The 142,906-nt window shown below is 32.5% G+C and overlaps 16 protein-coding genes, 1 long non-coding RNA gene and 1 pseudogene across 27 annotated transcripts in view; 9 read left to right on the top strand and 9 right to left on the bottom strand.

Moving 5' to 3' along the window:
- The window catches only part of LOC100499890 (uncharacterized), a 4,343-nt gene extending 3,719 nt beyond the window's left edge, over positions 1–624 (bottom strand). Inside the window, 2 exon segments of the mRNA NM_001250563.2 lie at positions 168–327; positions 487–624. Coding sequence (NP_001237492.1) covers positions 168–315 — 148 coding nt within the window. The 5' untranslated portion in view covers positions 316–327; positions 487–624.
- A 1,144-nt stretch (positions 625–1,768) lies between these two features.
- Positions 1,769–5,803, bottom strand: LOC100785466 (polygalacturonase At1g48100-like; annotated as a pseudogene).
- Positions 5,804–8,777: 2,974 nt separating this feature from the next.
- On the top strand, positions 8,778–13,150 carry LOC100784935 (mitogen-activated protein kinase kinase 3). Its single transcript, XM_003524499.5, has 9 exons — positions 8,778–9,136; positions 9,274–9,528; positions 10,110–10,328; positions 10,418–10,555; positions 10,695–10,862; positions 11,324–11,437; positions 11,657–11,764; positions 12,153–12,244; positions 12,611–13,150. Exons 1-9 carry the CDS (start codon positions 9,035–9,037, stop codon positions 12,969–12,971), a joined length of 1,557 nt encoding a protein of 518 aa, XP_003524547.1. The 5' UTR covers positions 8,778–9,034; the 3' UTR covers positions 12,972–13,150.
- A 990-nt stretch (positions 13,151–14,140) lies between these two features.
- LOC547543 (polygalacturonase PG2) lies at positions 14,141–18,353 on the bottom strand. The gene is given in 6 exon segments (NM_001251175.2): positions 14,141–14,807; positions 15,169–15,359; positions 16,361–16,568; positions 16,661–16,876; positions 17,312–17,443; positions 18,093–18,353. Coding segments are annotated over 6 exon segments (1,320 nt in total). The 5' UTR covers positions 18,270–18,353; the 3' UTR covers positions 14,141–14,411.
- Positions 18,354–28,553: 10,200 nt separating this feature from the next.
- LOC100785996 (DNA (cytosine-5)-methyltransferase DRM2) lies at positions 28,554–34,845 on the top strand. The gene is made up of 11 exons (XM_003524501.5): positions 28,554–28,840; positions 28,940–28,973; positions 29,131–29,175; positions 29,253–29,387; positions 29,756–29,855; positions 29,937–29,983; positions 30,939–31,055; positions 31,428–31,527; positions 32,817–32,908; positions 33,081–33,824; positions 34,255–34,845. The coding sequence occupies exons 3-11, from the start codon at positions 29,173–29,175 to the stop codon at positions 34,687–34,689; spliced, it is 1,773 nt and encodes a 590-aa protein (XP_003524549.1). The 5' UTR covers positions 28,554–28,840; positions 28,940–28,973; positions 29,131–29,172; the 3' UTR covers positions 34,690–34,845.
- Positions 34,846–38,010: 3,165 nt separating this feature from the next.
- LOC100786511 (DEAD-box ATP-dependent RNA helicase 46) lies at positions 38,011–43,400 on the top strand. Of its 2 annotated transcripts, none has more exons than XM_003524502.4 (9): positions 38,011–38,297; positions 38,942–39,286; positions 39,743–39,898; positions 40,128–40,196; positions 40,711–40,980; positions 41,175–41,525; positions 41,614–41,891; positions 42,023–42,433; positions 42,605–43,400. In XM_003524502.4, the coding sequence occupies exons 2-9, from the start codon at positions 38,966–38,968 to the stop codon at positions 43,071–43,073; spliced, it is 2,325 nt and encodes a 774-aa protein (XP_003524550.1). In that variant the 5' UTR covers positions 38,011–38,297; positions 38,942–38,965; the 3' UTR covers positions 43,074–43,400. The 2 variants fall into 2 exon arrangements, with proteins under 2 accessions (XP_003524550.1, XP_006579766.1); XM_006579703.4 differs by having other exon boundaries at positions 39,740–39,898.
- Positions 43,401–49,156: 5,756 nt separating this feature from the next.
- On the top strand, positions 49,157–52,388 carry LOC102668949 (transcription factor MYB115). Its single transcript, XM_006579704.4, has 3 exons — positions 49,157–49,883; positions 50,281–50,407; positions 51,833–52,388. The coding sequence occupies exons 1-3, from the start codon at positions 49,333–49,335 to the stop codon at positions 52,097–52,099; spliced, it is 945 nt and encodes a 314-aa protein (XP_006579767.1). The 5' UTR covers positions 49,157–49,332; the 3' UTR covers positions 52,100–52,388.
- Positions 52,389–56,154: 3,766 nt separating this feature from the next.
- LOC100819151 (isocitrate dehydrogenase [NADP]) lies at positions 56,155–67,221 on the bottom strand. Its single transcript, XM_003525621.5, has 15 exons — positions 66,911–67,221; positions 66,770–66,813; positions 66,183–66,292; positions 64,968–65,005; positions 60,539–60,616; positions 60,346–60,399; positions 60,162–60,263; positions 59,964–60,052; positions 59,743–59,846; positions 59,197–59,265; positions 59,001–59,116; positions 58,253–58,287; positions 58,010–58,152; positions 56,875–56,997; positions 56,155–56,519 (listed from the first exon to the last, which is right to left on the bottom strand). Exons 1-15 carry the CDS (start codon positions 67,122–67,124, stop codon positions 56,426–56,428), a joined length of 1,413 nt encoding a protein of 470 aa, XP_003525669.1. The 5' UTR covers positions 67,125–67,221; the 3' UTR covers positions 56,155–56,425.
- Positions 67,222–69,669: 2,448 nt separating this feature from the next.
- On the top strand, positions 69,670–78,336 carry LOC102669209 (polyribonucleotide nucleotidyltransferase 2, mitochondrial). The gene is made up of 5 exons (XM_014775380.3): positions 69,670–70,248; positions 75,453–75,665; positions 76,070–76,213; positions 76,332–77,030; positions 77,451–78,336. The coding sequence occupies exons 2-5, from the start codon at positions 75,567–75,569 to the stop codon at positions 77,553–77,555; spliced, it is 1,047 nt and encodes a 348-aa protein (XP_014630866.1). The 5' UTR covers positions 69,670–70,248; positions 75,453–75,566; the 3' UTR covers positions 77,556–78,336.
- LOC121174937 (polyribonucleotide nucleotidyltransferase 2, mitochondrial-like) lies at positions 69,710–69,949 on the top strand. The gene has a single exon (XM_041015834.1). The coding sequence runs from the start codon at positions 69,710–69,712 to the stop codon at positions 69,947–69,949; it is 240 nt and encodes a 79-aa protein (XP_040871768.1).
- Positions 78,337–82,185: 3,849 nt separating the features above from the next.
- CRK9 (cysteine-rich receptor-like protein kinase) lies at positions 82,186–87,035 on the top strand. Its single transcript, XM_006579706.4, has 6 exons — positions 82,186–83,354; positions 83,931–84,038; positions 84,143–84,490; positions 84,843–85,077; positions 85,490–85,634; positions 85,979–87,035. Exons 1-6 carry the CDS (start codon positions 82,565–82,567, stop codon positions 86,354–86,356), a joined length of 2,004 nt encoding a protein of 667 aa, XP_006579769.1. The 5' UTR covers positions 82,186–82,564; the 3' UTR covers positions 86,357–87,035.
- Positions 87,036–89,335: 2,300 nt separating this feature from the next.
- Positions 89,336–92,560, bottom strand: LOC100787055 (uncharacterized). 2 transcript variants are annotated; one of them, NM_001255397.2, is given in 6 exon segments: positions 89,336–89,821; positions 90,313–90,360; positions 90,643–90,869; positions 90,989–91,063; positions 92,142–92,270; positions 92,379–92,549. In NM_001255397.2, coding segments are annotated over 6 exon segments (780 nt in total). In that variant the 5' UTR covers positions 92,488–92,549; the 3' UTR covers positions 89,336–89,629.
- A 1,247-nt stretch (positions 92,561–93,807) lies between these two features.
- On the bottom strand, positions 93,808–98,005 carry LOC100500125 (sirohydrochlorin ferrochelatase, chloroplastic). 8 transcript variants are annotated; one of them, XM_006579709.3, is made up of 8 exons: positions 97,891–97,991; positions 97,035–97,057; positions 96,216–96,394; positions 95,879–96,118; positions 95,646–95,707; positions 95,062–95,172; positions 94,861–94,953; positions 93,808–94,130 (listed from the first exon to the last, which is right to left on the bottom strand). In XM_006579709.3, the coding sequence occupies exons 3-8, from the start codon at positions 96,226–96,228 to the stop codon at positions 94,029–94,031; spliced, it is 621 nt and encodes a 206-aa protein (XP_006579772.1). In that variant the 5' UTR covers positions 96,229–96,394; positions 97,035–97,057; positions 97,891–97,991; the 3' UTR covers positions 93,808–94,028. The 8 variants fall into 8 exon arrangements, with proteins under 8 accessions (XP_006579772.1, XP_006579770.1, XP_040871765.1 ...); XM_006579707.3 differs by having other exon boundaries at positions 95,879–96,102; XM_041015831.1 differs by having other exon boundaries at positions 95,879–96,102; positions 96,216–96,429; positions 97,891–97,987.
- A 10,918-nt stretch (positions 98,006–108,923) lies between these two features.
- On the bottom strand, positions 108,924–110,009 carry LOC100820224 (cyclin-dependent protein kinase inhibitor SMR6). The gene has a single exon (XM_006579711.4). It carries the CDS (start codon positions 109,673–109,675, stop codon positions 109,343–109,345), a length of 333 nt encoding a protein of 110 aa, XP_006579774.1. The 5' UTR covers positions 109,676–110,009; the 3' UTR covers positions 108,924–109,342.
- A 6,874-nt stretch (positions 110,010–116,883) lies between these two features.
- Positions 116,884–122,413, bottom strand: LOC100775314 (polynucleotide 5'-hydroxyl-kinase NOL9). Of its 2 annotated transcripts, none has more exons than XM_006579712.4 (9): positions 122,248–122,413; positions 121,174–121,445; positions 121,050–121,083; positions 120,238–120,407; positions 119,902–120,085; positions 119,627–119,807; positions 119,163–119,262; positions 118,213–118,340; positions 116,884–117,262 (listed from the first exon to the last, which is right to left on the bottom strand). In XM_006579712.4, exons 2-9 carry the CDS (start codon positions 121,433–121,435, stop codon positions 117,203–117,205), a joined length of 1,119 nt encoding a protein of 372 aa, XP_006579775.1. In that variant the 5' UTR covers positions 121,436–121,445; positions 122,248–122,413; the 3' UTR covers positions 116,884–117,202. The 2 variants fall into 2 exon arrangements, with proteins under 2 accessions (XP_006579775.1, XP_003525672.1); XM_003525624.5 differs by having other exon boundaries at positions 122,178–122,333.
- A 1,365-nt stretch (positions 122,414–123,778) lies between these two features.
- LOC100775857 (denticleless protein homolog) lies at positions 123,779–127,899 on the top strand. Its single transcript, XM_003525625.5, has 17 exons — positions 123,779–123,917; positions 123,996–124,108; positions 124,243–124,351; positions 124,453–124,517; positions 124,603–124,641; positions 124,870–124,966; positions 125,076–125,172; positions 125,300–125,363; positions 125,438–125,514; positions 125,610–125,688; positions 125,997–126,073; positions 126,164–126,248; positions 126,341–126,409; positions 126,498–126,568; positions 126,639–126,687; positions 126,880–127,351; positions 127,436–127,899. The coding sequence occupies exons 1-16, from the start codon at positions 123,851–123,853 to the stop codon at positions 127,255–127,257; spliced, it is 1,536 nt and encodes a 511-aa protein (XP_003525673.2). The 5' UTR covers positions 123,779–123,850; the 3' UTR covers positions 127,258–127,351; positions 127,436–127,899.
- A 4,018-nt stretch (positions 127,900–131,917) lies between these two features.
- On the top strand, positions 131,918–135,607 carry LOC100788124 (F-box/kelch-repeat protein At1g55270). Its single transcript, XM_003524505.5, has 2 exons — positions 131,918–132,535; positions 133,664–135,607. Exons 1-2 carry the CDS (start codon positions 132,509–132,511, stop codon positions 134,921–134,923), a joined length of 1,287 nt encoding a protein of 428 aa, XP_003524553.1. The 5' UTR covers positions 131,918–132,508; the 3' UTR covers positions 134,924–135,607.
- Positions 135,608–136,550: 943 nt separating this feature from the next.
- Positions 136,551–138,425, bottom strand: LOC121174936 (uncharacterized). The gene is made up of 3 exons (XR_005891676.1): positions 138,084–138,425; positions 137,574–137,630; positions 136,551–137,216 (listed from the first exon to the last, which is right to left on the bottom strand). It is a non-coding gene; the product is annotated as an uncharacterized lncRNA (long non-coding RNA).
- Between the last annotated feature and the right edge of the window lie 4,481 nt (positions 138,426–142,906).

Below are 142,906 nucleotides of genomic sequence, written 5' to 3'. Positions count from 1 at the left end.
AATTATAATTATAATAATTACAACTATTATTACATTACCACATAATTATAATTATAATTCAAAGTAAAAGAAAATTAAAAAAAAAACGCAATGATAACTACGTTAGAACATATATTAAAAAGGAAAATTGAGGAGTAACAGTAACAGAGTAAGGAAAGTGAAAATACCGATGGTGGGGATGGTGGTGACGATTTCTCCAAGCTTGAGCTTGTACAAGATGGTTGTCTTACCAGCAGCATCGAGACCTACCATCAGAATCCTCATTTCCTTCTTCGCAAACAACCTGCTGAACAGCTTCGTGAACGACAACCCCATCTTCTCTCACTCCTAAATCGCAGATCCATCACAATTTCATTCCAATCACATAACAAAGTTAAGTCATTATAATAAATTAAGAAAATAAAAATTGGAACAGAGAGATTGATGAAAATGAGAGATCGAATTCGAAAGGGATTATTGAATCGGAGAGGGGTGGAATTTGCTTACCTCTTCTCGTTTGTTGGTTTTGTGGTTTATTCGAAGAGAAGAGCGAATCACGTTTTTTTTTTTGTTCTCGGAGAAAGAGTGAAAGAGAGAGAGAGATCGCAGTTTCACTTCCACCGTTATTTAACAACAAATGTCTTCGATACGGCGACGCATTGTGTGTCCTCCAATTCTCCTTCTGTAATCAATTTTTCTTAACTCCATTTAAATTATTCATGAAATTCATTAAAACTAAGTTGATCAAATCTTTTGTGATTTATTTCAGAATCAATTGTCAAGACTTGTGTCATGTATAAAATAAAGCATCATCAATTGCAATAAAGTACAATTACTTGCTTCATTTTAAAAGAATAAACATAATTTACAAATCATATATCATATCATATCCAGCAAATTATTAAAAATAATACATTACTAGATCATTTTGCTTTAATTTGATTCAGTTTTTGCACGTCAAACCAAGAATTGGATCGAAATAATATAATTTAAAACATAAAAAAAAAACAATGATCATTGATTTTTCTATGATTTTTTATTTTTTTAACCGATCTTCAATCTTATACTTTATTTGATTTGATTCTCAACATCCTAACCCTTTGAGTAAAAAAAAGATTAAATATATTTTTGATTTACATAAAATAAGATATTTGAAAAAATGCAATTAATGGACACAAGATGTGTCCATCTATATGATATTAAATTTGATTACATGTTTATCAAAAAAATTGAGCGTCTCTAAATTTTTTTTCTAGATCTTTAATATAGATATTATTTATCTATCATGAAATAAATATTAGGACAAAAAATAATAATTTTAAATTTTAGAAAGAAAAAAATTAAATAAATATTTTTATGGAGATCAAAACTAAAATTTGCTCACTTTATAAAGAATTAAAACCATAATTTCAATTTTTGAATGAATAAAAATCATAATTCTTTTTACTTAAATTAAGTTCACTTATTTATAAGACTAAAACCACACACATATATATAGTCTTAAATTAATTCCTTGGAATTTTTTTGAGCTTTTGTACATTTTATTTTTTTTCATGCTAGATGAAATAATGAGTTATTCTAAGGAGTTGAATGATAAACATATAGTATAAAAGTTAACAACTTATTGCGTATAATAATTTATAATTAACATTGTAAGCATTTTAATAATATTAATGTATAACTTATTTTTTTTCATACTACATTATAAAGATGTTTTATTATATTATTGTGCATAATAGTAACTTTTTATTTATTTTACTTTTGCAAGTCACTTATAAATATGGCCAACACATTCTTTCCAAACAAAATTTTCAATCTAAATATACTTGTAAATCTTCTTCCCAAATTAAATATAAATAAAAAAAGATAAATACCATATAAGGAAAAAAAAATAATAAACTTGAATATAAATAAAAAAGATAAATACCATATAAGTGAAAAGACCGATAAACATGAGAAAATATATAAATTTTGTCAAGTTTATTTATGTAGTAGTTCATGATCCATTAACATAAATGTTTCTTATATTTATTTTCCTCAGTTTTGCAACAATATCCTTGACTTTGTGTTGTTAAATTCAGCAAGAATCTATCTTAGAATTGATTCCTGTGCTTGGTGGGTTTCCTCTCTGAAGACATTCAACAGGAGGGACTGTTATGGTCTTCAACTCCCCATATGCTTCCCAACAAAAAGTAACATTGGAATTTTGAGTTTGAGTTGATTCTAGTTGTATGGTGTCAAGGGTTATGCCAGTACAAGGTAAGTTGTCACTACAGGCAAAATAAATAGGCACCTTAGTGTATGTTCCCTTTATGTTTACATAATGTATGCTTGATACTGCCATAGCTGATGATTCATTCCCACGCTTGCCACCCTCGCAATAGTATTGGTCAATCAAAATCGGAGTCTTAACCCCTGAAACTTGAACATGGGAGAACATGATGTTTTGGACAGAGCCAGAGCCACCCTTTGCAATACAAATAAAAACAACTTTCAATTAACCTATGGAAAAGAATTGGTGATTGCTAATTGACATCAAATTGAAAGAAAGTATAAATATGATGCATGATGATATAAAGCATGATACGAAGAGAGAAAAATAAAAGGGATTATCTTGGACGTCTCTTTAGATTCTTGACCTAATTTGACAAATTAAGCCAATGCATTGGCCTAATAACTAGGTTTCAAAAGTCATATAATTGGAACCTTTCAATGGTGAAGGAACCTCAATTCATATGCGAAACACAGGATCATGACTAAAAATTCATTAAAGGTAGGGATGTTATCCAATGAGTCATTTTTCATGCCACCTAACATAAGAAACAGTGAAATAATCGAATTAAAAAATGGTATAAACATACATAATAAGGTTTGAATTAGTCTCTCACAAATTTGTATCCTCTATCTGTATCTTGCATATACTGAGTTCAGCATTGAAGTCTCAACTCGTGAGAATATGTGAAGACTCCCTAAAATATTTCACCTTTAAGGACTAGTGTTGTTTTTCAAGTATAGTTACGTACTCACGTGTCACCACTACTATATGACTATTGTTAGTGTTCCTAAAAAAAGAACTATAGTGAAACTTACTAAGATGGAAAAAAATAATGTAACTTACAAAGGTGGAAAAAGAGTGATGGCACGTGAGTACGTGACTATACCTGCCATGTTTAAATTCTCACACCAGTGAGGGTATTTTGGATAGTAACATCTTGGACAGTGACATTTCTAACACAGGCTTTGGTGTTCTCTTTGCCAAGACTTCCAATGCTGATTCCATGGCCAGGCCCACAATTGACATTGTGTACATATATGTCCGAGAGTATCATTGCGAAAAGTATCCCCATTGTATTATCACTATTTCTCTTTTTTTATTTTGTTGGTTTCATATCATGGTAGTATTTGAAAATTATATTGGATTATGTGACTAATTAATAAACAAGTTGAGAAGGTGGACCCATCACCCACCCAATCGGTGCTTAATTTTTTGGCATTCACGAGAAGATGATATAGGTCATTTTGTTTAAATTTATTTGTTGAAATAAGTATTTATTTTAATAAAAATAATTTTTTATTTTTATTTTTTAGTGTATTTGTTTAAATTATTTTTATTTAAAAATAATAATATTTTACTTATTTTAAAGTTATTTTTTTTAACTTTAAACAAACTCATATAATATTTATACTGTTAGTAGTTTTTTTTCTTCTTCTCATAAGATGGTAGTTAGAAGTTATATTGGATGGTGACCAATAAAAGTTGAGACTTTGGACCCATACAAAGGATTATTAATATTTGCTTTCACGAGATTGGATAGTGTATATCTCATTCAAGATGATGAAATGATACATTTAAGATTTTGATTTCTTTCAGGATTATGCTTACCAGAAGCAAGTGTGCTGCTATAGATGACCACACCTTGGGAGTTTTGTAAGTGAATTCCATCAGTTTTGGGGCTATCACCAGGTGATGAAACATTTATATCATAGACCTGAACGTGTGTGCAAGAGTCAAATTTTAGATGGGTCTGTTGACTGTTCTGAATTGTTATACCTGTGACTCATCACTTCCATAGAACCTAAGTGCCAGTATATAATCGTAATAAAGAAGGGTTAAAGTGTGATTTTGCTCTCTTAAAATATCACAAATTTTGAATCACTTTTATTTCTTATATTTATTAAAAGAAATGTATTTTAATTAGTATCTAATTAAAAACTAAAAGGGTTTTTTTTTTTAAATGTAAGGACTAAAATGATGAATAAATTTTTTGTAGAATTAAAACAAAAGTCATATTTAACTCAAAGAAATAATAACAGAACACATGAGAATTTTAAATTCAGTGTTAAGAGAAGTTCAATGAACCAAGGAGTACTGTTACTGTTGGTCTTGTGCTTGGAAGTCTTCCACTGCTTTCCACCATCACTTTTGTCGGATTGTAAGTGGGAGAGTCATTCCACCAAACAGAGCCTTGACCATCAATGACACCTTTACCTTTGATTGTTATCTTGTTAAGCTTTGAGAATTCAAGTCATTGCAAGGTACCAGAGCCCCAAGCTTCAGAGCTTGTAGGTGCAACGATTTTACCATCCAGTTGCATGACTTTTATAAACATAAGCATCCTTTCAACATTTCTGAAAAAAAGATTTTCTTGAGTTTTAGGAAAACAAAATTGTTTTGAAAAATTTTGTTCTCACTTGTAATTGTAAAAATGTCTTCATCGTTTTGTCTTTTTATGATTAAAGTAGATGGTCCATGTAATCACAAATTGTTATTTATGATAATTAAGTTTGTTGATTTTTATAATAATTATTTTAAAAATTATATTAAATTATCAATCATGATTTATAATTAATTGAGAGACAGTATAATTTTTTTAAAAAAATAGTAATGCACATAAATTAAACTCAGATGAATATTAGTAAAAATATAAAATAAAAAATAATATTTTCTCAAAAGAAATCCAGAAGGGCCCTTGGCCTATGTTCTTGTGCTTGTAGGATCACATATAGGAGAGAGATAGGACTAATTCCTTCACCTGAAAAACAATGTTTGGCTCACAATTAGGGCCTGAGAAAGAGATTGGTTTCACCAAAAATACAGAATCAGATGGAACAACCATTGTTGAACCCTCCACCTTACAAGCAGCTGCCCATGCATCTTCAAAGGCCTGTTTTTTTAATGTGGAACCAAGTTAATGAGAAGCTACCTTGGTGCAAAAAATACACACTCACAAACTAGGTGTTTATCACTTGAACAAAACTTAGATGCACTCTTTTAGGCGTTTTTGCTGTTATTCTTTAATTAGAATTAGAGTTTTACTTTGATAATTGGCATAACACTACTTTGCATTAAAGGTCAATATAGATTACTGAGATAAAATTCTAATTTCGATTAAAAAAATGCACCGAAAATACATATAAAACTATATTTAAGTTTTGTCGCTATCTTTTCCTTTTTAATATTTTCTTAGGTTAAGCAGCCATTCACATCTAAGTAACAAAATTATTCCAAACATAGAATTCTTATCATATTGTAATTTTTTGAGGTTCACTCTGTATGAAAAGTGAAATGGCTGACAGCAAAAGTGAAATTGAATCCATGAGCTAGCTAACAAGGAATGAATATGAAATCATGTACCTTTGTATCATCTGCATGTCCATCACCTTTAGCACCATAGTCTAACACATTAAAAGTTGTAGCATAGGCAGCTTTGAGTTTCCTCCAGTGGCTGACTCGTGCAGCTGTGCAGCTTGAAGACCACACAGAAAATGCAATGCCAATGACCAATGCAATGCTGTTTAGTTTCATATTCATATAATTCTTCATTTTCAAAGAGACACAGAGATACAAATTAAGTAATAAGAAGGTGAAGCTCTATTTATAGAAAAAGCTTTTGTAACACTTGTTAATTGTCATGCAGACGAGCCACACAGTATAGTTCACAGGCAATGGACAATGCATTTGATGTTAGAATTTAATTAGAACAACTTTTTGTCTTTGTCATCAAATTATTAGTAATTGCCATATAATTAAAAATTATTTATTTTCATAATACTTATTTTAAAAGTAAATGTATTAAATTAAACTCTTGATGTTGATTGATTATATATATATATATATATATATATATATATATATATATATATATATGTATATATTTTAGAACGTGATTTTGAATTTTTTTAATTAAATTGAAATATAAAACTTATCTCGGTTAGATTCACTTATTTATAAAATTCAACTAATGATCATGAAAAATATGTCTAAAAGGGACTAGAAAAGAATTTAATATTAGATTTTTCAAAATTGTATCTCAAAAAATCGAAAATTATCATTGTTTGATAACAACTATTTTGACTCACTTTAAAAATATAAATTATTAAATTAAACTTTTTAAAAACAAAAATGATCCAGCTAAATATAATCTAAAACATAAAGAATTAAAAGTGTTAAAAATTGGACCAACCCAAGTGGTCAAATTGGTCCGATTGTGATTCAATGGTTCACCGGACCCAGGTTGAGTTACACATAGGATAAAACATAAAATATGTAATTGGGCCGGTGTAACTTGGAGGGATCCTTTCGGCTTTATGGTTGGAGCATGTTTGTTCTCTTTTGATAACATATTTAATATTTATATTAAATTTAATTATTTATCCTCTTTTTTAACAAAATTAAAAATTTGACACAAGCAAAATTTGAACTTTGATCATTTAAGTCTCAAGAAAAAACTTAACCACGAGCTATTATAACATATTTTCAAGCAAAAAATAATGTGTATATATATATATAATATTTTTATTTATATATCATATATGGTAATTTGAATTGATTAATAGTACACACTAAATATAAATTCTACTTTTTTCATTTTTTTATGAATAATATTATTTATTCGCCAAATTTGATTGATTGATACGGGGACAATACTTCTTATCATATTCATTATATAACTTTCTGCATCATTGATTTAGATAAAAAAAAAAAAAAAAAAAGGCAGAGGCTAACTCACACTCAGCCTTGTAGTGTTGGTGACTTTATTTGCCAAAATTTCTCTGAACCCATATGCCCATGATCATCCCAAAGCATTTGGTTATAGTTATTCACAATTCGTATACTTTATTCCTGAATTCATTTCCTTTGAAATATGAGTATATGGTGAATCCTCCTACTCTACCAAAGTCGTAATATATTGTTTTAATTGTGCAGAAATTTCTTCACCAAAACTTAAAATGAGATGAATTCTGTGACCAGGTTGCGATCCTGGTTTGCTTTAGTTTTTCCCGATAAAGAAAAGACACTCTACAAGGAATTTCATACCCCAAATAGAAAAATCAACTCAAAATAAATGAATAATAATTTTTCACTCTGGATTCTAAGCCAAATTTTCGAAGTGACAACAAAGTCTTGACCGAAAATAAAGAGACTAAAAGTTATTCTACCTTGAAACTATTATATACTTAAACAAATAATAATGGAGACCATTTTAAAACAAGTAAAAAATTATATAACAATATTTTTATAATAATACTATAAGAATTTAATTAAAATATACTAATAATGTAAATATTTTTTTCCTTGACATCTGATCATAGATTGTCATTTAATTGAAAATTATTTAATTTTATAAGAATTTCAAAAGTTATTGATAGACTAATTTCTAATTGATTAACAATAGATAAAACATTTTACATGGATAATAAGTATATATTATCATTCAATCTCAATTTAGTTTGATATATATTAATTTTTATAATAATTATTTTAAAAGTAAAACTATGAATTTTGATTGTTAATCATTTAAAACTTATTATGCAGTAAATGTATAAAGATTAGACTGTACGATCAATACTAAATAGTTAGAATAGTGTATTACAGAAGAATAAACCACTTGCGAGGGAAAAAAAAATACACTCTGTATATGCAGCCTTTGATTTTCGTGTGTGACATACAGGACCTGTAAATCACTAGGCCATTGAGACCTCAAACCTACAATTGTTTTTTTTGGACCTCAATAATTTTATACGTTTTTTAATAAAATAATTTTTATTAATTTAAATTATTAAATGATAAATTCTGTTATAGTATAATATATTATATACTTTTATTTTTATTAATAAGACCACAAATATTATTGCTTCAAAAAGACCACAGGTATTAAATATAGATGTAAGTATTATTATAAATAATTTAAGTGTAATTTTATTATTTATTTAAGAAAGTTAAGAAAATTATTTTACATCTCCTTCCTAAATTATTGAAAATATGAAAAAAAAATTTGGTGCAAATGTTGATGTGAACATCTTATATATTTAACTAAAATTTTGTTTGTATCAATCATTTTGTATTTAAAAGAATATCTTTAATTGAAAGTTAATTTGAACACATTTTTAAATATTAAATCATGATTAATTTTTATTTAAATTTTAAAAGTTAAAAAAAAATAGTATATTGCTCTTGATTTATTTTTAAAAATAAAGATATTGCAAAAGTGCATACTAAATAATTATACTCTAATTGAAGTATTATATTATGTAAAAAAAATATTTTTTCTAAATCATGCATTGTTTCTAAAATATCATTAATAGTATTTTTTGTAATTATAATTATTGTCGAAAAAAATTAAAACTAAAAATATTTAAATCTTATATAATATTACCGTTGATTGAATTTGTCGTTTATATATTAAAAAAGATTAAATTTTAATGAATATAGAAAAATAAATAAAATAATGATAATAAATTAAAACTTAAATATAAATTTTGCTTTAGACCTAATTACTGCTAAACACGGTCCGGGTGACACAGAAACCCACGCACGAGTTTGAGTACCGTGACGTTGGCAACACCGCTTACTTTTACCTTGAATCTCACAAACACATTCTGTTCCTTTGTTCCTTTCCACCCCAATAACCCACGCAAAAACCTTAAATTGCCCATTAAAACTGAAACCCCTTTTGTTTTTTGCCTTAGATTACAACTGCAAAAGGGTCACAGCTTCTCGGGTTTGTTTCCTTTTGAGACCACATTCAATTTTTTGATGTGAATCCTCACAACAATGTCTGGGTTGGAGGAATTGAGAAAAAAGCTTGCACCTTTATTTGATGCCGAGAAGGGGTTCTCATCAAGTTCAACGTTGGACCCTTGTGATTCTTACACAGTAACCTTCTCTCACTCATTACTCTTTATCCAAACATGGTCTTAATAATATTAAAAAGGGTTTGGATGGTTTTGTCTAATATTTTTTTTTTTTGTTATTTTGTTTTTTGGTTTTGGTTGATTGATTCAATTGAGAAGTTCTCGGATGGTGGGACTGTGAACTTGTTGAGTAGATCATATGGGGTGTACAATATCAACGAGCTTGGGTTGCAGAAGTGCACATCTAGGTCCGTGGATGAAACTGATCACAGTGAGAAAACGTATAGGTGTGGTTCCCATGAGATGAGAATCTTTGGAGCAATAGGGAGTGGTGCCAGTAGTGTTGTGCAGAGAGCTATACATATACCAACACATAGGATTCTGGCATTAAAGAAGATCAACATCTTCGAGAAGGTATTTTTTCGTGCCCCTTTTGTTGCATTTCACTATAAATTCACTTGTTTGAAAATTTTAATATCAATCTCATGTGGGGTAGGACTACGCCTTTCCATGTTACTTGTAATTCTTTGTAAGAATTTAATTAGAATGCATGCACTGTGTGAAGGTTTTTTAGACTGATAGTGTAAAAGTTTTTTACATTGTAATGTAATTATACATTGCCTTGTATGATAAGATTGATGACTTTTTGTAATAGAGTTTAATTTCTATGCACTATGTGTGTAAAAATATTACATTGTCAACCAATAAGAAATTATTGTTAATATAGCTTTAAAGTAATTATTGTAAAAGTCAATAAACTTACCATAAATGATGCTTTGTAATCGGATGGCAATGTAAAAACTATTATTTACTTTTTGTAGTAATTACTTTAAAAGTCATATCTAGGGTTATTTTTAATCACAATATAAAAAAAATTATGCGGACGGTGTATGAAAATTAAACTCTATTTATAGTCTCTTTATTCAAAATTTTAAAAGGTCAAATTGTAAAAATCACCCTTTTGCCTAATGGTTGTATTTCTTTGTGCCAATTAGGAGAAAAGGCAGCAGCTCCTTACTGAGATAAGGACATTATGTGAAGCACCGTGTTATGAGGGTCTTGTAGAATTTCATGGGGCATTTTACACTCCAGACTCTGGACAGATAAGCATAGCTTTGGAGTACATGGATGGAGGATCGCTTGCAGATATCTTACGAATGCATAGAAGGATACCTGAACCTATTCTATCTTCCATGTTTCAGAAGCTCCTGCATGTAATGAAAATAATATCTGTATTTTTGTTTTCAGTTTTTAATTTCAAAATGCACTAAGATATGCTACTTGGCCTTTTATCTTTTGGAAGGGTCTAAGCTATCTCCATGGAGTTAGACATCTAGTTCACAGAGACATAAAGCCTGCCAATCTACTAGTAAATCTCAAGGGGGAGCCAAAGATTACTGATTTTGGTATTAGTGCCGGCTTAGAGAATTCAGTGGCAATGGTTAGTATATTCCATCAGTCTTAGTTTATTGTCACTTGTTGCTTCCATGAAATTGTTTGCAAATGTCAGCTTTATTGTTTAGTCATTATTACAACCATTCTATGAAATCCATGTTCATAAAAAAATTGCTACTTTGTAGTGTGCTACATTTGTTGGAACTGTTACATATATGTCACCTGAGAGGATTCGAAATGAAAGCTATTCTTATCCAGCTGATATTTGGAGCCTTGGTCTTGCACTTTTTGAGTGTGGGACAGGAGAATTCCCGTATACTGCAAATGAAGGTCCTGTCAATCTTATGTTGCAGGTGTGTGTGCCAATGCTTATTTATGCTATTTTTTTTTCCTTTTGTATGATTGAATGTGCATGTTTTCTGAGAAGAACGTCCTTGTTGACCATTTATTTACATGTCTTTTTCTTATCACTTGTAGAAAAACTTTTCATCTAAAATAATAGCAGTAATCACACAAAAGGAAACAAATTATATCTAATTTAGCATTGCAATATGCCATAAATTTCAGATAAATGAGATGATTCATATTATGTTCAATATGGCATACAATGTTACTCAAAATAAATCTTCCCAAGTTTGTACATCTGAATTTTGAGTTCTTTGCCAGTACATGGTAAATAATGGGCATTTATTATGCTCAATGATATAGAAATATGTCCAAACCCTGCTACACATGAATGACTATTTCATTCTAGTAATCTGATTTCACATGTACTTTTTCTGTCTGCAAATAATTATACTTTGTTTTGTGACAGATCCTGGATGATCCATCACCATCACCATTGAAAAACAAGTTTTCACCTGAATTCTGCTCTTTTGTTGATGCTTGCTTACAAAAGGATCCAGATACTAGGCCAACAGCAGAGCAGGTGAGGAAAATGAGATAAACCTTAATGTGATATGAGCATGGTGTCTGGCATCTATGCTATGCAATTTTGTGGCTGTTGAAACCACTAGATACAGCTTACAAAGTCAATCTTGTCAGACACCACTAGATACAGCTTACAAAGTCAATCTTGTCTTTATACACTTCATTGGACATATACATGATGGCTTGAAGTTGGTAATTCAGTGTTTCCCTATTGCAGCTGCTTTCGCACCCCTTTATCACAAAGCATGATGATGCCAAGGTTGATTTGGCAGGATTTGTTCGAAGCGTTTTTGATCCTACACAAAGATTGAAGGATTTAGCAGATGTAAGTAGCTTCCAATTATTATATTATTTGAGGTTGCATACATATTTTATTCTGTTGTGCAAGTAAAAAAACATAACACAATGAGTGGCTATTAGTTACAGTTTGAAATTTTGCTTTCCCTAGGTTGCTTCACTGATATTAGATAAAGTTTATAATGCTCATTTTAGGCCTTAAGTCTGCATCATTTATTTTAGGCCTTCTTGCAAACTATGTCTAAATGAAATTACAAGCTCTTTTTTTCTTTAAAGCATTCATTTGAAGAAAATTAGAATTTCATTAGTTTGTTTTGCATGGATACACTATTTTTGTTATGTGGTTCATTCATTGTCTACGGCATGAAATTACATAATATTGGAAATTATCTTTACCTTGCATTTTTTCTCTCCAGATGTTGACAATACATTATTACTTGCTATTTGATGGACCTGATGATTTGTGGCAACATACAAAGAATTTATATAGCGAAAGCTCAATTTTCAGGTGTGTACTGTTTTGTATATTTGTTTCTGCATCAAGAAAAATTGTCATTTGTTACAGTTTATCTCTTTTTAGTTTTTACTATGATTTAGAAAAATACAAGAGAAACAATCACTTGAAAGTAAATTGCTTCTGTAAGAGCAACAATTTTTGTTCTTAATTTAGCTCTGGTATGACGTATGAAATGGAGTATATCGAGTAAAATTGATTTCTGGACTTTCCATTTTATCAAGGGCCTGGTCAAACTGAGTAGATTATGGTTAATCAATTTACAATATATCAAGAATGGATTATGAAATTGTATGAAATTCCTTCCAAAGTCTTCTCTAGACCTCACTAACAATAAAGTTATCCTTCTACATTTTGTAGTTTCTCTGGGAAACAACATTGTGGTCCAAGTAATATCTTTACATCTCTATCAAGTATTAGAACTACATTAGTTGGTGACTGGCCTCCTGAAAAGTTGGTGCATGTTGTTGAGAGGCTCCAATGCCGCGCTCACGGTGAAGATGGAGTTGCAATTAGGGTATCGGGATCCTTCATAATTGGAAATCAGTTCCTCATATGTGGAGATGGCATTCAAGTAGAGGGCTTGCCAAACTTCAAGGATCTTGGAATTGACATTCCTAGCAAAAGAATGGGTATATTTCATGAACAATTCATTGTGGAACCAAAAAGCCTTATTGGATGCTACACCATTGTCAAACAAGAGCTATACATTAACCAATAACCAGTAATGTTATATTACATTATGGTGTCACTTGGTCACACAATTCGACACACATAACACCAAGAATCTTGATTTTCACAGAATCCTGTTCTCCCACGTGTAAAAACACTTACAAATTTGCCATGTATCCATTTTTTGAAAAATTGTTTATAGTGATATGAATTCATTTAAATTTAGCATTTGATTTTGTTACAACTACTTTAGTACTTCCTCTTGCTTCTGTTGAGCAAACAGCAGATATCTTTACCAAAGCTTGTTGCCTAGGCTCTTTCAGTCCTTTCTATCCAAGCTGGGCATGGTTGACATTTATCAACCCTAAACTCACGGTGGTGGGGCTGTTACCTGATACGTTGCCACGTGTATCAGTTAGTTAAAACAGTTAATTAGATGCGCATGTATCTGTTAATAGTTAGCTCTTTGTATATAAACCAAGTTTGTACCATTACTGACTCATTCATTCAGATTTTAATGAATCAGTTTTCTCACTTCATATTTTACTCTCAACCTTCTTTGTTTTCTTCTATTACTGCGAAAGATCACCTGAGTGCATTTGGTAGCTACTTATTCATTTTCTACACAACTTCAGCCTCAACAAACACAAGCTCATTTCAGCCAAGAGACCCCGGAATTTGACCTGGACCTCAGCTTAATTCAATTGGAACATAACAAAAACCAAATTGCACTATATTTGTTGAGAGTAAGAAACATGTCAAACAAAGAATAAATCAAATCAGAACTGCTTGTCTTCTACTTAGCTCATCATGGCTCGTATATATCAAGCAAGGATTCTAGATTCAGTTAGTTGTCTCGTCAGGATTACTTCGCAAGTCACTCTTATAGGCCCACCACAACCTAGACCCGTATTAAAACACCAAAAAAGTAAAAGTCTTTTTGTTTACCCAAAGTTAGAGATAATGGGCGTCTCCTATCCTATCGAGTTAAAGATTAATTTTGTTTGCGATGTATAATTGTTGTTGATCTAAAAAAAATTTTACACAGAGAGAATCAAATATGAATTCTCCTACTAAATAAATCGCTCTCCTGCATGTCAACACAATAAAATTTTACACCATTACGTCAATCCTATGAGTTAAAAATTCACATGTGAATGCAATAAAATCTTACACCACTGCATTAACTTTGAGTTTAAAAAAAAAGTAAAAGGTTGTGGCACTCATAAATTGGGAAAAAAATGATATATCATAAGGCTAATTCATTCTTTCCACTAGATACATTTTTAAATCTAAGCATATGGTGGCTAGTAAATCTTCTCCCCCAACATCTTTTCGGCACACATATTACAATCCACTGAATCGAGAATTATATTACATGAATGTGAACTAATTTTAAGATATCATGATAACTAACTAGTAACAACTTTCCATGGTATGTATATATAATAATGTTAATCTATATATCCCTGACATTGTGTTGATAAATTTAGCAAGAATCAATTTTAGAATTGATTCCACCTGCTTTTGATGGGTTTCCTCTCTGAAGACATTCAACGGGAGGGACTGTTTTGGTCTTCAACTCCCCATATGCTTCCCAACAAAATGGAACATTGGAATTTTTAGTTTCTTGGGCTGATTCTAGCCGTATGGTATCAAGGGTTATGCCAGTGCAAGGTAAGTTGTCACTACATGCAAAATAAATAGGCTGCTTAGTGTATGTTCCCTTTATATTCACATAATGTATGGCTGACACTGCCACAGCTGATGATTCATTCCTACACTTGCCACCATCACAATAGTATTGGTCGATCAAAATTGGAATTTGAACCCCAGAAACTTGAACATTGGAGAACATGATGTTTTGGACCGAGCCAGACCCACCCTGTGGAACACAAAAAAACAAACTTTCAATTAACCTATGGAAAATAATTGGTGGACACTATATTGCTAATAGACATTTCAAGAAAATATAGATATGATAAGTGGTATAATTGACAAGAGAGAAATAAAATAAAATAAAAAAATAAAAAGGTGTTGCTTTGATTACAGATTCCAGACCTAACAAAGTAAGCCAATGTGTTGGATCAATGACTAAAACTCAATAACTGGGCCTCAAAATAGGTGTTCGAAAGATAAAGATGTCAATATATCATTGGTCTTAACAATAGTGTAAAAGTTGGAAAAATAATGTAACCTAACCTACTAAGGTGTAAAACAAAAAGGGTGGTGGCACTTGACTATACCTGCCATGTTTTAATTCTGACACCAGTGAGAGTATTTTGGATAGTAACATCTCGGACGGTGACATTTCTAACACAGGCTTTGGTGTTCTCTCTTCCAAGACTTCCAATGCTGATTCCATGGCCAGGCCCACAATTGACATTGTGTACATATATGTCCGAGCAACCAGTTTGTATAGAGATACAGTCATCACCTGCACGATTTAGTACAACAAATTTAACTCATATGAACAAATTATTGACCACGTTTGAGTGTTCATACTTCCCTGCTTAATTTGTTGATTTCTTTCAAAAATTAAACAATTTCATATCTATTAAGGAGGAAATTAAATTATTGACTTCTGTATTAATTTCTTAAAAAGTTATGTGGAGTGATTTCTATTTAGTTGATCATACAAAAAAAATTATACTAAAAGTGTATCAAAATTATACTCAATTAAGTATGAGTCAATTATTTTGAGATGATTTATTTATGGTTCTATTATTCATTTAAAGAATGATATTTTTTTATACATATGAAAATAAAAACAAAACAAACAAAAGAAACTAATATCTCAGGTAATGAACACATGATACATCAGCAAAAACCAGCTGCACCATAAAAGGAGGGAAGATATCTATGCTATAATAACACACTTCTTGTTATCTCCTTATTTGTTCCTCAATTAAAAAATGTCACCAAAACGTATCAATTTTTGATCCGTGAAGGGAGAGAAGATAGGAAATGAAAAAAGTGATTTAATTTCTTCTAAATCATTTTTTATGTATAAAATTCACATGAAAAATCATTGGATGACATGGATTTCACTCTCTATGTTGTGTATCCCCATTGTATTATTAGTGTTTCTATTTATTTTATTTTGTTAATATTGGTCTCATATCATGGTATTTAGAAATTATATTAATTGGATTGTGATTCGTGACTAGTATACAAGTTGAGAAGGTGGACCTCACAAGGGACTGCAACTCGGAGCTTAATTTCTCTTTATTTTATTTTGTTGGTCTCATAGCATGGTAGTTAGAACTTAGAAGTTATATATATTGGACTGCGGACCCATACAAGATTAATATAATTTCATTCACGAGCTGAGATAGTGTTTGTGTAAATTATGTTTGAAATCTCATTCAAAATGATGAAATGATACGTTTACGATTTTGATTTTTTGTATATATTATATATAATTATTATGCTTACCACAAGCAAGTGTGCTGCTATAGATAACCACGTTTTGAGAATTTTGTAAGTGAATTCCATCAGTGTTGGGGCTATCACCAGGTGATGAAACGCTAATGCCAGAGACTTGAACATTTGTGCAAGAGTCAAACTTGAGATGGGTTTGTTGACTATTCTGAATTGTTATGCCTGTGACTGTTACACCATCACTTCCATAGAACCTGAGTGCCTAATTATAATAAAGAAGTAATTAATAGCATAGCACATGAGAATTTCAGTTTCAATATGTTAAGAAGTTCAACGATACAAAAGGACTCTTACTGTTGGTTTTGTGCTAGGAAGTCTTCCATTGCTTTCCAGCATCACTTCTGTGGGATTGTAAGTGGGAGAGTCATTATTCCACCAAACAGAGCCTTGACCATCAATGACACCTTTGCCTCTGATTGTAATCTTGTTAAGCTTTGAGAATTCAAGCCATTGCAAGGTACCAGATCCCCAAGCTGCAGAGCCTGTAGGTGCAATGATTTTGCCATCCAACTACATGTATTTTTATGAACATAATATGTGAGTTTCATTTTAAAATCAACTGACATTACATAAAGTTATCCAACATGTATATAATTTGGCACTAGGAATTTAGGTAGGTAACGTGAGATTTTTCAATATTCCTTACAAGAAAATGAACTATAGACTTTAATATTATATTAAAATTTATCTTTAAACCAATGGACATTATATTAAAGGCAAGGGACATGACTTTTAACTAATAAACATCCTTTCAACATTTAAAGGATTCTTCAATTTGAGTAAAAAATAATTAATTTTTTTATCTGCATAAAAATGTCTTCGCCATAAAAATATGAAATAAAAACAAAATATTAAGTCAAAAAGGGCCATTGACCTATGTTCTAGTGCTTGTAGGGTGACATATAGGAGAGGAAAATGTGGGAAGAGATGAACTAATTCCTTCACCTGAAAAACAATGTTTGGCTCACAATTAGGGCCTGAGAAAGAGATTGGTTTCACCAAAAATACAGAACCAGATGGAACAACCATTGTTGAGCCCTCCACCTTACAAGCAGCTACCCATGCATTTTGAAAGGCCTGTTTTTTAATATGGAAACAAGTTAATACTTATATAGAAATAAATATAATTAATGAGAAGCTACCATAAGTGCAACAAACTGGAGGTTTTATTTTTTTTTTCTTCTTTTAAACTTGTTAGCCTAATTAACTTTTGGTTTCGTAGTATAGTTGTTTTACAAATTTGGTCTGTATTTTTTTTCCACAAATTTAATCCTCCACTATTTTAGTTGTGTAGTTTTGATTCATTTATTAACTTAATATCCAATACTTAACATAAATGTTAAGGTGATATTTTACCGCACACTGTCATATTAACCCATTCATTCATGCATGTGGACATGGACATGATACAAAGTCACGTCAACATTTCTATTAAATGTTAGATTTTTAATAAACAAATGGATCAAAATTGTATAATTAAAATAATGAAATATCAAATTCATGAAAATAAAAATGGGAGAAACAAATTCATAAAATGATATAATAAGGAGAACAAAAGTGTAACTACGGCTGCTTCTTTTCTTTTCTTTTTTCTTAGGTTAACAAGCTAGGCTGAGGAAAAAGCCATTGACTTTTGTCATCATCTATGAAAAGTGAAATGGCTGACAGCAAAAGTGAAATTGAATCCATGAGCTAGCTAACAAGGAATGAATATGAAATCATGTACCTTTGTATCATCTGCATGTCCATCACCTTTAGCACCATAGTCTAACACATTAAAAGTTGTAGCATAGGCAGCTTTGAGTTTCCTCCAGTGGCTGACTCGTGCAGCTGTGCAGCTTGAAGACCACACAGAAAATGCAATGCCAATGATCAATGCAATGCTGTTTAGTTTCATATTCATATAATTCTTTATTTTCAAAGAGACACAGAGATACAAATTAAGTAATAAGAAGGTGAAGAATGAAATGATTTGAAGGTAAGAGATTTTCTGCTGCTACAAAGCGGGAAATTGAAGCTCTATTTATAGAGAAAAAAATTGTGACACTTGCTATAAACACGAGCCAAACAGTAGCAAATCGTGACCAGTTCACAGGTAATGGACAATGCTAGAATTTAATTGCAATGGTTTTGTTATTTAATTGAAAATTGTTCGTTTTTATAACAAAAGTTTAATTAGAGTACCATGATGGTATAAATATCTTTCATAGTACGTATCATTTAAGCACATAATATCAAGTATATTTTAAAAGTCAAGGATTTTATTGTACATGTATTGATTATACAATATTCCCTTTTTTTCTAGATTTAGATTGACCTATCATTCACATTCTTTGAGTTTCGATACGGATGAATTTTAACTGTAATGTTAGAGTTGAATCTTATTGGTAGCACGTTGTGGTAGGCCGGCCCATACCATGGACTCAAATTAATGGCTAGGGTTTTTTCTCCTCTCTTATTCTTGCAATTAAAAGATAATACCTTAAAAAGAAAAGAAAAATACAAGACACCAGAACATCTGATTTCAATCCTCATGACATATGATATGACGCAACTTAAGAAATTTAGTAATGATTTTTTATAAGTGTTGCACTCACGGACTCATCTAACATTTTTCTCTTCTTTTTGTGATAACAATAATCATTTTTATTTCTTTTCATGTCATCTTTCTAATTTGTTCCTTTCCAAGTATTTATATCCTTTTGGTAAGAAACAATATTATTTCTAAAGAAATTGGTTTTACACCCAAAAAGTAAAAGACACACTACTACTAATAATAATAATTAGTTGTTATTACTTGCTTGACCTGCCAAAAGTCTACTTCAAGCATGCACCAATGACTAGTTGGTTGTGGCGCTTGCTTTCTTTAATTTATTCCAGTTAGTTTAGTTGACAATTATATAAAACGTTGTCATCGCATAGTGATTATTAATTTATTGCTTGTTTAAATGTTCTATGTTGTGATTATCCTTTTTTGTTTCGTTTAATGGGAAGGAACCTTGCCATGAGGATATGGTCTAGGTCAATGATTTCCTCTTCCAAGATTAGGCAATTAAGGGTTAGCTCAATAAATATTTTAATCATTAAACAACATTTCATGCGACAATAATGCTTTACGTGGCAAAGGATCCAAAATCACATTTTAAAATAAAATAGAATAGGATATAGGATCAATTTGTTTAAATTTATTTGTTGAAATAAATATTTATTTTAATAAAATAAATAGTTTTTTTTATTTTTTTTTGTTATCTAAATTATTTCTACTTAAAAAAATAATTTCTTACTTATTTTAAAAAACAAATTATATCTGCTTCTTAAAAAAATATTTATATGAAAAACACTTATTTTAAAATTATTTTTTTAAGTTTAAACAAATTTACTCATAATTTTTTTAAAGTGATATTTTTAATTTCACTAAAATTGTACAAACAAATAGAATACACACATACTGATTTTGTATTCCATTCTATCTTTATGTGACATCCTATTAAATATAATACAATATATATTTGGTAAACATATGACTTTTCATATAAATTTATATATATTAAAAATATTTTTTTGAAATGAAAACTAATTATAGAAATAATTAAAACATATATATATATATAGATATTTGAATTTAATTATTTAGTGTTTTTATTTAAAATAAATAACATAATATTAATGAATTTATAAACATATTTAATAATTTATCTCTTAATTTCTATACCCAATCATTTGACTACATATTATATTTGTAAACATGGTATTTAACGTAATTAATAATTTTTCTTTATGTTGTACATAATAAAGATAATATTTAGTATTATTAGAAAGCCAATTTAATTTATACTGTATTAAATTATATATATAATATTATATATATATATATATAATTTAAATAAATTTCATTATCATAAAAAGTAGTACCTATATATTAAAAATTATATTATTTTATTAGTTTTTAAAATATGTATATAATATATTTTAAAATAGAAAATTTCAAGTATATTTTTTTTAGTTTAGGATGATTGATGTAAAATATTGATCAATTTTGTTGAATCTTGTTAAAGAACAGACTTGCCACTTTTAATAAAGTTTTTCTTTTTAATTATTTTTGTATTTATAAAATTTAAATTTGAAGTCTTAAGACATTTAAGTCCAATTTCATTTGCACCAACATAATATTTTTTTAGCTAACAAAAAAAATCAAATAACAGGAATTTATCAAAACAAGAACATGTCTCAATCAATATTTATATTTACAAATAATCTATCAAGAAAGTCTTCACATTAATAATAAAATTCTAACACACATCATAATAGGATATGAATTTTACCAATTAGATCATTTTTGTTGGTTAGTTAGACCAACACAATGTTGTTACATATAAACTAATTTATCAATATTTAATCTTTCTTCTATTTACTTAAAAATTAAAGAAAAATTTAAGAAAATTTAACACATAAATTACGCATTTAATTCGTACTTAGAAAGCCATCAAACCCGGCAACCAAAACGGCAAAGGGAACTATTGGGAAGCTAAATAAATCAACCTATGAAAGTGACAGCGCATGTGAATTAATGTTCAACAGTAATTCAAGTTATGATGCTACATATGCCGCGAATTTGAATGTGACAAAATCATTTTAAATGTTATACTTATTCAAATAGATATTTAATTAAACTTATACTATTTAATACTGTAATTAAAAAATATTTAAATGTTAATAGTTGCAGTTAATTTTTTTTATCAAACCAAAATTATTTTCTTTAGCCGTGTGATCACAATAGAAATTGCTGTGATTTGTGTATCAAAAAAAATTCTGTGAATTGTAATTAAAATTTGTGATTATTAAAAGAGAATCGTTAAATCAGTGGTGCTTACGTTAATTAGGTTGAAAAAAAATGCATTTTCGTCCTCTTTTTTTTTTTTGACAGAGCATTTTCGTCCTCTATTCTTTTTGCTTCTGTTTTATATTCAATTTTTATTATTCAACTAACAAAAAAATTTAAAATTAATTCTGTTTATTACACTAACAAAATATTGTTATCTAATCTTAACTGGTTCTAATAATATTTGTTTTACCTAAACTAATAATACTAATTGAGTTAACTTGTAAGAAAACGAAAAAAAAAAAAAAAGTTGTACATGTTAACTTGTAATCGATCGTTTTTGCCCTTGACCTATTTTATTAAAGTTATATCTTTCTTAAGAATATGTTACATTTTAGTCTAACATTATATTTTGATGTACAGTTAAACCAACACGGCAAAACCGCATATATGATTATTCTTTAAGCCAACATTAATTAATACCTAAAGTTGAAGTTTGTGTGACACCATGTATAGATACTAAATGACTTCATAACTACTTTTGATTGGCATATTTGAATATATGATCACTTTGGAATCCTCTTTTTTTTTTTTTGGACAGAATTTGGAATCCTCGTTAGTCATAAAATCTTTATATTCTTAATGTTCTATACCAATTAAACGGAGACAGAAAGTAGTCAATATGCTTTAGGATCGATTTATAAATTCAGCCATCTGATGAACTCGTGAAAAGAATGTGATTAATGATTAATAAAACAGCTTTTAGATATTGATAATGTCTTCAGTAAAAAAAAGATATTGATAATGTCCAAACTGTATATAATTGGAGAAGTTTCTCATTATGAGAGCTGGTTGCAATTACCTACGTACCTTGCTAAAATTGTCTAAAATTCATATTTTGAATTTAACATATCTCTATATTTATTTCACACATAGACTGATGATTCAACATATCTCGTGCAATATTCTTCTTGGCCATTTTTTTTACTGCAACGTTGTATCTTATTTCTCTATCTACAATTCGTGGTTTTCTCCAAGCTTAAAATATCTATCACTTTAGTTTATAGGTTACAATATTTTAGTAAAGTTCAGAGTATTTTTTTTAAAAAAAAAAAACACCTAGTATGATATCTAATACTTCTGGAACTACTTCAAAATTTGTTTATACTCTAAGTTCAAAAAGACATTTTCAAAGACTTTAAACCTTACTTTTTTTTATTGAGTTTTTTTTTTCTACATGGTCTATTTCTAAACAATGATAAGATGTGAATTTTAATATTAAATAGCTTCCATTGAGTATCCATTACAAAAAAACTTTTTTTAATTCTTAAAATATAATATTTTTTAATTTAAATAAAAAAATCATTTCGACGTTTAATTTTTTTTTTAAATACGATACTTATTTTTTTTTGGAACTGATGAAAAGAGTATTTTAAATAAGAATTAAAGGCCATGTCAAGTAATGTTGCAGAAGATTGTAGTGAAGCGTTCGGAAAAAGGAAATCCAGTGGAGACGCAATGTTTGAAAATTAAAGTACTATATATATATTTGCAACCCATTTCATTTCAAAGACACAGAGATCACGCCGTCATCCATGTAACCATGTTATTAGCTCTTCTTCAACGACCAATACTGAACATCAATCTATATACTTAGGGTTTTATCTATCATCTTCTAGTAGTTAGAGGTACATTAATTAAATTGAGATTGAAGTGGGTCATACTCTTTACCAAAACCAAAGCATTTATTTTTAATTTCCTCAAATGTCAAATATAATTTGATAGAATTATAACTCACAGGTTGAAGCAGACAGTAAGGCTATGTTATATTTACATGAAAAGAATTTATATTTAATTTTCTTTGTTTGATGTGTAAAATTTCTTTAGATTTATGACAATCACGCAACACAGGTGATGAGATTAATATCTCATCTAATAAGGTAGAAAACAAATGTAATTTCTCTTAAAATTAAAGAAAATTTAACACATACATAGCTAGGCAAGAAATTACGCATTTAATTCGTACTTAGAAAGTCTCTAACTATGATCTAGGACACACAAAAATTAATATAATAATTTAAGTATGATATAGGACACAAAAAATCAATATAATAATGATTAACCGTAATTATATCCTTTAAGTATTTTTTTTTTTACAGGTTCTTTAAACATGTGATTAAAAATAGTATAACAGCATGTGTTAAGAAATATTAAATCTTTAAATAAATAAATTTCAATATCTCCAGGTACCTAAAATTCTCTATAAAAACAATATAGCCTGATAGAGAATTATTGCTTCCAAAACTTAGCAATGTTCAAACATGTGGGTTCGAAATTCGTCACTTAGTTATTATGAGGCTCCTAATTGTTACTTGGCTTCGAAGTTATATTATATAGGTGCAGATTACTTATTTAATGAGCAATATCCAAGTTTTAGATACATGTATAAAATTGACATGTTTCAGATTGTTTCTTAACTGATCTCTCCTTGTAAACTAAGAAGTTTCAAATGGTTGATGATTATAATTAATATCCAAGACTTAAAGTATGGATATGTCTGATCATGATTGCGATCATATGCAAGAAGAGACCCCGCATGTATTAATCAGTAGTATTCTAGTCTTGTACTATAACAGGAATCAGGAACACATTAATAATAGGCCACACATTTGCATTTGTTGTTTAATGGACAATTTAACTTCTAATCAATCTCTATAGACTTCAGATATGAATAAAATCAGGAAGTTTGTTTGCTTCAAGTCAAGTTGCTCAAGATTTGAAATAAAATAAATAAATAAAGCAAAAACAACCAATGTCAAAATCAAAACTCTTAATCTTAATTTTTACACCACAATTTTCAGGGTCGGCTGAAGGGATATTTGAGACTTTAAGGCCATGGAAAATATATATTTAGTGGTATTATTTATATTTATTTCTCTTACGTTCTGATGTAAAATTAGTTATTGAATTCATATAATTAAATCTAGAATTTTTTTTTTCATTTGATTAAAGGAAAAACCTAAATCAAGTTATCGTGTCCTTATAATCAAGATTTTCATTCAAATAATGGTACATAGGCATTCTTTTCATTAAATATCTGCAATGAAATTTAAAATAAATATTCACGTGTAATCATTTGATTAGAAAATTCGATGACAAAAATATAAGGAACTTAATATAATATTTTTTTCCTTGATAAAATAGTTAAATCGTTTAACCTTTTTTGAGATGCAATTGAATGCAAACAGCATTTCATTAATTTTAAATATAAAAAATATTACCACCAAAGGTGCAAGCATTAATTATGTTCTATAAGTTGTTTATAATTAGTGATATTATTTTTTATTAAAAACATAAATTCAGTAAATTTAGCAAGTAACTATTAATTATTAATTGCAATTAAATTTTATCTAAAATATTTAATAAAAAATTATCAAAATTAATATATAAACTTCTTATTGAATAGTAACTTTACTTATGCGAGCCAAACCAAAAACTCATTTACTTATGTGAGCCTGTCACTATTAATTTTTATGTCATTTACGTAATTAATACTACGCATTAGTGATAGAAGTTTGAATAATATACACAATATTATAAGTTCTAACCATGTAACTACTATCGTGAAAAAGAAAAATGAAAATTGTACATTACGTCTATAATTTTTTTTCCTTCTAATCCACCAAAAAAAAGTTTATATAGTATCCAAAAAAAAATTATATACCTTTTTTGGCCAAAGGTTTATATATTTTTAAAAGATGTGAAATCAAAGTTTTTTTTTTTCAAGAAACTTATAACTGTACAACACAGGATATGCAGTTCCCCTTATCATTACTTTCTCGCCCCTTCAACTGCATGTTGAAGTTGAAGTATCCCATGCACATGACTTATATAATTATTTTTCTTTTATTAATTTCCTGTTAACTGCACCTGCACCAATTACCAAAACTTACCCCATCTTTTTTTTTATCATTTTAAGTACAGAATGTCACACATTAATCTAGACTTCCACGGCACATGTTTCTCTAGCTTAATCTATTTATCAAAAATAAAATAAAATAAATAAGAGAGAGTTTCTAATGTCTACAAGAGCCTAGAGAGAAGCATCGAGAGGCTACATTATTAAAAAATAATAAAAATACTCCAAAGTTCAAATGCTCCTTTAACTTATACGACATGTGAAATACATACGTAAGGCAAACTATGAACTCAAAGCATGCATTTGTTTTCACGTGACACTTGTTTAAAAAGTATCCGTGCATTCCGTTTATTTGCTTGCTATATAGTGATCAGTGACATGTGAGATGCATTAATATTTTAACGGATTCAATAAAATAAACAAATTGTATTGCTAATTAAAATGAATAAAATAGAGGGTCAAATATATTATGAATAGAATCTATAATGAGTATCGATTTCAGATCAACAAATTGTACAATTCCATTGTACAATTGTACAACAAAATCGCAGTTTATCACGAAAATAGGCTTGAGGTTGCGCTGAAGACGCAAGCTTCACATTGTTTTGAGTGTTTTTCAAGGCTCCTAAATGCATCAACTTTCTCAACAATATATGTTGTCCTATGTAGCATGTCTGCAAGAAAAAAAATCACTTTCATTTTTTTTTATCAGCAATAATATATTTATTATATAACACAAGGTGTGCAATATGAACATATACATCTCCAATGGCTCTCCCTGAATTGGACAACCCGATAGTGCATATCAAAACAAGGAAGAAATACAACTTAGTAACATATATAAAAGTTGAATCTTAATTTATACAAACTAATAACTACATTAAAAAAAGAGAGATACAACACCTCCCACATAATCCCAAACCAAAATTTGTATTAAATCAGCAAATAAACTTGAAATTTTCCATTGAAGCTCTTAGATCAACTTGCCACATTTGATATGTGGTTGGGAAATCTTTTTGGAGTGCTTTTAGCCATGTCCACACGAAAAACATGGTTTTGTGCCACACTTTCTTACAATCAAGTTGTTTTCCTTCGAATACAATGTCATTCCCCTGAAACCATAAGTTCCAGATAATAGAACACTAACCCACCACCCACCAATCATTAGCTTTCCTCCCAATCAACCCATGTGCATGTTGCCAAAAGTGATCTATTGTAGATCCAGGAAGAGAAAAATTTAATCTCATAATGTTGTACTAGCACTTCCAAATATTATGAGTAATTGGACAAGTAAAAACAAATGAGATACATCTTCAATCACCTTTTTATAGAAAGCACAAAACAATTCTTATTCATGAATTTGGATTTGTCTTCTATGTAAATTCACCTTTGTTGGATCCTATCCAAGAATTTTCTCCACAACATAAAAGATACCTTTAGAGGAATTTTAATTTCCCACAAAGTTTTGAAAATGTCAACCTCAGAGGAATCAAACCTTGAACCCAATAAAACTTTATATGTCGATTTAATTGAGTATGAATTAGATCCATCCTCTAACAAAATCCAATATTCTTCCCCTCCAATACCAACTCTAACTCCATCCAACACCAACAAAAAATCCACCACCACCCTATTTTCCCACTCAAACTACTCTCTTCTCCAAGCAAAATCCTACTCCCAATTACCACCCCTCCAACATCCCATACTTCCAATTACCTCTCCTTTTTGTTTTGAATTTTAAAATATCCTTGAAAATAGATTTTGAAGAGAGTATTGTCTTGCCCACCTATCCTCCTAAACATTATTATTTTTACCATCACCAACCCCCCACTCAATAAGCTCATCAAACCACGTGTTTTGTGTTCCCTCACACACTAATTTCAAATCTCTTACCAAATGGACTCAAATGATCAAGTCCCACAATCACAAAATTCCCTTCACCCAAAATATTTTGACTCAAGAACCTTATTCCAAAGGTCACCATTATTGTTAAATAAATACTATTTATATTTTGCCAAAAGAGTAAAATTGAAAAACAATATATCTTTAACCCTTAACCCCTCCCCCATAAGCCTTTGGAGAACATATTTTTTCCAACTCACCCAAGATACATTCTCCCTCCCATCCTCACACTTCACAAAAATCTTTTTTGTAATGTGTTGAACTATTGACAAGTATATCAATTTGCACAAGTAGTAATTAAAACGGTAAGTCCAAGTATCGTGTCCACAGATAATTTGTTTTACTTAGATGTCGTATATTCAGTGTGTAAACATTTTCAACTTTGGTAATAAAAATAGAGAGACCCATTCATTGTTTGATTTTCTTTGATTAATTCTTCTAAACTTAAACAAATGACAAATTAAACACAAAGATGTAGAACGAAATAAATATCAAAATAAAAGCGTCGGGGAGTATTCTATTGAACTTCCTCTTGTCGTACTAATAAATTTTTCTCTATTTAACATTACTCTAGCATTCTTGCACCATCGATTTACTCAGACCATGATTCATTACATGAAAGAGCCTAACTCTCTTAGTTTGTGTTCTTGATTCCTCAACAAACTCATTCTAATGGAGTTGTACTACGCACAAGATGCAAAATATATTAGATTACTGCACTCTATTCTTAGATATACAGACCTCTAGCTGCTCTACCAAGTTCTAAGGATTCTAAGCATTTTCCAACACCCAAAACCTAACCAAGCATACAAATGGATGATTAAACCACAAGTATGTACAATAAACACAGATAGAAGCAAAGAACACTAAAAATAATATTAAATAAATAGTTAGAAGTTTTACATTAAGAATGTTCAGTAGAGAAACTCCCCAACAATGAAGTTTCTAGCCCTCCAGTAACAAGGAGAGCTCAATACAAGGAGAAAACAATGTTTGAATGAAAGAAAATGGTGAAAGTATGAAAAAAATGTCTTCTCTTTAGCTCTGGTGTCGTCTTCCTTCTATCTCAAGTCGTCACTCCCTCCAACTTCCTCTCTTCTCAGTGTTCTTAAAGACTTTTGGGCTTCTCAGCATACGAAGGCGCGTTCAGTTGTCTATTTTTTTAAAATAAAATAAAAATAATAACAATTTTTAACCGTCATTATATTAAATTAATTATTTTAAAATTTAAAATATAAGCAAAGTTAAATTTTATTAACAAAAAAGTAATAAAATGAAACATTTGAGAGTAAAAACTATTTTTTTAAAACTTAATATACGAAAAGTAAATAATAAAAATTTAAAAGAACAATTTAAACAAATTTTTAATGATAAAGAATTATTTATTTATTTTATATTTAAAAACCATTTAAACATAATTTTGTAAAATAAAATTAATGTTATATTAACCCTAATTCACTTTGTAGAGTATGATTTCTACATTTCTTTCCATTTCTTTTCCTTACTCCTCCCGAAAACAAAACCAGCTCTAGAGCTGGTGTTGCAATCAAACGGTTCAGATCAAAACACGTGGACTGATTTGTGAGAAACTTTGTCCCTGATTAACGTGTCCCCAGCGGGAGTGGAACACAGAAATTTTCACAGAAAAAACTGCGCGAGTATGGAAAGTTTTTCCATGCTTGTGTTGTTGCATTGTCCCTGAATTTGTACTTGATTCTGGGACGTCACTCAGTCTGAGTCTGTTTCTGCAAATTTCAAAACCCTCTCTCTCGTTACTCGCCATCACTAGCGAGTGCTCCTTCTTCCTCTTCGCGAAATTCGTATGCGAAGAAGGGTTGTGTTCTCTCTCTTTGCCGTTTTTGTTTGTTTAATTTTGTGTAGTTTTACGAGGTTGAATTTGAGCTGACGTGCATTTTTTTTGAGTTTTGTGCAGAGGTAGGGATTCGCGCTCCTGCTTTCTCAGACTGGTAGGGATTCTAATCGTGGTTTGTGAATCTCTGTGTTGTTTGAATTTGTAATCGGTGTTGAATTCGTTTGTTTAGGGTTTGGCATGATTTTAGGCTTGTGTGTTTGATTAGCTTAGTTTTGTGTGATGCTAATACTCTTACTTCTGTGCTTGGGCAGCCTAATTATCTTTTATTCTGCGAAGTAACTGAGAGATTGAAGATGGTATGAGCATATTTTGGTTCTTTACGAGTCCTCATTCTTAGTTTCTTTGGGAGAATATCTTAGTTTCTTTTTGGCAGGGAGGAGATGATTCTGGTTTGGAGAGTGACAATTTTGATTGGAACACTGAAGATGAGCTTGAAATTCAGAACTATAACTCGTCGTCTTCATGTTTAACCCTTCCTAATGGAGATGCTGTTACTGGCTCTGGAGAGGTAAGCTTTTAGAGACTTTTTCTTTTTCTTTATGTTTTGAGTGGTTGAATATTAAGAATTTTGAGGATATATTACCAGAAAGTTTAAGATAATGCAAATACGTTGTCTTTGGCAACTATAAATTTTCTTTTGGGATTTTGGCCTTCTCTAATTCCGATTGTTGCTGGCGTACTTGATAACCAACTAACCATAATGAACCAAAATGATAAACTAACCTTGCAGGTCAATGCAGAAAGAAAAAAAACTTCCGGATTGAAACCATACAAAACTATTTTTCATGTATAATGTCTATTTTACTGTTTAGATTTTGTGGAATTCATACATGTATTAATTTTTAGCTACTAATGTCCTATTCTCTCCCCCTTCAGGCAAGCTCGTCTGCAGTTTTGGCTAATTCCAAGGTGCTTGATCACTTCGTCAGCATGGGATTTTCTAGAGAAATGGTTTCTAAAGTAATTCAGGAATATGGTAAAGCATTTCTTTATTCTATTTAAATATAGATTTGATTCATAAAGTTCACAAATAAATATTGCTCTGATGAATATCCAGGTGAGGAAAATGAAGATAAACTACTTGAAGAACTTCTCACATACAAGGTGAGTTAATGTTTTCATAAGTCTTGAGCATTGTTGTGACCTTTGTCTCTTTGAGCTATTATTGAATTATAATGAATTTCTCTTCCGTAGTTGTCTTGCCTCATGTTTTCGAAATTAATAAAGAGTTTCATTTCCATATTGTGAAGTTGTTAGCATCTTACAATCTACACAATGAATTGTGAATCTTGTTGGTTTTCATTGGTAGTTAATTTTTTTGGGCCATCCTGTCTAATCTGGAGAGGGTGAGCCTTGTAGCAAGGGTAAGGTTGCTATCTTGTGACTTGGAAGCCACAAGTTCAAATTTTGAAAACAGTCTCTCCACGTGCAAGGGTAAGGTTGCATACATCTACACATAGCAGTCAATAATGCACTATAGCGGATTGGTGGAACTGAGTGGCCATGGACTGCTATGGGATTCAAATAGCATAATGGTTTTTATCAGTGGCCAAAATAGTGGCTTTTCATGTGCTATGGCACTATAGCGGCGCTACCATGATATATCCTTCAAAAACCCATTTTTACCCCTGGAACTCTGTTGTTTGGGGTATTTTTAGGTAAAATATTCCACAAAAAGTTACCTCTGTTTTGACCTTTGATCCTTCACACTTTATACGACTGTTTTTTCACGTGTTCTTTTCTTCTTTTAGACTGCCCATATCACATTTTTCTAATTTTTATCTAATTTGCTATACACTTTTCTATTTTTGTCATCATCTTTTTTTTATATATATATATTTCCCGACAATGTTCTTAATTCTCTTAGATTGTGTGTGTAATTTGTGACTTGTTATTCATCTTGAATTCCTTTAATTTTGGTACCTTTCATTTTGATTCTTTTGTTCTACTGACATATTTTTAGATTTCTTTCTGATATCTTTAATATACCATTTGCATATTATAAGTTTTTGACTATTATGTTACAATTGTCTTGATATTTTTGTTTTCATATTTGCAGGCTCTAGAAAGTTCTTCCCGTCCACAGCAGCGAATTGAGCCAGATCCTTGTTCTTCAGAGAATGCAGGGAGTTCTTGGGATGATTTCTCAGATACTGATATTTTTTCTGATGATGAAGTAATCTCTTCTTTTTGTGCTTTGATGTTTTTTTTAGACTGTATGATCTGATTCATCTTATATCTTGTTATTATCTGCCTTTAGTGTCATCTAGTGGGATGGTTTCTGCTTGTGCTATAGGACATGCAATGTGGCATGTAATCATTTTCAAACATGAAACAGATTAGGATGGTTTGTGTTTCTTTGTTGGGCATCTTAGGGACTTGTACAATTTCATTTTCCTACTTCAAAGAAAAATGAAATGTCATCATGCTTCCACTTGCTTTTACAAACATTTATGAGAGGTCTGGAATTGCTTGCTAGGAAACAATAAAGGGGCATGTTATATATTATAAGAAACAGCCTGCTTATTTTATTTGATATTTTTTGTAGGAAATTGCAAAAACTATGTCTGAGAATGATGATACCTTACGGTCTTTGGTGAAAATGGGGTACAAGCAGGTGGAGGCTTTAATTGCCATAGAAAGATTAGGTGCGTTTTGTATGATCCATTCATATGTATGGCTTGAGTTGTTAGCTTGTTATTTTTGCAAAAATGATAGAAATTTATTTTATTATTGTTGCTTGTTGTATGATACTGATTCATTATCTTCAATTGGTTTTGAGCACCTTGATTTGTGTCCCTTGGGCAATTGAGCCATTAAATAAAAAAAAATATTGCTGCTCGATTATTTTTGTTTCCTAGGTTTAAGGATTGATATTCTATTTACTGTAAGTTGTTGGATATTTTATATGAGCTCTTAGCACAAGTTGTTGTCACATTTCTAAAATGCATCTCTGAAAGCTTTTTCTGGGTGAACACTTCATATTCCTAATGTTTGATTTAGACATACTAAACTCTTTTACATTGGAATTTGAATACTTGTAGTTTCAAATGTGATTATGAGTGCTTGAAGAATGAAGAACAAACATTGTCATCTAAACACCTTGCATTATATAATATGCTTTAGTTAAGTGTCCAGCTTTATGAAGATTTAATCATATAGCCTTTTTGAAAGGTCCAACACTATTAGTTTCATAGAGATCGGGATCAACTAGTCCAGCAGGACCATGGTTTTGAAGTTATTCTTGGAATCTTTTTAATGAATCAATGCTATCCATCATTTTCATCACTCTCATTTCACATGGTTATCCAGGATAGTGTTTCCTCATTCTCTGCCACAGTACTAACTTTTTGAATGTCTCAGTGGATTCCTACCTGCTGAATGCATATCAATCTGCATTTTATACTATTGTATACTCAAGATAATGGACAGAACATATGTGCCTAGTAGTTTTTTCCCTTGCCTGAAGTGAAGATTACATGCTTCAATAATTTCCAGAGAAGAGACAAATTCATTTCAGTTTGGAATCACCGTTATTGTGGATAATAGATGATGAAAATCTTCTAATACGCAATCACCTTATGAATATACTGTAATTACTTCTAGCGAAGAATGATTTAATTGCTAACACTATAATCAGGGTTGCATGCCAGATATAATGGCTATAAATCATCATATGAGAATCAGATCATGTATTATATAATTATCTCTAAAGAATGATATACTGTTTAACGCATTTGTGAAGCTTGTATAATAAATTAATAGGTCCTAAATTTTGGTGTTTTTCCAAATATCAATTTAAACAAATTAACATGGTCAACTGCAATAATAACCTCACACAGTCTCTTGTTTGTTTGTGTTCGCAAGTTTACATAGTGTCTGTTTATGAGCTTTTTACTCTATTTTCTTGGCTCATTGTTCTAATGAAACACTGCAGGCCCAAACGCCTCACTTGAAGAATTGGTAGATTTTATAGGTGTTGCTCAAATGGCAAAGGCTGAAGATGCTCTTCTGCCTCCTCAAGAAAAGGTAGCAATGTAGCCATAATGGTAATCTTTGGATGAATAAAATAGAAATTTAATGCATTTAATTTTCTGTAAATTTTTCCTTCAAATTATCTAGCATCATCCATTTGTTGCTCCCCCTTCCCCCTTTCATTTATCTGTCACATGTTTAAGTTATTTTAATGTTCTTTTTACAGTTACAATACAATGACTATGCTAAGTCCAATAAACGAAGATTATATGATTATGAAGTGCTGGGAAGGAAAAAGCCTAGGGGATGTGAGAAGAAAATCCTCAATGAAGATGACGAGGATGCTGAAGCTCTTCATCTTCCAAATCCGATGATTGGGTTTGGTGTACCTACAGAGTCAAGCTTCATAACACACAGAAGGCTTCCAGAAGATGCCATTGGGCCTCCTTACTTCTATTACGAGAATGTAGCCTTAGCACCAAAAGGTGTTTGGCAAACAATTTCAAGATTCTTGTATGATGTTGAACCTGAGTTTGTAGATTCGAAGTTTTTCTGTGCTGCAGCCAGGAAAAGGGGATATATTCACAATCTCCCCATCCAAAATAGGTTCCCACTTCTACCACTTCCACCGCGCACAATACATGAGGCTTTTCCCCTAACAAAGAAATGGTGGCCCTCATGGGATATTAGGACCAAGCTTAATTGTTTGCAAACATGTATTGGCAGTGCAAAACTAACAGAAAGAATTAGGAAAGCTGTAGAAATCTATGATGAAGATCCACCTGAAAGTGTACAGAAGTATGTTCTTCATCAGTGTAGGAAATGGAATTTGGTTTGGGTGGGAAGAAATAAGGTTGCTCCATTAGAGCCTGATGAAGTAGAAACGCTGTTGGGCTTCCCAAGGAACCACACCAGAGGAGGTGGGATAAGTAGGACTGACAGATACAAGTCACTTGGTAATTCATTCCAGGTATGATAATTCCCTCTCTTCCTATATAAATAATGTAGCCTCCATAGAGATCCTTCCGGATGTGTTTACTGTCATAAAGAAATGTGATACCGCTTGGAACTATTCAGTAATATTTTAATTTTTATGCATATTCAGATGAATCAAGTAGAGGAAGACCAAGAATAATAGAAAGAACCTGTTAAAAATGATTTATATGTAAATAACCTCTTACCTCCATAAAGAATATTGATTTTTGGCAGAACCCTATGGCAACATTCAATCTATGTTGTGAGACCTTAGCAAAGGCTTTGGTTTGTTGTATTAAGAATAATGCTGTCAAAGTGAAATCATATGCAGTTTCAGCATGTTTTCTCTTCTATGAAACTAGTGGTTAATGCATTAATGTTATCACGTAAATTTCTCTTTCCTTATTTGGTTCAGTTTATTTCAGGTTGACACTGTGGCATACCACTTGTCAGTTCTGAAGGAGATGTATCCTAATGGTATCAATCTTCTTTCTCTCTTTTCTGGAATTGGTGGGGCGGAGGTAGCTCTTCATCGGCTTGGCATCCCTCTCAAGAATGTTGTGTCTGTTGAAAAATCGGAAGTTAATAGGAATATTGTTAGAAGTTGGTGGGAGCAAACAAACCAGAAAGGTAATCTATATGATATGGATGATGTAAGGGAGCTAGACGGTGATCGCTTGGAACAGCTGATGAGCACATTTGGTGGTTTTGATCTAATTGTTGGTGGCAGTCCATGTAATAACCTGGCTGGTAGCAACAGGGTCAGCCGGGATGGACTGGAGGGAAAAGAATCTTCTCTCTTCTTTGATTATTTTAGGATTCTAGACTTGGTAAAAAATATGTCGGCCAAATATCGATGATTTTTGTCCCAAGAAGCCTCTTTCTCCGGTTTTGTATTTAATCCAAACAATTAGGATCTTCGTATATAAACCTGAAACATTAGAGACAGATACTTCTCATTCCATTTTTGTTGCCAAAGAAAGGCAACGTTTTCAAATAAAAAAATTATCTTAAAATTTCTGATTCCAGGTTACTATTTTATTAATACGTATGTGGGTTCAGTAAACATGGTGGATGAATCTACTAATTGATCCTTGCGATGCTGTTTTTTTCTTCTTCCAAATTTCTCTTTATGATATAATCATGACTGCGAATAGCAGCAATTGTGTTTGACCAGTTATTTAATTGGTCTCGTGGTGGTATTTGACCTCAAAAAGCTCAATTTTTGTCTTTTTAAAGAGATGAGATGATCATAGATGCTGTTGCTGGTAGTCGTGTTGAATTGGCAGGATGAACAGTTGTTGCCAAGAGCAAGATTAATCTTGTGTTGCCTTTTGCATTTTAGTGTTGTTTTCTTTGGTTTTTACCCACTCGGGCATCTTTAGTTACTAAAGTACAAGTTTATATGGAATCAATATAGCTTTGAGAAAAAGAACAATCTTCAAGGGCAAAATTTATGAGAAGAAAATTTATTGAAACAGCCTTCGGACATAAAGTTTCAGTAGAGCTTAGTGCCTCTTCGTGTATTCCCTCGTTTGTAGATTAAGGAAGCATTTGGCGTATTTGCAATTTGTATATAGAAAAAAAAATGATTGTATTGGAGGGTTTAAATCATGGATTTCCATTTCTAATTATCAATGCTGTAATGTAATACTATATCGCATATTCCTAGTGCATGTTTGGTTGTATGTCTAACTTGTTGCACAAATTCCAAGATAAATCCAACGGTCCACTGAACATAAGGGTCTGAATGTTTTTGTCAACGTCTGTTTGCAAATGCAAACAATTACACAAACATAACCTCAAGAAGGTAAATTACTGGGACATTAGATGTTCAATGTATGAAAAAGTTGTTACTAGGCGTAATGAATTTTGCTTCTATCAAATTTCATTAGTTATAAATGGTGTTAAAATGTCAAACTTAGAACATATTTAATAATTAATCCATCTTAACTAGTGTATGTTAGATATAGTGGAGATTTTAATATTGAGATTTTAATATTGAGATATTAATGATTATAGACGGAATTAGGTTGCTGATTATATCACATTTTTTAGTGTTGTTTATTTTGGATGTTGAAATTTCAAAATATACCCTATGTCTACTTTAAGTTGTTGATAAATTTGCTTTTGATGTATAAGTGACCTCCTATGTATGTATATGGCAGAATCAGGATGAAGATTATTAGATACTTTAATGGTTCACCAGGGACAAACCTAGAAACTTATTAGGGTTTTTTTTTCATCCTATATAATTATTTAGGCTTATAATTTTGGTTCCCTCATTTTTCTAAATCCAATATTTTGGTTTTCTTAATTTTTAATCATTAACATTTGGTCCTTGTAGTTTTACAAATTGGTGATTTTAGTCCCCTTATAGATTGTTAACTAATAATTGTGATTAATAGAATTATTAAGTTTGATTATAAATTAATTAAAAATAATTAATTATAAAAAACTATAATAAAAAGTTATTAAACCCTAATCTTCCACCACATTGTGCCCCACATATGAGCTATTCTTGAAATAGGAGTTAATGATAACGAGATACCACACACTAACTAAACAAAAAAAATGAATGGACACCAAAATAGGTAATGACCAATAGTTTCTAAGGCATATGCTAGTATGAGAAGGTTGGTAAAGTTACAATACCTCTACTTAGAAAGATATTACAAACAAGTATAGTAAGATGGTAGACTAACCATATGAGTAATTGCATGTTTGTCGAAAGTTTTAGCTTCCAAATTCAAGTCCAAGACCATAAAGTTTCCAGTGCCCTTTTATCCTTTTGAAGCCAATCATATGCACTTTTAGTTTTGTATGTACTTGTCGCTAACCGCCAAGCATGGTCACTAATTCTTCTATCTAGCCTTTGAGAAACCAAACTGCTCCCAACACTTTGTCTTTGCCACGTGAACTTATTGCCTAAATACTCAACATTAATAAGTACTCAACAATTCAAGTAGTATTTAAAAGAATTTGCTTACACACCCATTTGTTGCCTAGATGGAAGAATGATTTTATTAAAGCCCTAGCCTTCACATGTGTCCATGGAAGAGTTATTTATTGTTTTTAGATCTTCCAAATACTTCTAAAGCATGCCCCCTGCTATGAAGGATGGGTCTGGCATAAATCGCTGAGCAAACCTATGATAAGTTACCCAATGAGATGTGAAGCATCACACATTGGGTTGTCGTTTCTATAGTATTCACCAAAACCCAAATTCATATAGAGTGTACCTACACTTCCTTCAAAGTATGTCGAAGCCTTCCTTGATCCAAAATCTCCTTAACGATCCACGACATGATTGAAAAGTTTTTGAAACCAATCATCATTAAACATGTGAAAAGAAGATGAGCAGCAAACCCCTAACTAATTTTGACAGAAGGAAGATTTTTCCACCATAGCAATCTCGCCTTCTTCAAAATGAGCCTTTTCTTTTCCCTTTGTTAAGTCTTGTGGCTTTGATGGCTCTATAAACAACATATTGTTTAGGGCAATAATTTCTACAGGCATAAACTATTGTCATTCTGTATCCAATTGTTATCAATGTCACATTCAAAGTGGCATTCATAGTGGCCACGTTCATGTGAAAATTGGTGGTTATTGTAGCAATATTTAGACCTGCATGTTGGGCAACATGCTGCATAAGCCTACATGAAAGTATTTGGATGGGAGCCCTAATTAATTTTTAATTCTAGGCAAGACCTTTTTGACTTTTCCCACCCTTGGCAAGTTCCATAGCATGTGGAGCCACCCAATTATAAGTAATAAATAACTTCCAATATGATTAATAACTGTCACGCATGGTAAAAAACTAGATTTTTACCAATAAGCTTCACTATTATAGTATCCTTCCATTTTCTCCAAACTCTTGGTAAAAAACTAGATTTTTACCAATAACCATTTGTATTTTGGTGTTATTAAAAGAGTATAATGGTCCATCAGATTCGAATTTTGAACTCTTTTCCACCAATATGATTATTTTATCAAGACTATCGTATCTTTAAAAAATCCTTATTTTTTTTTTTGTTCAAAACTTACTAGACATGCAATGAAAAGTTGGATCGGGCCGATGCAGCCACGGTTGAATACACGATCCAACACAGAACAACTTGCCACTTGCTCCCCCTCACGACGCTTAACCATGGTCAACAATTCATGTTCAAGTCCCTAACCATGGTCACACGCCCAACCTAACCCAACCCTTTCATTTCCCTTCAAAATTAATACACACCTTCTGAATCCTATAAATAACCCACTTTCATTCATTGTAGTTTCCCTCTTCTTCCTCCTCTTTCGTTCCTCCTTTTTTTCACTTTTCGCCCCTTTTACGAAGCGCGCCGTTAGTCTCTGCGACCCGAAATCCGAACCCGAATTGGTTTCAATCTCCGAGAGAGAGAGAGAGAGAGAGAAACCCCGACCTAGCTCGCAGAATCTACTGCCACTTCTCGCTCTTCAATCGGTATAATAAGATTCGATTCGTTTCGTTGTTTTTTTTCTTCTCCCAATTTTTTAGGTGAATGTCGTGCTTTACATACAGCATTCCGTAATCGACCAGATCTGAGTGTCAAATCTTAGGGTGTGCCCACGCACGAGTACTGTTTGTGCGTTTTGATTGAATCTAAGGCTTCGGTTTTTCGGAATTGGATTTTTGCTGCTGCATGCGTGCGATTGTTTTCGCTGGATTTGCGTTATTCTGAAATCGATTATGCCGTGTACTTTATGCGTTATACTGATATTTTTTCAGCTTCGGAGTTTTTCCTTCGGATTTGTTTTGGTTCCTGGTGAAAATCCGTAGCTGTGAATGCTGTAGGTGTAGATTAGGGTTTGTTAACGTGCTGGGTGTAAACATTTTAGATTCGCTTGGATTATGAAATTTAGGTTAACGGTGAATGTTTGATTTGGTTGATAATGTATGTTATTTTTATTTTAATTTAATTGTGATATTGTTGCCAACTTGTCAAATCGAATGTGTTAATTTGAATGTGTTTTAGTTTTACCTAGTCATTTTTATGTTTTAACTGAGAATTATTCATAGCTAGTTTTACTTTTTATTTTCGAGTAGGTTATTACTGACTTGTTTAATTTATTATTATTGGATATTAGAATTGTATTGCTGGTTTCCTTGCTATGGCTGCCACAGCAACTGCATCTTCGATGGGTCCGCGCTATGCACCAGCAGACCCGACACTCCCTAAACCATGGCGAGGTCTTGTGGATGGCAAGACTGGGTATCTTTACTTTTGGAATCCTGAGACTAATGTCACCCAGTATGAGAGGCCCTCCTCAAGCTCAACTGCCCAGCCAAAGTCTTCTTCAGTGCCCAATTCTTCTGTCCAGGTTCAACAATCGTCTCAAGGGTCGCAATGTGGTCATAGTCCTGATTTCAGTGATAGGTATGATAGAAATGGCAGTGGTGGGTCTAACGAAGCTGGATCACGGAATAATCAGGTACTTATGCTTGACTTTATTTGTTGTATTTTAATGTGTTCATGTGGTAGCTGACATGACCTATGGCACAGAATTTTTTGATATGTAGTTAGTTGTATGTAATATTATACCAATTGGTTGTGGTTTAGTGACGATGATTTTTAAGCAACTTTTGATATTTATTTGAAACCACTGGTTATGATATACGTATTAGGATCTCTACAGTTAGGGGATGGGATGAAGCTAGTCTGTATTGAACTAAAACATTAAGAAGCATGTATTGAATTTAATTGTATTTTTTCTTAAATGGATGCTTCAGATGTTTGGGCATTACAGTTGTGTAGGAAATGAAAGCATCATATTGGTAGAGCTGTAGAGGGAAAAGAAATGCAGTATTTGTAAATCAATTGTATATTTCTGTCCATCATAGTTTGTTTGGGGGACTTATCTTTCATGTCTTTCATCTTGTATTAGAAGAGTTCCAAAGGGGGAAGTTATGCTTCTCATGATGTTTCAAATGGAACACATGTTGCTGGCAATGTTGATTCTTCTGTCAGAGGTCATGGGGCTTCGGATGCTGGAGCTGGACTATCTCCTGAGTCTTATCGACATCGGCATGAAATATCTGTGACTGTGAGTATATATATTATAATTACATAGCAAATAATTATGTCACATTATATGTCATTATGATCTCTGTACATTTGCATCTTTCATTATTGTTACTATATACTTTGGTAAAAAAAGTTAATTTATTAAATGGTTTTAGAATATATTTGGAAAATTCCATATAATTTGATTGCCTTGCTTTTAGGTTTTGCTCCAATTAAAATTTAATTGAGGTTTTTCATATTTTTGTTAGGGAGACAATGTACCTCCACCCCTTGCATCATTTGGGTCAACTGGCTTTCCATCTGAGCTTCTGAGAGAGGTATCGGCTTCTATTCTCTTTTCTTGTTTTCTTGTCTGTCTTCAGTAGTGGCAGTTAGGAGGATACCCAAGTTTCCACAGGTATCTGACCCAATTTTTCCTTGTGCAAGTCTCTGATTCCTGAAGCTCCAATTTATAAGTTTCAGGCTCATAATTTTTCTGCCATCTTTACTTTTTTGTCGTAGGTGCGATATTTGCTCCTGGGGAGGAGCTAATGTCGTACGCTGTGGTGCCCTCTTTTGTGGGGCTAGCATTTAGTTTGGACTTTGGAGCGTCCTTTATGGTGGACCAAGTTTTTGGAAGGGCTTTCCGAACCATCCAAGTTCGTGGCTGGGACTGCTGTTGGTCATGATTCAGTCTGCCACTTGGTCTGTACGGAAGAAGAGGCCTCTCCTCATGTGCTACCTTGCATCAGCAAGCATTGGTGGCTTGCATATGAGGGACAATGCTTCTTCCGGCATTAACTCCTCTATAAGTCCCAAAGAAAACCAATCTCCTGGATTTTCCTTTTTTAGGTACAAAATGCTGGGTTCTCAGCCCCAACTCCAATTCAGGCACAGTCATGGCCCATTGCTCTTCAAGGTAGAGATATAGTTGCCATTGCTAAAACAGGCTCAGGGAAAACCTTGGGGTATTTAGTTCCGGCATTTATTCACCTCAAGCGCTCTGGCAATAACTCCAAAATGGGCCCCACTGCATTGGTACTTTCACCAACAAGGGAGTTGGCAACACAGATACAAGATGAAGCTGTGAAATTTGGGAAATCATCTAGAATTTCATGTGCTGTAAGTAATTGTTCTCATTTTCATCAAATTATTTTTTTGTTGGGTTTTCATGCTTCAGCTTGGGTTCCTTTGAAATTTTTTGATGAACTCACAAATTTGAGATTGTTAAATGAATATTGCTTGTAGTATCATTCTTCATTGGATTGCCTGGCTGGGTTTGCTACTATTTATTTATTCATTCATTATTTTTATAGTGTTTGTATGGAGGAGCACCAAAGGGTCCTCAACTGAGAGACATTGATCGTGGAGCAGATATTGTGGTAGCCACTCCTGGTCGCTTGAATGATATTCTTGAGATGAGAAGAATTAGTCTTAATCAGGTTTCTTACCTGGTGCTAGATGAGGCAGACAGGATGCTGGATATGGGTTTTGAACCTCAAATTAGGAAAATTGTGAATGAGGTGCCTAATCGCAGGCAAACTCTAATGTTTACTGCAACATGGCCAAAGGAGGTTAGGAAAATTGCAGCTGATCTGCTAGTCAAGCCTGTACAGGTGAACATTGGGAATGTAGATGAGCTTGTTGCTAATAAGTCCATTACTCAGGTTTGATGTCTGCTACTGCTATACTTGGGTGCAATGTTTTATTTTCCCCGCTTTCATTCTTATGCCATTTTTCTTGTTACTATATCAGCATGTTGAAGTATTGCCACCAATGGAGAAACAAAGACGGCTGGAACATATTTTGCGGTCACAGGATTCAGGATCAAAGATAATTATTTTTTGTTCTACCAAGAAAATGTGTGATCAACTTGCTCGTAATCTGACACGTCAGTTTGGAGCTGCTGCTATTCATGGGGATAAATCCCAGGCTGAGAGGGATCATGTGTTGAATCAGTTTCGAACTGGGAGGTCTCCTGTGCTTGTGGCCACAGATGTTGCTGCCCGGGGACTGGATATCAAGGACATTAGGTTGTTAATTGTTTGTTTTATTGTATTTTTTTTATTCTGAGGCCCATGTGTTGGGTACTTTACCCACTGTAGTAGAACTTGTCTTGGAAAAGTGACTATTGTATTTGACAATGACCATAAATATTTTGCAGGGTGGTTGTCAATTATGACTTCCCTACAGGAGTGGAAGATTATGTTCATAGGATTGGAAGGACTGGAAGAGCTGGAGCCACTGGGCTAGCTTACACTTTCTTTGGTGACCATGATGCTAAATATGCTTCAGATCTCATCAAAGTTTTGGAAGGTGCAAACCAGAAGGTGCCTCCAGAACTTCGTGATATGTCATCACGGAGTGGTGGTGGGATGGGCAGATCCAGACGATGGGGTTCTGGTGGACGAGGTGGTGATTCTGGATATGGTGGAAGGAATAATGACTCTGGATATGGTGGAAGGGGTAATGATGCGGGATACGGTGGACGAGGTAGTGATTCAAATTATGGAGGGAGGGGTACTTCTGCTTCTGGCAGAGGTGGAGGCCGTGGGTTTGACTATGAGTCCCAGAGGTTAGTTTTGTTTATTATTAGTGATATTTTCTGTTATATTTTGGAAAATACATCCCCCCTTTTTTATTATTTTACCAGAGGATTTGGGTTTTGTTGAAGGATTCTTAATTCTTAATGCTGATCTACATGTTTTTTATGTAATGCTTACAAGTGTTTTATTTTGTGGTATAGGAATGATAGGGATCGGAGCCCAGACAAGGGATCAAGTTGGAGGGATCGCTTCAAAAGCGTCAACCGGGATCGCAGTCGTAGTCCTAACAGGGCCGCATTACCTCAACATTCCCAAGGTGGCAGCTTTCACAAGGCAATGATGGAACGTGGTGGATGGGATAGTGATCGCAACAAGAGCTTTAACCGGGACCGAAGCCGCAGTCCTAGCCCTCATAGACAGGTGAAGGGCCCAGCAGTTCGCGAACATTCCCCAGTTTACAGTTTTCATCGATCAATGATGGGACGAGGTCAATCATCTCCGTCATCTCAACGGCAGCGTGCATGCAGTCCTCACCGAAACTCAACCCCCTCCCAGGGTGATGGAAGACATGGTGGATCTCATTCATCTTACAATGGAGAAGTGGAGGAAGGGATGATTCCCGAGGAAGAAGGAATGATAGGTCAAGATGATCCTGTAAATGTGGATTAGGATTTTGGTTATCCAGACACTATCTACACATAAATACTAAGGTTGTTTTGGTCTTATTACATTAGTGGAAGGGAATTGTTATTGGAACATGAGCAAGTTAGGATTTGGTAGTGGAATTCATGGCAAATATATATTTTGAGGGGCTTTGTAGAAGCCTGGAAATTGCATAGATGAACCTAGTAAGAATATTGCGGGGTTTTTTTTGTTATTTTGGTAAAACTCGACTTCATATAGATGAACAGAAATTATTCAACTACTATCATTTTGATGTTGTATTCCTCCACTTTTCTGAGTGGCAGCATGTTATTATTGAAATCTATTGGATCATATGTTGCCGGCTTCTTCTACAGCCTTTTGTTTCAATTTGTTAAGTCCATTGCTTGTGATGAAGTAGTGTTGAATTGTTTGAAGGACAATTCTAGGTAGTTTCAGACACACACATCTGTGTGTTTTTGGGGTGGGGGTGGCTTGAGATCATTCATACATTTCTCTTCTTCTACAGCCTTTTTGTTTTAATTTGATTTTTTTTAGTTTGATTTATTGTATTTTGTGATTGATTACGAGTTAATTTAGTTAATGTTATTATTTACAAGATTTGTTTTTTTATCTATTTATTTTAATCACGTGGTTTTGACATCTTTTTTTCGTAATGAAATTTGTTTTGCTTCTTCAAAAATAAAAAATAAAAATTAAGAACAAGATTGACTACTGAGAGGGTTCAGGGTTTGATATTTTCTTCTACATGACTCTTGTAGATGCTTTGAGAATGCATGATAGGATTTTGGGCACAAGGCAAAACATTGGAGGTATGATGCAATAGGTAAATTTGCAGATTAAGGGAGTGCTTTTTTCAAAAGAAAGCGAGGGAGAAAATGTGCATTTACAAGGATATTTTAGGAAAATAAAAAGAAAAGGGGAATATATTAATAGAGGGAAAGTGAAAATATCAATCGCCTTAACTGGTAAACTTAGATTTATATCATTAAATTAAAAGTGATTGGCAGTTAGCATAGGATTGGTTTGGGAACTTTTAAGAGTTGGGAATTTTTTTTGGTTGGGTAAGACGGAGATGAATCCAAAGATGGTGGGTGCGACAATGAGGTACAAGATGGAGGGAAAAAGAGATGAGAGACTGGTTTAAGAGGCTAGTATGAGAAAAAATTAAAGAAAAATAAAAAGGAGGTATATTTAATAAATGTCTTAGAATTACTTATACCATCATATGAATTTACTTTTTGATAATTTATTCTTTAAGAATTTTTTATATTTTACTTAAAATAATTTTGGGATGAATGATTTTTTAAAAGTTTTTTAAAAAATATACAAGTGATGTTAAATCATGTTGAAAAGTCTTGTATTAATCTGTGAGATTAATTATTAATTTTAAAATCAATCATATGTTGTAATATGATAAAAAAAGAGATAAAAAAGAATATACATCAATAATACAAAATTATTTTGCATTGACATATAATTACAAATCATTTTATATGATATTAATTTTTTGACTTTGATAATAACTAATTAAAAGTCATATAGAAAATTATTTCTAATTGATTAACTGTACATACCCATTAAATTTAAAAAATAATAATAACTATTAATGAAGTGTTTAAGGATTATTAATTACTCCCAAAAAAAGTAAATGCCAAAAAAACCTCAGTTCTTACCGACAGTAACAAAAAGTAGAACCTCAGTAGTCACACCAACTCTGAATCAAAGCCATAGAAAACTTAGGTTCCCACTACAGCTTATAGCTATAAATACCCTCTATTTCCCATATTACATACAACAATTTCTCTCTCTTTCTCTTTTTCAAAACTATCTCGATTGTGAATTTTCAACATGGAGTTTGTTCCAAGTTTCCGGTGGCCATTATACCTTTCAAGTCTTTTCCTTGAAAATTCTTGCTGGAGTCCACGAACTCAAACCATGTTTCCCTCGCAAAACTCCATTCTCATTCCACCTTCACCACCACCCATGTTTCACCCCAACAACACTTTCGACCATTTTCAAGATTGCACCGTGAATGTGCCTACCTACAACCCTTCCTTTGTGATAGAGTTTTTCCAATCCCATCACCACCCCTTTCTATGGGATACCAACCCCTTCTATAGGTGATGGTTCTTCCCTTGGAAGCTTTGTTAACATTCACCATCGTCACCCTGTGACGTTAGCACCAAACAATAATGCTTTGCATTATGGGATTTTTCACAGCAAACCATGGTTCATCCATCTGAAGCTTCTTCCTCCAAATTGCCATCATCTCTTTGCTTCTCTAGTGATTATGGATGGATCATGACTGACTATCAATATAACATTGACCCAAAGGTAAATGTGAAAAATATAGTCACAATTTAATCTTTTTGGATGATATTTATTCATTATATATTTATAAAACTTTAGACAAAAATAAATTATTGTTCAAAAAAAATTACCTCTTATAAAATATAAAAAAATAATTTTTAAATGTTCAAACATTGACTGACCAAGAAAGTTTATTTTTCATAATAAATCAAAAGGTCAAGAGTCAAGACAAAAAAATATGAGTATAATCAAACCTAATCCAATCCGATCCATCTATACCTTGAAGAATTGAAAGTTTATCCATGTTTTGTTTTGTGTTTGTTATTTAATTTCAGTCACAGTATATTTAGTTTCTTAGTGAAGCTAATCTTTCGGCTATTACAATACTGCCTCCAACGATTCCATATTTTTACCAAATTTTTAATTAGATTCCTAAATATTTTTTTCTCTTTTTGAGTCCCTAAATTTTCATTAGGTCCTCTTGTCTAATTAATGTCATGATAAATTAATCATAAATACTTTATTAGAGATACACACAATAAACTGATATTTCTAAAGTGTATTATAACACAACTCAATCAATTATGAAAAGTTTATAGAGAATTTTAATTTTTATAAGTCGACTCAATTCAAATATTGTTTCACAATCTTTTCATAATTGTTTGGCTATACAAAATATTGAAACTCTATAAAATTCTCACAATTAGCTTAACTATGGTTACAACACACTTTAAAAGTATTAGTCTATTGTTTGTACCTCTAATTAGATGTTGACAATTAATTTTCATAGTGTGACGAGAGGATTTAATTGAAAAAATAAATAAAAGTTTAGGACCTAATTTAAAGATTTTTTTTAGAAATCTAATTAAAAATTTGATTAAAATATAGGGACTAACGGATCAATTTATCCTTAAAATAACACAATTAGTTTTCTTTCTTAAATAAATCAAATTCTAAAATAATATAATGGAGAACTTGATAACTTGCATACGAAAGTGAGGTGGTTAACAGTTTGAGTGTATATATCATATTGTATTATAATAAAAGTCTCTTTTTTATTAAAACATCAACATTTATTTCATTACTTAATTATAATATATATAAATACTTCACAAATAATATTTTATTAAATGTAAAAAGAAAGCATTAAATTAGCTAAGGAATGGTCAAAATTTTGAAGGGGTCGGTTACATATATGTTGATCTTTAACCCAACCCTTAGTTTCAATTTTCAAACACGATGCTAAATGAGACAAAAATTATGGCAATAGACTTGACACAAAATTGACTTTCTTGCCCCTCTTTTTTAAAACATAAAACCCGAAATTGATGATGATGTCATTCAAGGTTCTTTTGTTAGCATATACCTGGTTAGTTACATTTTTACGAAAATCATCATGAAACTTTGTATCTCTCATACCATATATATGGTTTGGTGCTCTCTTAAAAAGTCCCAAACTTTTCAGAAAAATGATGCTTTTTATCAATCAAAAGGATCAAAAGCAAATATACTGTACTTCCTCACCTTCAGCCTCGACAAATAAAAATAAGATAATCAAGTGAGATGAAGATGAAGTGGGAAAAAAGAATTTGATGTTAGCCAATTATATATGTTAATTCATGATTCTTTCATTTTAAATTTATAAAAAGAATATTTGATGAAAAAATAGGTTATACATGATCGTAAGTTGATATTTTGTTTTTTTAAGACTAACGTAAACTATTCATTATTTCAATCAATTTCTTATTAAGCAACAAAATTTGAGATAATATATGATTAAATTCTTTAGAAATATTCACTTAAATCTAATTATATATAGTTAAATTTTATATTTTTACACGTTAAACGTACTTTAAGCTTTGAAATCAAGGTATGGGGGAGTTTTCTAAACCCCTGGGGTCTATGTGTTGTTGTAATGTGTAGAACTTTAATTTTTATGTTATGGAATATTGTGTTATTTCTGGTATATGTTTCTGTTCATCCAACTAAAATTTAATTTAAAATAATTGAAAACTACATAATCAATTTATGTATAAGTCACTAAAATTAATTTAAATTAAATTACAATAAATAAATATGGCCTTGTTAGCCTCACATGAAGGTATGAAAGCTAGCAATTCATATATCTAACATAGAATAATATTATTTATATTTTATATTCTTGATAATATTGTTCATTGATAGTAGTATTAGTGAAGGATATACATGCTAAAAACTTTAATACTTAAGCCCACAAAGACAAGTGTGAGAAAATAAGAGAAAGTTACATCCTATTTGAAAAGTTTCCTCTCCTAGTAGAACGATATTGACAAAAAAATTAAGATCTTATCCTTAAGAGTAGACAAAGTTTTATGGTTAAGTAGAGATCTTACTGAATTATAGTCTAAAGTAAGGTAAAAATAGTACTAAAGTTATTTTTCCTTTTTTTTTTCTTCTTAAAATAACACACCATTATTTTTCTTTCCTCAACGAAATCAAATTCTTAAATAATAAAATGTAGAACTTAATAACTTGCATAAGAAAGTGTGGTGGTTAAAAATTTATGAGTGTATATATTATATTACATTATATTGTATAAATGCTTAATTTTAATATTATAAAGACTTACACAATTAATATTTTATTAAATGGAAAAATAAGACATTAAAAAAGTTAAGGAAACGCCAAAATTTTGAAGCGGTCGGTTACATGTTGATCTTCACAATTAATATTTTATGATGTCATTCAAGCTCCTTTTGTCAGCAAATATCTGGTTAGTTAAATTGTTACGAAAATCATCATAAAACTTCGTATCTCTCTTACCATATATGGTTTGGTGCTTTGTTGAACAGTCTCCTAACTTTCCTTAGAAAATGATGATTTTTCTCGATTGAAAGAATCAAAAGCAAATATATTGTACTTTCTCACCTTCAACCTTGACGAATAAAAATAATATAATCAAGATGAAATGATGATAAAGTGGGAAAAAAATGTTAGCCAACTATATATGTTAATTCTCGTGACTTTCTTTTTAAAATTTATAAACAACATATATTCGATAAAAAAAACAGGTTAGACATGGCTGTAAGCTGATATATATGTATGTATATATATATATATATTGAAGACTAATAAATTAACTAGACTTTATTCCAATTAATTTTTTAATGAACAACAAAATTTGAGATAATATATTATTAAACTCTTTTGAAATAATTATATTTTTTACACATTAAACCTCAGTTTCAGTTCTCTAGTACCCAGACCAGGCTTTTTTTCTTTTCACTAAAAGTTTTATAGGCATACCAATTGTGATTGTGATTAAAGTTTTCTTAATCAGTAATGCATTATAATAAGTCATGTCTTCTACCTGTACAGAATCTTTCTTATCTCTTTCACCTATCCAGAAACCTTCCTAAAAATACAACACTTTTTTAACGATTGCATCATAACTCCTCTCTTTTTCTCAAAAAAAAAAATATCTTTACTACAGAAAAGAAGGAAAAAAGCAACTTTAATGCAAAACAGAAGGAAAAAGGATTATAAAAATGATTTGCAAACACAGTTAACATCTAGTAAGAAAAGAGATAAAAAGATTACGAGAAAGAACTCACATGATTGCATGTCATAGTGGTCTAGACAATAATTTTTCAATTAGAAAAGAGAGAGAGAAAATAATAATATATGTTAATGAAGATTTTAAAACAAAGTGTTTATGAATTGTTCGTTACTCTTACCAAAAATAAAAGAAATGGGAATAAAACCCCCATTTTCTTTCTCGAGGTAGCAAAGAGTAGAATGCTTATGCATCAATGGGTATTTTCACATTTGCCCCGACTTTGTCTCTTGGATTTCCAGGTCCCACCATCACATAAGAACTCCTCTTCCCCACATCTAACACACAAAAAGTTCTCTCTCTTTCTCTTTTTCTTTTTCATTACTCACGCAACTCAACTATTGAGAGCTTTTCTGCATGGAATTTGATTCAAGCTTTCAAGGGCCACAATACCTTTCAAGCCCTTTCCCACCTACGACTCAAACCATGTTTCCTTCGCAAAGCTCGATTCTAATTCCACCATCACCCCAGCCCATCATGTTTCACCCCAACAACACTACTTTTCATCATTTTCAAGACTTCATCACGAATGTGCCTACCTTTGTGATGGAGGGTCCTTCCTCCAACATCACCACCCCCTTGTATAGAGGGTCTTTCCTTGGAGGCTTTGTTAACATCCACCATCACCACCCCAACAAAATGGATGCTTTGCATGGTCACCACCATAAAGGAAAAATCATTTGGGATTTTTCACAACAATTGATGGTTCATTCATCTGAAGCTTCTTCCTCCAAGTCATCATCACCTCTTTCTCTCTCTAATGAGTATGGATTGGTGATGGGTGACTATCATTGGCACACTAATCAGAGGAGTGTGCAACAAAATATGAAGGTGGTAAAGGTGAATATGGATACCAACATTGCAAATGATAACATAATCAAAGGACAGTGGACTCTGGAACAGGACAAGTATATATATGTTGTAATTATTTATGCATATAATTTCCAATTTTATTTCCTTCTCTATCTTTTTCTCTCGTTTTTCTTTCTTACTATGAAAAAATCAATGAATCATCGATGAACAAAAATTTAATGACAAAAATTACATTTCACTTACTTATTATTGGATCATAAAAATTTTCATGACAATTTTTAATAATTATACATAAATTATTTTGTCTCTAATTTTAGTTTTCTTTGCTGTATTTTTCATAAACAAAATGAAAAGTCAATTATGTTATGTCTTTAAATTTTATGCAATTTGAGTAGATTTTAATTTTCCTTTGATTAATTTCATTTCAAGATTTTTTCTAATGGTGAAAAATAATCGTGAATATTTAATGAAGTTGAGTATGTGGTTTTTTAGTGCTCTTGTGGAATTGGTAAACCAATTCGGACTTAAGAAATGGTCGCAAATTGCAAAGTTACTGCCCGGAAGGATTGGGAAGCAGTGTCGGGAAAGATGGCACAACCATCTCAAGCCAAACATTAAGGTTCCTTCCCTTTCTATTCTTATTTCGTAGATATACATACACCATTTTTCTTGGTTAATCAGGGATTAAAGTTTAACTTATATAAAAATAGCACATAATTTATGTGTTAAATTAAACATAAACATTCAATTACTTAATAGTAATTGGTGATAACGAAAATAAACATTAGAAATAAAAAAAAACATGCAATTAAATTTGTATGTGTATAATTTTATAAGTGACACTATTTTTTTTTAAGAATATTCATGACAAAAAATTTTTTTACACGTGTGTTTATACATATGGTAATATGATCGTATAACACTTTTATAACATTTCAATTTTCTGAAAAAAAAATCTTCGAAACATACATTTTATTTTATTTCTAACAAATACTTCCAAAGAAGAATATGTTCGTTTAAAATTTGTCTTTATCTCTTGCAATGTATATTCAAGTGAGAGATGAATGTTATGTAGTTAGGTAAATTTTGAATGTTTTTTTTTTCCTCAAATGATCGTATGTTATCAATAAAAAAATTATTTAATCACAACATTAAAGAAAAGCCTTGAAACTATTTTGTGTGATGTGAAATCTATTCAAACAAAAACTTTTAGCAATAACTTTAGAGGAAATTTTATAGACATTTGTTTCATTTTTACAATTGCGTGTCATTGTGAGATAGTATGATGTAACATTTTTATCAATATTGTATTCTTATTATTACACATTGTTTGAAATACATAAATTTAAATAATTTTTTTGACATTTATATGTAATATTTTTACTGTTTGATATAAACAATATTATTTTAAATTTATTTTGTGTTATGATGTTTCTAGCTTGATATATCTACTCCTATACTTCAATAAAAAAAATTAAATTTTTTAACGATTAGTGTAAAAAAAAAATTAAAAATTGTTTTTATAACTTCTTTACGATGTTTTTATATGAAAACTTATTTAAAAATTTCATTATTTTTCTGACATGTGTTCTTAACCGAAACACATAATTTATAAGTTCAGTAAGCTTTTGTCAATAACAAAAAGATTTACCTCGATAAAAGTGAGATAGCTAAAGCCTAATAAATATCATGGGCCTATTCTTTACTAGTGAAATCTTAAGGAGATTTACCTCAACATACAAAAAACTATATTAAAATGTATTAATAACATTGGTATTTTTTAAAAAAAAATACTTTTTCTTTAAAAAAGAAAAAAAAACTGTCATTAAAAATAAATAAATAAAATACTAACAGCATAACTATTTTCAGGTTTATATTCATATGTAACATAAATTTGTTATATATTTCACCACCTACTGTTATATATATTCATTAGTTTATAGCTAGCAACAAAACATAGTGGTGCCCAATTTTGATTCATTTGTCCTCTGTAATTTCATGTATATATTCACACACGTTTTTTATTTGTCTATTAATCCTATAGAAGGACTCATGGACCCTGGAGGAAGACATGATTCTAATAAAAGCCCATAAAAAAGTTGGAAACAAATGGTCGGAGATTGCAAAAAGGTTGCCTGGTAGGCCTGAGAACACCATTAAGAACCATTGGAACACCACCAAACGGCGCCAAAATTGCAAGAGACACAAGCACACAATTTATGAAGGGTCACTCCTCCATGGCTACATCAAAAAGGTTAGTGCTGCTGAAGATGCTACAAAAGAACCAAAGAAGAATAAGATGCAGTTGTGAGCTTGCTCTTTTGTATGTTGAGCTAACGTACGTGATGTGTTCAGTGGAAGCAGCAGCAGCCATGCGCCAATGCAAGTTGATAATAATTATTAATGTTGATAGTTGAAACACTTACCATATGGTACAATGAACAGGGAAATTAATCAGAATGGTGCTAAATACTTATTAAAGGAGGCATATATGCATGCATGGTTATTTATGTTAAGGTCTTAATTTGATAAGATATATGGTGCAAAATACTTTTTATTTATTAATAAAAGTGGAAGAACCGGTGTATCGTTTTGTGTCATTTGTGACTATATTTCAGTTTCCATATATAGTCGATCAGTTTTTTAATGTATCTAACTTTCGGCTATATAGGATTTATGTCTCCAACTTTTGGTGTAGAAGTATAGAACATCTCTAAATTTGCTATATCTTGTTCGACTAATCTCTCTCTATATATAAAGATTTTTCTTGTATCCGATTTCATAAGACAAGAGATAATTAACCGTCAATTCATCTATGAGTACCTAAGAAATTCCACTCATATTGACTTGGTTATAACCGACAATTAAAGATATGAAAATTATCCTGTGTAGATTACAAATGTTTGAATGAAATTATGATAAGATTAACCTTGTGATAGGTAGGATCAATAGTAAATAGTTCAATGAAAGGTTCTCAAGGGATTATAAATTTGGACAATTGCTATATATACCTCACTTAGTTACTAATATACCTCCTGGTGCGTTTAATGTTTCAATGGTACCCTTTATATACACCATCCTTTATAGTTATGGGGTTGTAGTGGAGGTGATGGAGGAGCTGCTATTGGATGAGTTATGGCTTCTGATGTTTTTGCTTATATTGCTGTTGTTCGGAAACACTCTCACAGAACCGTGGTTCAAGGACTCGATCGGACAATGACTCACGTTGATTAAATAAAGGGACACAAGGGAGAATGTCGCCTTGAAAGAAAAAACTTCATCTGCAGCACAAAATTTTTATTACTTGTTTAGTTTAGGAAGGTGTATATAAAGGGTATTTTTTGAAAAACCAATATATATGATGAGGTATATTAGTAAGGGAAATACTAACAAATCCTAAAAGCATTCATTAAAAAATTTAAAGTAAAAATATTTTTATTGAAAGATGAAAAATTATTTTGTCTATAATCTTTTTTAAAATGTTGTTTTAAAAATACTGTTTTTTTATTTTTTGGTTTGAAATTGAATAATATATACAAAAGTCCTCAAAAGAATAATTTGAAAATAAAAATTTTATGATTTATATAATTTTTTTTTAGTTTTTTTAACTAATATCGTTGGAGCAATAATTAATAAGACCTATTAGTTATAAAAGAAAGTATATATATAACAATGGCCTAAATTTGCTATTTCGCATAATTACTCTCACTTAAAACAATTTTATAGAAAGTGAGCAGAAAGCTCTCAAATGGAATTAAGGATTTCTCCCTCCAAATGACTCTCATGAAAATGAATGTGAATTCATGTTAGCATTCAATAACCTTTTAAGTAATTAAAAGTATTATCGCTATACAAGAATCACACATGCTATCTATCTATCTATCTATATATATATATATATGTGTGTGTGTTGTGTCAAAAAATGATTGGAATTATAGTAGTTCAGACAATATTTTTTGATAAGAAGAGAGAAAAATATAATAAATATTAATGAAGTGTTTATAAATAATAAACAATACCCCCCTTTTTTTTTTAGCGGTGGCAAAAAGTAGAACCTGAAGCGTTACACTAACTATGAGCTAAAGTCGTAAAAAGCTAATGCGTTAAAGGTTATTTTCCACATTTGCCCTTACACTGTTACTTCGAATTCTAGGTCTCACTACAACTTATAACCATAAGAAGCCCTTATTCCCGATATGACTTGCAACATTCTCTTCTCAGCTCCCAGTCTCTTATTCAAACTTCCAAAGGCCACAACACCTCCCATACCTTTCAAGAAGCCTTTTGCTTCAAACCACAAACTCAAACCATGTTTCCTTCACAAAGTTCCATTCTCATTCCACCCTATTTAATTAATTTCAGTTTGTGGTTTTTTTAGTTCGTTCTCTTATGGAATTGGTGAACCAATTTGGGCTATAGAAATGGTCACAAATTGCCAAGTTACTGCCCAACAGGATTGGGAAGCACCAAAGATGGCACAACCATCTCAAGCCTAATACATAAATATTTTACAATCAATATTATTTCAAACCATTGCTTAGATGCAGTTGTGACGATGAACTTGCTCTTTCGTTCAGTTGTGATCACTCCTCACATGATGCGTGTTCTTACATGCCTTCTATATTTTAATAAAATATAAGATGGCCTCTGGTTAATAGTTAAGTGTTATGCTTTTCATGTTTGTTTCAGTTTTAGAGAAACCTTTTTAAAAACTCTTCAGAAAAGTTTTTCTCTCCAAAAAAACCGGTTCAAATTTTTTTATTTTAGTTCAATTATTATTAAAGAAATAATTACTTTATTCTTTTGAAAGAAGCTTTTTGAAAAACACATACTTTTATCAAAATAAAATAATCTCAATACTCATCAATTATACATGTTTATTATCGTAGTAAATTGTTTTACCAAAATTAATCTAAAAACACTGGTGGCATGTCTTACAAACTTGTCTTCTAAAAAATGGAAAGGAAAAAAAACACGTGTGAAAGATGGTACAAGTTAGGAAAGATATTTTAACGCCATTTAGTTTGATAACAAAAAAAATGCAAATATCCACGACCAACAAGTGTTTTTTTTTTCATAATTAATTATTATGTTAATATATGAAATATCTATTAATTTTATTGATAATTAATATTTTTTGAATAACTTAATTGACTATCCTTAATAAAAAGAATTCTTCTGATCACATTTTTCATTCAAAGGATCTGGATTCAATTTTATTGAGACCAACAAGAATGTTCTTCCACAACCTCATAAATTAATAAAACAGATAAATATTTGACAAGAAAAATTAAATTGAACAATACTACAAAATGGACCACGTTTCACTCGCGTTCCACATCACTCTGTTAAAGTTAAAAGAATGGGTGAGATTTGTGGCTGATATAGTACGTCGCAGAGAACAAACCTAAGAAGGACCACGATTTCCAAATTTGGATTTGTTTCATTTACAATTATTTGCATTGTAGCTATGTGGTGTAGTATATATATATTGAGACCAATTAATTAATTAATAATGTTGAAGAGGTGACTGGTTGAAAATGAGTTTGAGAAAGCAACGATGCTTGTATACATTAGAGAACCAACAATTTTGAGTTACAAGTATTTGTACGTATATGAACTAAGTGTACAAAGAAGGTGCTGAGGTTTCAACCATTGAAATGCACACGAGGGTTTCCTTTCTATTTCACTTGGTAGGCCCTGCCTACAGCAAGGTAATGGTGGAACGAAAGTGAGAGTGGGAATGAACTTTATTTGAAGTTCAAGAATCAAATCAAATTAAGACAATTGGTATTGAAACTTCTACACCAAGTTTAAATTAAGATTGGCAGGATTACATAGAGTTGACCCACTTAACCCATGAGTTAAAGTGAGTTGAATTAAGTTCAAATTTTTTTTATATACCAAAAGCTATTTATTAATATTAAAAAATATAGTTTATTGCATGAAAAATCCAAAATTGCTCTTCTTTTTTTCTTTCTTCAACCCATTGAGTATGCCGCGTTGCTCCTTTTCTCCTCCCAACATACCAATCAGCTGCTAATGTGAATGGTTCACCGCATGCCAATGACTGTCCTGAAGTGTCTGAGTGTCTCTCCTTGGCTTCTTCCTTATGTTCATTTCCTCCACGCGAGGAATTTTTAAGTTGTTGGAAATATTCACAATACGAAAAGATTAGATTTCTTAATATGTGTACCAACTAGCATTTGTAAAATTGATTTGAAATCAACGTGAATTTATAGAATTAATCTTAAGTAAACATGATTTTAGAGTAACTTGATTTTTGTTTGGATATATATATATATATATAAACCAATCAAATTACAATAAAAACATGATCCATCATCTGCATTATTCACATCAAAATTTTGTACTTTCCTAATTCTGCTGGTCCGTACTGACGGATTTTTACCGTTTTAAATAACTGTAATGGTGGTGTGTGTAAGAATGGGACAGTCAGTGGCCAAAAATCCAAGAATCAATTATCCACCCAACCACCAATTAAAATTTTCCTCAGATCCTAGGGTCCCATGATTCCAACCAAAAGCAGCATCACAGGCCAAAAAATTAAGCACCCATCAAACCACTTTTTAGCTTTTCCAACTTATGTTCCTCTTCCCCCCTGCAAAAATAATGTCTAGACCACTGCAGGCTCTCGGAGCTTTTTCTGAAGATTATGTGCCACAGCATCAATAAATTCCTCCGTGTTCAAGTAAAATTCCCTTGATACCCTGCACATCATGCATGCTCGGGTGTCAAACAATATGATGCCACAACCCAGTTTAAATTGTAGACACTATAAATATAAACACGCAAATCAAATTCATGTGTTAATTTTAAGAAATAAATTGGAATCAAATGATTAATAAACAGGTTTAAACAAACAAACATTGCTTATTCAAACTTCATTAGATTTTGTCCAAGATCCAAATATTTCATTAAATATTTCATTCTTAAGAGGAAATGGTTCAAAGTAGAAGACAAGAATAAGGAAGTTAGCTACAAATTGTAACACAAACTTTTTGAAGATATTTGCAATATTAAATTATTCAAATGAGTAAGCAGAGGGAAGAAAGATCTACTTACTTAGGTCCATGAATCAGAATTGCAAGATCTTTAGTCATCTTTCCTGATTCCACTGTCTCAACACATGCAGCCTCCAAATTTTGAGTAAAATCCCGTAATTTTTCATTATTATCCAGCTTCGCTCTAGTAAATAATAACAATCATGTCAATAACAGATTCAGAGAAAAAGGAGAATGAAGAAGGGGGAACATAAGGAAAAAAAAGAGTAAATCAGTTAATACAAGATCACCACCGCAAGCCCTCTTGCAGATAATTCAAAATGAGTCCATGCCCAAAATTAAACAGCTAAGTAATCTTAAATGGAGAGTATCAAGAGAAACATGTTTTGTTTGTTTCCTGACGGAAGTTAGTCTGTTGTACCTATGAACCACAGTACGGAAATACATTGGGCTCTTGCCTCAAAAACAGTAACTGACAAGAGATACCTTCCCATCTCAGGTAGGAAAGTCATGAGCAAAAGGACATGCACAGGTGAGTTCAGGAAAAAAGGAGAGTGAAATTGATGTCCCCCTTCCCCAGTAGAATGGTGCTTCCCTAAAGGAGGGATTCAATCCCATCTCCTTGACAAATTGCTTTGTTTTGACTAGATAACAAATTTAATCCTCATCCCAGAATTTCTAGAACCAGCATATATCGGTTATAAGAACTCCCAGTGATCCTTGTCTATAAAAATCCCAAGTTATCAAAATGGCATCCACATTGCCACAAAAACAATGCCACAACAGAGATGATGACTTATAGTTATCAACAAAGGAAAACAGGACAAGGGGAAAACTGTCAACCTTGAAAATAGTTAGACCTCATTCTCATGGTAGATTTCCAAAATATCATGGGTTCAATGTTAGTCTGGGAAAAAGCTTAATGGAAAAGAGGAAGGCCACATAAGTATATGGAACTATGGAAGGCCATTTCCTAATTTATTGACAATTTGACATCAAAAAATGGCAGGCACCTTCAAGTGTATGCATTAAAAAGAGATTACAATTTATCCAATTACATCGCTTACTCCAATCTAAAACTTAAGCAAAAGCATTGAAGTGTCCGCTCATACTTGGAAATAAGATTAACAAAGGAAAACTTCCAAAGAGCATCAAAATGCACTATAATTTGCAGCTTGAATAAAGCAACAAAGTACCTATGTTCCAGTCCTCTTGTCCATGCAAATATGGAAGCAATACTGTTTGTACTAGTTTCTTGTCCCTTCTGATGAAACCGAAAATGTCGAGTTACAGTTCCATGAGCTGCCTCAGCTTCTAATGTCTTGCCATCAGAAGATAACTGCAAATTTTAGGGTGGAAAATAAAGTATGATGTTCAATAACCAAAATAGAGATAACAATGTTGATGAAAAAATGCTGAAATAATATTCTAATACGCACCAGCACAGAAGTCATGAGACCCAATGAGCCAAAACCTGCACACAGAATTCAAGAAACTTAATTTAAATGATACATCCTAGCATGTTAGAAGTATTTATGTCACCAAATTTTCAAATGTCCTCTTCCACATTCCATAAAGACAACAATGAAATATTAAATTAACAACCAACCCAGAACAGATACATATTCACAGGCGTCAGGTAAATGTAAAGCAAGAGTAGTAGGTGTTGTTTGTTTGCAAAACTTGGCATTTTATAACAACTTTTGGTGATTGCTTTTTTTTCCAATAAATCCTTTCCTTAAGGCCATTTTCTCATGTGTAATTTATAAAGGTTTAGTAAACCAGTAATAACCAAGATTTTCATAGTTATGCCATAAGCAAAGTTAATTTATTTGATAACATTAGCCAGCAATAATTAGAAGATCCAATCAAAGCAAATTATGGTGTTATCATCTCTACATTTAGGGTCCTCAATATAAAATTATAAACAGAGCTCACATAACCTGCATGATCCCAATTTCAAGTATCCTGATTTATACGCTAATTGAGCCAAATGGCTAGGACTACTGGACTAGGACATAATGCTTTTTTGTATTGGTGAAACTTAACCACTTTTGGATAAACAGAAGTGCAGGAAGGGCTAATCAACCAATTACTGCTTGTTATCATCATACATACTATCATCATACTAAGTTCCCATTTTGGACATAGAAGATGAGTTTTCAACAATCTACAATTCCATATTACCTTGAGCAAGTAAATCACTTTGGACATCACCATCATAATTCTTGCAAGCCCAAACATATCCACCTTCACTTTTGAGTGCATATGCTACCATGTCATCAATTAGCCTATGCTCATACCTGAAGTTACTTAAAAGTGTCAATCATCTGTGTATATGTAATGCATCAAAGCAAATTGGTTCATAAACATCAAAACAAACCATATTGAGTGTTCTTCAAACTTTTGCCTCCACCTTTCTTCATACACCTCCTGGAATATGTCCTTAAATCTGTAATAATGTCAAACTGTAAATCATCTCCAATAACAACAAACAAAAGGCTGTTTGAATTACAAAGAACTGAATAAGTTTATCATACAAAGGTGACACTCCAAGAGTAGAAACAAACAGATATAAAAAGATGAGCTTTATTGGATATCACTATCACTCTTATTCCCAAATCTGAATCGATGGTGATAGCAAGAATCCAGAGGGAAGAAATAGTACAGAACTAAATATCTCAAAGTCCGAGGAAATTTGGGAGTCCCGGTTCTCCCTTCCCAATCCCTAATCAAACTCTAAAGATTAAACCTCCCCATTATTATTTCCCTCCATTCTTAATACTTTCCACTGTCAAAGTCAAACTACTGACCAACTGTTCATACAGTTGGCAACATAACTATAATTGAGTCTGCCCTAACTTATTGCTGATACTTGTGCCAAGCACCTAACAAAAATATATATGAAAAAAGACATAATAATAATCACCTGCCATCATATTTCTTTAGAATTGTGTTTTTGGTGCTCAAGTAAAGTGGCCATTTCTTTGCAAATGCAAGTGACATTGATGATTCAGCAAATGCTCGAATAGACTGCCACATTAAGAAAGCTAATGTTGAAATGCAACCAAAACAACAAAATCAACTTCTTGAAATATTTAACAAAAGCATATTACTGTATACATACTGAAAATATAAAATGATGCAAACCTCATCAACATTATACATAGCAAGTGCTACACCTGGGCCTTTGAAATTGTAAACATCAAGCTCCATTGGAGCATCACCATCTTCTGGGACTAAATTAGAGATGAACATAAGTTTGTAAACTACATGTGTGATATTCTAAATAATAACTTTAAAAAAGTTTCAACTCCATTGGAAGCAGGGATTTGGAAATTAACATACCAAATACCAACTTAAGCTTCCCTGGTCCTGTAATTATTGCATCAGTGGCCCGATACTGGTCACCAAAAGCATGCCTACCAATACAAATGGGTTTTTTCCATCCTGTAAACAAAAGGATAAGTTCTAAATGGTACTTTGCAATATTTCACCTCTATTAAGGATCAAACAAGAGTTAAGGCCTTACCGGAAACAATTCTCGGTATGTTGCAGCATATTATGGGTTCACGGAAAACAGTACCTACAAAGAAAGGAAAAAAATATCACAGAAAATTTTGAAGAAGGTTTAGAATAGAGTAACATTTTCAGCAAACAAAGAACCAAAGCTTAATTAACTTGGGTTCTGAACATTTGTTATTAAGTAACTTTAAATACAATACCATTTAAAATATTCCTAATTGTGCCATTGGGGCTTCTCCACATAGACTTCAGTCCAAATTCTTTCACTCGGGTCTCATCTGAAAATTTGGAAGGGTTAAGATAATATCAGTTCTGCACAAAAATGATAAATCAAGATTATGCACTAGTGTCCACTTGCAGTGCACTATGTAATATGAACAAACCAGTACACTAAATCTAGCAAAACTTCTGACTATGGAACAAAGTAGTCTATTAATTCATGAATCATGATACAGAATTAACAGATTTAGAGAGAAGAAAGAAAGAGAGAGAAGAGAATTGTATTGAGGAATTCAACCCAACTGAGTTACAGTTACAGTTATGTAACTGTAAACTAACCTAAGTTAGTTAGTGGCAGCTATAACACAGCTGTCCTAACTAATAACTAACTACCAGCAGTCTAACTACTGACAATGGTTAGACTTACAGACTTAGCTTAAAAAGAAAAAACAGTGTCGAGTAAGTATACTCCAATACCCCCTGCAAGCTCATGAGGGGTTGGCAGAAATCTTTTCAACCACTCTGAGCTTGGACCTGTAAGCAGTGAAGTTGGAGGGTGTGAGAGCTTTAGTGGGGATGTTTGCCCTTTGATCAGCAGCAGGGACATGAACCACTTGAACATGTTTTCCGATAACCTTCTCTTGAACAAAAAACAAGTCCAGTTCTATGTGTTTGGTTTTGTAGTGCATAGCAGGATTGTGAGCTAAGGCAACTGTGCTCAGGTTGTCACAAAAGATAACAGGAGGAGCATGAGGAACTTTGAGCTCGGCCAAAAGAGATTAAATTCATGTTACTTTAGCTGTGGCTAGGACTAAACTTCGGTATTTGGCTCCAGTATTGGACCTAGCCACTACTAATTGCTTTTTGGACCACCAAGAGACCAAATTTGGCCCTAGGAAGATTGCTGCGCCTGAGGTTGACCTTCTATCATCAGGATCTGATGCCCAGTCAGCATCACAATAGGCATGAACAGAATAATGAGACAGAGAAATTAGGCTGCATAGCTATTCCAAAATTGATAGTCCCTTTGAGATACCTAAGTATCCTCTTCACTGCCATACAATACTATTCAGTAGGTTTACTCGTAAACTTGCAGACTTTGTTGACAGAAAAACTAATATCTGGCCTTGTTATTGTAGTAGCATACAGAAGAGCACCCACAACTGATCTATAAAAGCCTCATCCATAGTAGTCTCTGCTAATAAATCTCTATTGTACTTGGACTGAATAAGTAGAAGAGATCCATTAGGTTGAGAGCTGACTTCAATTCCCAGAAAGTAATCAAGATCACCCAAATCTTTGAGGGAGAACTCAGAATTGAGTTTAGAAACCAGAGATTTAATAAAGGTATGATTATTGTCTGTGACAATAATATCATCTACATAGACCAGCATATAAAAAATGAAGGATCACACTTGCTGGATTTGAAATTGTAGGTAAAAAGGGTATTTCTGATTTTCTCAAACCAAGCCCTAGGGACTTGTTTTAGACCATAAACAGTTTTATTTAGTTTGCAAACCAGATGTTTGTTGGAGTCCTCAAATCCAGGAGGTTGAGTCATGTAGACTTCCTCTTCAAGAATGTCATTCAGAAAAGCATTGTTGACATCTAGTTTTTGAAGCTTCCATTTGTTAGTAACAGCAAGTGTCAAAAGAATACTGACTGTAACTGGTTTTTTTTTTTTTTTTTTTTATCAGCAAAGATAAAATATTATATATAAGACAGTACCAGGGGTACTGAAGGAGTACAATTGATGTCCAAGATTAGCAGAATTATGGTTTCCTAATACAGGTTTTAATACTAGAATTAGAAAACCATAAAACTGACCATACTGTTATCTATAATCTACCAAAATCCTATGTATGTATCCCTCACCTGATTACAAAATCCCTCTCTCAAGTTACTGGACCAATGATTAAAAGGTATTTCAAAACCCTTTTCCAAGTTTTTAAACCACGACCAACAAAGGAAAGTGGCATCCTCCATCAATTGACTGCCATTGAAGGTATCATATGAGAAAATTGTCCCATTCCTATGCTGCCATATACTCCAGGTTAAAGCTATCTACCAGATCTGCCATCTCTGAGACCTGACTGTAACTGGTTTGATTACAGGTGAGAAGGTCTAATTGTAATCATAACCAAGTCTTTGATGAAAGCCTTTGACAACAAGCCTAGCTTTATACTTGCTAACCGTACCATCAGGGTTTTCCTTGACCCTAAAGACCCATTTGCAACCAATAGGAGACCTTGAGGAAGGGAGATCCACAAGTGTCCAAGTGTTGTTAAGAAGAAGAGCATCATATTCTGCCTTCATAGCTGCATGCCAAGTAGGATTAGATGGAGCTGATTTGGTGGACTTAGGTTCAGCATGAGTGAGAGGCAAAGTTGGTTGCAGCCTTGGTTTAACAATGCCAGCTTTTGCTCTTATACAAATTGAGGGAGTATTATCAGGTCTGACCAGTAAAGGAGGAGATTCTGCAGTGGATTGCACTGAAGTAGGGAGTGCTGGAGCAGATATCACAGGATTGGGATGAAATTCAAAGAAAACTGAGTTATCTTTACAGAATTGACTGACACTAAGAAGGTTTTTAGTGATAGAAGGCACAAATAAAAGATTCTTAAAAGTAAGAGGAATTTTTGAGTTAAAGGGAGAATGAAAAGATGAAACACCTAAGGCATTAATGTTCAAGCCCTGACCATTGCCAATGGTGATTTGATCTGGACCTTCAAAGGTGGTAGCTTGCTGAATATTTTGTGACACATTAGTCACATGGTGAGAAGCACCAGAATCAGGATACCAGTTTGTAGATTGCACTGGTTGAACACTAGCAACATGGGCATGTGGAGAGGGTGATGATGCAGTAGGGTTCACAAGCTGAGACTGAAATTGAGGTGGAGGATAAAAATACTGAGGTGGCATGTATTGAGGTGAGTAAGGGAAAAAGGGATAAGGGTCATAGGGATTAAAAGGTTGTGATGGTGGATAGGTACTATTTGGGGTTTGATTAGAGGAGGATGCAGTGGTAGAAGACCGCTGTGAGGTTTGGATAGGTGTTTGATTATAAGATTGTGAGGGCTGAGTGGATACTTGGTTATTGGTGTAATTCATAGGTTGTTTTCATCATACCTATGACAGAAAAAGGATGCTTCATGACCAAATTTGTGGCAAACTTGACAATGAGCATATGCAAATTTGCCGCGACCCCCACCGTGACAGCAACTACCACCACGGTCGTCACAATAGAAATTCCAGCCACCACCTCTGCTGGAATTGTTGTAACTATTGTAATTGTTAGCAGCATCATTAGAAGCTTGAGTGAGATGCGCCAGAGGATTAGAGTTAACTCTAACACTAATCCGAGATTGGAAATTGGTGGTAGAATTAGGGTTACACTTAGTAAGATTTACAGCACCTAGAGATTTCTTTCTGAGTTTGTCAAGACGTGATTCATGAGCAAGAAGGAGCGATTCTACATCATCCACAAACATAGGCTTAGATTTGTTGTAGATATAGGATACCATGGTCTCATACTCTGTCGGTAATCCTTCAACAATGATATCAACTTGTTCGCTTTGCGAGACCAAAACACCAATGGAGGTAAGCGCATCAACCAACGTCTGAACATGAAGAAGATAGTCAGTGATTTTGTGAATGTCAAGAGAGAGGTTTCGAAGCTGATGCTTCCTCGCACGAGCAATCGAATGGAAATGGGTGTGAAGATTCTCCCATAGATGCCACGAAGTTGTGCATCCTACAAGATGAGGAAGAACAATTCCAGAGATCGTCGATTGTAACCAGGAAAGAAGAATTTGATCTTGCTTCTCTCAACTAGGTACTCCGACGACACAATGCCTACATCACAATTGGCGCAAATTGCGGCAGAATGATCGGAGCAACAAGAAAGTGAGATAAACCATGACCTTTAACCACTAGTTGCACTTGACTGCACCATAGAAGATAATTGGAAGTCCTAAGCTTCTCGAAAATAGAGTGCAAAAACAAAGTCGAAGAAGACAATACCACAGGAGGTTGCAATGGAGGAGGAGGAGGAGGTGGCGAACCACCAGTAGAGTTCTCTAATGCGGAAGCCATGAAAATTAGCTTAGGATCAACCTAGCTCTGTATACCATAACAGATTTAGAGAGAAGGAGTAAGAGAATTGTACTAAGGAATTCAACCTAACTGAAAACAGTTTACAACTCTGTTTATATAACAATTATAGTTATGTAAGTGTCAACTAACCTAAGTTAGTTAGTGACAATTATAACAGTTGTTCTAACTAACTACCAACAATCGAACTACTAACAATGGTTAGACTTACTGACTTAGCTAAAAAAGAAAATACAATGTCGAGTAAGTAATCTCCAATAAGAATATTTGGTTTATTTAAATTCGAATATAACTAACCAGGAGTTATTGTTGCACATTTCACAGCGACGTTATACCTGCAGCAAACAACAGCTTCAATTAACACATGGGAAGGGACTCAAAATTTGTTTATTAAATAGTGTTATTAGAATAAAGAAAGAGAATGCAAGTGTTCCACTCCAACCAAATGTACCAAAAGATTCATGAACAAAACAATGTCATTGCCACAAAATATTTGCCTCCTTTTTGGTAAATGGTAAAACAAACCCTTCAAAAATAACCAACAAAAAACTATTGAAGTAGGAAGACAAGCACAAAGCTTATCAAGGACCCTAAACAAATTATCTAAACACATACTCAGACTTCAAGCATCCAAATGGAAAATAAAATACGACAAACACAAGCAGCTTCCCCTTATCAACTCTCTCCTAGCAAGTGGTTGTTTTAGGTCTAAAGCAAATTTTCTGAAGCTAAATAAGTACCATTAGAGTCTTTCGAATTCTCACCACGTCCAAAAACTTTATATACTAGTTTAATCTCTCTTTACACCTCCCTTACCCAACTCTGCCATAATATCATTCTCAATGTAAGCCCCCTGATTGTCAACCTCTCGGTGGTTCTCACATTATGATACTTCACTGAACATCCTTGTTGGTCAAAACCCTTCACCAGTCAAAATTCTCTGTAGATAGCCCTTTCTGAGACCTCGACAACCAACTCTGACAGTGCTCAACTGCTTTCAAGATCATCGATTATTCCCACAAACCAACAAGAGATTTTTCAACATGTTTTATCCTTACTCACACACTTTCTCGGAAACTTCCCAGAAGATCAACCATCACATAACTAGTCCAAGTCACCCACAAACCAATATGCTTCTAAGATTAATGATTGTCCCACAAACCAACACAAGACTTTTCAACGTGATTTGTCCTCACTCACGTTTTTTGGAAAACTTTCTAAAAGGTCACCCATCTCATAACTACTTCAAACCAAACACGCTTAATTGTGAAATTCTTAAGTGATAACTACCGAAAAGTAGATGCATCTTATTGGTATAAGAAATACCAATTAATTCTTTTAAACCATCTTCAATTGTACAGTTTCATACTTGTACAATCTCTGGATCCCCCTCATTCTGATGTGATTCAACCGGGGTATTATACTCAAAAACAACAAGAATCAAGTATAAATAGTTAAAGTGCTATGCATGCCTTTTGTTTTTGCCACTTCCCATTGATTAAAAAAACTCACTTGAGAGTGGCTTCAGCACTTTCCACAGTAACTCTGTCATCAGTAGCATCACGATTTTGAAGCCCCAAATCAAAGTACTTTATGTTCAAATCCAGGTAAGGAAATATAAGCTGCAGTGAAACAAAACCACTTGTTCACATTAAAAGCAAATCCAAAACCACCAAAATAATTATAATAAGAGTAATACCCTAAAATTACTGAACATCAGTCAATTTAGCCCGTATTTTTGTAATTTGAGGGATTCAAGTGACATCATTTGCGAACATCACAAAACTAATAATTTCAGAGAAAAATTGACAAGATGTTAAAATTCCAAGTATTAATTAATAATGGATAAAACCTACATGCAATCCTTTTAGTGCTTTTGAAGCTATTTTCCAAATAGAAATAGAGTTTGGTAACCTATGCTAACCTTTATTATGCAGAGTGCAGCCAGATTATCAATGAGAAACTCCAATTTTAACTTAGGAACGATACCAAAAGCACTTAAGAAATTGCATGTGCATTTTGTCCATAATTAATTTGGTGTCGTGTATTACTCTAAGAAAAATAAATAAAGACTAAGAAATTGAAGCATTCATTCATACTTTATCCTTGATCATCCTCCATATAATCCTCGTCATTTCATCACCTAAAGAGCAAAGCAAAGCAAAACCAATCAAACAAACAGTGATGAAGCAAAACAAGCTAAAACTACTACTTATGCTGGTGCAGTGTGAAGATGTTACCGTCCATTTCGACGATGGGATTGAGAACGGGAACTCTGTCGAAGGCGGCGCGAGCAGCGTAGCATCGAAGCGAGAGGCGATTGGAGAAGGAAAGCGTGTGGGAGCGAAGAACGGGTGCGTCGAAGCGAGTTGGAAGGAGGAGGAAGTTAGGGTTTCTGAGAGAGGTTGAGGAGAACATGGTGGCGCTTAATCGAACCGCTGATACTCTTACCATTCGCTCTCACTCTCTGCAGTGCAGCTTACAATTTTCAATGCGACTTGCTAGACAAGCTTCACCCAAAGTGTGCTTTTTCTAGCATTACTATATACTCCCATAATTGAGCTGGAATAATCCTCATTCCGGTTTAAATTTTTACTTAACGCAATTTCACCATTAACATATACTAAAAGCTATATTTTTTAAGTGTGAGATTTGTAAATAATAGACTGAAAAGAAAAATATATATTATAACTATAAAAATATGTTTGAATCAATTGAATAAATATTTTGACCGGCACGATATTTTGAAGGATACATCAATGCTAAAAGAAGGAGGAATATAAAACATTTCTAATTTTTTATTTGAATACTATCAAATTCAAAACTTTATACGAGGAGGAAACAAAAAAGTATTGTCTTAATTTTGGAAAGTTTTTAAGATTATTTAGTATATCAACTTACTATTATTAGACTACCATGATCAGTGTGACACATAATAAATATACTTATATTTTATATTATTATACTGTTTTATGCATTTTAACTATTGATTTATTAATTTAACCAATAATTCATCAATTTAATATCTTAACTTAATCGATAATTGGTTCAATCTTTAAAATGTCCCTTCTCCACATATTATATTTCATTTAATAATAATTCTTAAAAATATTTTCGATTAAAGATGAGAATTTAGATTTATAATATAAAAGTAGATTGTTATAAAATAATAATTGTAATTTTACAAAGAATTTTCAAATATTAAAATTAAAAAGTATGACTAATTTCAAAGCGTTGCCAAAATTAAAACTTCCAAATATTTAACTTTATGAAGTAGGATGATATAAAAATAAAACCATGTGAGCCTAACATGCGTCAAAACAATGTGTTGGTTAAACTACTACATTTTAATTAAAGTTACAATATAATGATATAGTTATCATCATTATATAAAAAATATAGCAGTATATATTATATTGTTGTATAATTATTAATTAAAAAATTAAGAAAATACATTGTTAGTATAATTTTATATATTGGCACTCAATTAAAAATTATTATATACAATATATACGTTTAAAGTTATAGTGATAATCAGTATAGTTGATAGTATATAATTTATAAAGATAATATATAAAAATTAAATCCTTAATAATTCTAACAAGAGTTCAATTTTTTCTTAACAAAAACCATAGACATAGTTACATAGAAAGAGTTTTAATAACAACACACTAACAAACATATTCTAAGTACTATAAAAAATATTCTTAGTTAAGTACTAGTAATCCTTAATTTTATTTTATTTTTGATGTGGTAGTAATTCTTAATTTAATGTGTAATAAAAATTAAAATACATATTTTTATTTTATTTTTAATTTTAATTGTTAAACCCTAAACCCTACCACTTTATTCATGGTAAAAATACCAAATGGGGTTCCTTTTACAAATTATTTACCTAAATGGGTTTGTTTTGAAATTATTTACCCAGTTGGTCTGTTTTTTTACTACAATGCGCCTCCCCAAGGGGGCGCGTTCCCCATAAAGGTGACACATGGCATGACTCGACTAGCGATGGGATAGGTCTGAACGAGTGGCAGATGACTTAGGACGCGCCTTGCGTACAGGCGCGATTGGGCGCGTTGGGTCGCGCTAGGGACTCATGCGCGTTGGGTCGCGCTAGAGACCCAAACACGTCCAGCTGACCCGTGGTCCCCCCTCCAAGCCAGTCCTTCCCCCGAAGCCACAACCAATGTTTTTTATTTCGTTTGAAGTTCATTAGCTTTCGTAGACTGGACAAGTTCAACGATCTGTATTAATAAGAAAAAAAATTAAAATCTAAATCAAGTCATTGTTTCCCGAATCAAGTCAATGTCTCTTAATTGTCTTATAAGCTATTTAACACATTTAATTTAAATTAATAAGAAAATTGTATTATATATGTAACAATTTGTTGATGATCACTGCTAAACTTTACCTAATTAGAAATGTAAATTGTGTTATATATCCAAATTACAAGGACGATAAAATGAAATAGTAATTTTGTTTATATTTTTTGTGTGAAAAATTGTAATTTTTTGTAACTTAATAATTTAATATTTGGTTATAATTATGTATCATTCACATTATCGTCATTTATTTTAAAAGCATTGCACAATAAGATTGATACGTTAAAGTGGTAATAATATAAAATTAACATGAAAAAAAAATCATACAAAGTAATGACATTTGGTTATAATGGGTTTACATTTGGTTACAAAGTACATGGACGTGTCTGGGTCTCCAGCGACCCAACACGCCTGCTGCAGCGCTACCAATCGCGCCGCAGGGCGCGTCTTAAGTCATTTGCCACTCGTTCAGACCTGTCCCACCACTAGTTGAGTCATGTCACCTTTAGGGAAAATGCGCCCCTCGGGAAGGTGTATTATAGTAAAAAAACAGATCAAGGGATAAATAATTTCAAAACTAATCCATTTAGATAAATAATTTGTAAAAGAAATCCATATGTTATTTTTGCCCTTCATTCGCCAAGTTGAAGGCGTAACTACTGTTTGTACCATCAGCGAGCTTCTTCTTCCTTCATTTCCCTTCACCCGTTGCGAATGAAGAGAACGAAGCCACTCCTCCGCACCCTGCCGCACTTCCTCACATGGCGTGCCTTCCGCTTCCGCACCTTCGCCGCCGCCGCCACCAAGCACCTCGAGACCTTCACAGAGCAATTCGAAATCGGTTCGCGCGTGATCACGCTCGAGACCTGCAAGATCGCGCGCTTCGCCAATGGCGCCGTCGTTTTGGCCATGGACAACACCAACGTCCTTTCCACCGTCACCGCCGCTAAATGAAATTTTGTTTAACATTCTTAATTAATTGTTTACCTGTCTTCACCTGCCATTTAGACTGTATGATGAAGAAGTTCTCTTACACTTCCTGATATGCTTTTTGAGGAAGGATTCATTTGTTCACATTTTTTGGGTTTGCTAGTTCTGATATGCTGTGTTGAATGGCGTCATGTGATCCATGTACTGACCTCACCTAGTAGGATAGACTTTGTTGTTGTTGCTAGTTCTGATCCTTCTTGATCTTGTTTTGTCATTAATTGCAATGTTTATATCTAAATTCTCTTAAAACTACATATTGAAATATAGTGATAGCAACATCCAAATAACAGAACACATAGAGACTGCAGCAGTCCCAAACTACACAGCAGACAACAAAGAGGAATTCACAGCTATAAATAGCAGAAACAAACGTGACACTCACAGGCCCAAATACCTTGCAAATTACGTGTGAGAACATGCCCATTACACAGCTTCTAGAATCTTACTCATTAAGCGCCGAAAGTAATTTCCCACGTTTTAATTGATACCTGTAATAGTTTAACAAATTCGAAAGTCTGTTATAACAACTTAGCAGAAAATATCTTGTAGAAAGGCTATATAAAGGAAGCAATGGAATAAAATGGGTATCAGAACCATTCCAATATAATTTTAGCTTATCTTTTAGTTCCTTTAGCTATCAACTGGTCCGACCTGCCTCGCCCCATGCCTGAGCATCACACGCGTCAAGTCACTCTCGATAAACTTGACGATGCTGTCCAACGCCTTTCGCAGGGTCAGATCTCCCTTACAGAAGGCCAGGCTTCCTTGTCTCAGAACCACCATTCCCTCAACATCAAAATAGACAACATCCATGCCTCCCTCACCACCCAAATCGAGTCCCTCTTTGACCGCCTCGCCGCCATCGCGGTCCCTCATTCTTCCCCCGTCTCTGCCACCCAACCTCCCCCTTCCCCAATTTCACGCCACCATCATTTGAAGCTTGATGTCCCGCGTTTCGATGGCCACGACCCCCTCGGATGGATATTTAAGGTGTCCCAGTTTTTCGACTACCAGGGGATCCCGGAACCCGAACGCCTTACTATAGCCTCCTTCTACATGGACGGCCCGGCACTTTCGTGGTACCAGTGGATGCACCGTAACGGGTATTTTCCCTCCTGGCCCGCGATGCTCCAGGCTCTCGAATCAAGGTTCGCCCCTTCGTTCTATGATGACCCTCAGGGCAGTCTCTTCAAACTCCAGCAAACCGGCTCTGTTACAGACTACCTGACAGCCTTCGAACGCCTTGCCAACCGCACGATTGGCATTGCTCCCTCCTCCCTACTCAGCTGCTTCGTTTCCGGCCTCATCCCCGAGCTCCGCCGCGAGGTCCAGGCCTTACGGCCCATGTCCCTTCCTCAGGCCATCGAACTCGCCCGTCTTCAGGAGGATAAGTTGATCGACCGCCGTCGCGGGTCCCGTCCTCCGTTCCCAGCCCCGCCGCATCCCTCCCCTGCCCCACCACAATCATTTTCCCCAAAACCCACTACATCACCTTTCCCCAAATCTCCTACCCCTCTCCCTTCCCCACGCATCCCCGTCAAACGCCTCTCCGCCGAAGAGTTAGCCATCCGCCGCGATCAAGGCCTTTGCTACCACTGTGACGATAAATGGTCACATGGTCATCGCTGCCGGTCTCGATTACACCTACTCCTAGCTGACGAAGATATTGAGAACCCTGATATTTCCCCGGACCCTAACCCTGACCCTCCTCTCGTTTCCCAGATCAGCCTCAACGCCATGGAAGGAACAGTTGCTCCCCAGACGTGTCGTCTCCTCGGCATGATTGGCCACCATCAATTGATTGTTCTCGTTGACGGTGGAAGTTCTCATAACTTCATTCAGACTCGAATAGCGCGCTTCTTGGCTCTCCCCACTGCCCCTACCCCGCCGTTACGTGTCATGGTAGGAAACGGCAATACCTTAGATTGTGACACCCTCTCTCCCCAAACCCTTCTCTCCCTCCAAGGGCATGAGTTTACTCTTGACCTCTTCCACCTTCCCCTCTGCGGCGCCGATATAGTCTTAGGGGTTCAGTGGCTGAAACTCCTTGGGCCCGTTACCACGGATTACTCCGCGCTGACCATGACTTTTCCCTACTTGGGCCACACTATTACCCTATTTGCTGACGCACCCCCCACCTTAACCTCAGCCTCGGCCCATCAGCTTAAACGTTTTGCCCAAACTCACAGTATTTCCGCCTTATACCACATAACCCCCATACCGGCCCAACCCGTCTCCCCTTTACCAGCTTCACCCCCTACCCCTCCCTCCATCACCATCGTCCTCAACCGTTATGCCTCCATTTTTAATGAACCAGACCACCTACCTCCTTCCCGCAACATCCAACATCACATCCATCTCCTTCCTCACTCCACCCCCGTCAATGTCAAACCTTATCGCTACCCCCACTTCCAAAAAACCGAAATCGAAACCCAGATTTCCTCCATGCTGGCTTCGGGTCTGATTCAGCCCAGCCATAGCCCTTTTTCATCCCCGATCCTATTAGTAAAGAAAAAGGATGGTTCCTGGCGGTGTTGCGTGGACTATAGAGCCTTGAATTCCATTACGGTTAAAGACCGATTTCCCATGCCCACAATCGATGAGTTGTTGGACGATTTGGGCAAGGCCTCATGTTTTTCGAAACTTGATTTACGACAGGGTTTCCACCAAATTCGGATGGCAGCTTCCGATATCCCCAAGACGGCTTTTCGCACTCATCAGGGTCATTACGAATACTGCGTAATGCCTTTCGGCCTGTGCAACGCACCTTCAACCTTCCAGGCGGCCATGCACGATGCCCTCCGGCCATTCCTGAGGAAGTTTGTCGCCGTTTTCTTCGACGACATACTAGTTTACAGCCCAGACATTTCCACCCATGCTTCTCATCTGGACTCTGTACTCTCCACATTACTTGACAAACAGTTTTTCCTCAAAGCTTCTAAGTGCCTTTTCGCCCAATCTCAGCTCAATTATTTGGGACATATCATCTCGGCACAAGGCATTGCTCCAGATCCTGATAAGGTCCAGGCCATGATTGATTGGCCGATTCCCACCACCACCACGGTCCTTCGAGGATTCCTCGGCCTCACCGGCTTTTATCGTAAATTCATTCAGGGATACGCTTCCGTAGCAGCTCCTCTTACCGCCCTTCTTCGCAAGGATCAATTTCTCTGGTCCCCGACAGCATCCACGGCTTTTGACACCCTCAAGACCTTAATGACCCAAGCTCCAATCCTAGCTACCCCGGATTTTTCTCTGCCTTTTATCCTGGAAACGGACGCGTCTGCGGTGGCTATCGGGGCTGTTCTCCTCCAGCGACACCACCCCATCGCCTACTTCAGCAAAGTACTATGCCCTCGTTTACAACAGGCATCGGCGTACGTCCGTGAACTTCATGCCATAACGGCTGCCGTCCGCAAATGGCGCCATTACCTCTTGGGCTCTTCATTCACCATCCTCACCGACCATAGGAGCCTCAAGGACCTTATGTCGCAAGTCATTCAGACCCCGGAGCAGCAAACTTACCTCGTGAAACTCCTGGGATATGATTACGACATCAAATATAAGCCGGGAAGCTCTAATATTGTTGCCGACGCGTTGTCTCGTCTTCCTCAGGGCGAATGCTTTTCCTTCTCAGTCCCACACTACGACTTTATGGATAAGCTCCGCCACACGCTTATGCAGGAACCCCAGTATCGGGACTTAGTACACCAAGTTCGGTCTACACCCGCGGCTCATCCTTCCCTGACGGTACACAACGATTTACTTTTTCGCCATCACCGACTTTGGCTTCCTTTCCCCACTCATTTCACTGAGGTTCTTATGGAGGAATTTCATTCCACTCCCCTTGGGGGACACACCGGCGCCACCAAAACTCTTCACCGCCTTCGTCAAAGCTTTGACTGGCCCAACATACGTTCCGATGTCCGCCGTTTTGTGGCCCAGTGTATTACCTGCCAACAGACGAAGTACGAACCACAGAAGCCACCGGGCCTGCTTCAACCCATTCCCCTCCCCTCCGCGGTATGGGAAGATTTATCTATCGATTTTATAACCGGTCTTCCTCTTTCGAAGGGATACACAGTCATTCTAGTAGTCGTAGACCGTTTTTCGAAGGGTGCTCACTTTGGTCCATTACCCACCAGTCACACGGCTCATAAGGTTGCTTGCCTCTTCTTTGACATGGTTTGTAAACACCATGGTTTTCCCCGGAGTTTAATCTCCGACAGGGACGCTCTGTTTCTCAGCAGCTTCTGGAGAGAACTCTTTAAGCTTAGTGGCACTAAGTTACGGATGAGTACGGCATATCATCCCCAGTCCGACGGCCAAACCGAAGTGGTCAACCGCGTCCTGGAGCAATATCTCCGCTCATTCGTGCATCACAAACCCCACCACTGGTCTCGATTTTTATCGCTCGCTGAATGGTCTTACAATACCACTGTTCATACTAGCACGGGCTACACCCCCTTCGAAGTTACCTACGGCAAAGCACCCCCTTCTCTAATTGACTATGTCCGCGGGACCTCCCCTATTGATGCTGTCGATTCCATGCTAACGGATCGCACCGAACTTCACAACACATTACTCCGGCGTCTTCGCAAAGCTCAAGAGTTCATGACGACTTCTGCGAACAAGCACCGCCGTGATCTGCAATTTTCCGTCGGAGATTGGGCTTATGTCAAGCTTCGACCCTACCGACAGAAGTCCGTAGCTCCTGCCTACTCCAAACTCTCCAAGCGCTACTACGGTCCTTATCAAGTGATCGAACGCATCGGCTCCGTCGCTTATAGACTCCAGCTTCCTCCGTCATCTCGCATCCATCCGGTGTTCCATGTTTCCCTGCTGAAACGTCACCAAGGCCCTCTTCCCCTTACCTCCGCTGCCCTACCGCCGTCCAGCGTGGAGCATCATCCCCTCGTCACTCCTTTGGCGTTCTTAGATTGGCAGTGGGACACCTCGGTTACCCCGGCGGCTCGCAAGGTGTTCGTCCAGTGGGCAGGTCTTCCTCCAGAGGACGCCTCATGGGAGTCTTGGTCCGATGTGAAGCACACTTTTAACCTCGAGGACGAGGTTCCTTTTGAAGGGGAGGGCGATGATAGCAACATCCAAATAACAGAACACATAGAGACTGCAGCAGTCCCAAACTACACAGCAGACAACAAAGAGGAATTCACAGCTATAAATAGCAGAAACAAACGTGACACTCACAGGCCCAAATACCTTGCAAATTACGTGTGAGAACATGCCCATTACACAGCTTCTAGAATCTTACTCATTAAGCGCCGAAAGTAATTTCCCACGTTTTAATTGATACCTGTAATAGTTTAACAAATTCGAAAGTCTGTTATAACAACTTAGCAGAAAATATCTTGTAGAAAGGCTATATAAAGGAAGCAATGGAATAAAATGGGTATCAGAACCATTCCAATATAATTTTAGCTTATCTTTTAGTTCCTTTAGCTATCATATAGTCCCTTTTTTGGCTCCTAAATATGAACATGCTTGCAGAAGAGTTTTTGCATGCTGTGGTATATATTATGTGTACGTTGAGGAACAGAACACATTTACTGAACATGTTGTTATGTATGTACTACAATCAGGTGCACGGATGTCTGTAGGTGATGGAACACTTACAATAGTTGCTAAGAATCAATCTGTAATGGACAAAATACTAGAAAAGGTATTCCTTCCATTCTGTTGAACCACTAATTTTTATCCAATTGTGCTTTTTGTTTGGAATTTTATTCTCGTTGTTGTACACGAGATAATTGTCTGCCCTATATCAGGAATTGATCTGCTGATGATGTCATGAAGCAATACTTTCCTTAAGAATTAAGATTTCTCTAGTAAATCATTTTTTATTCTATATAATTGTTCATATATACTGGAAACATACTCTCTGCTTGTGGAGACTGGCTACATCACTCCCACTTGGTGCAAGCCTCGGGTGCTGAGTCATCTGTTAAGTTCATTTTTTGTTCATATACATGCTAATTCCTGCATATATTAGTGACAAATGGTTAAATATTTACCCTCATCTTTTTCCTTGTGGCTGTCATACTGAAGTTCAACCATGTTTGTCAGATTGATTTTATTGTGGGCCGTCAAATTGAAGTTGGAGGTATCTACACAGGTATTGTCACCACTATAAAAGAATACGGAGCTTTTGTGGAGTTTAATGGTGGCCAGCAGGGCCTACTCCACATTTCTGAGTTGTCACATGAACCGGTATGTATGATTTAACTATTTTAATTGCTAATCATTAAGAATCATGTGTCAGGTCTGCTATTAACAGGCATAGCAATTTGTATGTATTAATGTGTCTTTAATAACTGTGCATCCTTAGGTCTCCAGAGTTTCAGAGGTTGTCTCTGTTGGCCAGAAGCTTTCTTTGATATGCATAGGCCAAGATGTTCATGGTAACATTAAATTATCCCTTAAAGCAACTTTGCCTCATCCTGGAGGATTGGAGACTAATGTTGTAGTTGAAGAATCTGTTGCATCTGTAAAAGAAACAGCCAACATTTGGGCACCGGTTGGGAATGTGTCTAGTATACAAGAAGAACAAAATTCTGCTTCTGAGTTGTCTTTAGGCAATCTTGAGTTGGGGGAAGCAAAATCCGAAACCTCCCAAGTACCAGTAATTTTAATACGTAGTGCTGCAGAATGTGATGAAGAGGAGAAATCATCCAGCTTGAATCTGTCTTCAAAAAATCCTCAAGTAGATAATGGGGTGCAATTGGATCTCAAGTCAAAATCTCGATCTCAAAATGCTAAATCTTGTAGATCTCGAGATGTTGATGCTCCATCTTCTCATTCAGGTCCCCTGCCTTATACAAATGTTAAGAAGTCAAAACTTTCAATGCACAAAGAGTCAAAATCTGATCTTCAAAGGCCAAAAGGGGATGAGCAGGGACCTAAAGATAAGGTAACTGCAGAAGATCTGAAACTCGGAAGCGAAGTAACTGCCAAAGTCTCGCAAATTGGTGCACATGGGTTAGTGTTGGATTTGGGTGGAGGACTTAGAGGAATTTACCGGTTTGAGGTAGGAGTCATTTTTGTATCCTCTTTTCTCAAGATTTCATGTTAAGGAGATATTCTCTAGTCATTTGGCATTTTTTAGTTAACCATAATATATGTTTTTTAGTGGCCATAATGATGTATTTATTAATCATTATCAGTTTGTCAATGGAATTGCTTTGCTGATCATTCATACGCACAAGTTCACAGGCTTAAAAAATTGATGCCTTCTTGTTTTCCATTTCTGCAACTATTGATCTATTTTTCTTTGTAGCATTACTTCACACATAAGCTCAAGAATTCCTTTATGTTCTAAAACCCACACCACTATTATTAAATTGTATTTATTCTCTTCCTCTTCATGTATAATTGCCTAACCAACTTTTTCATCTGCACCATGAACCATCCAGTTCACTTGCTAACCTATTCTTGTTTTGTCATGCAGGAAAATAACAAAAGGCACTTTAAAATAGGTGATGAGATGCGAGTTGTGTGCTCAAGCTTTTCTAGCAAGGGAGTTCCAGTATTGTCTTTTGTGGATGATCAATAACTTCCTAACGGTAATTCCTTTCGTTAGCCCATGGATTTATACTCCCATGGTTTGGAAAAAAGTTCTTCCAGCAGTGTAAGCAACATCAATGGTTTTATTGAAAATCTGGTATTCGGTAGAGCTTAATAGCAACAATTTGATCCATGTAACTTGCCTTGGCACGATGATGCTTAATATTTGTTAAGGTGCTGAGAATGCGGCAATGGACTTTGGGAACTTTGCACTGCTTTCCTTAGATTAACGGTATGAAGCTTGAGAAAGTTGTTGGAAAATGGGTCTTTGAGATGCTCGATGCAAGTTTGCCATCATGACTGCCATTTCACAATAAGAAACTATTGAGTGGTGAACGTCCATGTAACCGGCTGATGTTTTGATGTTAGTTATCCATAGTATTTGATATAAAATAAGGTTTAATTCTTGATTGATTTTTGTTGGGTTTTGATGCCCAAGTAGATTGATTAAATGGTGTGGCAACTGTTGTGGGGACTAGAGTTTGCCTTATTCACGTCCTATAGCTCAAGGGGGCTGACAATACCATTGCTTACACTCAAGGAATCCCAAACCCCCATTTTTTTGAATGATTTTTTTGGCCTTGTCATCTAAGCCTTTAAATTTTGGGCACTAGTATATTATTCTCAGTTCCCCCGAGTTTTCTTGTTTTTCTTATTCATGGTACTATTGTGTTTTATTTACGTTGAGGGGGCATCTTGTATCACAGTGAAAAAAAGCGTTCTTACAGTTTAAAAGAATTTATTTATACATTCTATCAATATTTTATTTATCAATTTCTCATAATTAAAGTGTAGGTAATGGGTATGGGAATGTACAAATAGATATTCCACGGGAAAAGATACAAATATTAAATTAATTACCTATGCGAGTATGGATTGAGATACGAATGTTTTTTTAAAGTGTGGGTATGAGAATGAGTAGTACCCTGTTCATTGTTATTTGCATACATGATTCAAAGATGATGACTAACGTGTGTATATATAAAGGGTGGGTATTGCAAAAAAATAGTTTTTTTTCTCTTATCCATGTAGATATGCATCACTAACTTTTTAGTTAATTTATAAGTTACATGGATAATTTTGAGAAGTAATTACGCCGACATTAATTAAAGCAATCTTCCGATGGCGTTTTCTATGATTGCTTCAGTTAAAGATCCTCCCCCTGATGACCAAGTTATTTGCAAATCTTTATACAGTAGATAAGCATTACTATTACTAAGATCTTAACATAAAAAGTCTTAATAACACTAAGTTGTATGTTTTTCAGATAATCATTACATCTTGGAAGCTATGAATTGATCACTTAAATTTTTTTTGCAATATCTACGTGGATAAGAGAAAAAAAAACTATTTTTTTGCAATACCCACTCTTGAATTAATCACTTAAAATTTTGACCCTAATTAAACAGCATAACCAAATCCTGACTCCGGCAAAATGAGTATGCCCTCATTATTTTACTGTCAAAGCAAACAATTATTCTTCTATAAGCTAGTCAACTCTGTAATCTCAAGTCAACAACCACAAAAGTCAGAAACAACTTATTTAAATCTTGCGCACAAAGTCAGAAAGCTTATACGCATTCATAGCTTAGCTGGGGTATATGGTCAAAACTAGTGGGTTGGTCCGTATAATTTATTACTTTTGCTAGAAGCTCCTAGCATGTCATTAGCACTTTGTTAGATAGTATTTGAAGTATCTCTTCATTTTATTTTTTTTTATTTTTTTTTTCACGATACAAGATACTTTGGTCTGCAGTTAGCACTTTAATCTACGAGCTAATTTTCATTGTATTTTTTAAATCTATTCAATGTTATTTAAGAATTTTTGGATTTTATATATTTTTCATAATCAAACCTTTGAATCAACCCACTAATCAAGTTAAACAAACTAAAGAGACCGACTAAATTCTTAGCACTTTAGCTTTGTAAGCCAATTCAATTCAATCCATTAGTTACAAATCAATATAGGTGGAATAAAATCTCTTCGTATACCCCTCTATAGTTTAGGTAAGACCAAAAGGGTCACTATAAATATTCACTATGATCGGCTTAACGGTGGTGAATTGGAATAGATGCTTGATGATTTAGATTCGAACTGTTATTATACACCAAAAAGATAAGGATCACTATGAATTCTCTGTAGTCTAATTGTTCTTTTGACAATTTAACCGATCCTAAAATATGAAAATATTAGATAAAAGCGCAAAATAGGTCTTGATTCAGTTCTCTGTTAGTAACAACCTAAATTGCAAACACATCTCTAGTGTGAATAGACATTGATACCTTAAAAAACACTAGTCAACCCAAAAGCATGAGCTTTGTAATCATTCATGTTTGTTATTGCCAATTTGGAATATTGTCCTTTTGGCACCTAGTTTGGCAACTTCACCAACCAAACATGATTGACTGCAGCTGTTGATCCTTGCTTGAGAGATGATTTTCCTGCCTCTAAAGCGCCAAGGGTGTTTCAAATTGGATTAATATTCACACAAGCTTCTGCTTCAAGTATATAGTTTAAAGCCTCCCAAAAATAAAGTATGTAGTTTAACAAAGTTTGTTTTATAAGTAAACAGCGTGATGGAAGTATAAGGCAGTTCAACCTTTTTTTTTATGCCTCTAAAAAATGTTGTTTACTACTATTAATATTTATATCACTTTTATTATTAACTGGTATAGTGTACTCATAATTAGGATATATTTTTTCCTTTCTTTTTTTGTATAAAAATAGAATCTAAGTCCCTTTCTTTCTCCTTTACCACCTAAACCATAAGTAATTTTACTTGCTTAATTTTGGTTATATAACCATATATCAAAATTGTTTTAATTTACAGTAAAAAATAATTTCTCTCACCTTTTAATTAATATTCTTTCAATATATGCCAAATTAAAAAAAAAATTAATGACGGGAAACATCCAGTAAAAAGAGAAAAACACAAAACAGGTAAATCTTACAAGAACATTGTGTCTTTCTTTCTCTTAGTAGTACTTCCAGTAGATAGAGAGACATCGAACTCATATATATCATGTTATTCTCAACTTTTAGTTTTATTTTTCTTTTTTAACTTTAATATAAGTCAAGAGTGACATCTATGACTTTGGTTAGGCTTCTATTCTTATTAAGAAGTCTATGTACATTCTATGTAAGTCTACTTATATTCTACATCGAAACATTTTCTCATTTAAGAAGGGTCATTGAATAACTTGTGAAATATGTTGTGCAGTTCAAACCCAAAGTTGGACTCAAAACAAATGGATTTTGATTCTTTGAACGGTGTCTATTCATTCATACCTTCTAGAAAGCGTATGGCTTGGTCCATAAGAATTTAATTCTCAAAAGTTGTTAATAAACATCGCCATATTACAACTACAAAATTCCAAAACAAACACTTAGAAGAGATTTTTTTCAAAAAATAAAAAATAAAAACCAAATTCAATTTGTCGATAGCACTTAGCTTTAATTTTTTTTAAAAAAAAGTCATAAATAAAAATTACGGTTTAAATGAGTTGCGCTTTTTATTCTCGACTGATATATAATATGCCAAAAAATTAACAACATTTTCAGCGAATGATAAATGGGGAATACAATTTTAAAAAATTAAGAAGTAACTTTATTATGATTCATGTTTCATATTATATAAATTCTCTATATTCCACCTTAATAGTTCTAGCTTTCCATAAAAATAAAGATATAAGCCCTTTGCTGATTTCTTTTAAATAAAAAAATTATGTTAATGCGCAAATGTTCTTATATTATTCCAATTTAAATGGCATACAAACTAGAGGAATATCAGAGTAAAGAGCTAATAAAATCTCATCTCTACCGTGTCGGCATGTCCTGTGATGAATTTTTGGCTAGATGATAGATGGTATAACTAATTGAATAAGTAATATTTACACTTATAATACATATATATTAAACTCTAACTAATGTAATATATAATAAATGTTATTAATATATTCTCCTAAACACACCTTTAATTATTAGTTAAAATTTATTAAAAATTATAAAATTTTACAGATTTCACTTTTATATAACAAGTCTCACTAATATTTTTGTAATGTGTGTGAATGTATTTTTTTTATCGAAAAATGTTAGTAATTAATATGTTATCTTATTAAAAATATTTAAATTCATGACTTCTTATAACTCCGTCTATCAGAATTTATTATTAACCTTCCTCCTTTAATATTATTAGAAATTACTTCATTCATCCCATAATAATAATTACCATGAGAACATGTTCTTAACCTTCCTCCTTCAGTATCATTAGAAATTATTCTCTTCATCCCACAATAATAATCGTAAAAAAGAAAAAAATTATCTCAAATTTAACATTTTAATGTAACGTTAATTATTTTTTTCAACTTATATCTATAATAATATTAATTATAAGGGCTATAAAAATTAAAAATAAAATAATAATAATAATAATAAGATTAACTTTATTATTATTCTCTTGTGTTTATTTATTAGTTTTTTTGGTATTTCAAACAATTTAGAATGATAATTATAATGTCAGGGAGGAAGTAGAAATCATTCTTAATAATGAATATGTACTTGGTTTGAACATTCCATTTCCTTTAGTGATGCATGTTCAAAAGTGATGATGTTAGACGCTACAACATGATGGCAACAAGAAGAATGAAAAGTCCAAGGTGCCAACCACACGCAAATCCTCTGTCTCCCTTGCCTCTTCCACTCCAACTCTCAAAACACACACAAAAACAAAAGACTTATAACTCTATTTCTTGCAGAAGAAATAGAGAGAAAAGCTTAGAATACGAGCAAACATAACAAAAAAGCTTTAAAAAAAATAAACAGTCCAAGACTGCAATTTCGGCCACAACATCAATTTTTTTGAAGTTTTATTAATCACAACCACAATTGTTGTGGTATCAGCCGTATTTGTCTATAGTAATTTTCTTGAATATCAAGGATCGTGACGAAACCACGAACTTAACCACAACTACATTTTAAAGCCTTGATAACAAGTAAGCATGGCTTCCAAATATGATAACAAGTACAACAATCCATCATTTGTTGTTGTTATCTTCACAGTGGCCACCCTATTGTGTTTTTTCTCCCACTCAGCACTATCTGATCCAAGAATCTCAGAAGTGGGGCACTACTGCAGCACACAGAAGTCACCAACAAGTGGTGATTACTTCCCCATATTCACCAAAGAAATGGAAAAACTTCAAGAAGTTGTGACAAAACAAAACTGGGGAACTCACTCTGAGGGCATGTCATCAACCACTCCTATCTATGGCTTGGCACAATGCTTCCAAGACCTTTCCAGCATTGATTGCCTTCAGTGCTTTGCATCCAGCCGCACCAAGCTCCCTCGCTGCCTCCCTTCGGTTTCGGCTCGAATTTACCTTGATGGCTGCTTCCTTCGCTATGACAACTACAGTTTCTACACTGAGGACACTGACCCTTTGAGGGACACAGTGAACTGCACCTCACAGTATGGTGCTGTGGTTGGTGATGGTGAGAAGTTGGTGTTTGCTGAGAGTGTTGCCAAAGTGGTTGAGAGTGTGGTGAGGGTGGCTGTGAATGAGGGAAGAGGCATTTTTGCAGTGGGAGAAGGTGGGGGAGTTTATGCCTTGGCACAGTGCTGGAAAACTGTTGGGGTAAAAGGGTGTAGTGATTGCTTAAGGAAAGCTGAAAATGAAGTTAAAGGGTGTTTGCCTAAGAGGGAAGGGAGGGCCTTGAATACTGGGTGTTATTTGAGATATTCAACTGTTAAGTTCTACAATCAAGGAGGTGAAGATGGCCAAGGAGATGGTAAGAGTGTTGTTCTTGTTTGAAGTTTTTATATTCTTCATCAGTTTCCTGATTCCGTTTGGATAAACTTCTCAACCAGTAATTATAGGAGAAAAAGATGAATTAAACATCTCTTGTAAGTTAAAATCAAACTTTTATGTAAAAACTCTCTCGTTTAACTTTTCCAAAAGCTGGGGTTCATAAGTTAATTTTAACTTACTTTGATTCACTTTGCTTTTTGTTTTCTTCCTCTGTAAGTGTTTATTGAGAAGTTTATCCAAACTTGTGGTTGGGATTGGGAAGCTGAAGCTCAACTGGGAATTACAATTATATTTTTTTACCATGCACTTTCAAATTCCTTCACCTGTTTATAGAATATATGACAAATAGAGAGGGAAAGAAGATGGAGATGAATTTGTTATTGTATCATTGTAACTTAAATGCTGCTTTTCAACTTTTAACTATACTACTACGTTGCTATAACTCTTGGGTTAGTTTTGTTGTTTTAAGTTTATTTTAGTTCATAGATGGCACAGATACATTAAGTCTTTTTTTTTATATACATGTTGATGCAATTGTCCATGTTTCATTTTTCAGATTCTTCCAGAAAACGAGCCATCGTAGCAGCAGGGTCAGTCTTGGCTGCAGCTGTTGTAGTGCTCACGCTCGCGGCCTCTTATGTGGCCTTCACCAAAAAGAGAAAAAGTAATGTTCTGTAGAATACTATTGGTATACCAATAAGATATATTTGGAATGATTGTTTGGCAATTTTTCTGATGCTGTATTCCATTTTCTCCTGAATCACTCAGAAAACAATTTTATCGAGGCTCCTCCTTCCTTAAAGAATTCTAGCTTGAATTACAAATATGAAACTCTTGAGAAGGCCACAGATTATTTCAGCTCTTCAAGAAAAATAGGCCAAGGAGGAGCTGGTTCTGTATACAAAGGGACTTTGCCAAATGGGAATGATGTTGCTGTTAAGAGATTGGTCTTCAATAATAGGCAATGGGTGGATGATTTCTTCAATGAAGTGAATTTGATTAGTGGAATGCAACACAAGAACCTTGTCAAACTATTGGGCTGTAGCATTGAAGGCCCTGAGAGCCTCATTGTGTATGAGTACCTACCTAACAAGAGCTTAGATCAATTCATTTTTGGTAAGTTCCCTTTCTCTCATAATAACTATTAATGAAAATATTGTACTACTATGTTTCAAATTAATTTCTTAATTGGGTTGAATATGTTTTTAGTTCCTCAAGTAAATTGCTTCTTTTTAGTCACTCGTTTATAAAAATGTGTCGGATGTAATCCTTGTCCTTCATATAAAAATCATCTGCTTTTGGTCCCTCATTTATGGAAATAAGACCATATATGACACATTTTCATAATTGAAGGACCAAAAGAGAGCATTGTCCTATTTGCAAGGACTAAAAATATATTTAACCCTTCCTAATTTCATAAAATCAACCAGCCAACATGCAAATTGTGACATACTAATCTACTTTGCAGAAAAGGACATAACAAGGATTCTTAAATGGAAGCAGCGGTTTGAAATAATTCTTGGAACTGCAGAAGGACTTGCATATCTTCATGGAGGCTCTGAAATAAGAATCATTCATCGAGACATAAAGAGTAGCAATGTTCTTCTGGATGAGAATCTTAACCCCAAGATTGCAGATTTTGGTCTTGCCCGGTGTTTCGGTACTGATAAAACGCATCTAAGCACTGGAATTGCTGGAACATTGTAAGTATTTGATTTTAGCACATGATATTATGCATGCAAGAAAACCTACATTTCCAAATGAGCATGCCACTTCCTGTTATGTAATCTATTGGTTTTTTAACAAGCTAAAAAGTTAGACTATTTAGGTATAAAACCGAAATAAGCTTTGACTCATTTGTCTGTCAATAACATGCTCTCTTACACAAGTCCATTGCATTAAGTTTAATGCTTTTAAGTGAAGGATCATGAATAGTTTTTTCAATTAAAAATTCTAACACACCCCTATTGTGAAAAGGCACTAATTTCATATAAAGAAACCATTCAAGACAAAAGCATGAGCTAGTAATTAAAATTGTGTAGTTTTTATTTTATTTTTTTGTTCATAAGTTTCATAGTTTCAAGTGACACCAGCTTTGTTCATTTCTTGGAGCAGAGGTTACATGGCTCCTGAGTATCTCATTCAAGGACAACTTACAGATAAAGCAGATGTCTATAGTTTTGGAGTACTTGTTCTGGAGATTGCAAGTGGAAGGAAGAATAATGTCTTCCGTGAGGATTCTGGTTCCCTTTTGCAAACAGTAAGACTAGTGCCTGATTAGCATAAAACTTGGAATCAGCTTAATTAAACCCTTATTGAATAAGGGCTTATCACATTAATGCTTATGTATAAGTTGTTTCTATAATTAAAAATAAATAATGGTTAAATTGTTTCCATACATTATTCTAAAGAACTTATTAAAATAAGCTAAAAACAACTTATAGATATATCATAAGTTATAATTGTTGGCGTTCTCAAACACTTACACGAGTACTTGTCTTATGTTCTAAGATGAGTCAAGGCAATAAATAAGCTCTTCCCGTTGCATCCTAAATACTTCATGTTTGTGATTACCAATGTAGAATATTGTTCTTTTGGCACCAGGTTTGGAAACTTTACCAATCAAACAGATTGGGTGAAGCTGTTGATCCTGGCTTGGGAGAAGATTTTCCTGCAAGAGAAGCATCAAGGGTGTTTCAAATTGGATTGCTATGCACACAAGCTTCTGCTTCCCTGAGGCCATCCATGACTCAAGTTGTTAGCATCTTAAGTAATTCAAATTTGGATGCCCCTATACCAAAACAACCTCCATTTTTGAACTCTAGATTGCTAGATCAAGCATCTCCATTAGGTTTTAGCATAGGCAGCTCCTCATCAAACACATTTAAGAAGACTGGTGTGTCCTACAGCCCCTCTGAGTTCTCTAGCACATGCAGCTTAATTGGGCCAACAAGAAATGAAGAAACAATTATGGAAGCTTGATTCCCAATAATTCCATGTTTTTGGGAGGTCCCCCCAACCAACCAACCAAAAAAAAGGATAGGGCATCTTACATTTTATCTTGAAATCAGTTTGCCTTAAATGAAGTGTTACTCATCAATACTTAAACCTCATTCTAGTAATTGAGATAGGCAATATTAAACTTTTCAACACTAATTAAGACAAGTGATGTGAGATTTTTCAACAGAGTAAATAAGTTCACATACGAGACATTGAGTACATAATTTAACTAAGATTTTTTGCATATATATTTGGTATGTAAACACATAAAAATTCAGATTTTGGTAAATCTAGATTCAAAACATTAAATTAACGCTTGACTGCTACTGATCATATATCCTTAATTATTTATGGACTATATCCATCACCTTGCTACAGTGTCATTACTAGTATTTATAATTGTTAAAAGATGAGTTTACTTTTCAAATTTGCTTACTATATCAAAGAAAAGATGTTGTGGTTATTAATATTATTGTAATTTGAAAAATGTCATGCATTTAACATGCTCATTCTTTAATAATACAAGTGGAGTGGGTCGTGTACCATTATTTTTCCGGCATTGATGTGAAACGGGATTTGGCTGCGGTAGCTGACTTTCAAATTGACAGTGATGTAACAACTTTCAAGATTTGAATAACTGCTAATTCTATTTCTGATGTAACAGCTTGTGAGTTTGCTGGTTATTTACTATGACAATTTGCTATAAGCAATGTCTTACCAACCACCCTGACGGAAAAACTAGCAACTTCCCTAATTATGATGAAATCACTTATTTCATTTTTATAATTTTGGAATTTTCTTACAATATTAAGGGGGAAATCATTTAAGAAATAATATAATAATAAAGATGAAAAATTGCACAGGTTTAACAAGTCCAAGACCAAGTTGTGTTGAGTTTTTTCTTATTTTGTGGAAAGGCTGCGTTGACATTGTCACTTGTTAGAAAGCATAGAAAACAATTCTCCTATTGAGAATGTGTTCAAATTTCAATCACGGAGGCTGGATTCTAGGTTTGCTGAATGGATTCTCTTATGGGTTCATGTTTAGAAATTGAGTTTTTAAATGACCCTATCTTAGATGCAATTTATTAAATATTTTTTTATGTTGTTATCCAGTTAGAATTGAAGTTTTATCTAAAGATGACACTTTTTTTATAAAAATCTAAAGATGACACTTAAAAGCATAAAAAAATGTATATAAGATTTGTCCAAATTTACATTCGAGGCTTAAATATCTTGCATCTTTTCTTATAGGCACAATAATAATCTATCACCATCTCACTTCTTCGGCACACAAACTATTATATTTGAAGAGATTTTAAACTTTTTTTAACGTTTTTTATCCAACAAAGTAAAATAAAACCAACAATAACATTAGACTAAATGTCCAATTGTAATCGCATCATATTAGATAGTTTGTTTAAACTTAAATAAGTGTTTTATTTAATAAGATAGGATTTGCTTTTCAAAATAAGAAAAACAAAAAAAAATTAAACAGATAGCAATCTAGACGAACACACTAAAAAATGAGAAACTGTTTTTTTATTAAAAGAAATATTTTTTTAACAAATAAATTTAAATAAGCTGGCCCAGTGAAATTCAAAACATATGTGATGCGTCTTGCCTACTCAATATGTTTCTGATATAAATAAAATAATTAAATATGCGACATTTATAATTATGAATGTAAGAGTGGAGCACCACCTGTTGACAGAAATTTTCTAAAAACTAATTAATAACTATATAACCACATGAAAAAATAATGTGCATTTTATTTTATACCATCCAAATATATAGTTATTGTTTCTTACAATAATTACTAATATAAATATATATTTAGATTTGTTTATTTATGGTTTAATTATTCATTTAGTTCCTACCGTTTTCAAATTTATCCATTTTAGTCCATATAGTTAATAAGTGGATTTTTTAGTTCTTAAAATTTATATTTTAATTTCCAAATGTAATTAAAAAATTTCAACTCTGTTAGTTAAAAAATTTTAACAACAAATATCTTTTGATAATTAAAATGTAAACTTCAAGAACTAAAAAACTCACTTATTAACTATAAAGACCAAAAGGAATAAGTTTGAAAACTATAGAGACTAAATGAGTAACTATATCTTTATTTATTTAATAATTTAACATTTTAAATGAAATATATCAAAAATATAAATATTACTCAAACTCGAATGAACTCAAAATTTATCAAATTGATGAAGTTTGTGTTGCTTAAAAAAAATTAAAATATCAAAATCCAAATGGAACCAAACCCAAAGCATCTTAATCAACTTGGACCCTGTATTTCATCAGACACGGGGACAGGTTGGGGAGGAAATAGACCGAATTGTCTCATATTTACTTATAGGTCCAAGTCCAAGCCCATATTCAGTATTCCTCCAAACAAAACGAACACACCCAACAAATGATAACGTTTCGTCTTTAGGCCATTTTTTTGGCATTCAAGTAGTCACGTTTGGGTACGTTTTCATTTTCACAGGTGCAAGTGTTGCCGACACTTTGATCAATAATTCATCTCTTAAAATAAAATTCTAGTAGTAATTTCTTAAAAGTATTTGTTAAAAAAGAAGAGTAAAATATCTTCTTTTTTTTTGGTGAATTAAAAAAGTAAAATATCTAGTTCACCATAAAGTTCATTTTTTATTTAAATTATTAACAAATGCTCTGGAAATACTTACCTTAAAGTAATTCACTGTAAGATTATATACAAGGATAAAAGAACAAGTCTTCACATATTTTTAATTGAAAAAATATAAATTCATTCTCTCATTCAGTTAATACTTTCTTAACTCTACTATGTATATATCGGAATATTTTTTTAAAAAAAAATACCACATCCTTACTTTTGTAAAATTACACATTTTCAGATAAACTAAAACTTCAATACTAACAATTACTTTAAAATATCAAAAAGTGGCAGAGGAAGAATAGGGGCTGTGACAGAATGTTGAGATGTCGCACTTTTACAAAGATGTAAATTTTTGCATATTTGACCCATTAAACAACGAGAGGGATGACCTTATAGCCTATGCAGTTAGTATTTGACAGGCTACTTTAATTGCAAGTAATCATCAGTCCTGTCTCATTCATCATTCATCAACTCTTCCTACCCCTCATTTTCTTCTTCGATGAACAACATTGATTTTGTTGAAGCTCCAAAAGGGACAAAACCAACAGAGGCCCAACTATATAGAACTTAGAAGGAGAGCTAATTTTAAATTAGCAGGCTACCTTGTTAAGTTGTTTTCACCAAGATGCTTCCAATTCTATTTCTGACAAAAGAGAATGCTTCCCAAAATGGCAAATGAGGTATAGGCCACCAACTACCAAGAACTCCAACCAACGTGAACTTTTGATCTCTCACTTCAACATCAGCCAAGCAAAGAAGCTTATAGTCCTGCACTTCGACTTTGCTGGCGTACAGTGACTGCAGATAAAAGGATCACCAGATGTCAGAGGCAATAGTCACCCAGCAAAAAAATGTTCCTAGTTGTCGGGATCACTGAAATTCAGAGCATGAGTATGATCTTTAATGTCCTGTATTTTGATTTTGATGATGATAATCACTATAAATTCTGAGTAAAAATATGATACTTGTTTTCCCAACATAGCAGATCAACTATATCAATGCAACATCATTACATCTGAATGAATATCTGATTATAGTATCATTGGGCATGCAAGTTAGTTTGTTGGAACACGCTAACTTTAGGTTCCCCTATTTGCTTTCAGAAGGCTGCAGATAAGAAAAAATGCTGGTTTCCAGACAATAATATGTGATTAAATGCTACAGGAACTGCAAAGGAAATTCAATTACTTAACCAGTTTATCACGAAATGATATTAGAGTATAAGGGGGAAAACTGAAATAGTTTATTAGATTTCCATACATAACCAAATAAATGAGATAGCCATGCACCTTTGCTTTAAAGAATCGAGTTTCTTGGCGCATATGTTGTTGGCACAACTGCAATATAAGACATTATAAACAACACATTGTCAGTAAAATAAGATGACAAAAACATTATCAATGTTCAAAAACATATATGGTTAAGAATAAGGTCACAAAAATCATTGCCACATAACGAAAAATCAAGAGTTAACCACAGAAATATGTTGAAAGCTTGAAGCAGAAAAAATTTTAAGGTGGTTGGATTTTTTTTGGGGGGGGAATGGGGGGTGAGGGAACAAAGATAATTCAGGTACATTCTTTAGTTTACAGTGTCAGATTATTAATGCAGTATCTGACCTTATCAACAAATACATAGACAGAGAAAGGGCTGGGCTTTGTACTGAGGAGGAACAAAGTAAGTTTAATGAATAATATTGTAATTGAGTCGCCCAAGTTTGACAACACTGTAAGAAAGAAAAAAGCAGGCAGCCAAAGTTTCCTAGCCAATCTCAACAAGTGATGCACATCTATTTCCTCCTCTGAAAGGTCCTGTGATTCATGATCATCCACCAATGCATCCCCAGCTACTTGTTGCAAATAAAACACTCTTGTCAATGAAAGAAAAAGACGGCACTGAGGACAGTTACTAAGAAAATAAACAGAAAAACTAAAGTACATAATACCAATCAGATATGCAGCTCACCATCCATGGCATGAGCTATAATTGGTGCAGATGCAATTGACACACCTAAAATGCTTCCGCTGCATATGTAACTGCCTGGAATATGCACAAACAACCCCATACACGTGATTACCAACTTTCAAATCTAGCACATATCCTTTGGGTATCACTTATAATCAAATAAAGCAAACTTTTAATTTCCTGGCATTTCTAGCACCATGCTACATTGCCAGACTGAAGAAACTTGTCAAATTAAAACCATCGCATGCCTACATGTCAACCTAAACAAACCAAGCTTGTATAAAAGTTAAAAACCAATTGAAATGGTACAAAACCAAGCTTGTATAAAAGTTAAAAACCTAATAACAAGCCAAGAAAACTTCATCTCTAGGGTCAAGCTAATGGAACAAATTACTAGTTTTGCATTGTACGATTCCTATTCAATATTGTCTCTCCCTGGAAACTTCCAAATTCCTCGTAGAAATCATGAATCATATTCAATAATAAATATTATCTCTATCAAAACTTATGAAACCAAAACTTATGTATAAGCAATCCTACATTTTCTTGGAGTTTGCAGTTGGAGCTACTAGTTAGTGCACTACTTCACTGATAGAAAAATAAAATAAAAATTAAAGTAAATAATACATGCACAAACAACATAAAGAGTTTTTATCCAGTCAGCCAATAAAAAATTACCATATATGATAATTTCATATAATAATTATCTTAAAAGTCATTTTTAACATGATTTTTGATAGATTGATAGTGTAAAAACTTTTACACTGTACAAAACATTACACTCTACCTAACTATAGTGAAAAGAAAGAGCTTAAGTTCTATTCACCGTAAGTTTAAAATGTTTTACACTATCAACCAATAAGAAATGACAATGAATGCATAAATTTTAAAAGGTTTTACACTGCCAACTAATAAAAAATGAGTGTATGCATAAATTTAAACTCTATTGTAAAAATCAACAAACTTAGCGTCCACGACAAATTATGATTGGATGTTAGTGTAAAAAATAAAAAACATTTACTATGTAAGTGCATACACTGCTTTCTCCGGTGGAAATTAAACTCTAACAATTACAAAGTGGCACTAACAAGTTTTTAAGCAGTTAATTGACAATGAACGATGATGATTGGAGCAAGAGAATCAGTTAATTTACCAGAAACGCGATAACTACGGAGGTAATTAGCGGCAACGTTAAGAGGGGAAAGAAAAACGAAGGCGCGTTGGGAGAGTGAGAGTTGGAGGTTCTTCGCTTTCGCGCAAGCGAATTTGAATTTATTGTAATCTGAAACAAAAATTAAAACAAGAAATTGATAAGAAGAGAGAGAGAGAGAGAGAGAGAGAGAGAGAGAGAGAGGTGGAAATTAAAAGTAAAGAAGAAGAAGAAAGGTACCGGTGGTAGTGAGAGTGAAGTGGTTGAAGCGAGAGATTGAAGAAGAAGAAGACGAAACGCAAAATCTGTATAGATTAACCAACTTTGTAGCCTGTGTTTGACCCTTCATTTTCTTTCTCTTCTTCTTTCACTCCCTCATGCTTATGGAGCAATGGGCACTACATTACCTCCTTTATTTACCTTGTAATTAACTCTTTTTCAGGACAAACCAAATGATGAAAACTCCTCAAAGATATTTTTAAATGCCAATTAATTTTTTTTTATGTAGATCACATGTATTCTTAATTAAAAATAATCTTGTTTAAGGGTAGAATTACTATCAACAACAAAGTTATCTCTCTAACTATTTAACACGGTTGTATAGGTAGGACTCAAGCTTAAGAATTTCAATTAAGAGAAATAATGTTAATGGTATTACTTGTTACTAGTTAAAAATACATCAAAAAATTACTAACAAATTTCTAACGGTTTAAGTTTTATGTCAATAAAAAAACTTCCAATCTTAATCATAAATTATGATAGGCATAACTTTTAAATGAGTTATTAAAGTCATACATTAAAATATGTAAAATCCATTTATACATTCAATAAATAGATTATTTACTCATTTTCTAATACCTCTAGCACATCATTGATAATTATAAATATGAGGTTGGTTCAAATGAAATTAGAACTAGATTTTAAGCAATTTATTCTATTTAAATTTTATAATAGAGAAAACAAAATTAAAAAATACAGTCAAAAGAAAAGATCTTATTACAAGTGCTGAATCAAATTTTTCAATAGAGATTAATTATTAGTAAATATTTTAGATGACAAAAAAATTAGCTAAATATTTCAATAAATATTAGTCTTGTGAAAAGACAATAATGGATACTTTGTAACTAGAAATCACCGATTAGTAATACCTGACTTTAAATAGGAAAACCTCATCAACAATGAATACTTAATTACACGACCTTCACACATTAAGGTCAGGTATGTCATATTTGCTACCGTCAGAATTAGCATATAGGTAAGCCTTCAAGTAGAAAATAAGGTTAGTCTAATTATAATTAAATTTATTCATTTAATAGTTTTGAATCCTATCCTAGCTAGGCACGCTTAAAGTTTAACTTTAATCATTGACATCTCATGTTGCCTCAATTTCTCACCATTAAGGATGATATAACTTATTTTAGGGAAAGTTAATCTGAATTTATTTTAAAAAAAACATGTATTATTATAATAAAAACAATATTTGCAATACTTATTATTAAAATATTGTATTGAAAGAATATATATTATAAACAACATATATAGACTTAACAAGGTCCTTAATTTATTTGCGGTGTCGAGCAAATAAGGCAGATTCTTAATTTCATTTCATTTATTTATTTTGACACAAATCACAAATAAATAGAGAGAAAGATGGGTAGTTTCTTGATGATTTGCAAATGGGTAAGCGAAACCTCAACATTAATGTTAAATACTGATACAACTTGGAGTAAGAAACATAAACGAAGCTCCTCAAGAAGTCACGTCGAACCAAACATGAAGCAAAGTTCAAGTGCGTCGTAATAACAACTTCAGAACAGTTGCAACCCAATTTACAGATTCCTCGACTTCCAGCCTCATTTAATAGCATCCAAAACAATCTAGTTTCACAAATTAATAGAGCCTGCATTTACCAGTCCCAGAACAAACTGAACACTCATCTGCATCTCCAGCCACATGCTTTAAGCAATGTTTGATTCTATCATTCACAACATCCTGCAGCACAAGATGGTTATAGTTTAAAATGACAAATATATAATTATAATGCAAAATATCCATTATTTGGTATTTTAGTGTTGTAAACCCCCCTCCCCCTCCCCCCCAAAAACACATTGACACACTCTTTCACATACTGACGTACAGTTCTTTACAGTGAGGAACAAAGTATAGAATGTGCATAGAGGACAAGCAGCATTGAAAAGCTTCTAGTTGTGAGAGCAGAACTATATGAACCATTGCAATAGCCACAACATGGTAAGACAGGATAGTTGAGATCCTCATTCAATTAGTGTAGTCAGCTATATCCTTCTATTTGAAATCTGTGACAAGGATTGCAGTCATGGGTTATCACTTGAGAGAAGTCCCACCAAGCTGACTCCCTAAATAAATAAACCAGGTGCCTAGAGAACACTTGGCATAGGTTAAATTAATCTTAAAGAAGTAACCTAAAACCAAAGGGTTTTGTTTCCATGCCTCGCATATCGCTATGATCAAGTCAAGACTACAAAAGAAAGAACCTTCCAACCGTTAAACACACTCCAGTAGGTTTGTAAAACGTTATTTGAAAAAAAAAATATTTAAGGAATAATAAGTCAAATCAAAGCTGACCACAACAAAAATACAGTCAAACTTGAAATTTGGAAACGGAACAACTTATAGTGAGTATTTAAACAAATTCAACTCAGGATACTTAATATGAATAAAACATGCTTAAGAGAATTCATACCACAAGTAGTTCATGTAATCCAAGGGGTGCAGTTACAATGTATGACACATCTGGATGTTCCTTTGCTGCCTCTGCACTTAAGGAAGGAATATCCTGCATAATAGTGGAGTTTAATTTTTTTTTACTATTTTCTATCTTCATCAAGTCAGAATCATTTTGACAATTAATAGAAAAGTAAGAGAGAATTCTATGCAGACTAACCTGAGTCCAATGCCTTCCAGGAGAGAGAAAAAAGGGACTAACAATAATGCGATGAGCACCTTGTTCAACGCAAGATTGAAAAGCATCTCTTATTGATGGTTCTGCTAATTCCTGTAAATGTGAAATACAATTATGAAGCTTCGAGAATTTGCTCCATAGCTACAATTTTGTCATGAAATGAAAAGGCAAAGACATGGCTAGATGCACAAAGAAAATTGTGTTACTACAATTGTTATTTCTGCCATACAAATCTAGATTCCAGGTCAGACCGGGAAAGAAAGGGTAAGCAGCACAACTACATTTCGTCATGCAGGCAAATCATGTATTATTGTGCATGCCAAACAAACCAAGGAAAGTGCTAAGAACCCTAAAACAATGCCAGACTTGCTCACATGCTCGCAGGTTCTTTTTCAAGACCTAGGAAGCTTTATCCTTAAATTGAGGCAAGAGATGACAAATAGCCTATAGGCTGTAGCAGCTCAAGTATGAAGTATCTATCTACCATCATTCAGATTTCAATTTTATCTTCATATGGTCTTTAGGCACTTGACATCATGAAAATCTCAACAGATTACAGAAATTACCATATGAGCAGGTTCCACAATCTCATACCCAGTTTTATGCTTAAACATCTCCACAAATTCATCTGACATCCAAAACAAGATAACTTTTAGACATAAAATTAAAATATTCCCTAGTACATTACCAATTTTAGTAAACTCCAACCCCCCACCCCACCCACCAAAAAACTAAATAAATCACATATCAAGTTAATACAAAAACAGTGGTAATACACAAACAGATGAGTTTAGCTTACTAAGCATGAGATTTGACTCTTTGCGACGCGAGCCATGATCCACAATTATCACTGCATCTCCAAGTCCAACTTCACCAGAGTTTTCTCTGAAGCCACCATTTTGAGTGCTCAGACACAAAAATCTGCATAAATTTCTAGGCTTGGAGGAACAGCAGAGGCTATTTAAGGACTTTAAGGGAACCCAACTTGGGTTTGTTCCAATTTCACTTGCAGAAAAACTGCAACTGCAACAGAACAACGCTAATAAGAGAAAAAAGGAGAAAATTTGAGATGACGTATACAATGAAAAAGAAAAAGGGTACCCAAAAACTTAGTTGAGAATTAAAGCAAAAAGTACCTTGAGAAGGCATGAGAATGAAGTGAGAGAGATTTCACCAGCATCACTGATCACAAGAAAGTCAGCACCACTTCTACTATCAAGAGAGATGAGATACTATAGTTCTGTTCTGCTCCGTTCCTATCCAACTCCAGCCACAATTTATAGTTTCCACCAACTGATATAAGAAAAGGTGAATCCTGCAAATGGTTATCAAACCAATGACCACAATGGTCTATTAAAAAAAAGGACAATCGGACACCGCCGCATCTCACTCAAACAACAATAATCCATTTTTTAGATTTTCACTTTGTGGAAAAGTAATTAAAATCAAAATAAATAATACTATACACAAAGGACAAATTTCATTCTGATTGTCCATCCACACAAATAAACTAAGAGAACAAGAACAACCTGCTAAATATATTGACATCCAATCTCAGAATTCACTATCATTTACATCAGAAAATAAACAACCAACTCAACAATAATTGTAGGATACCAACTAGGACTCGTGTCTACAAAACACTTGAAAACAATGCTCACATTGATAACAGTCACTGTTGTAAACATGTAAACACCAAAACCCATATGCACAACCAAACCCTTATAGTCCAGAAAAACAAATAGTACAAATCAAATGCACAAATTCCAACGCGAACACAGCAGTTCATCAAAGTTATTTCTATAACTTAAACATTGAACTATAACAAAACAACAAACTCATAGTTTCAATTCAATTATGTGCTTATCTGTCATTTTTATTCAACCAAAAACTAATTTAACAAATCACCGCACATCTGACTACCATCCTCATCAGTATTGATACTTGATCCATACCTTACTAAAACCAAGTCAGAAACCTACAAAACCAAAAAAAGACTCTATTCAGTATTCACAAAGCTTAAGCTAAATTGTTAATGCACCAAGATTTATGAAACTAGCTGCAAAAAAAAAAAAAAAGAATAGAAAACCAAGAAAACTTCACATATTAAGAAGCCAACTATGAGGCAGGATCCCAAGGGTAGAGTTTAAATTTTTTATCCTCGTGTCTTGTAAACCCGACCCCAAACCTGTCCCATCTTTTGCAAGGATGGAGATAGAGGGAGCTAAACCCGCTCCCGACCTGTCCCGTTAGATTCTAATTAAACAGCTTCATGTTTCCAAGAAGCAGAAAGATGAAGGTTTTGATGGTTTATTTGTCTGTGGAGAGATAAAGAGTTTGATTCTCAAGTCTTTATTCCTGGCAACGAAACAATATAAGGAAGGAGTGGGTTGAAATATCCTCTTTCAGGGTGGATTAAGTGATGACAAGTGCTTACAAGACGTGAATCAAACAGTTGGTATGCAAGGAGAAAGGAAAAACTTTGTGAACACTGAATAAAGTCTTATTTTTGGTTTTGTGGGTTTCTGACCTGTTTTTAGTAAGGTGTGGATCAAGTATCAATGCTGATAAGGTTTCTAGTCACATGTGCGGTGATTTGTTAATTTAGTTTTTGGCTTCTTAATATGTAAAGAGACCTAACAAATTCGAATTTTCGAACTGAAAAAAAATTTGTTTCCACTAAGTATGGAACTCGATTATTATCTCAATGACTTTTCATTATTAAATTGAAGGAGAAAACATGAACGCAGCATTAGACAACGGGGAATTTTATCATCCAAAACATAGAAGGAAGAGAAAAACAGAACGAACCTGACGGTGGCAGAAAGTGGTGATTCTACTGAGAGAGGCCACGAATTGAAGGAAACAGAACGTTCAGAGATAATATACAGAATAGAGCAAGTTTTTCTTCTTCTGAATGAAAGCTAAGCTCTATTATCCAGTTTATTTATTTTTTTTAAATTAAAAATGCTTATTTTAGTTTTTTAATAAAAATTAAGCTTCTTAAATTTAATAATTTTTCAGAAATTAATAGTGTAGAAAAATTATATTCTCATCCAATTATAGATTAATATATGATAAAATTATTGATTTATATAATAATTATAAATTATTTTAATAATCATATTTTAGATTATTTATAATCATTTAATAAAAAATAACACTGAAAATCTATGAAAATTAAACTATTTATAAAAATAACTTGTTCTAATTTTTCTCTTTTAAAAAAAAATCGAACAAACTAATCATATTTAAGTCGTTCATTCATAGTGTCAATAAAAAAAAAAAAAAAGTCATTCGTAAAACTATACCTCTTCTATTTTGTGAGGGTGTTATTTGTAATTTTATATAATCGAAAACCTTTAATAGTAAAGGACTATAAAGCATGTTAGAAAAAGGGATATATGACATAAGAATTCAAGTTTTCTATGGAGTTAATATTATTTTAAAAAAATATCACTATCATGACATGACATATAAATGATGATGTGGCAATTAGCATATGGTAACAAAATTAAATTATACATTTTATCATTCAATTTTTTAAATTTCATGAATTTATCTCTTAATTTTTATATTTCCATGCATTTTGTGTCTTGTAATGTAATTAAGCAGTTTTACTTTTTTTATTTTTAAGAATCCAAGACACACATCGGAAGGTTTATAACAACACACAACATCTTATTGGACCAACTAAATTAGATCCTTTGATAATTAAACAATTTTGTTTTGAATAAACATTATAATTAAGTATTTTTGTTTTGAATAAGCATTGTTTCATTTTTGTCCAATTTCATTAACAAAGGATGGGTTTGTCTGTTACATAAGCCCGCCATTAATTTTTGATAGAATGTTTTGGACCAACCAAGCCCATTAAGTGGGTGTAACTAGGAGTTGCTATTGGCCCAGTAACATTGCTTTGGGTTCCTAACACTTTTGCTAGTGAGGGTGTAAAAAATATTATGCAATTAAGTTATGATTCTATTATTCAATATACAAAAAAATTGTAAAAAAATAATCAAACAAAATAATCATATTTAACTCATTCATTCATGATGTCAGTAAAAAAAATAAAAAAATAACTCATTCATAATGTAAAACTATACCTCTTGAATAATGTGAGGGTGTTGATATTTGTAATTTTATGTAATTGAAAACCTTTAATAGCAGAGAACTATGGAGTGTGTACCCAAAAAAAGGCTATAAAGTAATAGCATTAAATATGACACGATAATTCAAGTTTCCAAGTTTAATATCACATTAATTAGTCTTTTATCAATTATATTCTTACTTATTTTTTATCCTTAATTTACACTTACCTTTATTATAGAGTGAAAAATAGAAAGGGATGAAATAGAAAATTTTACAACTATTTTATTAGAATAAAAAAACTTATTATATTTCTTAATTTGTACAAAAAATAACCTTAAAATACACATAAAAATGAACAAGGATGGCATTTGAAAAGGCAAATATTTTCTTGTGATATGATAGAAAAAATAAAAAGAATAACAAAGATTGAAAAAAAAAATGTAAGACAGTAAAAGAAAGAAAAAACACGAATATCAAAATAGTTTTAAAAAACAACTTGTACAATTCATAGAAGGAAGAATACTATTTCTTCTTTTTTTCTTCTTCTTAATTTTAGCTTTTGCTATTTGTTTTTTTTTGTGGTAATGCACATTTTATTACTTAATTTCATTTTTTACACAAAATTTGCCACCTCGTTAGTTAATTGTCTAACAACATTAGCTTACTACTGACGTGGCACGTTAATCGTGACATGCGTTGATGACATGATATACAAATGGTGATAAGCCAATTACCATGGTAATGAATTTAAATTGTATATTTTGTCATTCGATTTTCAAATTTTGCAAATTTTATCTTAGTTTTTCATGCATTTTGTGCCTTATAATGTATAAAGCAATTTTATTTTTCTTATATTTAATTAATTTATACGTATACTTATTGTAGACTAGAAAGTGAAACAAGGAAAATAGAAAACTTCACAGCTACTTTTAGACAAAAAAATATTTTAAAATATTTCTTAATACTTATGCAAAACCTTAAACGTCATACATTCTATAACAGAGAGTATTTCATTAGAATTAAGAAAATTTCTTTCATTTCTTAATTTTTACAAAATTAAGAATTAAGTATTTGTGTCTTGAATAAGCATTGTTTGATTTTTTTCTTCAATTTCTTTAAATAGAAAGATGGGTTTATCTGTTACGTAAGCCCGGCATTAAGTTTGTTTGGGAGAGCAACGAAGCCCATGAAGGGTGAATGAGACCCAAAGTAATTGTATAGTTTGGGCCCATGGGTATCGGTTTGGGCCCATGTGAACATGGAAGTGAGTGAGGGACAATGATGAGTTGAGTGCTGTTGCTGTTAGTGTCATTATATACTATGATTGCCCTCTGCGCCTCTGCCACACCCTCATAAATTTTAATTAATGCAATATCCTAACTTTAATTCTTTCTTACTCATTAAATATGCATCTTCTTTTTTCCACCAATTGCAGCATTTCTGCCAAATACCAATTCTAGAGCGATTTGACTTTTTTTAAAACAGTTTTTATGTGTGTTTTTTTTTAAATAAAAATTTAGAAACAGAAAATTTGTATTAAACATGGAGTACTGCTATTTAATGTTTTCTTTTTCATTATTAAGAAGTATTTTTAACAGAAAATTAAAATTATTTTTAAATATTCTGTCTGTAGGAATTATACATGAAAGTTTTTAATTGAGAAGTAAAAAAATTGACTTAAAAAAAAGTTATGAAAGTGTTAAAAATGTATGGATATATTAAAAAACTTAAAAAATTATTTTATTAAATTATAAGTGTTTAATAAAATTATTTTTTAAATATTTGAAAAATATAAAATTATATAAATAAATATAAAAAAATTTAATAAACATTGAAGAACAAAAAAAGATAAATATTAAAAAATTTAAAAGTTAACATTCATAAAATACTACATACATCAAATAACATTTCATAAAATATTAAAAATTATTAAAATAATTTTCTTATCAAACAATTAAACAAGAATTAATAAAAAATTAAAAATAACTAAAATATCTTACAAAATAAATTTTTAATTAATTTTTATATGTAATGTGAGCATCTCATAATAAAATAATGCTTATTTGAGCAGGTAACATAGAATAATAGTAGAATGTACTTATACAATAATTACTCGTCACATATTTTATGTGATGTTACATACTTTATATATAAATCTATACTTTTAATATCTAATAAAATTTAAAGAAGATGATGATGATCCGGAAGAGGGAAAAAGAATCAAAGAGGGGATATCAAACAAATCATTGTTATGAGTTACGGTAGAGACTATAGAAGCTGTTGGATTATACTAACAATTTTGACGGTGAGGATAGGACGGAGGTGGGTCCCACAAAGGACAGAGGAGAGAGGGCAATTGGGTAAATTCAGACGGCATGCGATGGGAAATTTTCGTTGTTGTGGGACAGAACAGCCGCCACAGCCCGCATTTCGCGGGCTACAAACAATGTTTGTGTCTGCCTTCACAGTTTTGGCGCCAACCGACTTTGCTTCGAAATTTCACGGGCAGCTCGGGCAGGGCTGTGTGGCAGGATGTGACTGAAACCGCGTCACAGCCAAACTACTAATAATCTAATAATGCTCCAAAAACAAACAAAAGAAAAGAAAAAATAGTCAAATTTCAAAGAGAGAGAGAGAGAGTGTGTATTAGTAACACCTAACACCACCATCATGTTCACTGTTGGGGTTCCAAATTTAGAATCTTTTCATATGCTTAGGATTCCTCAGAGACCCATGTGTACGTGTCTCTAGTCTCTCTCTCTTCTTTTTTTTTTTTCATACATTGGATTCCTCCTTCTTAGCCCATTTATCTCTTTCCAATTTTTCCACCTCCAATTAATACTCCCACTCTTCCAATTATGTCCATTTTCCAGCACCCTCCCCTTTTCTTATAAGTTTATGCATGCCACACGAATCCAATTAAATGCACTATAGTACCGTATTTCAGTGTACCATATGATATCACATTGTGCTTAGTATTCCGCCGACTTGTTTTGGTTCAATATTCATACCAAAACAAAAACAAAATGGAATTAATTTTATGGGGTTTTGGATAACAACAATCAGTACCCACCCTTTCCTTTTTAATGCTTTGACTCATATAGTCCTAAGGTTCAATGAAAGAGGATTCATAGGGGTGTGGAATGTTTGTTAGTTTAGTAGTAGTAACTTTAGCTACAAGTATTGGGAGAGTAATGAAAGCATAGAGAGTATGTTTGAAAATTCCATGTAAAAAAAAATAAAAAATTGTTATGTCTGCTTTTATTCCTTAGATTTTGGAGATAATTTCAACTAAAGATGCACATAGTAGTGTAGTAGTAGTATGTAATAATTTTGCATAATGTAATGTTAAGGTGTTTTTAAAGTGTTGTATAGTATAGTATATAGGGTAGAGTAGTAGAGTTCGGACCAGGCTACAATCCGTGGTGACAAGTCACGTCATTGCTATGTGCCACTATATTGGGGCTGAGAATCCTGGCATACTGCTAAACGCTAATCAGTAACTACTGCACCCTCTGTACTTGTACATTAATTTCACCCATACCCTTTTCAAATCTCTTGTTGACATCATATACACACTTCTAGTTCATTATTTATTTACCCACCAAAATTATATACATTACATTATTACTGCTTCTATAGTACTATTTTTTATTTTATATTACTTTATTTCATTTTATAATTGTAGTTTCTCTTCGTGTTAAGTGTTAAGTGAAAACTGATACTGCGTGTGGGACTGGGGTCTGTGAAGTTGGACCATGCAGTAGTTAAATTATGTTCTCATTTAATATTCCTATAGTATTTTTGTTTTTAATAAAAAAAAAGTAAAATGAATATGACATTACTGGCTTGCAAATGGCACCATTTCAAATTTCTCCGCGTGGATCAATCATTGAAATTATAAGTAAAATGTAATTAAATTACAAGCCATTAATTGGCTCATGAGTATAGTTGTTAATGTTTTATACTTTAATTTTCATTTATCACATTAAGTATATTTTTCTTACATAATATAAGAAAATGTTAATCAATATTCTTAAGAATTAAAAATAATATTTATAAAAAAATATTGATACACCCTATAATAGTTTTAATGTAATTTTAAAAATAATATTTATGAGTTTCTAAATCAATACTACACTACTATTGATTAAAAAGAGGTTAGAATATATATATATATACAGAGAGAGAGAGAAAAAGAGGACGCATCACTGTGAATGATTATCTTTTATGATATTTTCTTTTAAAAAATAAGGGGGTTTGTTTAATATTTCACCTTCAATTCCTTAGGAATGATTCTATGAGGGGGGGAGTGGAAATAGAATTACCTCCTAATAGTTAGTCCAAATCTAAAACATGCAAAGTCCATTGTAATTTTTGCTAACATTTACATGACAAATAAGTAACCAAGAAAACGGTGAAACTTTTGCAAGAAGGAGGTATTTTTATTTTTTAAAAATATTTATTATACGATATAGGGATTGTTAAGGATATAACTATTCAAAAAAAAATGATCAAGTTATTAGTTAGTTGTCTATATTTTTTAATTTATCCCCTTTTATCTTTATTTTTTAGTTAAATCTCAATAGCTTTTTTAATTTTTCAATAATTTTATATTACAATTTAAGTTATTTATTGTAAATTTAAAAATAATGTATATATTCAAAAAAATATTTATTATGAATTTTAATTATAATATAATTTATATGATTAAAATTATTTATTTATTATAAATTATAATTATATAGCAATAAACATATATTTTAGACATACACAAACCAAAATACAAGTTCATACTTATATTTAAAGAATTTAATTAATTATATATGTATTGTTAATGTAAACATTTTCACATAAATATCCGATAGGAATTTATCTTACTCACATCATATTAATAAATAGGATAATGTGGTGAAATAATCAAATCTTATTGTATATTTTTGTTTAAATAAATTATGTGATAGCGTACGTATATAAATTAAATTCTAATTTAGAGATAATTTTACTTTATCTTTTTTATTTGTGACAAATAAGAAGCTCTAAGTTCCATAGTTACAAACATTATGAATATAGGCAACTCCAACATATCTTGCAACACAAAATAACCACAGCCTCGAGGAAGAAGATCCAATAAATGTAATTATTTTAATGTAAATTATTTTTAAATTCACAAGTTTTTTAAAATTCAGTTCTCTTAATATTAAATAAACCGATTCTTAAACTATTATTCTTTTTGGATAGTTAATTAATCAATATAGAACCAAAGATGCACTTTCCTCAACCTGAAACCCTAGAGCAAAAACACAAATGAGATTAGGATAAATAATAATAGGATTTAATGTTCAATCCTTCTCATAAACATCATAGCATAAGTCCATTAAGTATGACTATAATAAAATAGTAGAGGTTGGGAAACAATCTTAATCATAAATACCAATGTATAATGCTTAATCCCATTTGTTTCGAATGGTGGGGTTACACCAGAAGTTGGGAGGAAAATTTTGTTCAACAATGGTCCACATGTGCTTTTTATTTTTGATTTTTTGTCTTTGGATATATTTTGAGTCCCCACAGAAGAATTTATAGCTTGAGGACATATATCTCCAAGAACTAGCTAGTTAAGAGCGTTCACAATATTGACAACCACTAACTCGTGTCTCAGGATATATGTAGCTAACTGCAAAAACAAAACTTCAATCAATGATATTGATGGACACTATAACTCAGGAATTGTATCTTTGACGAAAATGACTGCTTGGTTAGTTCCAATTAGGAAAAGAGAAATCGAAAGCTACAAAAATGTTCCTTTCTAATTTATCCGATGAAGATCGATCACCTAGTCTGAAAACATTCACACACGTGTCCTAGTTGATTTTCTGCTGTGTCCTTGTATGTATCAAAGTCACTAATAATGCAAAAATAAGAGCATTTAGCCTATGTCTCTCATAATTTAGTCAGAATTGATTTTTAATACGTACATTTTTAAAATACTAGTAATTTTAATTCATTTTTTTTTTAAAAAAAGTGATAGATTTCGTCCCTGGTTATCAATCAAGGACAAAAATTACATTTTAGAAATACTTAAAGTTGATAAATTAAGTCGTTCAATACTAATATATAGTAATATCATTCAACCAGGTTAGGCTGATCAAATTTCGTTTAAGAAATTAGCTTGATTTTTTTTTTATTTGTAAAAATCAAAGATAAATACCAGGAATTTTTTAACAACTCGCGTACAATCAATTCTCTTGTTATCTAACTCGACTTTAATTATAGATGGTTCGAGTAGGATTCAAATAACAACTTTACATAACCTATCATTTTAAATATATAGAAACTGTCGCAACCCCAGTTATCACATGAACTAAAATTAATTTTTTCAAAATTCCAACGGATCTAAAACACATTTTACCCAACATTTAAATGTAAGTCATATATTGCTTTTAAAGTCCATCTTAAATGCAAATCAACCCAATGGAAGAAGCAAAACTGAGAATTATTATTGTTTTTTTTTTTAAGAATGAATTATTTAATTTGTTTCTTAAATTGAATCGGAGAATGTAGATTTGCCTATGCTTTTACAAGTGATATAGTAACTGCTGACATCATGGCTGCAGGCACTAGCTATTTTGTAGACTTAACTGGAATTTAAATTAAGGTAAATGATTTTGACAAGCAGCAGCAGATTTATGTTGTAAACGCTATATAAGGGATCCTAACTAATTTGGCCTGTTACTAAGAATGTGATTTCATAAATAAATATATATAACAAAAACAAAAACAAGGAGTTGCTTCCTGGAAGGAAGCAAGGGCCAAAGTCAAAACTAATATGGAAGAGATTTTTGATTTTTGATTTTTCCTAATAGGAAAGCATCAGGTGGTACCCATTTAGGTCATCATGGTAGAAACTCCATCGCAAATCCAATTCTAAAATGACCACAATGTGACAAAGTAAGAGGAGCTATCTAAAATGACCACATTTACTACAACTTTAGTGTGTGCTTTCTTAAAAGGATCCTAATCCCTAGAAAAGCCTTTCTTATTATTCAACACCAAATAGAACCTCAGATTAGGTAAGCTTTATCATCATCGCCCTTTAAACAAATCCCTTGGTCATGTAAACCGTATCCTCTCTACTCCTTAAACTAATTAAGGATTCGGGTACATGATAGGAACATGCCCAAAAATCTCATCCACAAAAATCACAAATCTAACACCAAATATCAACAAGAGCGTCAATGATATTATATGCTATATGCTTAAACCATTCCTTTTGGAATAGTAACAATTGCATAGGATTCTAATCATCTAATGTACTTCCCTTAATTATTTCCACTTTTAATAATCTAAGGGGTGTTATGAGGGACTTGACCTTGTTGGCCGTGGTGTGCAAGGGCAAGCTAAAGTGGGTGGGGCATAGAAGAAGTTAAAGCAAGAGTGGCAGAGGGTGTAAAAGGTACTTGGGGACTAATGAGGTTGGAAGGGATTGATTTTAATTTGTCACGGTCTATCAATTTGTGCAGCATCTTAGCCGTTGAAAAGATTTTTCTTTTACATGGGTAAGGCATCTTTAGGCTGGTTAGAGAGACATTTTGACCCCTCCTATGTACACAATACACGCTTGTGTTTATGACTTTTGTGTATGGGGCATAGTGGAGAAAAACTATTTGAGTTGAAACCTAGGAGCCCCAAGAAGTGGAAGGAGTACGACTCTTAACTTGTTTAATGTTGTAATTTCTATATCTATTTATATTTTTCTTGTCTTCATTCTTTCCTTTTCATTGTATTTATCTTAAGGTTCTACTTTCTATACTAATTTTATACCCAATTTTCATGTTTCTTTTTGTTTTCTTCTTATCTATCTTTCATCCTAGCTAAAACATATATATATCCTAAGAATTGTGAAAAAAAACAAACAGAATCATTTTTCAAGGGTAGAGATTAAAGAAGTTGCAATCTAAGATTGAGAAAGTAAAACCCTTTTACATTTTTTTACTGAAACTTGCACTTAGAATTAGTGTTTCTCGAGTTTAAAAAAGTTGTGCTTGTAGAGAAATTAAAAAAAAATATGCGTGACTAAAATTATATTAAAAATCTTAACATATTTGTATGGCCTTTAGTTCCGTAACCAGGCTACTGGATGCAATTGCATGACTTTTGAACCCATGTAAAGAAAGACTTCAAAAATGACATCGAAAGAAATTGAGAAGAGAAATTTGTAATAAATATATCTAAAAATGTGTTCTTTAATTTAACTAAATATTATCATATAATTCATATGATCAACTTTAGTTTAGAATAAAATATCCAGTTGAATCGAAAAAACATCAGATACACCTAAATCAAACACATCTTTCCATCATGTATTTATATATATTAAATAATACGTCTCAACCTTTAACATGTATAAACAACAAATATCATTCAATCGTGATTATCACCACTAAATTCACTTAAGGATAATCACTTAATTAAAAGTATCAAAGTATAATTAAAGAGAATATTACACAACTAATAATCAAAATGTAATAAACTTATAGAGTTCAGGTCCAACCAGGTTAGTTTAAAAAAATGTGAATCATCAGTTAAAAAGACCGATTCATTCTCATATACTCATTTTATATCATTAATAGCTCTAACTTGTATCCTCACTTGAACCTTAACCACAATAGACATGCACCCAAGAACTTCAATAAGAAACAATAGGTAAAATACCCTTCACCACAATAGACCTGACCCTTTAGCAAAAACATAAGTATCCAGTTTATTTGTAACAGAAACAATATGAATTTAACTTAGTTGATTGAATAAGATATATGAATATTATAAATCTCCCGATATTATCTTTGATTCTTACAAATAAAAAGAAATAAGATTTTTGTCTTTCAATATTGTTTGTTTTAAAGTATTTGGATTTGTTTATTTGTGTTTGAAACAACTTTAAAAAAAATTTAAAAAAGAATCAGTCATTCCTTAAAACTGAACAAATAACCAGTTTCTGGTGGGATTTCCTCAGTATATTTGAGGTGAGAGTAGGAGGGAAACTAAAGAGAGAAATATAATTTGAGGCAAAGAATAGAGTCAGAAAAAAGCTTCTTCTGAAGACGGATTTAGATTTTAGAGTAACAGGGCCCGGCATGTTGCATTAGTACACATGCAGGGGATGCACAATTTCATGAAAAAATTTGTTATACTCTGAAAGAGAAACTTTTAGTTGCCAAACAAACAAAAACTCCAACTTATGCACCCATGTGTGTTTAACAGTTTCACATTAAGCAAACCAAACTGGGACATAGATATTAGGTACCAGTTTTTGGTTTAATAGACACTATGTTCACCTAACAATTAGGTATCCAGCAGCGACAGCAAAATAGATTGAGCAACAAAAGTAGAGAAAACCAACCAACCTATCCCAAAAACGGAAACAAAAGCTGCACCACACTACACCACACCCTCTTCAAAAGGCTAAAAATTGCACTAGAATATAGAATCGTCATTCACAACACAAAAGTATGAATCAACACTGCACTTAAAAAAAAAAAGCACGCAAACCCAAAACACCACACTAGCTATGTGTCAACCCTCTCTCACATAGGAATCACAAGATTTCAGTTCTCACCCAAATATGAGCAAAATCTCAAAATAAATATTTAAAGCTTCTCATTAATAATTTAAATAAAAAAAACAGAACTAAATAAACTACATAATAGCCTCTAATCAAAATTATAAAAAAAAACTACTCTACTCCTTTCTAACTTCTAAATATCATAAGTTTTTTTTTCCTTCATACTTTATACACAAGTTCTTGTTCCTTTTGCGAGGAAAAGAAGAAAGAGCAACAACCAGCATTCAGAACAAAAATTTGACCCCTATGCTATAAGTAATTCCAACCATTCATGAAGTCACGGACACATACACAATTTATCCTGTATGTGCAACTCATATAACGAGCACATACATAATTTGTTTGTGTATGTGCACGTAATATTAACTATTGATTTTTCCATCAACGACTGAGATTACTTACTTTATACTATATGAGACCCTATGAAACAAATTGCTCACTTTAGAGGAACCAAATTTCCAAGACCAAATACAAGTACACCCCAATTCTTCTCTTCTAAAACCTTGTTTTGTTGATGTTGTTGTTAGTTGAATGAGGTGGAATCATTCATTTGGCTTTCTCAACATGGCACTTGAAGACACTTTCCAAATCAGGAGGTGTGAAGAACTCTCTCACACCGCCGCCGCCGCCGTTACCACACCTCGACGGCGGTGGTCGGCGTTTCCTCGGCGCCGGCGGGCACGGCAACTTTTCCGGTATCCTCGCCTCCTTGGCAGTCGGCGTCGTGGAACGCGCTTCTTCTTCTTCGTTCTCAGCATCGCCGCCACCGCTGCCGCCGCCAACGCGCTTTGTGTTGATGGGTTTGAGCGAGCGAACACCGATTCCGGCAATTACCCACTTCTTGGATTCCGATTCTAAGTCCGAATGCGAGAACCCCATGTCGGAAAAAAAGAGGGAAGTGAAGGAACCTTGTGTGAAAGGTTTCAGCTTTGTGGTTGAGGAATGAAGGAAGAGGGAATAAGAGAAAAGGGTTAGAGAAAGAAAGATTGAAACTTTAAAGGTTTTTTGAGGGATTGAAGAGAAGAGAGGGAATAATAAAAGGGTGTGTTTGTGTGTTTGTTTTGAGTTTGAGGATTTTTCGTGGGAAAATATGAATTTTCCCAGAGAGAGAAAAAAAGAAAAAAGGAAAGAGTGAGAGAGAGAAGGGGGTGCCCGGGGTTTTTACGGGCAGAGGGAAAGGAGTGAAGGTGTGGTTTTGGCGCCAAAATTTCATTGGTTTGGGCAGCAACGGCTCTTTTTCCCGCCTTTAGTTTTCGGGGTATGGAATTTCCTGTTTTGACCTTGGGTTTTTTGTGTTTATTTTTATTAAATAAGTTTTTTCTGGGGACTGGTGTTGTTTCTGCAGACAGTCTGGGCACGAAGACCGGCGTGGCAGAGAAGAAGGGGGGATCCATACGACGTCGTTTCTGCGGCAGATAACGTACTCTTGGTGTGGACCCGGCCAAATATATTAATTAATACTAATATTATTTTAGATAAAAAAAAAGGTTACAGTGCTTTATTTTTGTCAACAAGGATATTCTTTGGTCGAAATATGCGATAAAATTTATGATCATGTTATTTATTAATTATGTTATATTATATTGTTATGTGTTTAAATTAATTCTGAATTTTTAAATGATTTTAAGTTAAAGTAATTTTAAATAATTCTTACATTAAATAAAAAATTGTACTTGCATAAATTGTTTTAGTTTAAAATAAATTTTAACAGAAATTAATTTAAGATACATTTGGGTACCAGAAAAAAATAGTTTTCTGAAAATCTAAAATTGAAAATGTTTAGTTTTTAAAAAAAAATAATATTTTTTAAACCATGTTCTTCATAAAATTGTTTACATGAGGAGAAAGGAAACCAGCTTTTATGAGTTAAAAAATCATTTCACTAAAAACATTACATAACTCTTATTTGATTATTTGACATAATAAATTATTAAATTTTATGATAAAAACATTATATTTTATTGGTATTTACAACAAAATTTATATAAGTGTTTTAAAGATATTTTATTACCAATAAAAAAAATAGTTATTTTTAAAAATCATAAGTTTTCTCATTTGTGATTCTAAAAAATCATGATTCCCAAACATAAAAAAAAAATTCACTTATATCATATGTCTCCTTAATTTAAGATTAATTTTCCAAAGGATCAACCAAAAGATAGACCGTATCATTGAATTACACATGTTCGTGCTCACCAACTATAAAATCCAATCACTCCATTCAATGCAAAAGATTTCGTGTCGAAAAAAATGATGAAATTTTTGTTTTTAAAAAAAAAAGTTTTACTTTTTTCAGAGTTTGGAGGAGAAAACATACATTAAATTGGGATTGTTTTGGTTGATATTTGTTATTGCCAAATGTGCATAACGAAGAAAGAAATCAAGCCAATAGGTTCTTCCACGAGTATTTTTCTTTTCTTTTTGGGGCATGAAGAGCAACAAGCATGATAAACGTAGTATATGTAATAAGAAATTTAAATAAGTCAAAAATAAAATAATATCTCCAGAAAAAGTCATTAGGATAGAAGAAACAGATCAAACAAACAGTTATACGGATAATGTTGGCTCTATGAGAAATGACAAGGTTCTGAAAAATACCAAATGAGAGTGGATCAAATCATTTTAGTTCAATTATTTATTCAATAAATCATTAACATGCTTACAATGTTTAGCTTATGCTCTCAATTGTTTTCCTAATTAATTTAAAATCTATAAAGAAATTTATCATTTAATCCAGCACTTAACTTATGTTAATAATTTTTGCCACTTAACAAATAGACAATGGTTTTCCAAACTCGATTAATATATTTTCACAAGATTTTCATATTGCTCTAAAAAAATGAGATTTGGGAAGATAATGACGTAGATATCCCCCCTCCCCCATAAAACTTACTCATAGGCTATATGTTAAAAAGCTAATTAATAGATGAAAATTGTTAAAATAACTTATTGATTCACAAGTATTTAGTAAAAATATATACTTTTTGAAAAAATAAAATGATAAATAAATATATTTATGTAACATATTAATATAAACTTTATTTTATTTGTAAAATATATATTGGTTTATAATTTTAGTTTTTGATTAATTTTAAACACTTGTAATTTTTTTATTTATAGATCAATTATTTAGATTATATATTTTACTTTCAATAATTATATTTTTTTTACATATTGTGTTTTTTAATATTCATCTTATATTATATTCTAAAATATTTTCAATCAAATTTATCATAAAGTAAAAAATGATATATTTTAACATTTTCACTAAATAATCCAAACCAATATATGCTAAATTTGTTGTTATTTATTTTTTCTATTAATATAAAACATGATATGAATAAACAATACTAGAGAATTTAAACCACTGAAAATAATTATATAAATAATAATTTATCAAACACAAGTCATAAGATCATCAAGCATGTAAATCAATTGACATGAAGTTATTTCAATTTAACTAGAAATTTTGAGGAGTTCAAATTTTTTATATATATTTTACATGTATTAAATATTTAAAAGAAAAAATTTATTATTCATAATAATCTTATCCAATTTGAAAAAAAAAACATTATAATAAATAATACATATAACCCTAGACAAACCATAAGATATATATGCATTTTGTGTAGAGTTTCAAAAAGTACAAAGAATGAGGGACTCAAATATATTATAGTGAGTAATCCTAACACATAATATTGCAAAGACTATGGCATATGTACAAGCTAGCATGACAAGGATTAACTGGCTACATATTATCATGTAGATAGAAAGAATAATCCTAACTCAAATTGACCATTAGCATGATTTTTAAATATCATACTCCAATGAAAACAAATGGGGGGCCCTTATATTATATGGTCACGTTTCTATAAATTAATTTGGTGGCCCATAGATATATTCCATGGATGATACGCAAGAGCTGAAACACCTCCTGCAACCACAACAGTTGCTGACAAAGCAAGTGGTACAATGCAACCCATATATCCCAACGTGATCTACGTACTGCTTAGATGATGCAATAGGGTCAGAAGCTATGGTAGCATACAAAAAGGGTAAACTCATGACGCACAAAGAGGCTAATAAAACCTCTCAAATATTATAAATTTGATAATATTTTCAATTTCTACATATAAAAATAATTTCTTAATTAGCATCCCTTCCTTGTGTTAGATCAAGGTCAAGCATTCATGTTACAAACGCCTGAAACTACATTAGTTTATTAAATAAAATAAAACGTGGAATTGTAACTGTTAGCTTTTAATTTCTTTAAATGTGAGAAACAACATTGCAAATGTATAACCAAATGCCGTGTAAGTGTGTACGTTGGATTATTAAAAGTACATTCAAATACTAGATAATATGATTTAGTGTGTGTGCTTAGATAATTATATGCACATCTCCAATTACGCACTATTTTTTTCAGGACACATATGGAGAAAATATATATGTAAAAACTACTCTTTGTAACTTTGGTTGGATGTGGATTCATTTAGAGTTACTAATTAAACACGCGGTGAAGACAAGTATTTAATTTTGAATTAAAGTACTTTTATATAACTTTTATATAACTTAAAATTTTATATTGGATTTTTACTATTAACTTTTTTTAAAATAAAAATACAAACATAAATCACATCATTTCTAAATCAATTTTAATCAAAATTAATTTTAATTATAAATATTCACTCAAACATACACTTATGCTTTGTTTGAAATTTTGCAATACATGTGGGAGGATATATAGAGGATGGACGAAATGAAATTTCTAGCTCCTGTAATCCGTTTGATATGGTAGAGGAAACGCGATTTGTGTTTTATCCTTAGTTTTGTACACTTTTTCTTTTGTTTCTTCCACTTTTTATATAACCAGAATAGGAGGATTTTTTTTTTTAACTTTCTTTCATTTTATTTTCTTTTATACTATCTTATAAAATCATCTCACTTTTTACTTTTTTTATCCTCTTTTCTTTTTCACTTTTACCCTCTAAATTAAACACATCGTTAACATCGCAGGTGAAGAAAGCCACTTCGAGTAAGCCATCACCTCCAAAAAATGTCAAACGTGAGAAGAAAAAAAGCAACAAAAAGTAACCATGGCACTGTATATATTGTGGAAATAATGAACCAGATATTTTAGTACGAGTCTAGTTGGATGGTTTATACAGATATTTTTTTTAATCATATTATTGTTGGTAAAAAATATTAATAACTAATTTTCTTTAAAAAAATTGATTGATTATTGTTAATGGAGTTTTATTTTCTTAATTACTTTTTTTTTCATCTTTAAACGTAAAATCTTACTTAAAAAATCGAGTTCAATATCATTTAAACAAACTACATATTAATTTATCCAGTTTGATATTTGGATGAAGTAGCCAGCCATGTTAGCCCCCACAACACATAATTGCCGTGGCGTACCAACCAATACATATATATACACGCATACTGTGGAGAAATGCTTGTAAGTTGTAACATGTTATTTAATAACTCTCATTTAATATTTTAGGTGAAATTTTACATGAACTCACTCAATAATATACAGGCAACGTGTAAGCTACTCAATAGTAAAAATGGAGTATCAAACCACAAGCTAACTAATGTAGATTCTTGGATATATATATATATATATATATATATATATATGTTCTTTTTTATTGAACGACCTAGATGTCTGGCCTATAAGGTCTGTGTGTTGGTTATGAAAATTACAACTTAATTAGTCTCCACGTACATGAGGGGAGTTTGGTGTATTTACGAAAGCACCACCTTCAATAATCAATATTTGTCGTGGACATCATGGTCTTTCTCCTTTACTTTTCCTCTCATGCATCATTTCAATTTTTAGTCGAATACCCGTTTATTTACTTCTTTCATTTTTGGAGATGAGATCATGAAGTTCATTACTTGATTTAGTGTCGAGCAGGGTTGTGACTGTCTCAAGGTATTTAGTTAGCATATTTTGATGAAGGTATATTATGTATACATAAAGAAAAAATAATTAAATTATATTAATGTAACTTTGATAATTATTATATTATTTTTATAATTTGATATATAATGTAATTTTTATTTATCAAACTATTGAATTATATCTATATATTATTAAGATTGTTTATGTCAAAATTAAATAATAAAAAAATAATCAAATGATTCATATTTCAATATATTTTGAAATATTTATATTATGCCGATTTTAATTTATATAAACGAGATAATAAATGATTTTTTATTAATATGAAATCTTACATGTTATTTTTCATCCTAATTATTCATTTTCTTAAAATCTCATAGTTAAGATTAACTGCTTATTACAATCATTATATTGCAATAAAAAAAAATGACGAACAATAACTATTTGTTGGGCCAATCTGGTTTGGCATTTTTTTTTGTCGATTGGATCAAGGTCTTCAACTCACTCTATTTTGCCTACCAAAAAATGGATTGAGAAAAAAAAAATGAGGCCAGCCAACTTGCTAACTTGTTTTGTATTTTAAAAAATTAATATTTATTTTGATATTTTATATAAATTATTATTTTTAATTAGTTTATTTTTTGTATAAATATATTCAAAATTTCAGGTAATGCATTTAATTTTCTTAGTAAGTATTTATTATTATTTATACAAGATAAAATTAATTAAAATCAATTAAAAAAATATATCTTATTTATTTATTTTTAATATTTTAGTTTTGACGACTCAATCAGTCAACACTAAAAAAAAATAGATAGACTATCACTTTCAACTCATATACGAAATGTGGGACGGGACGAATTGACCCATTTTTTAAGTGTTGGTGGGGGGCAGGACCGGCTAACGTTTTTTCACCCCTAGCTACAGTAAGAAATTACTAATCAGGAATGTAAATTTTTATTTGAAAGACTAATCCAGAAATGTAATTTTTTAGATTAGGTGCAGGAAATAATTATGGGAGTGCAGGAAGCAACTGCCACAACTTCTTAGCTTGTAAGTAAAAATGACACCCAAATATTTGTCAGCCAACGGCAGAAGAGTCCAGCAACTAACACATGAAGCCTTAACCCACAAAATCCAAGTCCGCTTTACTTAAACGCTGGTACGAATAGCAAATTGAGTGGAGTTTAGATTATGTAGAACATTAGTTTAAGTTTTTATTTTTTCATGCTAATTAAGCTCTATTCGTTTTAAAATAAAGTAAATTTGTTTTTTTTTTTCAATTTTCTTCTGCATAATTTTTTTTACTCAAAATCTTTACAATTTAAATCAATTAAATTGTCTTCTATTAAAAACTCAGTAACCAAAACATCAAATTTAACTCAATTATATATAAAAAAAAATCTCAAGACTTCCTCTCTTCAAGCCTCAACTTGACATCTTATCAAACCCTCAAATATATGGAAAGTCATAATGTAAGTTTTAAATAGAAGAAAATCAATAAAGAACTAAAATTGCTTAATTTTAAAAATAGACTCAATTATTTTTAAAACGAACTGGAGACACAAAACATGTACACAGTTCAATTAAGAACTTATATAATTAAGCTTATAATTTATTTTATATCTGCAAGAAATACGTGTCCCCTGGAGAAAAAGCTAAAACGAGAAAGCCATATTATATATTACAAGTTACAACCAACTCCTATGTTTATCTTGGATACATTAAGAAAGGCATCCAGTTCACCAGGGAAACAAAAAAAGCTAGTCTATACTTAACTGTTTTACATTTCTATTACCTATTTTATTATTAAAATTAGGTGCTTGACTTTTGATTGTTCTAATTTTTAATGGATGTATTTTAATTACTGCTTATATAAACATTATCTTATTTTAATTTATTTTCTATTTTAAGGACTTACAATTTTAATTTAGCAAACAATCTTATTTTAACTCCTTTGTTTTATAAATAACAGAAAAAATAATTTTATTTCCTATTTTAAATATTAGAATATAAGATAATTTTTTATTTCTATTCTCCGTACATATCGTTAAAAATAGAAAATAAATAAAAACAACATAACATTACTGTAATTTCCATTTAACAGAAAAAAAAATTGTTTTCCTGCTTAAAAATAATAATTATTTGTATCATTTCATTCAACACTGGAAACTTGAAAAATCCATCCATTGTTCTATGCAAAGAACCTTAAATCAAGGGTCATATTCTTTAAATGACATTTGTCAGACTTGGCCATCACATTCCCAAGCTTGAAAGGAATTAGACATACCGCAAGTAATAGTAACTGAATATAAATAACCGAAAACAGAATTGGATTTTCAAGAACAGAGAAAAAAAAAATGCTCTGGGGCATATGTAAATTACAATATATGTCCTTCCATGGAACGATGCTTCTAACCCGTGAAGGGAATGGTGGCTATTACCCTGTTAATATGTTACTATAATGGTTCTCTTTGCCAACACATGAATAACTAGTTTGAAGTCAAAGTCAAAGTATTTGCTGACATGTAAGGTGAGATGCATCCCTGAACCTGAAAATAAGTCATTATTTTAATATGAGAAAAAACATGATTAATTAATCATGACAATGGGAAACAGATATAATAATCAGAAAATATCACTGTTAGATGTGTTGCGATATCTCAATTTATTACTCATATATACTAATTGGTCAGGTATCACATCAGCATTCAGGAATAAAGAATAGATCTACTAATACAAATAAACAGATCAAGAAAGATGTTCTAAGATAATCTAATTATATCTTAAATATTTTCTAATACTCCACCTCCTTCTTAGAAGTAAGAAACCCCACAAACATAAGACAAAGAACACTAGTCTAACTTGCAAATGAACACAGGCGACTAGCACTCCCCACAAATCACAAAACCTTTGATCAATATTCAGAACCAAACAAACAACCTTCTTCATCCGTACTTTTTAAGACATCCAAACAGGCAGATAAAAGAGAAGCTGTAATCCAAGAAGAGAAGAGAAAAACAGCACCATAGAAAATCCTAAACAACCAAAACACAGCATGGACAAGAAAAGAAAAGCAATGTTGCACCGGCCAAAAGAGAAGCCTGCAAGATCCCCCCAACCTCTTTTTGGCTGGCCAAGACCACAAAATACCTGGGACAACTCTTGCAAAACCTATTCACATCTAATTGGCTAAAACTAAAACACTAATCTAAGGTGGCTAATGGCTACACCTTGTTGCTTTCATCCTAGGATAGGCCAACTCCCTAGAGGCAGCTCCATCTAATGGGCGAAAACTTATGTCTCAAGGGACGGCTTCATCATGTTGGTAGTCTTTGTTTGCCTCTCACAGGCGGCACTTTGCTCCTAGATAGGAATATTTAACACGACACATTCTAACAAGTAAGAAGGCTGTCAGACAACAAAAGAAAGCAGTCTGGATAAACATTAAACATATTATCTTCCATTTCTACAAGATTACGTTATGAAAGCAATAACTTGCCTGCAATAAACAAGATGGAATTTGGATATAACCCTGTAGCAAGACGTTGACTTTTTCGAGAGAATTATGTGGTACAGGAGTAATGACATAAAGCACACCTTTGACTGTGTCAATTCCCCTCACAATCCCTGAAACATAAGAAATCAAGATGTGTTTAACAATTCATATGCTTAGAATTATTGAAATGCATAACTACTCAACTAGAACAGTATCTGTATGATTTGTTTCCATCATGGATACACTTTTCTTTTTTTATCTTTTACATTTATGGAAGTATGATATTACAAAGCTAAGAGACACTGGTAAACTTGTTACAACCAATATAGACAGACATACAAGATCTAATGAAGCAGTGAAATTTAAGGACTACATTGTTGAAGATTCTGAATTAAATTACATTACTGAAGTGCTGAGTTAAGTTCTCAGCATATCTCAATATACATATATAATATATATAACGAAGCTGATTTACAAAGGTAAGAAGGAAGGCTACAGTCTAGGGACCTACAGCCTACTTAAAGTAGGAAAATACAACCAGAAAACAACTTTATAAAAGCTTTACAACATATATAAAATAGAATTTTCCACAAGACTACTCTGACAATAATAAAACTAGCTTATATTCTAACAGAAGCTAATTCACAAATGCACATGAGTTCACATTATCTTTGTGCACCAATGTTTAAAACTGATTACCAAGTTCAATAATTTAATTTTTCTTTTAAAAAGAATTATAATTCCCATTTTTTTACGAGGCATTTGAAGTTTTCAAGACTTGGAAAACACAGAATGGGACATTTTCAGCTAGTTTGTGATACTACTGCCACCTAATAGCTTTTTAGATCTGAAATTTCATTTTTGCAGAAGTATTTCAGTAAAATGACCCTCTGTTTCAGAGCAAGACATAATGAAACTGAAACATTTCAGAATTCAGTAATCAAATAACCTACCAAGACCAAGACACCAAGGTAAATTTTCAGGTCCTTCAGAATCAACAGCTAAGCCAACAATGGTAGCATTCAAACTGAAGAATATTTCGGAGCTTGGGACCTACAAAGATATGGGTAGACCATAAAAAATGTTCTGCTTACCATTATATAAATAAAATAGATATATGAAATATTGTTGAAATTCCTAACAAGAAAGCATATTTAATATTCATATTTATATAAAAAAGATTTGAAAATCAAGTGGGATTAGAATAAAAAATGGACCAAATGCATCAAAAGTTCAAAATCAAACTTATAAAGGGCAACTCAGTCACAAGACTCCACTATTGTGGTGCTTGTTAAGGGTTAGATGTATGCAACTTTAACTTCTAAAGCATCAAGTCACAAGGTAGCAACCAGACTATTGCACTGAGGTGTAGTGTGACTCATAATCAGAAAGGTAAAAAAGTAAAATTTAAGCCAACCTCACAATGAAGATGTCGAATCTTTATGCTTGCAATGGGAACTTCATAAGGACAGTGAGAGGCCAAGGCATGAGCAAGTTCCTTGATTGTAGAAATATTTGAATCACTAGAAAAGCACTGTTTGAAATAAGCCATTATTCGTAGATCACGTAGGAGACGTGCATCCTTCTGAACAAGCAACCTGGGAAACAAATAGCAATATTCTACGTTAATAGAAAGAAAAGGACCAAATTAGCAGCTGCAATTGATAACTTTCTGATCAGACTCGAACTTACGATCTATTTAATGAGTCCTGATGAGCAGAATTTATCTCAATTAGGTTAATTGTTTCATCGTGTTCTCCATCTAACCAGAATTCTCCAGCAGGTAGATTCTTCTTTTCACTGGCTATGCTTATCTTAACTACATGTGTTGGAGAAATATATTTCAACATGTCCACTAATACATCGTAACCAACACCTGAAATGAAAGAGAAAAGAAAGCATTGAATAACTACCACAAAAGATGATATATTTCTACAATTCTAGAAATGAAATAGTTTATGTGAAGTAATAAAAGTACAAATGCAGGATTAAAAAGAATCAGACTAGCAACTGAAGAGGTGAGCATACCTTTCACCCAGCCAGGAGTATTCACAATAAGAGGCAACTTAACCTTACAAGGATTTTCTCCCTTTTCATAGATGCAATACTTCTTTTGGTAATAATCATATATGGCAAATACATAACTTAAGTATGTTGATGGATCTCTCTTAGAAGAAACATCACCAAAGAAAAGGCACCTATTACAGAACAAATGACAGATAACCAAGCAAGTCAATCACATGTTCAATCAAATAATACCTGACTTAGAATTGGCCAATACTTACATGATTGAACACAAAGATCAAACACTCACAATAAATATCATCCAACTCAGTGCCTATAAAAAAACTTTACAACAATGAGAAAAGGCCCCAATCCCAACCACTCCATTCCCCTCTCTCTCCCCCCCCCCCCCCCCTTCAAAAAAAAAAGAGCAGCAAGAGAGAGACAGAAAAGAAAGCCTAGGACCCTAGACTCTTACAAGCATCTTCAGAAAGAAGGAACAACCATGTACAGAACAAAATCATATGTAAAATGTGATAATATATAATATTTGTTATATTTTAATACAATCAGTGATCTGATGTCAAAACAGTTCTACTTAAACCAGAAAACAAGCATTACACCTCAGTATAATCATCTTAACCTAACTAACAAATGAAGTATACAACATGCCAAAACTTTACATAGTCCAAATTGTCCAATAATATGTGACTACTGAATAGATGTTAAATGCCATCACAAGTCAGCAGCCTTGTCAAATATTTCAAATTCAAACCAGCATTAAAAAAAAAAAAGATTCAGCCCCCAAATTATTGAGACAGGATAGCACTTCATACCTCTCTGGTGTTTTCAGGCATGGAACTGTCAAATCTAAAAGAATGTAAAAAAAAATGAATAATTTCGAAATAAATTATAAGCTACTCTTTAGGCAAAAAATAAGATAGGGATTCACTATCATACCTGGAGTTACTTTATGAACAATGGTTAGTGAAAGAAAAGCTGGAGGAGTAAATTCAGGTTGGCCAACATCAGTATCCAGATAAGCTACTTTGGTGTATTTGTGCAAGAGGACATTTAGGAGATAGCGGGAGAAGGTTGTCTTCCCACAATTCTTGGCACCACATATAAGAGCAATAGGAGGCATTGAACTGTGTGCAATGGACTCTGCAGCCTCTGACCATTGCTCTGGGATGTATATGTCTGGTGAAGGAGAAGAATCCATCTCTTTCTCTCTGTAAAATTACAAGACAGCTTTTATTGATTAAACAGCTTTTCTGTTAGCAAGTTGTGCAAATTTATATCTCAAACTACCTGATCTCAAGACAGATGCTCAATATGAGACAAAGGCAACATATCAGATTAGTTAGAAAAATTAACAACTGTCCAAGTTAACTACATAGATCTAAAAGTAAATTAAAAATGTGATGAAAATGATCTACTACAAAATCTTCAACAATTTGGTAGCCATAATAGTGCAAACTGAGTAAATTGAGAAGAATAAAAATTTGCCCTTTACAACCAATCAACAACATGAGTAGAACAAAAAGCCAAAATCAACATTATTAATTACATTACATATTTGTGGCTGCAAGTAAAATATATCAAACTATATACATGTACACACATACATAAAGTTAATCTTGTTCTTGGTCCTACAACCATACATGGATGGCCAAGAAAAGATTGTAGGGAAAGAGAGAGTATGCAGGACATGTTCTCCTTAAGAATAATAGACTGATAGTTAGTTAGTTAGTATTCATGCTTTTGTTTTGTCTACTCTAATAATCCTTTTTTTTTTTATTAATTCTGTTAGTAGGAGGGATTGAAACCAACCTTATGACTTCAATTTAGTAATCTGTTATTTGGCAGCAGGGTTAATTAACAACGGGCACTACTCAATGTATCATTACCTTACCCATAAAATTCAGAAGAAAATAAAAAGGCAATCAATCACAATCACATACACATTCTCCTAAAAATTGTTTGGAACATGCGGCGAAACCACGAATGCCCAGAAAATGCGAAAGAGAGAACCTGTGCCGTGCGAGAACTTAATGACAGCTGAAGGCACTGTCGTCGGAGAATGGCACTGTCAACGTTCTATTATGAATAGGACAAGTATCAGAGGGAGGGGTTTTTAGGGCTTTTGATTCCAGATCACACGTGTTACAAGTCGTCTTCATTCCAAAAAAATAAGAGTAGAAAACATTTAAAGAAAACAAATATATATATATATATATATATATATATATATATATATATGTTTTTAATTTTCGTTTTTCTTTATTTTTTTTAATAAAATTTATTTTCATCTTTTATCTTATAAAAATTTTATATTAAGGAATCTAGTTCATTTTAAGAAAAATTTACCTCAATTGATTCACTAATATGTTTTTAGTAGTTACAAATTCTTTAATTTTTTATTCCTACGATTTTAATAAATAAAATCTAAGAGAAATTTTATTTTGTTCTTTAATGAAATTGAGTTGATGTTATTCTTTCAAATTTGTGATTGTTTTTCATTCTGTGACACGATTTTTTTAAATCCTTCATTTACTTTTTGAGATGTCAAATATGTTACATTATATTAATTTAAATTATAATTATCATGCTCAAACCAATAATGGGTCATATATAAAGGGAAAATCACATAAAATAGAGTCCCACAAACAATAAGAAAACTAAAAGATTTAGCATAAAATTATTTCACATTTGTTCAACTCACTTGCCACATTATTTTTACTGTGTGTTAAGACCTTTTTTAGTTTAAACATTAATTGATTAATTGAGTTTGATAATTTTCATGTAAGTAGATTTAATAAAATAAATTTTGCTTTTTTAAATCAATTAAAATAAGACTTAAAATCACATAATATTAACTCAAATTTAAGAGTTAAGGTCTAAAAATTTTTTTTTAAATAGATACAAGAGGACAATAAAATTTACAAAAAAAAGTAAAGGACCATTTTTGCCAAAATCAATTTGTCATATTATCTTTTAGCATAATAAAAGTGATTAATTTAAGAGTAAATGGTCACTTTACTCCTTAGATTTATAGGCGTTGTCATGTTAGTTTCTGAATTGAAATATTTTTTTTTTAAAAAAAGTCTTTCAAGATGTAAATTGACATTTATATTTGTCCAATTTTTTTTAAAAAAGTGTAATAAAGTATAATATTAACATATATTTAGGGACTGAAATAATAACACCTACCATTTTTAAGGATTTATTTGACATTTTCATTAATTAACATTATTTTTTTTAACAATTATAATTAAGATTTTTTATTTTCTAATGAAATCACCATGACATATTTACACAAATTTCAGTCCTTTAAATAAAACAAGTTATTGGTGTGTGATTTAGTCTAATTTAACATTAATTTCATAGTGTTTATCACTTTTAGAGTTTAAAATAATTGTTTATTTTTAATTTAGGGTTTAATTAGTATTTTAATAGGGGCATTACACGATATAAATGTTTAATTTTGTATAAAAAAAATTCATAATAAATGAATATTGGGTATGAATTGAATTGAAGTTCCCTCCCTCCCGCGTATTCATGGCGCCTATTTCCCTCTTTCAAACACAAATCAAATTCCTAACCTAACCCTCCTTTCATTGTCTTCGTCCTCTCAATGCCAATGGAAACTCCAAGCTCCCACTCTCTCTTCGCCCACATCGCCTCCCGAGAACTCTTCCGAGGTATATTGCACTTCTCTCTCTCTCTCTCTCTCTCTCAAACTGCACAACATTTTCTCATTTTCTTTCGCTGTTTCGCAGTTCCAAAACGACATCGTATGGACGGATTCGTCTCCGGCTTCAATGAAACTGGTCTCCTCGCCGTACAGCACAACGCCGAGGACACCATTCCCCTCTCTCTCTCCTTCTGCAAGGTACCTAACCCTTTCACTGTAATGGTTGCTGCATTTGTCCGCGATTTACTATGATTTTGAACGCACATCGAAATTCGCATTTCGTAATTAAAACCTTGGTTCCTTTCTTATTTATTTATTTTTCTCTCTCGCAGACTTCAAAATTTGGACACATTCTCGCGGTGTCCGACGAGGACGGTTACATCACCTTGTTTGATACTCGCCGCAACTTCCCTGTTACTGCAAACTTTGAAGAAAACTCAGGTTTCTTTGCCTTTTTCTTTGTTTATCATTAAATAGACATAATGGAGATTAGCAGAGTTTTATGGTCTCTTATGTGAAAATTTGCCCTCTTTTGCTCTCAGAGAAAGTGAAGATTTGCCATTGGGTTTCACATCAGAATGCTGTTTTTGATACCTGTTGGATTAAGGTATATATTTGGTGAATCGTTAGTTTGAGCGGTTTATTTTCTAGTGTGTTGTGTATGACATGAGATGGCTTGTACTTGTTCGCAGGAAGATACGCAGATTCTCACTGCTTCTGGTGATCAAACAGTAAGTTTGTGTTATTTATGCACATAACAGTGACTCATTATTAGCATAGGACTTTTTCACATAATTTTTTTTATGACGTTTAGTTCAATCAAGTCTATATAGATACTGATTCCATGTTACAGAGTTAGAATCTAATAGGCTTTTGTGTAACTGGATATAGTATTTAATAAGTAGTTTTTTTTTTCCAAGATGGTTTTGGCTTTGAATGTTCTTATGACATGTTTACAGATAAAATTATGGGATGTTCAAGAACAGAAGTGTCTTGGAGTGTTGACTGGGCACACAGGAAGTGTGAAATCTATGTGTTCTCATCCAACTAATTCTGGTGATGTTTCATTTTACCTGCATTTCTGCTTAAACTATGGAATTTTTTCCCTATAATTGTAGTGTGATGTATTAAGCTATTAATATTCATTTTATCTCCAAATTTTCAGATATTATTGTCTCTGGTTCTAGAGATGGATCCTTTCGTATTTGGGACTTGAGATGCAAATCCACTGCTAAGAGTAGGCATGGAGAAGTTGGCATATGGTAAGTGACTGTTTTTTATTTGTAAAACTCCTGTAATGATTGTTTTCCTGATCTGTTAGTGATTAGTTTGTAAGTTTATTTTTTATTTACAATTTTTTTTTTATTTATCATTTGTTTACTTCACTAGTTCAATGGGTGGTGTCAAAGGAGCACATATTTCATCTCAAGCAAGACGAACTAGGAGAGGAAAGGTTAGTCTCTGCTGGATTAAGGTTCCTTCATATTTTGCAAAACCAAACTTTTTTTGACAATTTGTATTTGTCAGGCTGCTCCAATGAGCATTACATCTGTTCTTTGTCTCAAGGACCAGGTTTCTATAGCCACTGCTGGGGCGGTGGATAGGTTAGTTGGAAAAATTACCTATTGAAGTAAATATCTAATTTTCTGATATTTTTACTTGAATTAATTGATTTTACTAAGCAATTGGTTTATTTCAGTGTGTTGAAGTTCTGGGATACCAGAAATTTGAAAAGTACTGTCACTCAGACATCTCCTAGTCCTCAGTCAGCTGAAAAGGTTGGTTGAAACTGTGTTTTAAAGTGATAGTATATTTGTCTATACACTCAGGAAGTTACCAATTAATGGTGTTGGATAAATTGGATTACAATTCATAAGTTTAGTAAGAGGTTATATAATGGGCTTATGATCTCAACTCTCAGAATAATCACTATAGCATCCTTAAAGTTAAAATGGTTATGGTAGGAAATTTCAGCTGTATTACGCCTTTCATGTCATTAGGATTATTTATTTATTTATTTATATTGGAAAGCTTTGAAATGATATATTCTTGAGTCTCTTGACAGTATTCTTCATTATCATTTCAGCAAACATTACATGGAATATCAAGCTTGTCCCAAGATGAAAGTGGACTTTTTCTTTCAGCCTCTTGCATGGATAATCGGTATCATCCTTTGATAGTGTATATTTTTCATTCTTCTGAGTTAAGAATGTACAGCTAAACCTAAAATATACTGTTTCTTCCTCTTTGCAGAATTTATTTGTATAACACTCTTCAACTTGACAAAGGGCCCTTAAAATCTTTTTCTGGGTGCCGAATTGAATCATTTTTTGTAAAGGTGAGTATTGCACCTGCCACCTGTATTCCAAAATATTCTGCATTCAGTTTCTGTCCTAATTCCTGACTTCTTTGTCTCGTGTGCAATTTCAGTCTGCAATTAGCCCTGATGCATCAAACATAGTCAGTGGTTCTAGTGATGGAAATGCCTATGTTTGGAAGGTTACATTTCTTACTTTTAATTAGATGTTGCAAGTTTGATACTTCAGTTGCAGTAGGGATATAATCTCACTAAATTTTCAAAATTCAGGTTGACAAACCTCTGGAAGATCCTACTATTTTGAAAAGCCATGATGATGGTGAAGTTACAGCAGTTGACTGGTAAATTGGAAACCTAGCGTGGTTCTAGTTCTCTTTAATATATTGGTTTGTAACATTATTTATTTGACAGGTGTAGCTCTGAAATTGGGAAATTAGCAACATGTTCTGATGATTTCACAGTAAGTGAAACTAACTTTTTTTATTCATTTGACTTGAAATTGTACCTGACTTTACAATAGATATTGTTGCATACTTGCATATTATTTGCAATAGCTTTCAGTTTAGTATTGTCTATTAACCCATTTTTTTTTGAAAAAGGCCTGAACTCGTTTCTTTCAGCGTTGTAACTCCTCCCTATTTGCTATTTTCAGGTTCGAACATGGAATAAAAACAGTTATGTCTCTAGTATACAATGTGCATCTGCCATCCGAAGAAGAGTAATGGCAATTCCTAGTATAGAGTGCAAAATGCTTTTAAATAATGGAAAAAGGTACTCTAAGACAAATGAAGATGCTTTTTTACCCGATGATGCTCTACACCCAATTACGTCACCCACTCCAATCACACCACCTAAAATGAACATATCTGAAGGCCATACGAACCAACTTTCCTCAAGATTAGATCTAAATGCATCCTCTGAAAAAACTCCAGAATCTGCTTTGAAGAGCCCCTCATCTGTATTGAATCCTCCATCATCCCTAAAAAGAACTATCCGAGACTACTTTCTAGCATCTTCAAAAACCTTGTAGGCTTATTAAACCAACGAAATTCTGTAGTTAAGTAAATTTTTTTGCACATAGTGCTTGCATGGGTGGGTTGGAACTTCTTCAGCCATGTTCTTGGGTAAGGTTCTTTTCCTGAGGTTTGAAACATTTCTTTATTTGTATTTGTAAACTTGTTTTAAGGCACTTGTTATGGTTTCTACAGGTTTGAAATGTAAAGCACATAAAAGGATTCGTTATAGCAGCAATATTCTTTTTTTATACCCGAATTCAGATCAAGCTGGGGTGGGCAAAAGGTCGAAAATATGAAAAAGCTGGACAGATGTTGCTTCTGCTGATTTCCTAGAGAAAAAAGGAGTATGCTAAAAATTTCTTAATGATGTGCATATGAATTCTGCCAGGTTTTGTGCAATACACAAAAGTCTTGACTGAAACACCCTCTTTGATGTGAATTAGTGGAACTGTTTGAATGGAAGACATGGCTAGACATCAGGTGCTTAAATTGACCCCCAGCTAATGGCTATCTTTTAGCCAGAAGTTTTTATTCATGCTTTACAAGTGCAATGCACAGAGATGAAAGTGCTGTGATATTTTCACACAAAAAAAAGGCACTGATTTTTTTTTAAACTATACCAAATTAGAGAATATTACCTTGGCATTTTTCTCTTAAAAAATATGTGTTGGTTTCCAAATATATTAGAATTTAATGTTTTAATATTTCACAATTTAAGATTAAAAAAATTCTTATTTTTTCTGGAAGATTTTCTATTTTCAAACATTTTTATTGTGTGTTTGAGAGAGAGGAAAGAAATAATATTGAAGAAAAATTATACTTATTTTATGAGACCTATATCTTTTATATTTTATTTTGATTCAAAAACTTCTTTTATTTTCATATTTTCTAAATCAAATGTACGGTAAAAGAATTAAAGTTCTTTGGAGCTCGTTCGTGCGAAAATCCTGGAAATTTTGTCAAGTAAATCAATGACAAATGTTTTATGCATCGTACTTAATGCACGAGAAATATGAACGAGACTCGTCTGCAGTGGCTTTCTTCTACGGATCAAAATGCGCTTTGCCAATAAATGAAAAACGTAGCCGAATCTCTCCACATCACAAGGACTTCAACCATGGGAATTTAATGGTTCAGTTTGAGCTACACAGAAAATGACCATGTTCTGTACACCTACCACAACACAAGGACCTCAACCATGTCTTGTCTCTGAGTTTGAGAATGACATCTCTCCACATCAATATCTCCTTGAAAAAGGAAAAGTGGCTTCATTAATCGCTCTCATCCTTAGTGCTCAACACATTTCTTCATACCATTATTGGTATACACTACACTGAATTCTCAAAGTCATTTTTAAAAAATAAAATAAAATTGTAACTGTTTATGATAGGTAGGGAGGCACCGAAAAAGAACTTTGCTTTTTGGGAAATGAGATGAGAGCAGTAGCTAAATATGATCGTGACTATTAATTAAGTCCATTTACCAATTTTGCACCCTGCTTGGTTTTGTGACAAATCTCCATACATATATATTTTGAGAAGGACAATATAGATAGTAACTTTCTTGACAACGATATGGTTTGAAGGATATGCACATGGCCTTGCGTTGACCGTGTTGTTAGGTTTTCTAACACCACGAGTAGGTTCAAATGGAACGGACAATTAGAGTGTATATGTAATGTTTCGGATAGTGGTTATGTTTTTTCTAGATTGGACCCGTCATCGTTCAATGCAAAAAAGGTCATAATTTTCAATTAACCAAACAATATCCAGTAGTAGTACTGTGATTTTAATTAATTACTCACCCAACACCGTGATGATTGAAGAAATTGTTACCGAAAGTGGGGTTTAATCAAATACCATGTAAATTCCATTAGCCGATCTGTCTCAAACTTTTGAAGACTGTGTGGAAAGTTTAGTGGGGCCATTTTGGTTACGTCATGTAATTGGAATTATTGCTTCAAATGGGAATATAAAAAGGACATTGTCTGCTTAATGGTCATAGAGGTTGAGAGACATGTTTTAAAAGGAGGACTTCTTCTACCGTGAATTGGAAGTCTGATCGAATCCATTTGATCATCGGATATCAACTTGATATGATTGGACTCATTTATTGGTCAAACCAGTAAACCAATTTGGTTAAATCCATTGGATCAAGATTATTTTGTAAAATTTAATAAGATACTCAAAAGTTAAACTAAATATCTAAAATTTATTTAATGGATCAACTTATAATCAAAATTCCATGAATATTTAATCGATTTGTGCAGTTCAACACTGATTTACTGATTCAAAAAGTAATCCATTAACTCATTGTGTCCATTAAGTTAAAAACCGGTCCAATTTTTAAACCGATCGTTAAAAAAATTATGTGCATGTTTAATTTCCAGTTCTTTTGGTTAAAAGTAATTTTGTTTATAGTTCGGTCCAGGACTTGTGTTTTTACGTTTATTTTGCTTTCATTTGTTGAATATGCAAACCAAAAGTATAGTCCTAAGTAGCTAAAGCCTAAAAGAGCTCCAACATGTGTACAGCTGGAAAGGTGTTTGGTGTCAATGGGGAATGAAATCCCAGTGATAAAGTATGGCTCATGTATCTTTGCAAATAAGATACTACTGTACTGCATCATGCCATATATATAGTTGGAGTAGTATCAGATTTTTGGAGCACGTTGGGAAAATACTTCAACTTTGAAGGAATTATTTTTTAAGTACACCTTTTTCTTCTCATGAGAGAGTTATTAGGTATATAATCAAGATTCAGCACGTAACTTCATCTACAATGGCATTATTTATAGCGGTAGGACCTCTACTAAATTTGTCATGAGAGTGAAAACAACGTGCTTGATCACAAACCAAGCTCATTAACATAAAAATATGAATGATTAAATTCTATTCGTAAGCATATCTTAAAAATTTCATTATTTTTATTATAAAATCTGATTCATGATTAAAAGATATAATAACATAGTGATTCAACACTCTACTCAAAATAACCAGATAAATTAATAATCAATAAAGCCGATGATATTTTACATCAATAAAATAGTGATTCAAGCATATTTATTAGACTAGATTTTTCATCCTTTAAATTTACGTATCTTATTTATCCTTCAAAAAATATATTACTTATTTTATTTTTAGTTAATGGGCCTAGCATTCATATAAACTTGTTACCGACCTAGTAATCTTCTATACATACATTGATGTGACATTTCATTTATTTAATTGGTAGAATAGGATTATATCTTGCTTTCTTTTACATTGTAATTAATTTTTTTTTATCATTCTGAAATAATTTAATTAACTTATTTAGTAATTGATGTTATAATACACCAATGTAGTATAATTCAATTTCAATGACAATAAGCTTTTGTAAAAAAAAAAAATGACAATATCACAATAAGCTTTACATCATGTATAGATAGATACATTAAACACATATATTATTGCTTCCGAAACTAAAATGCACAGTTAAATGAGTGAAGTGCAATTGAACTACTTATACACCTAGAAAAAGGAAATCAAACGGCAAAAAGCGTGTGTAAGACTGACTGTAAGTAGGCTGGTTATGATAATCCAATCAGAATCAGAGTAATTTTGAATACATGAAGCAGGAAAAAGGAGGAACACGAGTAAATAATAATGTTTTGATACAAATTTATCAAATAAAATTAATTCGTTAGTAAAATTAATTTTATTTCAAATGTAATTTTAGAACAAATTTCTAAATATGCTCTATCTAAGTTAATAACTCCTCTAGCATGGCCCATTTCTAATCATATGCAAAGGATGATAGGACACCCACCACTACCAAATTACCCTTTGGTGGAGTGGGAATAGTTAGCATGATGTGTGTGGGTGATGATGATGATGTAGAAGCAGATGCAGTGCAGTGGGTCAAACAATAAAAACAATGAAACATACACCCTGCAACATATCTTACATTACATTATTAAATATATAGTTGGTGGAGTGTTTTTCTTTTTCTGCAGAGGTGGGTCCATGTTATTTTGTTGTGAATCTTTGTCTGTCACTTTTAATCTCACCCTTTGTTTGTTGTGTTTGCATTTTGCAAATCTTCAACTCAACTCCGTCAGCCAATAATAACCGTTTGATAAAAATTTGATGGATAATATTTTAACTTGTAAGTCAGACTAAAAATATAAGTCCAAAAATATGAATAATTTGATTTTTATTTAACAGTCCAAATTTATAACTGCTATATTAGTTGAGTGCACCAAATCCAATTCCCATATGACACAGAGTAGTTGTGGTATTTGTATTGTATTGTTGTATGTATTTTGAAGTTTTGACTTTCCAATTCCCAAACCAAAACCCTCCTCCTAGTCTCCAAACAAAACAAAACAAAACAATACAATAGCTATCTTCCAACCCAAGTTGCCAAATGTTCCTGTCTTTTCAGACGCGGATCCTCTCCATTTCACAATGTCCGGTTAAATAAAGATAAACCATTGGATCATATCAGTCTCCCTGATCTTGCCACATGTCATGCTACTTTTTTCCTTCCTTTTTACATTAAAAATAAAATAAAATCGAATGCTGTAATGTGAACTTAGAATGTGAAATGAATTGGAAGGTTGGGACAACTTGTATTTTGGTATAGAATAAATGGTATTTAGAGAAAGATATCATCTTCATTATACTTTCAGTTTTAGATAAAGATCAATTATAATTTTTTTATAGGAATAACTTCATATTAATTTTATGATCAACAAAAAAAGTAAGTGAAATCAGGGTTGTCTATCTTCCCGCGACCTGTAATGACACGTGGCAGACTTCTTATCATTGATGTAATCTAACGGTTGAAATATTTGAAACTGCAGCTGCAGTTGGTGCAGAGGATCCGTGTACTGTTGTTGAAGACGAAGACACATGGTCTTAGTCTTATGCTTGGTAGGTTGTGCCGTTGAGTTGAGTTGAGGCCATGGGCCCTAAAGTCCACTGAGAAGAACCAAAGAAAAACTCTTTACCTCTTTCAGTGCTTCCCCCTTTGCCCCCAATTTCTCGCTGTCGACCATTTAGGTTTAGGTTTTCCCCCTCTTTTCGATTTGGAGCTTCTCATTTTCCACATCACATGGGTCTCCTCCTTCATCACGCTTTCTGATTCATTTCCTTCTCAAGTTTCAATTTTTTTTCAAAGAGGAAGAAGAAAAAGATGGTTGTGGGACTTGATTCCCTTGAATTTCGTGTTGGGTATGGCGTTTGAAAGATATAGACTCCATTTTTGAAGCCCTGAAAGAAAGATGGACAGAGTTATTCAGCCTCCTTTGGTAATTAGCTTATTATACACTTTTCTTATCCCTTTTTTTTTTCTTTTACTAGTTTATATGCCATTTCATGTTTAGTTTACGAGGTAAAGTGGTAAATCAATGCTAGGTTGGTTTGAGTTCCATTTTTCGTGTGGTCATCTCTTTGGAAATGATTGTAGCTCTTGATGTTTTTAGATCATCGGAGATTGGTCTTTCATTGTCCATGTTACTATTCTAATTGTTGGTTTTTTTGCCTTGCCCTAATTTTGTTGTTTTGAAAGAGCTTCAGAAAATGTTTGTCTAAAAAGGAGCTTCAAGACTTCTTTTTGGGGTGTTGTGGGGATGGATGAAGGGAAGACTTTAAGAATCGGTGCTTGGAAGATTCTTGTGGTTTTAAGAAGCTCTGATTTTATTCTATTGCATGCCATTACTCACTGAACATATCTTTTGCTACCCTTCTATGATACGTGTTGCTTTTTAACCTCTACGAAATTTGTCAGTCATTTTCTCTGAATCACTGAAATGTTGCTACCGGCTTTGGGGGCATAAGAGATGAGAAATACTAACAATTAAATGTTGTAATCCAGGTGTTTAGATAAGGACAATATTTTGAATAATCTAACTGCCAAATTCTCCGTGACCACTTGTGCTTTTTCCTAAAAAGTTAAGCATGTTGTTCCTCCTGAAATCTGGGGGTTGGTGGACACAGACCTAGTGGATTAATTGTCTTCTAACATGGACCAATTGTTTCTGAGGCTTGAGGTCTGTGTACTATGATGCATTTCCCAGGACTTGATGTAGGTCTCATTACATACGACCTTCAAATGCCTTATCATATTGTGTGTGCCAGCTCATGCAGTTCAATATTCTTCAAAATGTCAAGAAGCTTATTGTAGATTATTTTTTCATATGACTTTGTCTGAAACTGAAAGATTGCTCTCACTAATTAATGTTTAATTTATTGGTAAACAAGGTGCTCTACCTGTTGCATCTCAAGTATTATCGGCATTATATGCTGAGGGACATCAATGTCTCATGTTTGATTCCATGGATCATAACTTCACAGATTACAGAAATAAAAGGGATGTTCTTTCATTTTAATTAAAAGAGTAGATAAACAAATTATTTGTTTCAAATGTGTTTGTGCAGGTTGATACGACTGCGTGTTTATGCAGAGTAGATACAGGCCTAAAAACTGTTGCTGGAGCAAAGAGGTATGTCCCTGGAACAAAGCTCTGTCTTCGGCCTGACATTAAACCATCCATTCACCCAACTAGAAACAAGCCAGCACGTGGTGACAGAAGCCGTAGTCAATCCCCTCTACTTCCAGGACTCCCTGATGATCTGGCTATTGCTTGCCTAATCCGAGTCCCACGAGTTGAACACCGTAAACTTCGGCTTGTCTGCAAAAGATGGTATCGTCTTTTGGTTGGTAACTTCTTTTACTCTCTCCGCAAGAGTCTTGGAATTGCAGAAGAGTGGATATATGTCATTAAGAGGGACCGAGACGGGAAAATATCATGGCATGCCTTTGATCCTGTGTACCAACTATGGCAGCCACTGCCACCTGTTCCTAAGGAATATTCTGGAGCTCTTGGTTTTGGCTGTGCTGTTCTCAATGGCTGTCACCTGTACCTGTTTGGAGGGAAGGACCCACTAAAGGGATCCATGAGACGTGTCATATTTTATAATGCTAGGACAAATAAATGGCACCGTGCCCCAGATATGCTTCGTAGGAGGCACTTCTTTGGCTCTTGTGTCATAAACAATTGTCTGTATGTGGCTGGAGGGGAGAATGAGGGTGTGCACCGGTCCTTGAGATCAGCTGAAGTGTATGATCCCAACAAGAATAGATGGTCATTTATTTCAGATATGAGCACTGCAATGGTGCCTTTCATAGGAGTTGTCTATGATGGGAAGTGGTTCCTGAAGGGACTTGGTTCTCATCGGCAGGTTCTGAGTGAGGTCTACCAGCCAGAGAATGATAGCTGGTACCCTATTTATGATGGACTGGTTTCTGGCTGGAGGAACCCTAGCACTACCCTAAATGGAAAGCTCTATGCCTTAGACTGCAAGGATGGCTGCAAGATTCGGGTTTATGATGAGGTTGCTGATTCATGGAGCAAGCATATTGACAGTAAATTGCATTTGGGGAGCTCACGGGCTTTGGAGGCTGCTGCTCTTGTCCCCCTGAATGGGAAACTATGTATCATCCGTAATAACATGAGCATTTCTCTGGTTGATGTTTCAAAACTTGAAGATTTGAAAGGATCATCTGCTGAACAGTTATGGGAAACTATTGCTGGGAAAGGACAGTTCAAGACCTTGGTCACAAATCTGTGGTCTAGCCTTGCTGGGAGAAACCGACTCAAAACCCACATAGTTCACTGTCAGGTTCTTCAAGCTTAGAGGTTGTATAGTTCTAAAAAATCGACAATCAGCATGTCACAAGTTACAATATCTCTCATCTTGATGGTATATGTGTGTGAGAAGCTGGGACAAATCTTGCCAGAACACCATGATGCAGTCTATTGTTGCTTTTCATCTCAAACCCGTGGCATCATGCTCATCCCAAGAGGTGAAACATAGATAAGATGTTTTACTAATCAAGTAATCATATAGTGTTACAGATATTGATACATAGTTGTTACATTTGAAAAAATTGAGTAGGCTGCTTACCAGATCACATGGTTTATCATTAGCTTGTCTTTTGTTTTGCTGCAACCAATGTATGACTTGGAGTGTTGGACGGGGGAGAAGAAATGAAGAATAATACTTAAAGAGTCAGTTTGGTATTCTTATAAATTTGAGGGTGAAAAATTCAAGAATTACTTTTGAATATAATTTTTCATATTAAAACTCATCTATGAATTTTTCACCCTCATTTTCTGTGGCAATACCAACTGACTGTCAACTCTTAATATTATATAAAACTCTTTGCATTACATATTTATATATGAGCACAAGTGGAGTCAAGTTTACTGGTGAGACACTACCAGTCTGTTTTGTACTATGATTGAAGATACAACTTTTGACAGCTTGGATATAGCTTCTGTGTGGTTACAAATTATTTTTATGACATGTCAAAAGTTACAAATGCGTCAAGTAAGCTCTTGTACACCCCTCTCCAATTTTTTGAGTAGTGACAGAAATGAGAGCAAGATCATTAGAACTTTGAGTCAAACCTGAACAGTGAGGCGAATTTTGAGTAGCTCAATAGGGTATATGTACATAGGGTAGAGCTATGTAACTGCATGTTCCACCAGATGTCATTAACCCATGTAATGAAGTTTTAGGCAACAAAATGAAATGATTAACTCCTAGTTTAGTAAGTGGTGTTGATAATTCTTTCTGTCGGTCACCCAACATTGAAGTAAAAAAGTGATGAATAATGTGCAAAATATACACCCATCTGCTAAATATGTATATCAATAATCAATCAGATATTTTGCATATACATATTTAGCATATGGGTGTATGTTTTGCATATTATTCATCACTTTAGAGAAAGAAAAGGAAAATTCTGAACCTACAGGGTGGCTTCTTTTGTACTGTCGACAATTTTTTTTTATTCATTTATGGAAGAGATTTTTAACTTAAATGAAAAACTTGTTTTTATATAAAAAAAATGAATTGGTTAGTCCAGTAATTCACAAATTATTTAAATTTAATTTGATTGATAAAATTTCTATATCCAAATTATATAAGTTGAACATTTAAAACACGTGCTCATATGAATGTATAATGAAATGAAAATAATAATTATATTTTATTGTGTCGAATCAACATTAATTGGTATCAAATATTAAATTCTTATAAAATGAAACTTTTAATATTATTTTACCAGAAATAATTTATTTATCTGTAAGAATAAAAGATAAGTACCAAGTGTTTAAAATAAATCATGTATTTTACTCAATTAATTGAGCTGATTTTGTTGATTTCAATAATGAAATATTTGAAATCAAAATTTGGATATTCTTGATTTTAATAATGAAATATTTGAAATCAAAATTTGTAGAAAGTAGATTTTAATTTTTTTTAAAAATTATTTGATACTTATTCACTTGATTTTAACAAAATATATTGTTTAAAATATAAGCAGATAATTATCAAGTGATTAGCTATTTATAAATGTCTAAATTATACGAAAAAAATTACTTAATTATCAAAGACGATATGATGTGATTCGATTATTAGATTGAAAATTTTATTTTAAAAAATATTAAAAATAGTTTCTTCTTCCATTACTAGAAAATGTTAGATACACAACAAAATTTTATAATAACTTCTACATATGGAAGAGAGAGAATACGAGAAGAAAAAAAAATAAAGGCTGTGATAAAAAAAAGGTATAAAAAAAACAAAAAAAAAGTGTACAAAAGTTGTTGATGAAATGTGAACGTTGTTTAATAAATAAATGTCAATCAAGTGTGCAAATGGGAAAAAGAAAAAAGCAAAAACTTAAAAGCCAACCCTAATGCAAATATTAGAAAAAGAATTATAAGCCCAATATGATGATAAATGTATTTTAAAAGTTAAATAAAATAAAAACATTATTAAAAATAATAATTAACATCATTGGAGCCTCTCAACAACATGCACCAACTTTTCAGGAGGCCAGTCACCAACCAATGTAGTTCTAATACTTGATAGAGATGTGAAGATATTACTTGGACCACAATGTTGTTTCCCAGAGAAACTACAAAATGTCGAAGGATAAATGTTATTGTTAGTGAGGTCTAGAGAAGACTTTGGAAGGAAGTTAATAAAATGTCATCATCCATTCTTCATATTTTAAACTGATTAACTGTAATCTACTCAATTTGACCAGGCCCTTGGTATGATGGAAATTCTAGAAATTAATTTTATTCAATGTGTTCCATCTCATATGCATACCAGAGCTAAATTAAGAACAAAAATTGCTTCCCTAACAGCAGCAAGTTACTTTCAAGCAAATTTTTCTGTCGTTTTTTTTTATAATCATCGAAAAAGAGTAAACTTCTACAAATTACAATTTTTCTTGATGCGGAAATAAAACATACAACACAGTACACACCTGAAAATCGAGCTTTCGATATACAAGTTCCTTGTATGTTGCCACAAATCATCAGGACTATCAAATAGCAAGTAATGATGTATTGTCAACATCTAGCTAGAGAGAGAAAAATGCAAAGTAAAAACTATTTCAATTGCAACCTCTCTAAATCTCTAAAATCTTGGCATAAACAGTGACTCACATAACAAAAACAGTGTATCCATGAAAACAAACAAATGAAATTCTAATTTTCTTCATTTTGAACTCAAGTGAATGCTTGCGGAGAAAAAAGAGCTTGTCATTTCATTTAAACATAGTTTGCAAGAGGGCCTAAAATAAATAATGCAGATTTAAGGCCTAAAATGAGCATTATAAACTTTATCTCATTATCATTAAGTAACCTATGGAAAGCGACACTTCACACTCTAACCAATGGCCACTCATTGTTTTATGTTTTTTACTCGCACAATAGTGGAATAAAATAAGTATGTAATGCCAGCTCAAATAATATAGAGATAAAAAAACACTTACATCTGCTAAATCCTTCATTCTTTGTGTAGGGTCAAAAACACTTCGAACAAAGCGTGCTAAATCTACCTTGGCATCCTCATACTTTGTGATAAAGGGGTGCGAAAGCAGTTGCAGCAGGGCAGGGCAAAACAGAATTATCAACTTCAAGCCATCATGTATATATAAAATAAATTGTCTAAAGACAAAATTGACTTTGTAATTATAAGCTGTATCTAGTGGTTGGAACCAACACATTCTAGAGAAAACAATCTATTTTCCACCAGGCAAGAATGCAAATGTCAAAATGGTAGTAGTTGAGGTTTTGTACTAGAGCATGTTGAAGATAATGGCTAGGCAGGGTCAGGACAGTCATGACTAAATTCCAAGGACCATCATTAAATACTTGTGCATTGAAAGTGACTTTCACTTGAGGGAAGACTACATGTGAAAGAGACTCACTTGAGGGAGAAATTTTTAGAGTAAGTATGAGGTGAAGTCCTACATTAGGTAGAAATAAAAAGATTGAACACCATATAATAAAAGATAAGATCTGAAAACTTGAGCCTTAAGATTTTGGGTTGATGTGTGTTGTCAAGTTTACTTGTATGATTATTCATGATTTATTAGTAGACAAAGCATTCATCTTGTCTATCTAAAATTTGTGGCATTATTGCAATGCTAAATTAGATATACTTTTGTTTCCTTTGTGTAATTGATGTTATTATTTCTGATGACAAGTTTTTCTACAAGTGATAAGAAAAATACATGTAGAAAAAATGGTCAAGAAGGATGTTCTTCTCAGACAACATGTACATCCAATAAAAAAAAAGGAAACAGGTAACATCATTAACCACTAGTACACATACTTGCAAGATAAGTTTGACAGGACCTTCATTAGCTGTATATTGGAATTCTCCTGTTCCACACTCAAGAGCAAGACCTGTATGTAACAGTTCCAACAAATGTAGCACACTGCAAAGTAGCAATTTTTTATGAACATGAACTTAACAGCATGGTTGTAATAATGACCAAACAATAAACTGAATAAAGTTGGCATTTGCAAAAAAATTTACGGAAGCAACAAGTGACAACAAACTAAGACTGCTAGAATTACACTAACATTTCTCTAAGCCAGCACTAATACCAAAATCAGTAATCTTCAAGCTCCCCCTTGAGATTTACTAGTAGATTGGAGATAGCTTTGACCCTTCCAAAAGATAAAAGGCCAAGTAGCATATCTTCGGGCCTTTTGAAATTAAAAACTGAAACAGAAATACAAGATTATTTTCCTTACATGTAGGAGCTTCTGAAACATGGAAGATAAAATAGGTTCAGGTATCCTTCTATACATTCACAAGATATCTACAAGCGATCCTCCATCCATGTACTCGATCCAAAGCAATGCTTATCTGTCCAGAGTCTGGGGTGTAAAATGCCCCATGAAATTCTACAAGACCCTCATAACATGGTGCTTCGCATAATGTCCTTATCTCAGTAAGTTTGTTGAACAAAGAAATACAACCATTAGGCAAACATGTGATTTTTACAGTTTGACCAAATCTTCAAAAACAAAACAGATCAAGAGTGTATCACCCAGCATCAACAAAATACCTCATTTAAACAGTCGGATAACATGTCCCTTGTGTACTACTATACATGCTTAGCAATCACAGAAATTATAAAGAGAGTTTAATTTTCATGAATCGTCAGGGTACATTTTTTTATATTATCAACTTATTAAAAATAATCTTAGATATAACTTTAAAGTAATTATTACAAAAAGTAAATAATAATTTTTACATTATCATTCAATTATAAATCATCATATAGAATATATTTATTGATTTTTATAATAATTATCTTAAATATTATACTCGTGATTGATTCAAAATGTTACATTTTTATTGACATATTACATAGACATTAAATTTTATTACTGGGCATTCTAATTGAATTCTTATAAAGAACTACGTACAAGTAAGATGAAAAGGCATAGTCCTACCCCCACATGAGATTCAAATTAAAACTTGCAACCAGGTGATCTAACAGTGAAGCTCCACAAGAATCAAGCGCAGGAAATAATACCTTCTCAAAGATATTGTTTTTTTTAATTTAATTTTTTAACATGTATAATACTTTAATTTTATATTATATTCATTATTTTTATTTAGGAGTTCGGTTATAGGAATATTAACATTAATTTATTTTACAGAATATTCTATTTTATTTTTGTAGTATTTATTCGAAATAATGACAGTTTTTTTTTTCTTTTTAGACAAATATAATATTTCTCTTTTTAGAGTCTTTATTATAAATATAATTACAATTTTTCTATATTTAGATAAAATATTCGAATAGTATTATTTTTTATCCTTTTTCATGGTCACTTTCTTTTATAATGTGTTATCGTCGTTTTAAAGGTTATAAATAATTGTATTTGCAGTCAAATTACTTTATTAGAATTTCATCTGTATTGATTTGAATAGAATTGATACGATAATTAAATACTATTTATTACTAATATTAATATTTGTTAATTTGGTAAGCTTACGAATAGTCCATAAAAGATTGACAGCTTGAACTTTAACACTCCAAATTAATAGTTTTTTTTTTCTTAATTCTTTCCTCTTGCCTTTGTTCTTCTTGACATTGTTTGTGAGACTCCTACATGCTTCTAGACTCATGGTGTAGAATCTTAGAAAAAGAAACCAAATATCAAGTTGTAGAAGATGTTTGTCTGAATTTGTTTTCTATAATAGTGATCGTTGTCACGATACAACATTATTCTTCTCATATTTTGAACAATTTGAAAGCAAATTCGTTCCAATCTTTTTTTATTCGTGTAAACGATTACTTTTTTCGATGTTTCAAAAAACTCCATTTCATTCTTTTTTTACAAGTTTATTGAAGAAATTTAATTTGTTTAATCAAATTCCCCAACCCCTCTCTTTTTATTTGTTCATACGTATTATACAATCAAATATTATAAGGTAGAAATATTCTAAGTTGAACAAAATAGAAACTAAGATATAGGATTTTTTAGGTTTATGTTTGTTTATTAGTATTGTAAAAAACAATGTGGAGTGTAACATAATTCAATTAGATTTAATAGATTTTTAGAACATAATTAATAGGATTTTTTTAGAAAAATATACTAAATGTAAATACAAATTTTTATTATAAATTGATCAAAGTTTTTGGTAACATGCAAAATTTATAATTAACTTTTTGTAAAAAAAAATTAAGAGAAATTTTTATAATTTTAATTTTTTTATTTATAAATTTATACTTTGCCTCCCCTCCTGCCATTTGAAGTTGGCTCCGTCCTTGATTAGGATCAATGCACATTAAAAATAATACATAAAAAGAGAACGTAAGTCTTTTCATTAAGAGAAGTGTACCTTAAGCATTAGCATATACAAGACAATTTAAAAGTCACACATTAGTATATCATTTATATTTCCAGCCACCTACCCAAATCAACGTCTCAATGTTAAAAACATGACTTACTTTATCATCAAGAAATATTGCAATTGTTTTTTCACAAAACTTTCCATGCGAGCGAATGAGAGACACACCAAATAAGTTAAAAAATATTTTATATCCTAGTCATAAAATATTTTTATAAACTCTCTCAAACACTTATGCAAACCCTTGTAACATAAAATAAATCTAAATATATGAGTCTTTTAAACGGTTACAAAATTCTGTCAAGCTCGCATGCATGAATATATAACCAACGAAGGAGCATTCTACACTGTTAATCATTGCCTTCGAGAATCGTAATCAAATACTATAAATGATAATTAATTATTAGATGAATCATATCCAATTGATAGTTGATGATGCAGCTCTCCATTTCTTGATGCCCATTCATGGCATGGCTGCCAATATCAATATCAACCAAACAGATCCTATATATAGATTACAAAAGTAGATTCATGTATCTTATTTGATGATCTAAAGAAGGTGATCACGACTTTAATAATTTAAGCTTTAATTCCGCAATCATATGTACACCGACACACTTAACTAACTATAGATAGTAACAATATTAATAATCTAAAAGCATCAAATATTGTTGAGGGCTTAATCACAACATGGGTGCGAATTGAATATAATAGCAAGAATAATGACTGTTATTTGAGTATGTTCAAGAGGTCAGCTCACAAATCCATCATCCAATTTCTAAATTAAAACCATATTTCTCCTCGATGTCATTGGATAATATTACCTTTTGGGCCTTTCGGCCAGGTTAATCAAAACGGTCCTTTTCAAACACCCCAAAGAGAAAGAGTGACAAAGGTGGAAAAGATCGAAGAAAATTATTATGGAAACTTTTTTTTATGAGTATTATGGGTGCTTCTATTAATTAAAAATCCAGTAACAAAGTACAGTGCATGTAGCTCAACCAATTTCGAATAAGTATTATGACACTCCTAAGAACATGTACCTAAATGGGTTTCTTCATTAATTTTTGAAGATTGTCATAATACTTTTTAAAAGAAAAAAAAATTATACACCAATAACAATAACGTAAAATATTTTATAGATGGTGAGTTTTTTGACTTTATAATAATTACTTCAAAATTCATATTAAGGGTGAGTAATTAAACAATAATATAAACATATTTTACACCATTTATGTATGACTATTAAACAATTTTTAAAATATATAAAAATAAGAGTAAAAAGTTTATGTGTAAAGAAATTTTACACCATTATGCATAATAAGTTTTGTTGACTTTTATAATAATTATTTTAAAAATTATATCAGACTTTTAATTAATTGATAGTGTAAACTTTTTTACATTAACAATGTATAACCATTAAACTCTAAAAAT

The sequence above is a fragment of the Glycine max genome, chromosome 5 (genome assembly GCF_000004515.6).
Source record: "Glycine max cultivar Williams 82 chromosome 5, Glycine_max_v4.0, whole genome shotgun sequence".
Classification (NCBI taxonomy): Eukaryota; Viridiplantae; Streptophyta; class Magnoliopsida; order Fabales; family Fabaceae; genus Glycine; species Glycine max.
The sequence above is the reverse complement of the archived record's forward strand: the minus strand, read 5'-3'. Positions and strand labels throughout refer to the sequence as shown.

Coding starts and splice junctions, on each gene's coding strand:
- LOC102668949 (XM_006579704.4), top strand. CDS start 49,333: ATGGAATTTGATTCAAGCTTTCAAGGGCCACAATACCTTTCAAGCCCT. Junction 49,884..50,280: donor TGGACTCTGGAACAGGACAA/GTATATATATGT, acceptor GTGGTTTTTTAG/TGCTCTTGTGGAATTGGTAA. Junction 50,408..51,832: donor ATCTCAAGCCAAACATTAAG/GTTCCTTCCCTT, acceptor TTAATCCTATAG/AAGGACTCATGGACCCTGGA.
- LOC102669209 (XM_014775380.3), top strand. CDS start 75,567: ATGTATGTACTACAATCAGGTGCACGGATGTCTGTAGGTGATGGAACA. Junction 75,666..76,069: donor TGGACAAAATACTAGAAAAG/GTATTCCTTCCA, acceptor CATGTTTGTCAG/ATTGATTTTATTGTGGGCCG. Junction 76,214..76,331: donor CTGAGTTGTCACATGAACCG/GTATGTATGATT, acceptor GTGCATCCTTAG/GTCTCCAGAGTTTCAGAGGT.
- LOC100775314 (XM_006579712.4), bottom strand. CDS start 121,435: ATGGATTCTTCTCCTTCACCAGACATATACATCCCAGAGCAATGGTCA. Junction 120,086..120,237: donor TACTCCTGGCTGGGTGAAAG/GTATGCTCACCT, acceptor CTTTCATTTCAG/GTGTTGGTTACGATGTATTA. Junction 119,263..119,626: donor TTCGACATCTTCATTGTGAG/GTTGGCTTAAAT, acceptor ATATCTTTGTAG/GTCCCAAGCTCCGAAATATT.
- LOC100819151 (XM_003525621.5), bottom strand. CDS start 67,124: ATGGTAAGAGTATCAGCGGTTCGATTAAGCGCCACCATGTTCTCCTCA. Junction 66,293..66,769: donor GGAGGATGATCAAGGATAAA/GTATGAATGAAT, acceptor GTTTCACTGCAG/CTTATATTTCCTTACCTGGA. Junction 56,520..56,874: donor ATTCTGATTCATGGACCTAA/GTAAGTAGATCT, acceptor CATGATGTGCAG/GGTATCAAGGGAATTTTACT.
- LOC121174937 (XM_041015834.1), top strand. CDS start 69,710: ATGAAGAGAACGAAGCCACTCCTCCGCACCCTGCCGCACTTCCTCACA.
- LOC100820224 (XM_006579711.4), bottom strand. CDS start 109,675: ATGGGGTTCTCGCATTCGGACTTAGAATCGGAATCCAAGAAGTGGGTA.
- LOC100784935 (XM_003524499.5), top strand. CDS start 9,035: ATGTCTGGGTTGGAGGAATTGAGAAAAAAGCTTGCACCTTTATTTGAT. Junction 9,137..9,273: donor ACCCTTGTGATTCTTACACA/GTAACCTTCTCT, acceptor TCAATTGAGAAG/TTCTCGGATGGTGGGACTGT. Junction 9,529..10,109: donor AGATCAACATCTTCGAGAAG/GTATTTTTTCGT, acceptor TGTGCCAATTAG/GAGAAAAGGCAGCAGCTCCT.
- LOC100785996 (XM_003524501.5), top strand. Junction 31,528..32,816: donor AATTGCCATAGAAAGATTAG/GTGCGTTTTGTA, acceptor GAAACACTGCAG/GCCCAAACGCCTCACTTGAA. Junction 33,825..34,254: donor CACTTGGTAATTCATTCCAG/GTATGATAATTC, acceptor AGTTTATTTCAG/GTTGACACTGTGGCATACCA.
- CRK9 (XM_006579706.4), top strand. CDS start 82,565: ATGGCTTCCAAATATGATAACAAGTACAACAATCCATCATTTGTTGTT. Junction 84,491..84,842: donor CTTAGATCAATTCATTTTTG/GTAAGTTCCCTT, acceptor TCTACTTTGCAG/AAAAGGACATAACAAGGATT. Junction 85,078..85,489: donor ACTGGAATTGCTGGAACATT/GTAAGTATTTGA, acceptor TTCTTGGAGCAG/AGGTTACATGGCTCCTGAGT.
- LOC100775857 (XM_003525625.5), top strand. CDS start 123,851: ATGCCAATGGAAACTCCAAGCTCCCACTCTCTCTTCGCCCACATCGCC. Junction 124,642..124,869: donor CTGCTTCTGGTGATCAAACA/GTAAGTTTGTGT, acceptor ACATGTTTACAG/ATAAAATTATGGGATGTTCA. Junction 124,967..125,075: donor TTCTCATCCAACTAATTCTG/GTGATGTTTCAT, acceptor CCAAATTTTCAG/ATATTATTGTCTCTGGTTCT.
- LOC100500125 (XM_006579708.3), bottom strand. CDS start 96,259: ATGCTGGTGAAATCTCTCTCACTTCATTCTCATGCCTTCTCAAG. Junction 95,708..95,878: donor AGAGTCAAATCTCATGCTTA/GTAAGCTAAACT, acceptor TTTGGATGTCAG/ATGAATTTGTGGAGATGTTT. Junction 95,173..95,645: donor TTGTGGAACCTGCTCATATG/GTAATTTCTGTA, acceptor TCACATTTACAG/GAATTAGCAGAACCATCAAT.
- LOC100786511 (XM_006579703.4), top strand. CDS start 38,966: ATGGCTGCCACAGCAACTGCATCTTCGATGGGTCCGCGCTATGCACCA. Junction 40,981..41,174: donor CATCTAGAATTTCATGTGCT/GTAAGTAATTGT, acceptor TTATTTTTATAG/TGTTTGTATGGAGGAGCACC. Junction 41,526..41,613: donor CTAATAAGTCCATTACTCAG/GTTTGATGTCTG, acceptor TTACTATATCAG/CATGTTGAAGTATTGCCACC.
- LOC100788124 (XM_003524505.5), top strand. CDS start 132,509: ATGGACAGAGTTATTCAGCCTCCTTTG. Junction 132,536..133,663: donor GAGTTATTCAGCCTCCTTTG/GTAATTAGCTTA, acceptor GTGTTTGTGCAG/GTTGATACGACTGCGTGTTT.
- LOC100787055 (XM_014775327.3), bottom strand. CDS start 92,487: ATGAAGGGTCAAACACAGGCTACAAAGTTGGTTAATCTATACAGATTT. Junction 90,873..90,988: donor TATAGCTCATGCCATGGATG/GTGAGCTGCATA, acceptor ATTTGCAACAAG/TAGCTGGGGATGCATTGGTG. Junction 89,822..90,312: donor CTCGATTCTTTAAAGCAAAG/GTGCATGGCTAT, acceptor TTTTATCTGCAG/TCACTGTACGCCAGCAAAGT.